General features: G+C 45.1%; 1 protein-coding gene across 1 annotated transcript; it reads right to left on the bottom strand.

The window, feature by feature from the left end:
• Window positions 1-12,496: 12,496 nt before the first annotated feature.
• Window positions 12,497-89,017, bottom strand: LOC137504687 (uncharacterized). Its single transcript, XM_068233270.1, has 4 exons — window positions 88,831-89,017; window positions 87,474-87,636; window positions 86,299-86,963; window positions 12,497-12,693 (listed from the first exon to the last, which is right to left on the bottom strand). Exons 1-4 carry the CDS (start codon window positions 89,015-89,017, stop codon window positions 12,497-12,499), a joined length of 1,212 nt encoding a protein of 403 aa, XP_068089371.1.
• Window positions 89,018-144,179: the final 55,162 nt, after the last annotated feature.

A 144,179-nucleotide genomic window follows, 5' to 3' on the forward strand; every position in this document is an offset into this window, starting at 1 on the left:
AGAAGAGTTTTAGTTGAGTTAGACTTGGTAAAGATCAAAATATGAACTCCTCAGTACGTATCCTTACTTGCAAGAAAATAATGCTTGGCATTTCTGTGTCTAATCTAAATTTAAATGGGTCTGATAAAAAAATAAATTGGCCTCAATGACAGAGCCATGGTTCTTTCTCTGAGACCATCGGTTCCACTTAACAAGCATAGTGGTGGTGATTGGCGGGGTTAGCTGCAGCACCCCACCTGATTGGCCACTCTGTCTAGAGGCTGAAGATGGAGTGCACACTGCACAGGCATACGCTGGGAGCGGCAGCTGGCCGCCCACGATTGACGTACATGAATGGGGAAGGATTAAGAGCAGTTAAGGATGTTGGACACTGGTGAGGTAGAAGAGGACATGGTGACATCGCTTAGTGGGTATGGTGGTGGTTGGCACTTGTGGCGGACACCTTTGCACCAGTCTGAATTGTATTATTCGGACCATAATCCTGGGAATACACGGTACCGCTCGATCGAGTCATTAGATGGCTCGATTGATAATTTCCGACATGTCCGATCACACGCTGGATCGATTCCGCGCTCGATACCGCGGGCGGGACAATGGAAAAAAGATAAGGAAAATGAGCAGAAGATAAGATAAATGCCTGTGGGGAAGAGTGGGAATCGATCCAGCTGCATAATAGAGCGGTACAAACATACCGTGTATTCCCGGCATTAGACGCACTGACTTTTTCTCCCCACTTTTGGGGAAGAAAAAGTGCATCTTATGGTCCGAAAAATTTGGTATACAGTGATCATTTGTCTCTTTTTTCACCTTCTGCTAAGAGTGGGGCTAGGTTTCAGCACTGCTAGGAATGTTAACGATTTATGGCTGATAAGGTAATATAAACAAAAGACAATGTAATCACCTCCTCAGCACCAGAAGGAAGAAGAAAGTGCTGCATTTCATACCACTTTAAATAAACCAGTCAAGCTATGACTGTACAGTCTAGTTAGCTTCATTAATGTTTTTACAAGGAAAACATTTTATGAAGACGCTGATAATGATTACGTAATTTTCTTTTAACATGTAAAACTCTCGCTGAACCCACTAGTGACACATGCATTTTCTTGGAATGAGATTAAGTTGTTGTATTTATATATATATATATGTCCATCATGTGTAAATATCTTGTTATCAGGTCAGATTAAGAGCTGTAAGTAGCAGAATGTGTTGTACGGCTTTGCGTTAGACCGCATGTCAGCGTGTCACTCTGCTACTGACAGGCTCTCCCTTGTAGACATTCGCACCTTATTAGAATTGGTGTGTCTGCACTAGCCAATTGACTACATGACTTAACTTGTCTCTCAGATTGAAGACTTCTGAGGACATTATGCTGGTCTATTTGTTCCTTTCAGTGATGGTTCAAGTCTTCGGGTTGAAGAGATTGTTAGGCATTAGATTGCATGTCACATATGGAATGTGTTGCTTAGAAATATATCTATGCCCTCAAAAATTAGGTCCATGAAAAGATTTTCAGAAAGGTTTACAAAATTAAAGCAGAATTCCAAGTGAACAAAGGAAGCGGCCCAATAGCCATATTGCCCATGGCAATAGTGAAGATTAAAGGAGACCTTAGTCCTCATCAGGCCTGGATTTACATCACAGGAGGCTATAGGCACAGATGTCCTGGCACCTTAGACTATCCTCCTTGAACCTACAAACCCCCACCGAACTGCACCGCAAGTGTGCTGGCTGTTCCAGCTGTCACTTCTCCCTTACTTCCCTTGCCCATTATAGGCAGCTACAGGTGGTCCATAGTATTAGGTAGCCACAAGTACCCTCAATATTAAGAAGCTAGAGGTGCCCCCAAGAATTAGGTAGCTAGAGGAACCTCAGTATTAAAGAGGGAGATCTGGTTAGTGGAATGCTGAGAGCCGGGTGAGTAACCTCTCATTCACACTCTGCTCAGACAGAAGTATGCCTAGGAAAGGAGGGAGGAAGGTGCTCGGGGGAGGATAGTGAGCCGCCTTTCCATCATCAGGTGCCTGTTGGCACGTGCCTACAGTGCCTTATAGTAAATCCGGCCCTGGTCCTCATTAAACTAATGCCCTGTGTGTTTGTGGGGAGGTGCGCATAGGCTTACCACACCTCCCGTGGCCCTGCATCTGCCTCCGTTTCCCCATTATGTATGCCATTTTCAGGGTGCTGGTTAGCGCGGTCAGTACCCTCTGACACGGACATACTGCATTGCGCATGTGCAGTATGTCCTCTTGGGCGTCTTGTGACCGCGATCGCCGGGGACCCAGAGTGCTGTACAATCACTTTCACACATAGAGGACATACTGCGCATACGCATCGCATTATGCCTGGATCAGAGGGTAGCCGACTGTACCGACTAGGAGCCTGAGAAAGGGAGACATTGAGGTGAAACGGAGGCAGACGCCAGGCCACGGGAGGTGCGGGAAGCCTATGGTCACCTACCCAACACACACACACAGGGCACCAATTTGAGAATTTAATGAGGACAAATGTATCCTTTAAAGGACCATTTTCATGAAAAATTGTAAGAGTTAAAATACGTATGTGCACATAAATATACGATGTACAACGTCCCACTGTGAACCTAGCCCAAGGCTGACGGAATCAATGCAGCAGTGGAGGAATGCTAATGTGTCAGCGACAAGCATATCGGGCAGGTGGCAACTTCATACGGTATAGAAAAAATTGATGAAAAATGGATGCCCAACATAACAAACTGATCCTTTTAAATGGAAAACGGATCCGTTTTTTATCTAGTACAGTGTGAATCCAGCCTAAACACTTGTTGGATGCTTAACACATGTTTGGGATTTTGATAACAATTTTTCTTCTCTTGAAGAAGACCTGAGAACATTCTGTTATCTGTTTTCGGAACACGCTTGCCCTTTCGTATAATGTGTGGATAATGAGAAGTATCAGCCCGATCCTGCTGTCTCTGAATATCATTACCGCAGGCTGAGTGACTCCAAGTGCACAGTATTATTATTATTTAGTATTTATATAGCGCAGACATCTTCTGCAGCTCTTTACAGAGTATATATTGTCTTGTCACTAATTGTCCCTCAGAGGGGCTTACAATCTAGCCCCTACCATAATCATATGTCTATGTATGTATCGTGTAATGTATGTATCGTAGTCTAGGGCAAACATTTTTTGGGGGAAGCCAATTAACTTATCTGTATGTTTTTGGGAGGAAACTCACACAGACACAGGGAGAATATACAAACTCCTTGCAAATGTTGACTTGGCTGGGAATCAAACCAGGGACCCAACACTGCAAGGCAAGAGTGCTAACCACTACGCCACTATGCTGCACACAGTATGAACTGGGGATTTTCTCCCATAGAAGAGCCATATTATAGGGTCCATGTGACTGCTTCATTACAGCTGAGGCCTGACAATTGAGCTCTGTTATTTAGTACGTATAAAGCTGCCTCAAGGTGGATCTAGCACAGGGAAAGCTCATAGCAATGAATGCTGGATCATACTCTAATATTTCAATATATGAGCTACAATGCTGCTTGTGGCTGATGATTTGGCACCGACTCCCATTTGTTTGCTTATCCTTAATGGATTACCCCAATATAAATTCCTGCTCCATATGTCTAATGTCTTTCTCTCTTTTTGGAGTGATTTTTGAACGATTGCAATTTTTGAGCAGTTTTTGAGGAATATATTCTTGATAAATACCCGTAAAAGAAAAGTATTTACCATGGTGCCAGGCTTGGGACACAGGAAACGGTGATACAGGTACAGTACATCTATAGTGAGTGTGCCATATAATGTTAATATTTAATATTATTTTTAGAAAAAGATAACAGTACAACAAGTGTGGGATATATATACAATAACATTTAATGCAATAACATTTGTGAAGTGCTTTTCTCCCATAGGATTCAAAGTGCATATGGGACTCAAAGTGGGTACTAAGGAACATAGTTAACATAGGATATACAGTACGACTGTGGGCCAAAGGCCAAGAGTGTTATCACAAAAAATAAGTAGGTTACAAAACAAAGGTGGAACTACTGAGATCTTGGACTCAAAGGTCCTTCCAATCTTGCACTGCTCCAAAATATGGCTAGTAAAGTGCCTGTAATAGTGCTGCTTCTTTTAATTCAACATGTATCCTTCTTTATCCCCAAATTCCCTGCCTAATGTAATGCCATTTTAGACACCCAACACTAACCTTTTAACTATAACAACAAAAGGAAAGAACCTTACTTATCTAATACCCTATCGCCTAACACTTTTTAATGCATAGCATCCACTTTGTTTGTGCTACAATGAGTATATCATAAAAAAAGACTAGAAAAAAAGAATCCTTTTTACCCTATCCCTGATCACTATCTAATGCATGCGGTATAATTTGTTTGCGCTAAAATGTGTGCATCATAAAAAAGAGTCGATACAATCCCACTTCCGCTAATTGGAAACATGCAGCCTAGTGTTCAAATTCGAGAACAGCAGGACTGAGTGTGTTGCATTTAACTCCAATTCTTCCTCCAATGCACCTCGTCCTGCTGTCTGGTGATGAAATGTTGTTGAATGCGGGTTTCAGGTTTCTGAACCACGAGGTCCTGCATTCAAAGAACAATACCAAGGCAGACAGCTGTCCTAAACACCTTAGATGCTAATAGGGCAATTTATTAACATGGACTATCAGTTTACTTCTTCATTTGTGTTAAAACTGACAGCAATGCACATGGTATGAATGAGGCCAAATCCTTCTAATAGTGGAGCCAAACCCTGACCTTAAGCACTACCAGCTAATTCTAACCGATAGCTACCTTTTGTGCTCTTCACTGTCCACCGTGTAGTCTTTCAGCTATAGGAAAGCCAAAACAAAACAGCAAAATTACCGCCTTAGCGCCAGCCGCCAGTAACACTTTTAGTTTTTCAATAGCCGAAATATCACATTTTATCCCTTCCAGAGAGCCTTTAATAAAGTGATTCGTTGTTATGGTCTCATATTTCATACCCCCGACCCCAACAAAGCTATTTTTGTAGACACTTTCGGCAGGGCTTTGTTTATCATCATGTGTTTTTCACTGATCCTCTTCTAATGAACACTCTACTACCTTATTTGTTTTTCTATTTTTTTCAAGTTTTCTATATGCAGGATCTCCCATATTCCTCCATTCACAGGTTTTATTTAGGATTATATATCTCTACTAGAAAAACATCTGAAACCTATATTCATTTTATGGGAAGCACAATAAAATATAAAACCTTATATGACCAGTTTAAAAGTTCACCCCCTTCACCCCTACAAAATGGACCATATGCCTGTGCCTGTATCATGTGCACTAGTATACTTATTAATTGGAAGTGGAAAGTCAGAGGTGAGACATTGAGGTCTTATGACCTTAACATCCATAATGTATTTATCCTGGACTTCATTTGACTGATTGATATTATATACATCTCCTGGTGATCATACCATGACCTTATTTATTTCTTTAAATAGTACTGAATCAATAAATGATAAATGAAATGGGAAATCCAGTGGCTTAAGGGCTATCGTTAACTCATGAATTTTATTGTACAATGAAAAGACTTTTGTTGATGGTTCCAGTTGCTCTTTGCATGCTGTTAGTTTAAGGATTCATCTAATTCTTCTCAGTTCAACAGTCAGTCATAGCCACACGACCTCTTCTGTACCGCTTGGTAATAACTGGCAATGAACATGTAGGTTTGAGAAATTTGAAATAGAATTTCCAGGCTTGGATATATATCACATGAGCCTATAGGCACAGATGTCGTAGCACCCTAGACTTCGCCCTCCATGAACCTACAAACCCCTGTTGAATGGCACCACAAGTGTGCTTGCTGGCCCAGCTGTCACTTCTCCCTTAGTTCCCTTGTCTGTTAAAAGTAGCTACAGTTGTCCCTTAGCATTAGGTAGCCAGAAGTACCTTCAATATTAGGGTAGCTACTAGCTAGAGGTGCCCCTGCCTGAAGGGAGATCTGGTCAGTGGAATGCTGAGAGCTCGGTGAGTAACTTCTCATTTACACTCTCATTCAGTGCTGGGCCGAAATTACGCATGAGCGTAATTACACATCGTAATTCAATGTAAATTTACGTGTAAGCGCTACGCGTAACTTACGGTCTTACGCGTAATTATTTACGCGTAAGCAGTAAAGTGGTATCGTAATTACGCTGTCTACCGTAATTGCTAAGAAAGAAGAAGGGAAAAATCGAGAGCCCCCAATAGTGTATTATTGTTGATTTGATTGTCGTGTAGAAAATAAATAGTAAATTATACTCACAATTGTGGGTTGCCGGGTCAGGCAACCACTTGTATCACAGACGGGGAAATTAGACCTGTCCCCGCTCAGGCTAAAAGTCGCTCTCTGCGTAGAAGAAGAAAAGGGTGTCCACACCCATCCACCGGGTGGATATCACGTAATGAGAAAAACAGAGGCGCCAATAGAGTAAATAGTAGTAGTCCGTACTAGCGTGCTAGTAGTCCGTACTAGAGGCGCCACGCTAGTACGGACTACTACTGAGTTGCTACTGTTTGTATGTGCTTTGCCTGAGGAAGCGGGCTTGTGTCCCGTGAAACGCGTTGCAAACTAATTGTTGTTGTGGAGTACTAAATTGATTAAATTTATATTGTTAACCTTATAAGTGGTCTCCTTTTTCGTTGGGGGTAGGCAAGTCCACCACTGCCACCCACATTTTAATTGGTTTTAATTGGAATATAATTTTTACTCTATTGGCGCCTCTGTTTTTCTCATACCGTAATTGCTAGGTATGTGTAATTTTACGAAGACTTACGCGTAATTTTACGCGTAATTACTAATGTAAAAACTCCCCTTTTCTAAGAGTAGCCAATCAGTCAACATCCTAAGCAACCGATAGTATCTTCTCCCACCCTTCAGTATATAAGCGTACGTTTTGACGCATACGAATGATGTGTACGCAATAGCTGTCACATTGACGGCTATTGCGTACACATCGTCCGTATGCGTCAAACAGTACGCATTAATGGGTATTACGGCACTACGCGTAACATCGTAGCGTAAGCGCTTACATTATGGTATCCTTACGCGTAACTGCGTAAGTTAACGCGTAATTACAGTGATGAACCGTAGATAATTTCCTACGCCGTAACCGTAATTGCGTAATGCGTAATAGCGTAAAATTACGCATAATGATCCGTAAGCGTAGATTTTTCCATTACGACCAGCACTGCTCTCATTAGGACTCTGCATAGGGAAGGAAGGAGGCAGGCACTTTCTACCATCAGGTGCCTGTAGGCACTTGCCTACAGTGCCTTATAGTAAATCCAGGCCTGCAAATTTCTACAGCTAGAATAGTTGATTGAAATGAGTTAAGCTGTGCAGGTATATCCCAATAGAAAATAAAAAACCAGCAGCTGTGCACAATTTCGACGTATTAAAGGGAGCATTGCTGGGCCCTGGTATTAGAAGAAGCACTACTTTGAGGTGGTAAGGTGGTAAGTGTAGTGCGGCCACTGGCTCCACAGAGCATAGTCACAGAGTAGTGAGGGAATAACTATAAGGTGGCGAAGCTAGTGCTGCCACTGGACCCACAGGATAATATTATTATTATTGATTTATAAAGCATGGTGTACAAAATAATAGAGACAAATGGTATACATCAATATACAAAATATTGATGTATACCATACAAAATACAGAATTGGTAATAAAAATACAGAATCGATACAAAATACAGAATCAATACAAAATACAGAATTGGTAATTACAGTGACATGATGATATATAGCTATAACCATAAAGCTACAGGGTAGAGATGGCTTGAACCTCCGATTTCAATGGGGAGGCGAACTTTGAAAACTAGAAACATTTATGCTGGCCACAAAAGTGATGAAAAACATGTTTCAAGGGGTCTAACACCTGGAGGGAGGCATGGCGGAGTGGGATACATGCCAAAAGTCCCCGGGAAACATACAGCAGTGTTTTAAGGGCAGAAATCACATTTTATTGCTAAATTGGAGGCCTAAAGTGCTTTAAAACATCTTGCATGTGTATACATCAATCAGGGAGTGTAATTAGTGTACTGCTTCACACTGACACACCAAACTCATTGTGTAACGCACGGCAAACAGCTGTTTGTGTAGTGACGGCCGTGCTGGACTACTGCGCACCATGGCGAGATTGCTCTTCCTCACTCAGTGATGTCAGGTAATGTCTGACTGCCTTATCAACTTTCGATGGTTCTTTCTCTACCATAGTTAAAGCTTACATCTATTTTTTTAAATTACTTTTTCTGCTGGCTGTTCAGTACCTGTAACGAGAATCTGTTATGGAGGGCAAGTCTGCCATTCATTCAACTGTGTGAAACCTTCGATGGTACTTTCTCAGTACCATGGTGACCACGGGTAATGGCCGGGGAATCAGGTTTCGATCCCGGTCCGCAGTTGGAGCCTGAGAAACGGCTACCACCACACATCCAAAGAAGGCAGCAGGCATGGCATGCAAGTCCCGAGGTAGTGACCAAAAATAACAATACAGGAGGACTTTCTAGGCCCTGCTGTATATGAGACTAATCAACTTTACTACCTTTAACGACAATCTGTTAAGGAGGGCAAGTCTGCCATCCGTTCAAGTGAAAGGTATGCACTGACTGCCAGGTATAATGCAATGTGCAGTCACAGATGCAGTGAAAGGTATGCAGTGACTGCAAACAGCTGTTTGTGTAGTGACGGCCGTGCTGGACCGGTGCACACCATGACGAGAGTTCAGGTGATGGCGGTTTTCAAGCCCATATGGTCGCCATGCTGAAGTAGCTCAATGACAGAAAAACAGTGACTGTCCATCTGATTGAATTTGGTCTGTCCACAATTAAGCAATGACCTTATTATCTTAAGTGTGCCCCCCCCCCCTAAGACACTCATACAGACGGCGGTCATTGCTTCATTGTGATACGCAAGCCCCTTCACCGCGGCAAGGTAACGATCACGAAGGGGAATTGACAAATGTACATGCCTTTTGTTTAGTTGTTGCAGCCGCAGTGCAGCCAAAAAAATTAGGCAGGCATGTACACACACCAGAAAAATTATTATAGCGGCCGCTGCTAGCTTAAAAATTCAGGAATCTGCCTGGAGTCCTGGACCCTGTTGGTGGTGATGGAGAAGGCAGTCAAGTGGCATGCAGGCAGAGATGCTGTGTGGGGACCGACTTAGTCTTGGGGCAGGCAGTCACATGGTATGCAGGCAGAGATGCTGTGTGTGGGGACTGACTTAGTCTTCAGGCAGGCCTGACCGTGCTTTGCAGACCAGGCATCCTTGGTCAGATGGACCCTTGACCCAATGCTGTGTGCCAGAGATGTCACCACTTGCCTTTCAACATCACGGTACAGTTTAGGTATCGCCTTTTTTGAGAAATAATTGCGGCATGGTATCTTATACTGTGGTGTGTGGCTTTGCTTTTGTGTTCTGCTTTTCCTCAGGTGGTCATCCCATTGCAGTTTGTGCTTTGTCATCATGTGCCTTCGTAAGGTAGTTGTCCCTACGTGGGTCTTGGTCTTTCCACGGCTCAATTTTCGGTGGCAGAGAGTACAGATGGCATTGCTCTCATCTGAGGCAGACACACACAAAAATTTCCACACTGCTGAGCCCTGGAATGATGGCACTTTGGTGATGGCTGCTGACGGAGTGTTAAGTGGGGTGCCAGAATCAGAGCAGGAGGAGGAAGATATGTCATGTTTCTGTGCGGAAGCTGAGGAAGATGAGTTGTTTTGTGCTAAATAGTCAACTACGTCCTGACAATATTGGGGGTTGATGGCATGTGCCTTTTTCTGAACACTGTACTTTGGTCGAGGCCCGCACGAAATCACGACAGCGCGACCTCGAACAAACATGCCAGGTGGCCTGCCTCTGGCTCTGCCTTTTGTTTTGTCCATATTGCAGGGGATGAAGTGAAAGGTATGCACTGACTTGATTAATACAATGTACGGTTACACAGGTGCAGTGAACAGGTTGCAGTGACTGCTGGTACAACAATGTGCAGTTACACAGGTTCAGTGAACAGGTTGCAGTGACTGCTGGTACAACAATGTGCAGTTACACAGGAGCAGTTAACAGGTATGCACGGACTGGGATATAAAACAGCGTGTGGTCACACAGATGCAGTGAACAAGTATGCAGTGACTGGTATTACAAATGTGCACCGGACACACACACGCACACGCACACGCACACGCACACGCACACGCACACGCACACACACACACACACACACACACACACACCTCACTTAGGTAGGTGGGTGCACTGAACAACAGGTAGTTATATTCAGTGATGGGTGTTACAAATATGCACCTTTCACACACACAGGTAGTCACTGAATGTGCTGGGCCTGGCAGTGGCACAGTAGGAATTACCACCAAGGGGCCAAAGGCCAGCTGCAACTGACTGACAGGGCTGTATGTAATGCAAGTGGGCCACACAAAAAAAAATAGATCACAAGAACAAGATTAGCTCTCAAAAGAGCAGTTGAGGGGTGCTTTTTTAGCAAAAGGAATCAGCAAGGAACAAGCTAACAAGTAACCAAGAGCCTAACTAAACTTTCCCTATAGCTCTCTCTGCAGCAGCTCTCCCTTCTCTAATTACTGCAGGCACACAAGTGAGTCAAATGGCTGACGCTGCCTGCCATTTATAAGGGGGGTGGGGCTCCAGGAGGGAGTGTAGCCTGATTGGCTACAATGTGCCTGTTGACTGTGATGTAGAGGGTCAAAGTTGACCCTAATGATGCACTATGGGAACTTTTCGGGAAAGTTTGCGGTTCTCCGCGATTGCGAACCGTTCGGGCCATCTCTACTACAGAGTAGTAGAGTGAGCATATCTTTTGATCCCAGAGGGAAAAGTTATAGGGTTGTACTGTAGATGTAGCATTGTATTGGTACAAAGTGGGCTTCTCCAAGTCAGAGCAGTCCAAGTAAGCGCCTGCTATTTATAGTTATATTTTTCATTAAGGGCAGGACCCAAAGCTGTAGGAGCCCATATTTTTCCACATAGCCACTATTTCAATCGTGCTCAATCTTGGGGGCCCAAGTTTCCTGTTTCCGTACCGCATAACGTGCATGTTAATAGTTGCAGTGAAGCATACATTGTACGTACTGTATGCATCACTGTGAGCATCGCACAGCATGCATAAAGCGCAGTGTGATTTTTTTTTTCCTCCGTTGTGGTTCTGTTTTTACAGGCTACGCACTGCAACGTATTCCTGTGAACGCAGCTTACAATTGTTATTGTAGTACAAATAACAGCAGCGTTGTGTCTGCCTTACAATGTGGAACATTTTTCTCTAGGCCTATGCAAATGTTCTTATCAGTGCTGTTGATTTTCATTACTGGGCTCTTTATGAGAATTATTTCTGAATACAGACAATTTCTTTTCTACATGTGATTCTCTGAAAAGGAAAAAAAAAGAAGATCTATTTTCCACAGCTAGTGGCCATAAGTGCTCTCGGCAAAATAGCCACATTATAAATACAGAAAGGAAAAAAAAAATGTTGAAATATAGCAATGGTCATCTTTAATTTGATATATAGGTGAGAACCCTTCCTTACATAATGGGAGAATATATCATATCATGAATTATTCATTTATCTAAAGGAGAGGGCTGCAAATGGAAAAATAACACCAGGTTTGTGTCCCGCAGCCTGTTTTGCATTTAATATATCGTGCTGAAGTTTCAGGGACATTTATTAGAGTGGGGAAAACACATTATTGTATTCAACATTTTTCACCTGCTATGAAACCCTCAAGGTTAAATTTGCACATGAGCCACATGCATGAAGGGTTGGAAAATAGAAGCACAATGTCTCATTATAAGCAGGGCCTAATGTAGTACAGGATCTCCAGTCACAAGATCATGATTGGACAACATAAGTGATTCTGCAAAACTGGTTTGTGTTTATCTAAATCACTTGCTATTAGGCAGGAAGAGTTTGCAGCCTTCGTCTGGCAGATAGTTAGACGACCACTATCATGAAAAATAGTTAATTTTTAAACAAACCTGTAGTGAAAAAAACAGCCCCTGGGGGGTACTTACTTCAAAGCGGGAAGCCTCTGGATCTTAACCACTTCCATACCAGCAGTCTCTGCCCCTTTAAGGACCAGAGATTGCTGGTACAGTACAACAGCGCTTACCGATTAATACTGATGAATCGCTGCAATAATCCGTCGCTCCCGCCGGTCCCCACTGCAGGCTCCTCTCTCTGCCATCTCTAGGACGGCAGATCGCTGTGCACCAGTCAGGAGCCACATTCATTGGCTCCTGACCTTGTCATCACTGTCAAGCCAATGGGATTGGCATACAGTGATGACAGGGCCAGGAGCCAGGGAAGGCGGCTCCTGATCGGCTCACAAAGCTCTGCCGTCTTATAGACGTCAGAGCGAGCGAATTGCGGTGGGTTCAGAGTGGCGAGATCGATGGTATCGGTGGGGACACGCGATTTACTGCGGCGTGGTGTCTACATCGAGTCAGGGCCGCAGCACCACCTGATAGGCGTAGATTCGTACTGCGTCGGTTAGGGATCGGTGAATGAGGCTTTCCCCATCCTCCTCCAGCCCTCGCTTGCAGTGCTTGAAGCTTCCGAACACTGGGATCCAGTGCAGGCGCAGAAGTGGCTTTCTGTCCAGGTTCAGGTGTAAATAGTCGAACCTGTTCAGGTCAGCACCTGCATAGAATAGCGGGCCCAATTGGGCTTGGTAGCAGCTTTCCGATACGCTCCGGCAGTAATAGCCAAGCCCGATTGGGCCCGTTCTACTGTGCAGGTGCAAGTTACCAGCGCAGTATAGCGGGCCCAATCGGGCTTGGCTATTTCTGCTGGAGCATATCAGAAAGCTGCTACTGTGCCTATCCTGGATCCCTGAAGGTAAGTATTGCAGCACCTGCATAGTGCTTGTCAAGCACATTTTTAGGGAAGTCAATGCCGGATACCCGAGTCTACAGAGGACGGGGGGAGCCTCATTAGGATCCTGAGTCTCTCCCCTCCCCAGGTAAGTATACCCCATAGGGTTTTTTTTTTGTTACAGGTATACTTTAAAACACATGTAAACACATACAGTACAAATAAGTATGTTTTTTTCCAGAGTAAGATGAGCCATAAATTATTTTTCTCCTATGTTGCTGTCACTTACAGTAGGCAATAGAAATCTGACCGAAATCACAGGTTTTAGGCTAGTCCATCTCTCCATATGGCAGGAATGCCAAACTCAAATACAAAGTGGGCCGAAATTGTACACTGGGACCTAGTCGTGGACCATTCTTAATGTTTACTGGCCACCTTCCTCTCCCATATAGTTCCCAGGTGTCTAATGGCCCCCCTCCAACCCCTATGCAGTTCCCTGGTGGCTAGTGACTCTCCTACCTCCCCTATACAGTTCCTTGGTGTCTAGTGGTTCTCCTTCCCCTATATAGTTTCCTGGTGTCTAGAGGCCCCAAATCTCCCCTAGACAGTTCTCTGGGTCTAGTGCTTTTCTCCCTACCTCCCCGATATGGCTTCTCTGATGTTCTAGGGCTTCACCTCCAGTATAGCTTCCCTGGACGTCTAGAGTGGGCCAAACATAATGCAAAGTGGGGAAACCATTTGAGGGCCAAATTTAATGGCTGCGAGGACCAAATTTGGCCCGTGGGCCAGAGTTTGACATGTATGCCATAGGGCATTCTCAGCAAGGCTTTTATTCTTTATAATGAAACTCGATGAAAAGGATTTATAAGATGCTGGCCAACCTCCCTGCTTGCTGCACACTTTTTTGGAAGTTGGACGGAGCAACTGCCATTCACCAAGTACATCTGAAAATAAAGAAAACCCTGAGAACCCCCATTGAGAAGATGGGCTAGTCCAAAACCTGTCGGTTCTGTAAGATTTGTACTTCCTACTGTAAATGATAGCAACATAGGAGAAAAACAATTTATGACTCATTTTCCTCTGGAAGAAACGTACTTCTTTTTTGGATGTGTTTATATGTATTTTAAATTTTACGATTTTCATCATAGTGGTACTTTAAGGTACTCCCGTGCTCCGGTTGGGTGCTTGCTAGCGCTCTGTACAGTCAGTGCAGAGGAGGCCCCGACATTAAAGGGGCACTACAGCGAAAAACTGTAAAATTTAAAATATGTGCAAAGATATACAGGTACAAATAAGAAGTACATTTTTTCCAGAGTAAAACGAGGAATAAATTACTTTTCTCCTAAGTTGCTGTCACTTACAGTAGGCAGTAGAAATCTGACAGAAGTGACAGGTTTTGGACTAGTCCATCTCTTCATGGGGATTCTCAGCAAGGCTTTTATTCTTTATAAAGATATTCCCTAAAAAGGATTTAAAGGATTCCACAACTGAAAAAAATGATTTTTTTTTCTTATTAATCCTGTTAAAATGCATTTATAAAAAAATAATTCTTAGCAAAATGTACCACACAAAGAAAGCCTAATTAGTGGTGGAAAAAGCAAGATATAGATCAGTAAATTGTGTTAAGTAGTGATAAAGTTATTAGCGAATAATTGGGAGGTGAAAATTGCTCTGATGCATAAGGTGAAAAATCCCAGCGGGCTGAAATGGTTAAAGGATACCACAACTGAAAAAAATGATTGCTGCAGTGTGTGGGGGGTTAAAATTACATACCATTCGCTCCTCCTGCCCCCCTCCGTCTGCCGCCCTTAGTGTAATATTCATGCCGGGACCGGCAACTTGCTTGACCCCCCATCCGGACATACTGCGCCCTGTGTGCACAGTATGTCCTTCCCTCTTTACTTCTGGACGGCGCATAGCGAGCAGCTCAGAAGCACGCTGACCCCTCTGTCTCCTCTGGGCTGCGTGTGTGCTCCACTACACTAAGCGTCACATGCTAATCATTTTGCCAGCCGCCTGTGCTGCCTGATCGCCGCCGCTCTGCGGCGATCCGCCGCGAGCAGCGGCGAAAGAGGGTCCCCCGAGCCGCCTGAGCCCTGCGCAGCCGGAACAAATAGTTCCGGGCAGCGCTAAGGGCTGGATCGGAGGCGGCAGACGTCAGGACGTCGGCTGACGTCCATGACGTCACTCCGCTCGTCGCCATGGCGACGAAGTAAGCAAAACACAGAAGGCCGCTCATTGCGTTGCATTTTGGCCGCCGGAGGCGATCAGAAGAACGCCTCTGGAGCGCCATCTAGTGGGCTTTCATGCAGCCAACTTTCAGTTGGCTGCATGAAATAGTTTTTTTTTAATTTAAAAAAAACCCTCCCGCAGCCGCCCTGGCGATCTTAATAGAACGCCAGGGTGGTTAAGCAACATCTTAACGTTCAGACATGGCATGATGCAGTTTCTTTTGCAGCCAGGTAACAGTGCCATGTGTCAAGCATTGAAATTTGTGGGTTTACAAACATCAAATTGCAGGCGATATGAGCTCGATGATCGCCAGATGGGAAGTCTAACTATATTTTTAATAGTTATTTCGATCTCTCATGTAGTGATGCTCAAATACCCCTTTTTAAAATTCAAGTTTGGTCGAATTCGAATAGTAAATTATTCGAGGTCAGTCGAATATTCGAGTCGAATAATTTTTACTATTCGATTCGACCTCGGACTTCGAGCTCACTATTCGAGTCGGTATTCGAGCTAACTATTCGAGCTGACTATTCGAATTGGCCTTAAATAGCTTCCAACACTTGTTTTGAGGGTGAATGATGCAAGAAACCTCTTTTTTTCCAAGTAACAACAGCAAGTGATTATGTGGGGATGTTCCTTTAAAAAAAAATGTGGAAAGAGAAGTTGTGTCCTTAATTTTGTTCAGTAGTGTTACTGTATATACTTGTTCTTCTTCTTCTTTATCTTTCTTCTTCTTCTCGATCTTCTTCTTCTATATCTTCTTCTTCTTCTTCTATATCTTCTTCTTCTTCTTCTATATTGTCTTCTTCTTCATCTTCTTCTTCTTCATCTTCTTCTTCTTCTTCTTCTTCTTCTTCTTCTTCTTCTTCTTCTTCTTCATCATCATCTTCTTCTTCTTCTTCTTCTTCTTCTTCTTCTTCTTCTTCTTCATCTTCTTCATCTTCTTCATCATCTTCTTCATCTTCTTCTTCTTCTTCTTCATCTTCTTCTTCTTCTTCATCTTCTTCTTCTTCATCTTCTTCATCTTCTTCTTCTTTTTCATCTTCTTCTTCATCATCTTCTTCATCTTCTTCTTCATCTTCTTCTTCTTCTTCATCTTCATCTTCTCCTTCCTTTTCAATATCGTCTTCTTCTTCTTCACGTATTTCTCTTTTCAATTTTTTTTTTAAAGAAATGCAGCTATTTTTGAGCGTAACAAATAGCTGGTGGGCGCACGCATGTTGGAAGCGCCATTGTATGTGCTCCCTGGCAGTGGAAACACAAAGACAGCAGGAGGTAAATTCAGCAGCAGGAGGAGGAGGATGAGTGTGTGGCAGCAGGCAGTCAATGAGGCAGGCAGCTCGCCGTGACATAATAGCCCTGGTACCTAGCGGTGATACCAGGGCTGTAAATAAACACAACAGGAGGTCCCAGACAGCGGTCGTGCAGCCCACATTGTGTCCAATACACAACTGGGACAACACAGTTTTCAACCCGGGCACCTCAGAAAAATTAAACCTTTTTTTTTTTTTAATGGTTTGTTTGGTTTTGGTTTTGCAACCAATATAGCTATTGTTTGACGTAATAGCTGGTGGCAGAGTGGCAGCAGAAGGTAATTCTGTGTACCCTGGCAGTGGGAAACACAGACAGACAGCAGCAGCAGGAGGAGGAATGGAGGAGTAGGCGAGCAGCTATTGTTTGACGTAATAGCTGGTGGCAGAGTGGCAGCAGAAGGTAAATCATCTGTGTACCCTGGCAGTGGGAAACACAGACAGACAGCAGCAGCAGGAGGAGGAATGGAGGAGTAGGCGAGCAGCTATTGTTTGACGTAATAGCTGGTGGCAGAGTGGCAGCAGAAGGTAAATCATCTGTGTACCCTGGCAGTGGGAAACACAGACAGACAGCAGCAGCAGCAGCAGGAGGAGGTATGGAGGAGCAGTGTGAGTGTGGCAGCAGGTAGGCAGCGTGACATAATAGCCCTGGTACCTAGCGGTGATACCAGGGCTGTAAATAAACACAACAGGAGGTCCCAGACAGCGGTCGTGCAGCCCACATTGTGTCCAATACACAACTGGGACAACACAGTTTTCAACCCGGGCACCTCAGAAAAATTAAACCTTTTTTTTTTTTTTAATGGTTTGTTTGGTTTTGGTTTTGCAACCAATATAGCTATTGTTTGACGTAATAGCTGGTGGCAGAGTGGCAGCAGAAGTTAATTCTGTGTACCCTGGCAGTGGGAAACACAGACAGACAGCAGCAGCAGGAGGAGGAATGGAGGAGTAGGCGAGCAGCTATTGTTTGACGTAATAGCTGGTGGCAGAGTGGCAGCAGAAGGTAAATCATCTGTGTACCCTGGCAGTGGGAAACACAGACAGACAGCAGCAGCAGCAGCAGGAGGAGGTATGGAGGAGCAGTGTGAGTGTGGCGGCAGGTAGGCAGCGTGACATAATAGCCCTGGTACCTAGCGGTGATACCAGGGCTGTAAATAAACACAACAGGAGGTCCCAGACAGCGGTCGTGCAGCCCACATTGTGTCCAATACACAACTGGGACAACACAGTTTTCAACCCGGGCACCTCAGAAAAATTAAACCTTTTTTTTTTTTTTTTATGGTTTTTTGGTTTTTGGTTTTGCAACCAATATAGCTATTGTTTGACGTAATAGCTGGTGGCAGAGTGGCAGCAGAAGAAGGTAATTCTGTGTACCCTGGCAGTGGGAAACACAGACAGACAGCAGAAGGGCAGTACACAGCAGCCCACTGTAGGTGTAAAATGTGTGGCTGCTGGCGACGTAATAGTCAAAGTGAACCAGGCTGGCTTAGTGAGCAGGAGCCAGGAGGTGGTAAAGGGTGGTAAGGCACATTAACGATGGTTCCGGCAGCCAGTTCATGTCCCCCTCTCGCCGACAACAGGGGCCAGGAACTCGCCTTCCACCCACGCCTGGTTCATCTTGAGAAACGTCAGTCTGTCCACAGACTTGTGAGACAGACGTGAGCGTTTCTCGGTGACCACGCCACCAGCTGCACTGAAGCAGCGCTCGGACAGCACGCTGGAAGGGGGGCAGGACAGCACTTCCAGGGCGTACTGCGCCAGCTCGCTCCAGATCTCCATGCGCTTGACCCAATACTCCATGGGATCAACAGGGGCATCGCTGTCAAGCCCGCTGTACGACCCCATGTAGTCAGCCACCATGCGGGTCAGGCGCTGGCTGTGACCGGAGGAGGATGCTGCTGCATGCATCTCCTCTCTAGTCACTGCTGCCGGAGCCTCTACAGTCCTGTAGAGCTCGTGGCTGAGAGACAGCAGGTCTGTGGGGCGCTTGCTGCTGCTGGATGCAGGCACCTGCTGCTGCCTCTGTGCTGGCTGCTGGACAGTGGGGGTGGAAGGCTGGGGGAAGGCTTCCTCCAAGCGCTCAACAAGGGCCTGCTGCAAGCTCCTTATTTGTTGCGCTGGGTCTCCTCCTGCAGGCGGCAGGAACTGGCTCAACTTCCCCTTGAGGCGTGGGTCCAACATCATGCTGATCCAGATGTCCTCCCTCTGCTTCATCTGGATCACCCTGGGGTCCCTGCGCAGGCACGTCAGCATGTGCGCTGCCATTGGGAAGAGGCGGGCCACGTCTGCTGGCACATCGACGTCAGTGCTGTCCTCATCCTCCTCCTCTGCCGCCTCATCCTCTCTCCACCCCCGCACCAACTCAGCTGCGCTGTGCTGATCCCCCTCATCAGCAGCCAGGTCAGGGACCTCCACCAAGTCCTCCTCCTCCTCCCCCTCAGAGGTGGACTGCGCAGCTGGTTGCCGCTCCTGCTGGTCCAAGGCTGCCGCTCCCTGTTCCAGCAAAGCATTGAGGGCCCTGTTCAGCAGAGAAACCAGGGGCACCCACTCGCAGACCATAGCATGGTCCCTGCTCACCATGTTTGTGGCCTGCAGGAAGGGAGCCAGCACTAAGCACACCTGCTGCATGTGCCTCCAGTCATCATCGGGGACGATGGACGGGAAGTTGCTGGTCTTGTCCCTTCTCTGAGCTGCGGAAACAGTGGCCAGGGCAAGGTACTGTTTGACAGCGCGCCTCTGTTCAACCAGACACTCCAACATCGCCAGGGTGGAGTTCCAGCGAGTCGGAACGTCAAGGATCAGCCGATGGCGTGGCAGATCCAGCTCCTTTTGCACGTCTTCCAGGCTCGCACAGGCTGCAGCCGAGCGCCGGAAGTGACGCACAACATTCCTTGCCGTTTCCAGCAGTTCGCCCATCCCCTGGTAGGTGCGCAGGAACTTCTGCACCACCAGGTTCAGCACGTGGGCAAGACAGGGGATGTGGGTCAGGTTTCCCCTGTCTATTGCGGCAACCAGATTGGCCCCATTGTCGGCCACCACCTCTCCGACTCTGAGGCCTCTGGGGGTCAGCCAAATCCTCTCCTGCTCCTGGAGTTTGGCCAACACATGGGTTGCCGTCAGCTTGGTCTTCCCAAGGCTGACCAAGTGCAGCAGCGCTTGGCAGTGGCGGGCCTTCACGCTGCTGCTGAGGCGGGGGGTTTGGCCAGGTGTGCCGGAGGATGGCAGAGGATCGGAGGAACCTGCTGCAGTTCCCCTGAGCCTGCGGGGTGGCACCACCCACTGTGTTGCTGCTGCTGCTGTGCCCGCTGCTGCTCTCCCATCCTCACCCCCTTCCACCAAGCTGACCCAGTGGACAGTGAAGGACAGGTAGCGGCCTGTCCCGAAGCGGCTGCTCCAGGAGTCCATGGTGACGTGGACCCTTTCACCAACCGCGTGCTCCAGCCCTCGCTCCACATTGGCCATCACAAAGCGGTGCAGTGCAGGAATGGCCTTGCGGGCAAAGAAGTGTCTGCTGGGGAGCTGCCAGTCTGGGGCTGCGCAAGCAAGCAGCGCACGAATGTCGCTCCCCTCCTGCACGAGCGTGTACGGCAGGAGTTGGGAGCACATGGCCCGTGCCAGCAAGCCGTTCAGCTGCCGCACGCGACGGCTGCTGGGAGGCAGAGCCCTAACCACCCCCTGGAAGGACTCGCTCAAAAGGCTCTGGCGTGGCCTTTTGCTGACACGGGAATCAGCAGACACAGCAGAGGAGGCCACTGAGGACTGGCTGCCAGAACAGGCCTCAGTGTCGGCGGCAGGAGTTGCAGAGGGGGGAGGAGCAGTGCGTTTCCGCACTCCTGCTGGTGCTGCTGGAGGAGCAGGAGGGCGGGTGGCTGCTGTTGCTGCTGCTGCTGCTGAAGGCTGTGCAGTGATGGGTGTGGTGCCACTGCCAGCAGCAGATGCCTTCAGCCTCTGGAACTCCTCATGCTGGTGGAAATGTTTAGCCGCAAGGTGGTTGATGAGCGAGCTGGTGCTGAACTTTAAGGGGTCTGCACCTCTGCTCAACTTCCGCTGACAGTGGTTGCAAGTGGCGTACTTGCTGTACACAGTGGGCATGGTGAAAAACCGCCAGATTGGTGACAGAAACTTCCCCCTACGGCATGGAAGCGCTGCTGCCTGTCTCCCTGTGGTGGTTGGGGGGGGGGCTTGGGTGCGGCTGGGGGTGGTACTGGCTGATGCTGCTGCTGCTGCTGCTGAGCCTGAGACACCAGCAGGCTGTGGGACGCTGCCAATGCTTGCAATGATGCGCCTCCTTGCAAGGCCCACAAGCGCATCCTCCTCCTCCTCCTCAGAGCTGCTGAGGACGACATCCCCTGGAGGTGGTGGCACCCAGTCTCTGTCTGTCACCGGGTCATCATCATCCTCCCCCTCCTGAAACATGTCCTGCTGGGATGAGGACCCCCCAAACTCCTCTCCTGATGCATGGATGGGCTGCTTGACTGTCGCCACAGTCTTGCTGTCCAATCCCTCATCCCCCAAAGTGCCCATCAGCATCTCCTCCTCAAGATCGCCAACAACAGCAGACAATTTACTCATGATGCCTGGGGTCAAAAGACTGCTGAATGACAGGTCGGCGAGTGACGGTGAACTGGCCTCCTCCCCAGACCCTGCTGGGCGGCTGCTGCGAACAGGGGTGGTGGTGGTGGTGAGGGTGGAGGCCTCGGATGCAGAGCTGATGGCGGGCTGCTCATCCTCCGTCATGAGTTGCACCACAGTGTCTGCATCCTTTTCCTCAATGGGACGTTTCCGACCCGGCTGGAGGAAAATGGGAGCAGGTGCTACACGCTGCTGCTGCTGTGTCTCTGCAGCGTGAGTTGCAGATGCTCCTGCTGGGCGGCGCCCAAGGCGTCCACGGCCAGTGGCTATGGGAGGAATGTTAGCCACTGACGCTGCTGCTGCGGAACTGTGCATGGTGGCGCGCCCGCGGCCGCGGCTTGCCACAATGCTGCTCCCTCTCCTCCTGATTCCCTTGCTGCCCTTCCCCTTGCCCAAACCGCGCTGGCTGCCACTTCCAGACATCTTAAATGTTTTGGGCGTATAGACAAAAGTTTTGTAAAAGGGCGGGTGAAAAGTGGGGTACTTTAATGGAGTGGGTTGGTTGGTGAGGTGACTGAGTGAGTGTCCCCTAGTACAGTAAGTAAGTAGTAACAGTCAGGAAGTACAACTAGCAGTTACAATAATCAGTAGTAATCACAAGTAAATTTAGTGTGTGTACACTCAGACAGTGAGTGCACGCACGCAGGAGCTAGTAGCCTATGAACACAGTGACTGAGTGTCCTAGACTCCTAGTACAGTAAGAGTAAGTAGTAACAGTAAGTAGAACTAACTAATTACAATAATCAATCAGCGATCAGAAGGAAATGGAGTGTGGGTGTGTGTACACTCAGACAGTGAGTGCACGCACGCAGGAGCTAGTAGCCTATGAACACAGTGACTGAGTGTCCTAGACTCCTAGTACAGTAAGAGTAAGTAGTAACAGTAAGTAGAACTAACTAATTACAATAATCAATCAGCGATCAGAAGGAAATGGAGTGTGGGTGTGTGTACACTCAGACAGTGAGTGCACGCACGCAGGAGCTAGTAGCCTATGAACACAGTGACTGAGTGTCCTAGACTCCTAGTACAGTAAGAGTAAGTAGTAACAGTAAGTAGAACTAACTAATTACAATAATCAATCAGCGATCAGAAGGAAATGGAGTGTGGGTGTGTGTACACTCAGACAGTGAGTGCACGCACGCAGGAGCTAGTAGCCTATGAACACAGTGACTGAGTGTCCTAGACTCCTAGTACAGTAAGAGTAAGTAGTAACAGTAAGTACAACTAACTAATTACGATAATCAATCAGCGATCAGAAGGAAATGGAGTGTGGGTGTGTGTACACTCAGACAGTGAGTGCACGCACGCAGGAGCTAGTAGCCTATGAACACAGTGACTGAGTGTCCTAGACTCCTAGTACAGTAAGAGTAAGTAGTAACAGTAAGTAGAACTAACTAATTACAATAATCAATCAGCGATCAGAAGGAAATGGAGTGTGGGTGTGTGTACACTCAGACAGTGAGTGCACGCACGCAGGAGCTAGTAGCCTATGAACACAGTGACTGAGTGTCCTAGACTCCTAGTACAGTAAGAGTAAGTAGTAACAGTAAGTAGAACTAACTAATTACAATAATCAATCAGCGATCAGAAGGAAATGGAGTGTGGGTGTGTGTACACTCAGACAGTGAGTGCACGCACGCAGGAGCTAGTAGCCTATGAACACAGTGACTGAGTGTCCTAGACTCCTAGTACAGTAAGAGTAAGTAGTAACAGTAAGTACAACTAACTAATTACGATAATCAATCAGCGATCAGAAGGAAATGGAGTGTGGGTGTGTGTACACTCAGACAGTGAGTGCACGCACGCAGGAGCTAGTAGCCTATGGACAGTGACTGAGTGTCCTAGACTCCTAGTACAGTAAGAGTAAGTAGTAACAGTAAGTAGAACTAACTAATTACAATAATCAATCAGCGATCAGAAGGAAATGGAGTGTGGGTGTGTGTACACTCAGACAGTGAGTGCACGCACGCAGGAGCTAGTAGCCTATGAACACAGTGACTGAGTGTCCTAGACTCCTAGTACAGTAAGAGTAAGTAGTAACAGTAAGTAGAACTAACTAATTACAATAATCAATCAGCGATCAGAAGGAAATGGAGTGTGGGTGTGTGTACACTCAGACAGTGAGTGCACGCACGCAGGAGCTAGTAGCCTATGGACAGTGACTGAGTGTCCTAGACTCCTAGTACAGTAAGAGTAAGTAGTAACAGTAAGTAGAACTAACTAATTACGATAATCAATCAGCGATCAGAAGGAAATAGAGTGTGTGTTGTGTGTGTACACTCAGACAGTGAGTGCAGTGCGCACACGCAGGAGCTAGTAGCCTATATGAACAGTGACAGTGAGTGTCCCTACGGGTACAGTAAGAGTAAGTAGTAAGTAAGTACAACTAACTAACAATAATCTATCAGTAATCAGAAGGAAATAGAGTGTGTGTACACACAGACAGTGAGTGAGTGCACACACGCAGGAGCTAGCTAGTAGCCTATAAACAGTGACAGTCAGTTAGTGTCCTACTCCTAGTACAGTATAACTACAATACTATTAGTAAAGGACAGCAGAAATACTGGTATAGATGAGATAAATAAACAGAGGACAGCTGCCCACAGAGGCAAGGCCCCCCTGAGGCCTAAACCTGTAAGCTTGCAGCAGCTGCCTGTCTCTAATGTAACACACAAGCTACTAACTAAAATACAATGTCTATCTAACTAACAACAATATAGGTGTATATGGCAGGTGTAGGTGAGCAAAAACGCTAGGTAAATGATCACAATAGAGCACTTGCTAAGCCAAAGCACAAAGGAGCAACTCTCTCTCTGTACAAGTCTCAGGCAAGCATGGAGAAACGGAACATGGCGGCCGCTATTTATAGGGTAGGGGCTGGCCAGGGTCCCCCTCTGTGATTGGCTGCCGTCAGAGGGCCTGGGAGCCCTCTGATTGGCTCTAAGGACATCAATCTGGGCTATGACGCTATTCGAGCTCGGTACCGAGCTCGAATAGCGCCGAGTTGCTCGAATAGCTCGAATAGTGAATGGGCTATTCGAGTGTACTCGGATAGCCCATTCGAATAGCTCCAGCTATTCGGAGCTCGAATACCGAGCTCGAATAGCTGAAAAAGAGCTCGAATATTCGAGCTACTCGAATATTCGAGCTCTGCTGAGCACCACTGCTCTCATGGCTTTCTTTGTCAGCACCTCAGTTAGGCACAGTACAAATGCATACTTTTGGTTTCAGATTTTCAAGCTCCATCTTCATAAGTTTTCATAGAACTTCCAGTTCCCAAAGTAGGGGGATTTGGCGCGAGCTGCATGGTGCCTGAGTCGGGCGCTACTATAGTAATGCTAGAGCGTGCAGCCTGCACACGGGTAATTTGGGGTTCTGGCGATCGCCGGACCCCAAATTACTTCTCTCTTCGAGTTGCTATGACTCGGAGGGGAATTAGTATTTAATGCCAACGGGACTTTGAGCAGCAGTTATTATACGTACCACCAGTGCTTCACAAGAAGGTGCCCTATGGTGTCCAGACCAGCACACAGACATTAGCGGCTGATTTTGTAAGGTGCGGCATCCATGGATCAGACTTGTTTTTGAGAAAGTTCCAAAGATGCTTGATTAGATGCAGGGCCGGTTTAAGCAACAATGGGGCCCCAGGGCAAAATAAACCTGGGGGGCCCCCCCAACATATACCCCGGAACAAAAATCGGCATTAGGGGACCTTTTTTGCAGCTGGTATAGTCAGGGTGTGAAGTCCCAATCGGTCAGAGCTCCACATTCTGGCTATCCCAGCCTGCATTGGGGACAAGGGGTTAAAAAGTTTCAGGAGGGGGGACCCCACATAATTTATTTTTTTTTAAATTCCCACACTCTAAACATAAAATTTTTTTGGGAAATTAGGAAAAAATGCCAGAGATCTTCATACAGCCATATTGCGGCTGTATAGCGATCCCTGGCCAAAGCGCTGTGGCTGCGTATAGACCCCCTGGAAACCCCGTCAGGAAATTTATTGCGCTTTCGTTTGATGCATGTAAAATTACACTACCGTTAGGTTTGCTACTAAAAGTGACATTTACCGCATTTAAAACTATACTTTTTTCCTTCTAAACTTTAAAATCGATTTTCTCAAAAACTATAAGGTCTTTTTGAAAAATAGTTTTTTCCTCTTATTCCTAATGATCTCCTTAACATATCCTGCAAATTTAGGGTTTCTAGCATTTAAGGTGGATTTGTTATTAACCATTAAAGTCGGCAGGTTTTTAAATGTGTTTTTTTTTCCTTTGAAACTTTAAAATCGATTTTCTCAAAAACTATAAGTCCGATTTGAAAATTTTTTTTTCCTCTTGTAGCCACAGGGGGCCCCTACAAGCTCTGGGACCCTGGGGCAGCTGCCTCCTCTGCCTTAATGGTAGCGCCGGCCCTGATTAGATGGAGGTATGGGGAACGTTGGAAGCCAAAGACAATGTGGTTTATTAGACAAAGTCACCTCCTTCCATTGCTCCAGTTGTGACACTCATGTGCCCATTGTAGGCCCTTACAGTGGTAGACAGAAATCTGCATGAGCACTGTGACTATGCAGCCCTATGCACAGCAAGATTTCTAAGCAAAACATTCTGCATTCTCTGATTAGTCCAATGCCTCTGGTCTGTGACTGGACGAAAATTAGAGAGTTGCAGTAACTCGGTACTTCCACAGGAATCTGATTTATGATCCCGTTTCCTGATTTCCAATTACAACTGCGGAAAGCAGAGATGTCAATTCCCACGAAATCCAAATTTCCAAATCCGCGGAATCCAAATTTCCAAATCACAACACCTGTTTTGGTGCTTTCCCTTAGGTGTGAACAAGACACCACAGTTCGGCCAAAGTCTTTAACCTCTCTGGCGGTATGATTATTTCCATATTTTACTGTATAAAAGCAGTGCAATTTTTTCACAAGCTTTTAGACCCTAAAAATCATACTGCTAGATAGATCTGGGGCAGATCTGCACATACACAGCTCCCATGGATCCAGCTCAGGGTTACCGCTCTGAGCTGTGGATTTCCGCCCCGAGTCTGACTCGGGGTTTCTAATAAGGAGGTTACGAGCCTTGTTCTTTCCTACTGTTCTTGCTTCCAAGAAAACACATTCCTAATGTGCCCCCATTAACAGACGCTACTGTAATGAGATAAGCAATATTACCCATCTCAGTGGTTAACATTGCAGCTTATAGACACAGTTTTAGGCTTACACTTAAAGCAATATCTTGTTTTTTTTCTTCCTAAATCCAATCTCTCCAGAAGTTATTAAAAAGAGTTTTGTTGCAGCTCTGTGCAGACAGACACATCAGAATGTGATGGTATTTATTACTATTGAGTTTTAACATTTTATTGCAGTATCCAGTATGATTATTTTTACAGAAAACAATATCACAAAGAAATGTCATCATGTAAACATAACTTTCAGCTTTATTCTTGTAAAAAGCCTCATCTGATCCTCTTGTAAGCACATAATTCCGCTCTTAGTCCACAGCATTATATTGGTTGTAAAAATGGATTGCTTATCTATGAAGTGAGAACTGCTAGATGCTAGTTATGTGCTCCTTCCTTTTAATATACATGTTTATAATGTAGAGGTTGTTACTGACTCCCTGAAGGATCCCGTCTGAGATCCTCCCTGTTACACCACCAGAGTGGCGCTTGTCTAACTCAATACATTTCCTTTTTTATTTATTTATTTATTTATTTTTAGCAACACTATTTACAGAAATATACTTTTTCAAAAAATTAAAGTGGAACTCTTCATTGGGGTGTTTAATAGTAACTTTGACTTCAATGGTACGTTTAGTTGTGTTTTTTAAAGGACACTCCAAGCGAAAATAAACTAATGAAATAAATGATTGTATCTATCTTCCTTCTCCTAAAAATGACGTTTTAAAATATTCCACAGTTTTATTTTATGTTTAAATCTACTTTTAAGTTTTAATAGTTTTATTGTTTTTGCTCAATGACACATTCATTGAAGTATGCCAGAGCTAAAATCTATGAACTATTGATCCTTTTCATCTCTTTCCTGCTCTCATAAGCCAATTTCTTTTAGGAAAGAGTTTTATAGTTGGAATTTCTTATCAGTGAGGGTCACACTGTAGTCACTTCCTATCTGAGTCAGGACTGAGTCAGCCACTTACATACCTGATATTTAACTCTTTTAGGCAGAAAAAGAAAAAAGGAACACAGCATAGTTATTTGTGTGCTAGGCACTGTACATACCCATGTCTATCTCTTCATGTCACACGTCACTTTGAGTATCCTTTAAGTGGAACAGAACTCTTGCACAGCCCAAATTGAAAATTCTTTATTCTACGTATAGCTGATGAGGAAATTCAGTTCTCTTTGTTCTGTGTTTGTTTAGCTAGTTCAAAATGTCTAATTAGTTCTAAGCAACAACTGTGAATAGACTGCTGGAGCTCTGCATAGGTAGCTCATACCTCATAAAGTAAACACTGAGACTTAGCCCTTTCAGTGCTCTTTGCAAAGTGAAACCAAGTTAAAATTCTCTGCAAAGTGGAACTCTTCATTAAGGTGTTTAATGGTAACTTCGACTTCAATGCTAGGTTTAGTTGTGCTTTTTAAGTGGACCCGAACTCTTGCACAGCCCACAATGAAAATTCTTTATTGTCGGTATAGCTGCTGAGAAATTCACTTCTCTTTGTTCTGTGTTCGTTTAGCCAGATGGAAGTGTCTAATTAGTTCTTAGCAGCAGTTGTGAATAGGCTGCAGGAGCTCTGAGTAGTCAGCTCTCCCCATACAATAAACACTGAGACTTAACCCTTTCAGTGCTCCCTGTGAAACCAAGTAAAAACTTCAGATGTTTTTTAGGTTTCCATAAATTGCAATGAAGAAATGTTTTATTTTTCCATGAAGGTGAACATGCTGTGGCTAATCTTTTAGAGCACAGAGGAAGTTGTGAATTTAGATCCACTTTAAAAACTTTCAATAAAAAAAGATGTTTCAGTTTCCCGAAACTTCAGCTATAAACATGTATTAGTGCTTGTATATTAAAGTTGTTCAGAATTATCTTTTCCTTAAATTTTTCGCTCAGTTATGAATTTTGGCATGCCCACTGCTGCGGTGTCCTTTGCTACCAAGGAACCTGTCCAGGAAAACGCCATCGCGGCGGGCGTCAGTGCATCTGGGTGGAGATGTGGCCCGGTTAAGAACTGCTGCTTGGGACCTGGCTACCTGGCTTTAAGTGTACCTGGCAGTACTCGGCCCTGCTCCCATGCTGCCAAACGGTTGTGCACAGCTGATGCCCACTGCAGGACTACCTGTAAAGGTCACATGAGTGGTAATGGCACAGCGGCTGCTGTAATATGGATACCTCTTGCTTTGAGCTGTATTATGCCTGCTTTGCAACGCTATACATCAGCACAGTGACTTGTGGTCTGTCTGAGGCACTAATGGCTCTTTCACACAAGAGGCTGCGGTAGAAAAGGCTAAAACGCTGCCTTTTGCTGTCAGCGGTTTGGTGCTTTTTTAAGGTGTTTTTATGCTTTTCAATGCCAATACATAGCTTTTCCATAGTGTTTTCAAAGCATTTTCAAAACGTTTTACAGCTCTGAAAACGTCTTTTTGTAAATTTATTATTAAATTCTGGGTATTTTTTTCAGCGGTGAAATGTTTAAAAAATGTTTTAAAAAGCTGTAGTTTGCGTTTTCCATTGACTATCATTGAAACGCAAAACGCCACGGTCAGCCCTAAAAAACCGGGTTCGTGAACCTTCCGCGAAAGTTCGGTTTGTGCGAACTTTCGCGAACCGCAATAGACTTCAATGGGGAGGCGAACTTTGAAAACTAGAAAAATTTATGCTGGCCACAAAAGTGATGTAAAAGTGTTTCAAGGGGTCTAACACCTGGAGGGGGGCATGGCGGAGTGGGATAGACGCCAAAAGTCCCGGGTAAAAATCTGGATTGGACGAAAAGCAGCGCTTTAAGGGCAGAAATCACATTGAATGCTAAATTGCAGGACTTAAGTGCTTTAAAAAATCTTGCATGTGTATACATCAATCAGGGAGTGTAATTAGAGTACTGCTTGACACTGACACACCAAACTCACTGTGTAACGCACCGCAAACAGCTGTTTGCGTAGTGACGGCCGTGCTGGACTGGTGCGCACCATGGCGAAATTGCTCTTCCTCACTCAGTGATGAACTTTCAATGGTTCTTTCTCTAGTTAAAGCTTATATCTATTTATTTAAATTACTTTTTCTGCTGGCTGTTCACTGCCTGTAACGAGAATCTGTTATGGAGGGCAAGTCTGCCATTGCGAGTGACCACGGGTAATGGCCGGGGAATCAGGGTTCGATTCCAGTCCGGAGTGGGAGCCTGAGAACTGGCTACCACCACACATCCAAGGAAGGCAGCAGGCACGCTGTGGGCAAAGGAGCAGGAACGACTACCACACATCCAAGGAAGGCAGCAGGCATGGCATGCACGTCCTGAGGTAGTGACCAAAAATAACAGTACAGGAGGACTTTCGAGGCCCTGCTGTAGTTGACACTAATAGACTGTATTACCTGTAACGAGAATCTTTTATGGAGGGCAAGTCTGCCATTGCGACTGACCATGGGTAATGGCTAATACAATGTGCAGTCACACAGGTGCTGTTAACAGGTATGCACGGAGTGGTATATCACACTGCGTGCAATCACGTAGGTAGGTGGGTGCACTGAACACAACAGGTAGGTATATGCAGTGATGAGGTGGGTTCACTGAACACAACAGGTAGGTATATGCAGTGATGAGGTGGGTGCACTGAACACAACAGGTAGGTATATGCAGTGATGAGATGGGTGCACTGAACACAACAGGTAGGTAATGGTATATGCAGTGATGAGGTGGGTGCACTGAACACAACAGGTAGGTATATGCAGTGCTGGGTATTACAATGTGCACCTGCTGTCACACACACAGGTAGTCACTGAATGTGCTGGGCCTGGCTGGCAGTGGCACACACACACAGTATGAATTAGCAAGGCTGTCTATGCAACACAAGTGTCAGTGGGACACACAGAAAAAAAATGGATCACAATAACAAGATTAGCTCTCAAAAGAGCTGTTGTGGGGTGCTATTTTAGCAATAAGAAATCAGCTAAGAGTGAGCTAACAAGCCTACAAGAGCCTAACTAATCTTTCCCTATGAGAGAGTCTACAGCTGCTGTCCCTTCTCTAATTAGTGCAGGCACATGAGTGAGTGTAATGGCCGGCGGTGCCTGCCTTTTATAAGGGGGGGAGTGGCTCCAGGAGGGAGTGTAGCCTGATTGACTACAATGTGCCTGCTGACTGTGATGTAGAGGGTCAAAGTTGACCCTAATGGTGCATTATGGGGGCGAACCGAACTTCCGGAAAAGTTTGCCTTAGATGGCGAACACGAACAACCGGAAGTTCGCCGGGAACCGTTCGCCGGCGAACCATTCGGGCCATCTCTAAACTTCAGCCTAAACAAACATACTTTCAGTAAGTTACATTAGTTATGTTAATTAAAATAGATAGGTTATATAATCTCTTATCCACCCTGTTTTAAAAGAGCAGGTGCTTTCATAGGGGCAGCCATCTTTTTCATGGGGCAGCCATCTTTTTGGTTGAAAGGAGGCTACAGGGAGCAAGAGACACAGTTCCAACTGTTCTGTTCTGTGTCGTGATCACCCCTCCCAGCTGCGCGTTAGGCTTCAAATCTCAAATTCAAAATGTAAAACATTTACACCAAAACAGCAGAACAAGAACAACAACATCAGAATTCCCATCATGCTTTGCACAGCATCAAGGGACAAATGCCCTGGCAGTTTTCTTCTGCGCAGCTAAAAATGCGGCTTGGGTAAGAAAAAGAACGTTCTGATGCTGTGCAACTGTTAAAGAAACACCAAGCCTTTTCAGTGCTGCTGAGTAGATTATTAGTCTGGAGGTTCAGTTTAAGGGGAGGGCAACAGCTGGAAAAGAGGAATGACACCCTCTGCACAGTATTTAACATAGAAAAGAGCTGGCACGTCCAAAGATAATTGTAATAATGTAATATTTAATCTCTGTGTGTGACTACCTTTCAGCATCAGCGCTTGTCCTTATCACCTTCGGAAAGTATACAGCCGTTAGCAGATTTCCACAGAATTGGAACGCCAGAGCAGTTAAGAGTTTCTATTGTATCCAACAGGGATACTCGGTGCAATCTTGGTTACAAAACTTATCTTGAAAATGGCATTACATTAGCCCAAAACACACGAAGCAAAGCAAACATCAGCATGTAACAATACGGATATTGAGCAAAGCTGAGATTAATATGAGCGCGCTAGCACAGACATTTAGGGATCAACCTTATATATGGAAAAACCTCCAGATCCACAAGTGTTAACTAACCACACTCCCCCGAAGGTGGGATATGGGTGGGTTCCAGGTGTCACCCCTATTAAACACTTGCTATTGGCTTATATAACTCTGTGATTGACAAATGGTTCTGCGCAAGTGCAAAACCTCAGTCCATGTTAGGAACATCTTATGACCTGTACTCTAAATACATAGAAATACATGTTTAGGAACAACAGGCCGTTGTTTATAATTCACAACTCTAAGCTGAGACAGTCAGTCTGCACATATGCTAGATAACGATGCATTTTGACCTTACTCACTGAGCAAACTGTTCACTGTTCTCCTTCAGAATTATACTCTAAATATATATTAAACCAGACCTCTGCATCTCAGTCTTTTCAGGAAACAATGGTTCATTTAGAATATGGGCAATACCTGGCAAGAACCTCTCAGGATCTTACAATAATTTTTATTGGTTTCATGCAAAAGCATATGGCCAATGTTTCAGAGCCACGATGGACCCCTTTATCAAGGCAATGTTTGCTTGGAGGTACAAATCTGTCTGCTGCTGTGTAAATTTCCTGCAGAGGAAGTAGAAGTTAGGCTCCTCTAAACTTGTGTGTTTCTATCTGATAATTCAACTTTAATACCCTTTGTACACACTTCTGTGCAATTACATTTTTTGTTGCTTACAATAGCCTAGTTTTTCGCAGAATGCATATGAGGTTGTGACACTGGGAACTTCTAGTTGGATAACACCTAATTCCCTTTCCCATTCCCCCCACAAGTTATGAATTTCCACACTGATATAAACACAAGGTGCACTTCAATGGAATCTGCACTTTCTCTGAGGTACAAATTCAACAGGTATTTTCCATTTCCTGCTCTGGTAAGTGAACAGCATCATCTGAGACACTGCCATTCTAATCGTCTTGTTTAGGAAAACTGTGGATTTGCTGTGTTTTCTTATTTGCTGCACACAAACAAGGTAAGCAAGTTGAATGATATTTACCATGAATCATAGCAATAGGTATAGATGAACTAAAGCAGTGTTCCTCAACCCTGTCCTCAACGCCCACCAACAGTGCATGTTTTGCAGAAGACCACAGAGGTAATGAATCAGCTCTGCTGAGACACTAATTACCACACCTCTGAATGTTTGTGGTTTCCTGCAAAACATGTACTGTTGGTGGACCTTGAGGACAGGGTTGGGGAACACTACGGCTCAGGAGCCTATAGGCACATAAGCTCTAGTGCCCTAAACCCTGGCCCTTAACACAGGCCACACCTCCTCAAGCCATGCCCTCTGGCCAGCCTGATTTGCCCCATTAAGCAGCCCTCCCTCCCAATGAAATGTTCCCCTTTTTTCACTTTCCTCTAATAGATAGCTAGATGTGCCCCTCTTTCCCCCTCCCCCAACCAGTACAACTCGCCTCCCTTCCCTCAGTGCCGGTGAGCCTCTTCATATATGCACATTCACACTCTGCTGAGGGAAGAAGGGAGAGAAGGGGAGCACTTAAGGCGGCCAGTGAGCCGCCTTTCACAAATGGGTTGCTTGAAGGCACTAGCCTACAGTGCCTGTTGGTCAGTCAGTTTGCTTGCTTCAAACGGACTGACCATATACATTGCAATTATACATGTGTAAAAGTTGTTCCAGTATCAGTGTGTGACACCAGTGCATATGTATTTGCAAAATAAAGAAAGACATTTTTGTTGATGCCGGCACATTGCTTTGTAAGAAAGCCCGTTTGTCCGAGGAACCAGCCACAAATCTGGTGAGCACTGTCTTATGTGGCTGAATAGAGTACTGGTTAAGGGCTCTGCCTTTGACATGGGAGACCAGGGTTCGAATCCTGGCTAGGTCAAGTACCTATTCAGTAAGGAGTTCAAGGCAAGACTCCAGGCCACTGCAGGGTGGCCTCCTGAGCGCGTCCCAGTGGCTGCAGCTCTTGAGCGCTTTGAGTCCGACAGGAGAAAAAGCGCTATATAAATGTTCGGATTATTATATTATTATTATTATTATTATTATGTGTATGTAGCGTATCAGATGAGCACCATCTTATGTGTATGCAGAGCATGAGACACTCAGGTTCATATTTCACTATTTAACTAACACACATGGGAGGGTAAGCTACAGAGCCTGCTAAGGCTATGAATGCACTAAGTGCCAACAAAGCATCCATCCCTCCATTAAGCAGGGGAGCTTTGTGTCAGTGCTGTAATGACTGCTTGCTCACTTGTGCATTCTGCTGTGCCACACAATATGCTGACACTTTATAAATAAGAGTCACATTCATAATTTTATTTATATTCCACATAGAAAGTCAATGCACTACCCTACTTCTCTGCTTACTGGATGCATTTACAGTTCCAGATTATTGATGCTGTCTTCCTTTCTGTGCCTTTCTACAGATACCAACAACATTAAAAATAAAAAATAAATCAGCTACATATGTAGTTTAGTTGTAATGGAAGAAAGTAAATCCTTACTGCGGTTAATTCAAATAGTAAATCTTTATGCAATCCAAATGGAAAAAGACGCCATACAGTTCCATTTCTCAAAAACGTCATACAAACACTTAAAACAAGACTTCCGAAAGCGCATTCCGGGCAATAACACTAAATATCACAAAATGCAATAATAAACTAGAATATGCCAACTAGACAAGACAAGTATATTGAAGGCCAAAAATATAAACAGTGTGTTTAGATGATCACTCCCATTGGTTCAACAGCACACCCACCTGATCTGCACCATGTACTGTATAGTAAGATTACAGGTGCTCCTCTTCCCATTGTGGGGGAATTGTCTGTAAGTTGAAGGTAGCTCAGTGAAAAAAATCATACCAAAAATGGCTGAAACATATGGCAATTGAATATAACAATGTTGCTATTAAAACTTCCTATAAAGTGCTGATGCTTACAATTTTGATGTAGAAACCCAATCATAATAAACCCAAGAGAAATAGTATCGGTGGGGAAAAGTGAAAAGATAGGACAAGTGAAAAATCCACAGAAACAAACTCCCCAGGAACATAACAGTGTGGGCCAGGAGAGAAGTGTCGCCAAACCACAAATGAAGTAGTGAAAGTGTGACCAAGCTGCCACCACCAGGTGGTGAAAATGTGGACAAGCTGCCGGTATTGTGGTCAGGTAGAGTGGAACCCTTGAGGTGGAGATATTGAGCCGTGAAGGACAGGGAGAAGGCAATAGGAGGAAAGAAGACACCAGTGAGGGCCAACCAAGATGGTGGAGGTGAGCGGCGCTAACAGGGGCATAACTAGAATTATTAGGGACCCCCTGCAAAAATGATAGTCTAGGGCCCCCCTTGGTCCCCGAACCCCATGTGGGTCACGTGATCGGGAGCGGGCAATGGCAGCAGAGAATGTTCTGCTGTGAAGCAGCCTCTGGAAGCAGGAAAAAATTACACCCGCTCCTGCACACAGTTTTTGTGAGTGAATGTGGAGGTTTCTTTGCTAATTGGCTGCAATTGCGGTTGGGGAGAGGGAGGTGGAGGGGCCTCCAAAGGAGTGATTGCTATGCCCATGCGCGCTAACACACACATTGCATTATTGCTTCTAGCGGAAGAAGCCTCTCTGGTGTTGTCTTTCCTCCCATTGCCTCAAGGGATTTGAACCTCTGGCACTAGGTTGCAGGGCTGTTTCTTACGTAGTTGGTGCTGTGGGAATCCACATACAGGTGTACATTCTTTGAAAAGGGGAGAGCATGAGTGGGGTAGCAGCAGCCAAGGTGTACACTACAGTGGGCACTGAAAGGCTACAAGACATCAAAGTGTCACTGCAAACATTGGAACATACTGTGCAGTGACTGCCGTAACCTAATTTCATTAATTCAAAGGGTGCAATATTGTGCCCTGTACACTAGAGGGTGTCATAGGTCTTTGTCTGGACAGCCTATGCCCAGGAACAGCCTTGCAATGATGTCAGTGCAGGATACTATGTACAGTCTCCAAGAATCTCCTGTTTGTTTTAAAGCAAAACATGAACTGAAAAACAAAAAGTCAAAATAAACATACACAAGTCATACTTACCTCTCCCATAGTCTACTCATCAATCTCTTTCTCCTCTCCCACGTACTATTTGTCCACTGTCATTGATGAAATTCTACTCCCCGCATTTTAAAAATGACCCCATAATAGCTTCTAGGTCAGCACTCCGTTAACAAGTAATATGGCCCACTTGAGACTCGAGGAAAAATGGACATTTCCTTGCACATCAGTTGTCCTTTCAGGTATAACTGACAGCAACAGACCTAGTGGAAAAGGGCCCTAAGGCTTTCAGTTCTGCAAAGATCGTGTCAGAACTGGAAGGGATCATTGTTAAAAGAAAATGTTGAGCTTCTCAGAGGAACTTGCAGCAAGGTAAGTATGTCATATTCATTTGCAGGCGGTACATCATGTGTTTATTTTAAAAATAATTTTACTCGTTTATTTCTCCCTCTTTTCTCTGTAGTATGACCAGTAGACCGCAGTCTAGTAGCGCTGTCCTCTGCTGCAACACTCATGGCCAGAGCCACCGTTTATATATTCGCCTCAAAACTAACAAAACATTGGCTATAATTCCATTTTAAGCAAATGCTTGTTATGTTTCTGTTATTGTTATTTCTACAGCTACCTCCGCTAATGTAGAATCTTGACATCTTTTCTGTCAGGTTGTAATCAGCCAGCTGCATTACTCTTATTAAGTCATTGTGCGGTTATTAAACGTAATGACTGTAATTTCATTTAGAATCACTTAAGTTGAGCTTACCTTTCTAAACTTTCCAATTATATAACCACAGAGGCCGGTGCTGTAACAGCAGCCATGAAGGAGCAGGAGAAAGAGGAACGCATTACCGAAATGCAGCTTTATGTGGCACAGAGCACACTGAAGGAATTATTCATGATATATTGAGCTATAAACACCCTGATTTCAAAATTAGATTCGCTTTTCTGAAACTCAGCAGCCTTTTTTCACACATGCTGATAATCTGATTTCTGTAAAGTGTGTTAATCGTCACCTTATAATGAACACATTCCTACAGTCGCACTGCATAAATGGATGTTAATGTGTGAAAGATTTCATCTTCTCTTAGCTCTATAGCGATTTTTACAATCTGAAACTAGAAGGTTGTCTTCAGTGTGTTTCCTGGATAAACTTGAAGGGTTCATTCAACAGCTTCAAGTCATAAAAAAACAACAAGCTTAATTACGCAGCCAGTGAAAGGGTAAACTTTTAAGCTTTGTTTATGTCGTGGGCCCGTGGGAGTAAACCTGAGACAATTATAGCAAAAGGATTTATACTTACCTAGGGATTCCTCCAGCCCCCTGCAGTACCTTAGCTCCCTCTGTGACTGTTCAGTCCCCACAGCCATGGGCTGGCCACGCTCACCAACTCAATTGCGCTCCAGTGGCCAGGAGCAGGGGCGTAACTAAAAGGGATGCAGCCCCTGCAATCACGGGGGGACCAGAGCTGTGGGGGGCGGAGCCTCCACTACTAACCTTACTTCCTCTGATACAAGGGACTATACTTCAGATCTGGTGTTTTTGTGGCTACTCTTGTATGGGTGTGAAGATCATGATGGCCAAATTTGTTTTATGACCCTTTTTTGAGAAGGGCCGCAAGGGGAGGCAAGGGAAGGGGTGTGAACATTTGGGGGAACCATCAAAGTGTTGTTGTTGAGCTTCATGAAATGAAGTTATGCCACTGGCACAGAACATTCTGTGCAATTGCAGTTTCAGTCTGAATGAACTCCAAATGTACAGAGCACTCCCCACTACAGGAGAGTATTCGGTGGTGCTTGTGGCTATGACCGCGTATGCGCTGCCGAGTCTCAGACTTAATGGGGCTTACAGTGGCACAACTGTGGGGGCTAGCAGAACACCAAGAGAACAGACGGACTACTGAGGGATGGGAAAAGCTCCAGACAAGTATACATCCCTTTAATATCATTTTCTTTGGTACTTTTTAACCTCCCTGGCATTTTGATTATGTGCAGCCGCACGGCTGCGCATGGTTTTTTGAATCTAATTTTTTTTAATCATGTAGCTAGCCTAGCGCTAGCTAAATGATACCCCCTCCCTTCCGATTCCCGCCCACCCTTCCGATCGCTGCCAGCGCCTATACCCATCAGGAAATCCTGTTCTGAACGGGATTTCCTTCAGGGCTTTCCCCGTCGCCATGGTGACGAATGGAATGCTGTCATCAACGTCATCAATGTCGTGACGTCATAGGGAGTCCCGATCCACCACTCAGTGCTGCCTGGCACTGATTGGCCAGGCTGCGCACGAGGTCTGCGGGGATCGCCGGCGATCGCAGCAAACATGCAGTTAGCAAAGTGCTAGCTACACGTTTGAAAAAAAAATTATTCAAATCGGCCCGGCAGGGCCTGAGCGGTGACCTCCGGCGTCTCTGCATGAGCTCAGCTCGTCCAGAACGCTAGGGAGATTAAGCTACGTACATCCAAACTTATAATTTTATAGTGTGCACAAGTGTCCAGCAATGTTGTTGGCTTCCTTTACAGCAATCTGGTGGGACAGACTTTTGATTATTCATTTTACTTATTGATTTATTGTATTTATAAAGCGCCAACATATTATGCAGCTCTGGACATTAGTTAAGGTTACAGACAATATTTAGGGGTGACATACAGCCCGGGATGTTCACCGAGTTAATCACGAGTAATCAGGACTGATTACTCGTGATTCAAATAAGGGTCAATTGCTGCAGGTGTGGGGTTGGATGTGACAGGGTTAATTACTCATAATGCCGCCATCCGCCCTGTGCATCAATGAAATTGCAAGCGTCCTATTGGTCACGTTGCAAGCCTCACTATGGCGCACTTCCTCCTTCCGGCTGGAAGGAGGAAGTGTATGTACCATAGTGAGGCTAGCACCGCGACTAATCGTTGACGCACAGGGCGGACGGCAGCATTATGGGTAATTAACCCCGTCACATCCAGCCCCGCACCTGCAACAATTAACCCTTATTTGAATCACGAGTAACCAGTCGTGATTACTCGTGATTAACTTCAGTGAGCATCCCTGCATACAGCAATAATCCGAAGACATAACAAAAAAGAGTTGTTTAGGTGATACCTTTAATGACTAACTGTACAAGATTTCTTTGCAAGCTTTAAAGGGAACCTGAACAGAGTAAAATGATTTAAAATAAACACATGCGGTAACTTCAACTTAGTTACATTGCCATCAGTTCCTCTCAGAAGCTCACCATTTTCTTCTGACAATGATCCCTTACAGTTCTGACAACATTTTGTCCTAACTGAAATATATCAGTTGTTGTCAGTTATAGCTGAGAGGACAGCTGATGTGCCAGTTAATGTCCATGTTTTCCTATGGCTCAAGTGGGCGATGTTACAGTTTAACAGTGTGCTGACCAGGAAGCTGTTAGGGTGTAATGGTCATTTTCAAAATGGAGGACGGAGAATTCCATTGATCACAGTGGACAAACAGCATGCGGGAGAGGAGAAAGAGATTGATGAGTAGACTACACGGGAGGTAAGCATGACTTGAGTATGTTTATTTTGACTTTTAATTTTCAGTTCATCTTTTCTTTAAGTTTCTTCTTCAGGCATTGGTATGGTTCTGATCCAATTCTGAAACATCAAAAACCAACTACACAAAGGTGTACATGCTAATGTGTGCAATCCAGGTGGGTACACGCACTGGTCAAAAAACTACAGACAAAAAACAAACCACTACCACTATATGCTGTTCAACCACCTGATATTTATTAACCACTTAACATCTCAGTCGTTTTCAGCTTATGTATCCGAGCAATGTTCACCTCCCATTCATTAGCCTATAACTTTATCACTACTTATCACAATGAACTGATCTATATCTTGTTTTTTCCGCCACTAATTAGGCTTTCTTTGGGGGGGTACATTTTGCTAAGAGCCACTTTACTGTAAATGCATTTTAACAGGAAGAATAAGAAAAAAAATGAAAAAATTCATTATTTGTCAGTTTTCGGCCATTATAGTTTTAAAATAATACATGCCTCCATAATTAAAACCCACGTATTGTTATTGCCCATTTGTCACGGTTATTTCCCCATTTAAATTATGTCCCTATCACAATGTATCGCGACAATATTTTATTTGGAAATAAAAGAGCATTTTTTCCGTTTTGCATACATCACTATTTACAAGCTTATTAAAAAAAAATAGAGAGAAATATTTCATCTTTACATAGATATTTAAAAAGTTTAGACCCTTAGGCAAATATTTATGTGTTTGTTTGTTTTTATAGTAATGTTTTTTTTGTTTTTTTTTATTAAACATTTTATGTGGGCATTTTTGGGAGGGTGGGATATAAAAGTGTTTTATTTGGGGAAATATTGGTGTAGTGTAATGTTTTTGGGTATTTACTTGTACTTTCACTTTTTGGCCACAAGATGGCAATCTCGATTTTTTTTACATGACGTCACTCTAAGCGTACAATGTACGCTTAGAGGGACACAGCTTCAGAAAGAGCGAAGCTTCCGAGAGAAGCTGTCGCTTTTTCAGCGGGGGAGAGGAATCAATGATCGGGCTCCCTAGCCCGATACATTGATTCCGTGGCTACCGACTCCGCGGCCGGGAGTGCGCGTGCACGCGCGCGATCGGCCGCGGGAGCGCGCCTGTCCTCCTTGACGTTTTTATATGTCAAGGAGGACAAAGTGGTTAAGGATCAAAAGGTTCTTTCCCCTCGGCTAATCATAAAAAGGTCTATAAGGAAGTATTACATATTGCACACATTTATAATGCACAAATTTTCATTATGCGGGGTGTTCCCCAAATATGTCTCAACAGAGAGTCTCAGACGACCGTACACAGACCAGATTGTAACAAAATTAACCATGTCACTCCCACGCATGGGGAGAGGCGGACACGGACACCTACAATGCCAAGAGATTAAAGCATCTAATATGCCAATTGCCTGTCCAAATTTGTCCGCATCACCCCATGCGCCGACAGTATGGTGGTTCACAGCAATAAAAATGTGCCCCCCCACTGCCCCCCTATGCCCCCCCACAATCACAGCACCATGCCCTGCCTACGAGTAATCTCATAGAAGTACATAAATTATATGGGTCGTCACCCACAAAAAATGGCATAAAAAATGATGAGAACACAGTCTATAATGGCATATATGAAAAAAATCCGCAGAAGGTCCTGCATCCAAGATTCAATTGTGTGAAACAGAGTTCAACATCAAAAAAGAGATCATCATGAAAGATCGCTGCATTTTTTCAAGAGTCTTTCAGACCGTGTAAGGCTGGTGCACCTAGCCAACTTGCTGCAATATAAATTTGTAGGCCTATACTGGCAAGATAGTTCACTATTCCAGCCAAGCCATATATCACTCCGTCAAAGTTTCAATGCATACAGTGCTCCACCATAGATGAATGTACATATGAACTCTGTGGATATTGGTACCATATACACTATCTCTCATAGTTACCACCTCCTCCCTTGATACGAAATGCAATGTCCGCATAGACTGTTTCAGCCTGCCCAGTTAACCGCAGTGTACGTGGTGAATATCTGCGGGAGTATCAAACTCAGGGCCTTAGACTTGTGACATCACATCCAAGCGGGAATCCGGTCTTTGGAGGTATACGCCATAGCTTCGGGCACCGTGCTCCGATCCGGCGGGAGGGCAGAGGGGGGCGGAGAGGCACATCTCAGCGCGTGACGCAGGCCTACGTCAACACGTTTCGCCCCGCCCAGGGACTTCTTCAGGACGTACTGCTGATAAATATCAGGTGGTTGAACAGCATATACTGGTAGTGGTTTGTTTTTTGTCTGCAATTCTGAAACATGCCTGAAGAAGTTTGTCTGAGCTCTGAACTGATCTTTCTGCACTCACAGCTGTTCACAAGGTCACAGCTCCTGAGCTTGCAGATGCTGGCTGTGAGCAGAGACCTTGTCTGACTCAAACACACAGCACACACGCAGAGCCTGCAGGGGGCGTGGAGGAGGTGTGTATAGCTTCTCCCTATCAGAGCAGAGCAGTGCATTCCTTTCTGCCTCAACAAGGCTTGACAAAGGAACAAAGATTAGATTTATTACAGAGACAGTGCAACTAGAAAAGGCTGCAGCAAGCCAGACCACATTAGAACAGGTATACAGGTATAGGAACTTATAGGATAGAAGAAATAAGGCTGACATTTTTTTACAGAGTCTATTTAAAGGTATCACCTAAACAACTTTTGTTGTTATGTCTTCAGATTCTCTCCATGACTAATATCGGACCACACACAACTGGATACAGCAATAAGACAATACAGGAATACATGCAAATAAGATCACACAGCACAGTATGGGTACAAGGTAATGTTTAGTCACTGGATGGGGGCATGGAAATTAGGCAAATCGAGTTCACTCAAGAGTTCGCTCAGATCCATAGGATGGGTGTACAGTAATGGAGGCGCATGAACAGGTAAGGAGACATAAGGAGGAGGACCCTGCCCGAAGGCTTAAAATCTAGAGGGAGAGGTAGGGACATGAAAGGTAGTGGACCAGAGTTCAGCTAAGGGTTTAGAGCACCAGTGAGGGGGAATAGGCCAGAGTGAAAAGGTAAATTTTGAGGGCCTTCTTGAAGATGTTGAAGGAGAGGGAACCCCTAATGGGGGAGGTAGGGAGTTCCATAGTGTTGGAGCAGCTCTTGAGAAGTCTTGGAGGCGTGCATGGGATTGGGTGATGCGGGGGGCAGTCAGGCGTTCATTGGAGGAGTGGAGTGAGTGGCTAGGTGTGTATCTCTGAGTTAGTTCGGAAATGTAGGTTGGGCAGGTTTTGATTGAACAGAACTGCTGGACCAGGAGCTGGGCAGCGTGTCTGTGCATCCCTCCCTTACGGTTGACAAAAATAGAAAGTGTGTACATTTAGCTACAGAGTGTTTAATAGTTTATTAGGGTTCAAGCCTTGTGACCCAAATCTTGGGGGTTGGACCTTGACACTCTGTTCTCTTATGTCTTATCTCATACTCACAAAATGTTCTGTTGCAGAAAAATGACTTTCTTATAGTTATCTAAAAAAATGATTCCATGCATATGGGGACTGGCTGCAAGCTTGAAGGAACCCCAAGTTTACGGTTATGGATCTTTCTGCACTTCATATGCTGAGGACATTATGGCTACACTTGTTCTAAGGAAGACGATGTCCGAAGAATGGTCCACTCCCACATTAAATAGTATAAGACTCTCAAGCATGCTAACATTTTTAATTAAAACTCATACATTTTTTTTTATCTTCCATTTTGTTTTTTCTTTTTTTTTGATCTTCTTCTCTTTCTCACCAGGTATCCTTTGCTTCATTCTTCTAACCTTTGTCTTCCTGTTCTAGTTTGTATTTTCTCTTGCTGTAACCACTCTCTCGAAATTCACCTTTAATTTTCATATTTTGATTGTGGTCTTCACTTTTATGAGTAATGAATCTCCATCTCTCTTCAGTGTGTTTCTGACAAATGAAGGGAATCCTTGCACTATATATATTTATACATGCACCAGGGTTCTCTGGAGGCATCTATGACCATTTAGGACCATGACCTTTTATGGTCAGTCATGTCACAGAGAACACTCCAGTTCATCTACAACTATACCCAGTGCTGGGATTTCCTGCAACTGTCAATGACAGTTTGAAGAGAATATGAGGAACCCATGGTTTCCAATTCTGAGCACAGTAATCATGAAGAGGCTTGCGAAGATTACAGAAGATGATTAAAGAAAAAAAATTAAAGAAAAGACAAAAGAGGATTAAAGCTATATAGGGAAGATAGAAAAAAAGAAGAAGAGAGAACCCCTGAAGACCATAGAAATGTGAGCAAGACTCAAGAAAGAAGGTAAATTGTTGGACATAACAAATATGATATGTAAAGATGGTGTATGTGTTTTCTTACATTAAAAAAAATCTTTAAAAGGAAATGTTTTTGATTTGAACTTTTTCAACCTTGAAGGAGCTAGTTATCTTTTAGGTCTTCATAGAGGAGTCAGTAGGTGGCACATAAACCCCACCCATAATTACCTCCTCCTGCTGAAGGAATAGAGGGGGGTATGATAACATTGTCTGTTATTATTGGACATGGATACTGGTGGTTTGGGGAAGGAAGGGGTGGGGATTTTGTCTGTCTATTATGACTGCAAGCCAGAGCCGAATTTACAGCTCAGGAGCCTGTAGGCACAGGTGTTCTGGTGCCCTAAGCTCTGCCTCTCAACACAGGCCACACCCCCATATAAGGTAGGCATCTCTCCTCCCTTGACTAGTTTACCAGATTTTCCCCAGTATTTGGCAACCCCATTAATGTAAGTAGCAGAAGTGCCCACCCCCAATGATAGGGAGCCAGATGTACCCCTACCCCAGTACTTAGTGACCCCCCAATATATGTACCGTATATACTCAAGTATAAGCCGACCCGACTATGTGTACAGTACTGTCGGCCCTGCCTTGTACAGATTTTGTGTGGAGTTTAACTGATTTTGATGGTTGTGTGCAGATATTGGGCAGAATTTGATGGCCATGTGCCACCCACCGAATATCCCAACCTGCGCGCCAGAGCAGAATGTAGTTAGTAAGGCCCCCTGCCCCCCCCCATGCCCATGTACAGAGTGCACTCTGCACATAGATTGCAGCCAGCAAAGGCACAGATAGTATGCAGCAACTAGGCCAGAACTGGAGCCTAGTAATAATTCTTGGCAGTATATGGTGCACCCTGGCAAATGTAGATAACTGTGTGGTAGATTTACTTACTGTTGTCCCCACTATAGTTAGCAGTGCTCTCTGCTAACTGTGTCCTTGGTTTACCTCATTAACGGCAGTTAGATAGCCATGCGCTGCTGCTCACCCCCCCCCCCCTCCCCCAGCAGACCAGAGGTGTATGGACTAGTTCACTCTGTGACCCGCCCCACCGAGTGTCCATGATTAACGGCCGTTAGATGGTCATGTTCCGGCCCCTACCTGCTAGAAGTAGAATAGAGTAGTTCGCAAACCCTATATGTACCTTCTGTCCCCATCCCAGTGTTCCCCGGCAAAAGCAGAGCACTGTATGGTGCTTTTTCTCAGTAGCCAGCACCGCAATGTTTTCTCTTTAGCTTGTAAGTCTCTCCCCTTGTAGATGTGCTTGTGTTCACAGGTGCCTCTAGAGGGCGTCATAACAACTAGAGACTACAATTTGCAAGCTAAAGAGAAATCATTGCGGTGCTCACTAGCAAGAAAAGCACCATAAAGGGCTTTGCTTTTGCCGGGGAACACTCGGAGGGGGACAGAAGGAACACAGAGGGCCTGTGGAACTACGCTATACTACTTCTGGCAGGTAGGGGGTTCGGCACATGGCCATCCAATGGCCGTTAATCAGGCAAGCCGCGGACACTTGGATGGGGGGCGGAACACAGAGGGACCTACTACATACTCCTCAGGTCTGCAAGGGGGACAGAGGCAGCATGCAGCTATCTAACAGCCGGTAATCAAGCCAAGCCAAGGCCACAGAGAGCACTCTGCTTGTGCCGGGGACCCGCAGCCATCACTGCCAGCATGGGGAGGTGGTGTCAGCAACTAGTGGCTTGAGTATTAGCTGAGACCCCCACTTTTGGACCATTTTTTTGGTCTAAAAAACTCGGCTTATACTCGAGTATATACTGTAAATGTATTTTTTTCAAATAGGGTAAAAAACATGTACGCTTCTATGCACTGGTATGCACTTCTATACGCTAAAAAGCTCACCCATTCACTTGCATTGATGTGCGCTTTACAGCTTAACGCACAAAAATGCATGCAACACTAAGTTTTTGTAACGCAGCTCAGCGCAGCGCATAGATGTGAACCAGGCACATTAGTTACATGGGAACATCAATAACTTTCAGAACGCACAGGGCAGTGCTCTGTGAAAAGTGCACAGAAACGTCCCTGATGTGAACAAGGCCTTAGAAAAAATCCTTTAAATACCTTTAAAAAATATAAGTTGAGAAAAGCAATACAATAAATGTACATGGTAAGCATATTTTTATACTGGTGGCGACAAACTTTTCTGCAACAGCAACAAAAATGAGCAATTTGCTGAAAGTATAACAGAAAAGTTTAAATTACATTCATTCATTTCCAGTATAAGCAGAAATGCAAATGAAGAACAAATAGTGAGACTTGTACTCGGTACAGTAATAGAGAAGTGGCACTGCACAGTGTGCAGAAATGCAGAATAAGAGTAGACAGTGGGGAAGACTAATCACAGGTGCACCGCAATTGTAAGCAAAGGTAGAGCAGTTGCCAACAGAGTTCCGTTATACCTGTAATAATAAAGCAGAGAAAGCTCCAGTTATATCCATCGTACATATGAAGAGAAGAAACACAGTGTTCTGTCAATACACATAGATTAGGAACAGTATGGAGATTTATACCAGGTTAGAAAACACACAGAATTTAGAGGCACAAGAGACCAATTTGCCAAAATTCGATGGATAATAGATAAAGCAAGGGAAACCTAGAAGAATGTCTACTTTTGTTTTAATGACTATTCAGAAGCTTTCTCCTGAGTTTTCTCCTAGGTGATATTTTCACAACTTGTCATCATAAAATACTCAAAATAATGATGATAGTAATTTTTCACCACGGATAGCAAGCGCTCACACATATAGGGAAATGAATGTTAATAAATTGCTAATGCAAAGTCCTTGCAAATCCACATGCAGAACTCCCTTGCAAATGCAGTCAACCTGCAAATGCAAAGGGGGCTCTCATCAATCGGTGGAGCGCTTTCAGTCCTAATCGCTATTCAGGATGCCACAAAGGTTCAAGATTTATAGAGTAGCGCTCAAATCTGGTTATCGACTCCACAGGCACTATGATGTCATAAATTATTGAAAAGACAGCAGTCAACCGGCTCTGCAATACACAACACACTGTGCTCCCCCCTAAGGGTAATGACTCTTCAGATGCTGAGACCTCCACGGTCTATCTGCGCTTGCGGGGTGTATGACCACCCCCAGCCTCTCAGGCAATCTCCGTCTGCCTTCCTCCTCCGACCTGAAGAGAGTCTTCCAGCACACCTCACAAAGTAAAAAGGCTTCAAATAGCGTAAGAATACCCTCAGGGCTTTTCATTAAAAATATTTTAAAAATGTGCGCTAGCAATTTAAGACAAAAAGCAGTGTGGGTATCGAGATATGCCACCGCCGCCGGACCAGCCTTACTAGGGGAGCAATGGACCAAGCTATCCCTGCAAAGCTACTAGTAATTTTTCACCAACTTTATGGGATAGGGTGGGTGCCTCGGCACCAGTGATTGACCTCACACATTGCATTGGTGTTGAACATCAAGACATGGAAGTGAGAGGCAAGTGAGTTGGGTGGGGTTGCTGGGTAGGAAGAGGCGCCCCAAACGGCGGCTTTATAGACCTGAGCGGCATTTTATTTGGCCTGAAGAAGTGGGCTAGATCCCACGAAAAGCGTTGCCTGTGCTTTATTATTATTCAACTTCTTTATCCAAAGTGATTTGTCATCTATGAGGTAAGCCACCTCCTCCTTTCAAATTTTATTGTTTTTAAAGTGTTTTATACACCAACTGGGCGCCTCTTTACCTCCTATCAAAACATGGAAGTGAGAGGCAAGTGAGTTGGGTGGGGTTGCTGGGTAGGAAGAGTTGAGGCTAGGTTGATTTGAGTTAACCACTGTTTTAAGGGTTAAGATTAGTGAGAGGTATCTACTGTGAATAGCTGCTGATTAGTGTTTCTTGTCATTTTAAAGGAGTGGCAGGAATTTGGTAATGATTTATTTGGATCTTTATAGACAGGATGTTATGGTTAGGCACTGAAAACTATAGAAAAAGTGGCTAAGCTTGGGCAATTGGTTAGGGCTAGAGGACTATGGATGCTAGAGAGGGGTGGTTAAGGCTAGGAGTTATGGCTGAGATATATATAAACAGTGTGACAAATAGCTAAATCTCAATTCCCAAATGAACATAAAGTTGTTAAAAAAGTTACTTGCTAAACTGATACATAGATCCCCATAGGACCAGATGAGTGTTGCTGTGTACTGTTATACATACAGAATAACATACAGGAAAGTTTCCTGCCCCTATACTGGGTAAGAAAACAGGGGCATCTCTACAAACAATGGAGACCCCTCCCATATCAAAAGTTGTCAATACAACTCCAGCTAAAACACACACACACAACACACAGAAAAAGTATCCCACCCATCCCAAGTGTGGACAATATGCCTCTTACCCCAATACAACCCCCACCTTACTCTGAGTGTGGTCATCAGTATGCCTCTTTCCCCTTCCCCTTATTAGTGTGGGCAGTATGCCTTCCATTGCGGGTCAGTGAAAAATGGCGCCCAGCACCGTTAGATAAAAATGGCGCCCCATTCACTTACATTATCAAACGATATTTATCGTTTTAAAAGGTTAAAAAATGGCGCCGACCTTTTGAACAAAATGTATCGTTTTAAATTTTTTATTTTTGTCCTGCCTGAACGATATTTATCGTTTTAACCCCTGCTTTGCTGCCGTTTGGAAAATATCTGCCCGCCGGCTTTAACGTTTAATAGCAAAGTCCCCTTAAAAGCTAATGTTAAGAAGAAAATTGTGAACAAGAGGAAAACATTTTTTTTCAAAAAGACCTTATAGTTTTTGAGAAAATCGATTTTGAATATTCTCCTTCTGACCGTGGGAAAATTAAACGCCCGCCGACTTTAGCGGTTAATAGCAAAGCCCCTTTCAATGCCAGAAACACCAAATGTGTAGGGAATGTTAAGAAGAATAGTGGGAACACGAAGAAAAAAAAAATGTTCAAAAAGACCTTATAGTTTTTGAGAAAATCGATTTTAAATCTTCAAAGAGGAAAATGTATCTATTTAAACCGCGTAATTACATTTGTGCGGAAACAATTTCCGCCGACTTTAGCAGTTAATAGCAAAGTCCCCTTAAATCCTAGCAACACCAAATTTGCAGGATATGTTAAAAAGATACTGGGAAACAATATTTAAAAAAAAATTGAAATTTTTTTTTTTTTAAATTAAAATTTTTGGGTTATGTGCTGAGTGTGGGCAATTTTTGGAAATTTTTGGGTGCATTGGGTGCCAGCATGGGTGAGGGTGAGAGGTGGGGGGAGGCAGGGAGGGCAGCGGCAGCCAGCGCTAATGCGTCAGTATAGACGCATTCTCAGCTATACTTAGTATTGCTAAGCAAAAAGCATCTTTAAAATTTGGCTCCAATGCTCCCCATTGGTTCCTCATTGACCAATGGGGATCCTCCTGATCCCCATTGGTCTGCTAAGGAACCAATGGGAACCATTGGAGCTAAAATTTAAAGATGCTTTTTGCTCTAAGCTATACTAAGTATAGCTGAGAGCAGTGCGGCGGGGGCGGCGTGCTTGGCTTCGGGGCGGCGGAGATCTTCAATCAAGATGTATCAGAAGGTCGCAAGATAGAGGATACTGTCATGGGACCTAATTGATGTGGGATTTTTTTCTTAAAGGTACATGTAAGTATTTCTGAAGATCGCAAGACAGAAGATACTGTCGTCGTGGGACATAACAGATTATAGCGCGGAACCTTTTCCGAGGATAATGGCGTGGGAATTTTTTCTTAAAGGTACAGGTAAGTATTTCTGAAGATCGCAAGATGGAGGATACTGTCGTGGGACCTAATTGGCGTGGGAATTTTTTCTTAAAGGTACAGGTAAGTATTTCTGGTTAATTTAGAATATTAAAGGACTTTTCTCGTTGTTGCATTTTTATTTCATTTAACCCTTTATGGAAATTGGACAAGGGCTCCGGGGGGAGGAGAAGGCTTGGCCGCCCCTCCCCCCCCCCCCCCCGAAGCCCTCCCATACCATGGACCATGTGGGCTGGTATAGCTCAGGGTGCGAAGCCCCAGTCGGCCGGGGCTCCGCATTCTGGCTATCCCAGCCTGCATGGGGGACAAGGGGTTACAGAGGCTCGGGAGGGGGGACCCCACGTCATTTTTTTCCAAAAATTTCCGACACTCAGCACATAACCCAAAAATTTTAATTTAAAAAAAATAAATACAATTTTTCAATTTTTTTTTAAATATTGTTTCCCAGTATCTTTTTAACATATCCTGCAAATTTGGTGTTGCTAGGATTTAAGGGGGCTTGCTATTAACTGCTAAAGTCGGCGGAAATTGTTTCCGCACAGATGTCATTACGCGATTTAAATAGATACATTTTCCTCTTTGAAGATTTAAAATCAATTTTCTCAAAAACTATAAGGTCTTTTTGAACAATTTTTTTTCTTCGTGTTCCCACTATTCTTCTTAACATTCCCTACACATTTGGTGTTTCTGGCATTTAAAGGGGCTTTGCTATAAACCGCTAAAGTCGGCGGGCGTTTAATTTTCCCACGGTCAGAAGGAGAATATTCAAAATCGATTTTTTCAAAAACTATAAGGTCTTTTTGAAAAAAACTTTTTTCTTCTTGTTCACAATTTTCTTCTTAACATTCCCTGAAAATTTTGTGTTTTTAGCTTTTAAGGGGGCTTTGCTATTAAACGTTAAAGCCGGCAGGCAGATATTTTCCAAACGGCAGCAAAGCAGGGGTTAAAACGATAAATATCGTTCAGGCAGGACAAAAAAACCCAAGGTTTAAAACGATAAATTTCGTTCAAAAGGTCTGCACTATTTTAACCTTTAAAACGATAAATATCGTTTTAAACTAATATCGGGCAGAAGGGGGCGCCATTATTTAACCGGCGCCATTTTTCACTAGACGCTTCCATTGAACCCCCCTCCCATATAAGTGTAGCCACTGTTTATCCCATACCAGTGTGGGCAGTATGCGCAGCAGCATACCACTGCTCCATGCAGCTTTGGGGTTAGCTAGGCATTCTCAGCTCCTGCATGCCACCGCATAGCACTTGACTTTGGCACTGCCATAGACCCTAATGTTATTATGGCTGTTGCGGCTCATGGGGTAATTTCGAATTTAAATAACTGTAATTTGGATGCTAGCAATAGCTGGACCCCAAATTATGTGTCCGAAGAGACAAGTTATACTTGTTGTATTCCCCTATTTTGCCTAGGGAGGGAAGAGCCGTCTCTCAGCTTCTCTCCGTGCCCAGCTGACCACCGGCACATACATACATACATCTCGGTGCATGTCTTATGGAACGGGCCCTCCAGACCCCTGGGCTGCCCCACGGTTGTGGGGGCTATTGGTATGCAGTGGTACTATGAAGTGTTTATATATACAGAATAAGAACATGTGTTGAGGTTCACACACCTAGCATACAAGATAAGAGAAGTGGTACTGTGCAGTGTTATATACAGACTATAAACATATATCTTTCCATACAAGATAGGAGAAGTGGTACTGTGCAGTGTTGATATAAATAGACTACAGTACAGACATATACAGTACTCTGTCATAAAAGATAACAGAGGTGGTGCTGTGCATTGTTCATAGACACAGAATAAGAACACATACTGATGTTTCCACCCTACATAGAAGATAAGAGAAGTGGTACTGTGTAATGTCTATACATACAGAATAAGAGCAGACACTGAGAAATACAAACACACCCATCACACACAGCAATCCCTTCTATCTTATGAAAGGTTTGTCTGTCAGAGCTGAATTCCCACTGCTTTGATATGTTTTAAAACAACACTGAACACTGAACAGCTTCTATAGGAATTTCACTGAAGAGGCTATGAATGCATCTTGCAGTACTTCCAATCCATAGATTATCTTCTGAAACAGAAACTGTTGACATACAATGCCGTCACACTAGGAGGTTGCATTCAGTACTAGGCATTTCTATTTTAAGCGGATTCTAATGAATAAAGCAAAAGTGTACATTGTGTAAATATAGCAAAAGAACTTGCTGCATATATCTTACTAGGTCCCTATAGTCTGAAGCTAAATCCCATTTTCCTCTTTAATTAGGGACAATCTCTGGCTGGCACTTCCCGGAAAAAAATATGTAGTGTTACTGTATGTTGGCAAAGCAAATTATGCTCTGCAATCTGTTTCCACGCATTTTAAAGCAGCAGGGAGAGCCATACTATCCCAGGAAAAAAACACCATATACAAGTAAAAAAATATTGTTCTACATACATAACATATGTATTGTACTGTCCATGTTTTGATTTCAGGGAATTTTATATAGTAAATAAAGAAAAAACTGTTCCAGGCATTTTCCATCTTTACTGCCTCTGACTGAAGCCAATCCAGATGTCATTTTCTCCCTCTCATTTTTTCTCCTAGAAACTGCACTGTTATATCTAGCTTGCTTTGCAAACACGTGTGAGCACAGCATAGATCATATTTTAGCAGCTTCTGCAGAGGGGTGAAGTGTATTTTCTTTCTCAGCCTCAGCCTGTTACACTGACCTGCCCTCAGCCAATCAGCGAGGAGCAGGAATGTGGGAGGGGAGATAACAAGCTTCCATCTCCTCGGCAATGTACCAGAAAAGAGCCAGGCTGACTAGAGACAGCAGAACATTTATGATTACAGTATAATGGAATGCTTGCAATGCAGGGTCAGGCTGTAGACTGCATAATAAACACAGAACAGTGGGTAAATGGAATTTGATTTTTTGACTGACAATCCATCATTAAACTGGAACTCCACTTTATCTTGATGTAAATCAATCCTCTCCAGGTAATTTCTGTGTATTACAAGTATTTTGAACATAATTTCAGGTCTCTGTAGAGACAAAAGGGGAGGAAAACAGAGAGTCCAGCCCAATATGGTGTAGTATGTACTAGTGATGAATAATGTTCAAATCACTGGAATATAGTAATACTCCCAAAGGTAGGTTACCTCCAAGGGAACCCCTGTGTAGACAGGTCAACAGATTTTGAACACCATGGGCTGAATGTTTGGGTAAGCTCTCATACTACATGGAGGTGGTACAATTGGTCAGTGGTTGGCCAATCAAATTGAATGTGTGTACCAGGCGTGGTCCCTTAAAGTGCAGAGTAGTGAGTGGAGCACAAGAGGGAAGTGAAGTGACCTACCTCTCTGGGCTCTACCGACAATCTACCTACCTCCTAGGCATCCTCGTCTCCATGACTACAGCACTGTCACTCATCATGTGACCCAGGGGTTACCTGAAAAAGAGAGTATAGTGTAATCATAGAGACAGGAACGCAAGGAGAAGGTTTACCGTTGGTGGAGCCTGGCAAGGCATGTCATTTGTGCTCCATTCACTGCTCTGAATAGCATGGGGGGGGGGGGGGGTATCAAATCTGGCCACCCAAACTTTTTTTTAAGGATACCTATACTGGGGAGAGCATCTGACTGGTGGCCCTTCTTGCTATCTATCTATACAGGGGCTACTCTTACTTACTTACTGTATACTGGGGCGCTACTTCTGGCTACTTATACTGTAGGCTCCTCTTTCTATCTTTACTGGGGAGGCTAACTATAATACGGGGCTGATCTGGATACCTATAGCGGGAGACTCCTCCCTATACTGAGGAACTACTTCAGGCTATTATACTGTGGGGAACATCTGGCTACATATCCTGGGGGCTACTTGTGGGGCACCTCTTTCTAATATAACTGGGGAGGCTACCTACAATAGGAGGCACATCTGGCTACCTATACTGGGTGTTTCCGTTGCTACTTATAATGGGGGAATGTATGGCATGCAAGCCCGTATTTACATCACAGGAGCCTATAGGCACAGATGCTCTGGCACCCTAGACCTCGCCCTCCATGAACCTACATACCCCTGCGACACTGCACCGCAAGTGTGCCGGCTGGCCTGGTCACTTCTGCCTTACTTCTCTTGCCCATCATAGCTACAGGAGGTACCCTCAGTAGTGATGCTCAAATACCCCTTTTTAAAATTCGAGTTTGGTCGAATTCGAATAGTAAATTATTCGAGGTCAGTCGAATATTCGAGTCGAATAATTTTTACTATTCGATTCGACCTCGGACTTCGAGCTCACTATTCGAGTCGGTATTCGAGCTAACTATTCGAGCTGACTATTCGAATTGGCCTTAAATAGCTTCCAACACTTGTTTTGAGGGTGGATGATGCAAGAAACCTCTTTTTTTCCAAGTAACAACAGCAAGTGATTATGTGGGGATGTTCCTTTAAAAAAAAATGTGGAAAGAGAAGTTGTGTCCTTAATTTTGTTCAGTAGTGTTACTGTATATACTTGTTCTTCTTCTTCTTTATCTTTCTTCTTCTTCTTCTCGATCTTCTTCTTCTATATCTTCTTCTTCTTCTTCTATATCTTCTTCTTCTTCTTCTATATTGTCTTCTTCTTCATCTTCTTCTTCTTCATCTTCTTCTTCTTCTTCTTCTTCTTCTTCTTCTTCTTCTTCTTCTTCTTCTTCTTCTTCTTCTTCTTCATCTTCATCTTCATCTTCATCTTCATCTTCATCTTCATCTTCATCTTCTTCTTCATCTTCTTCATCTTCATCTTCTTCTTCTTCTTCTTCTTCTTCTTCTTCTTCTTCTTCTTCTTCTTCTTCTTCTTCTTCTTCTTCTTCTTCTTCTTCTTCTTCTTCTTCTTCTTCTTCTTCTTCTTCATCTTCTTCTTCATCTTCTTCATCTTCTTCTTCTTCTTCTTCTTCTTCATCTTCTTCATCTTCTTCATCTTCTTCATCATCTTCTTCTTCTTCTTCATCTTCTTCTTCTTCTTCATCTTCTTCTTCTTCATCATCTTCTTCATCTTCTTCTTCTTTTTCATCTTCTTCTTCATCATCTTCTTCATCTTCTTCTTCATCTTCTTCTTCTTCTTCATCTTCATCTTCTCCTTCCTTTTCAATATCGTCTTCTTCTTCTTCACGTATTTCTCTTTTCAATTTTTTTTTTAAAGAAATGCAGCTATTTTTGAGCGTAACAAATAGCTGGTGGGCGCACGCATGTTGGAAGCGCCATTGTATGTGCTCCCTGGCAGTGGAAACACAAAGACAGCAGGAGGTAAATTCAGCAGCAGGAGGAGGAGGATGAGTGTGTGGCAGCAGGCAGTCAATGAGGCAGGCAGCTCGCCGTGACATAATAGCCCTGGTACCTAGCGGTGATACCAGGGCTGTAAATAAACACAACAGGAGGTCCCAGACAGCGGTCGTGCAGCCCACATTGTGTCCAATACACAACTGGGACAACACAGTTTTCAACCCGGGCACCTCAGAAAAATTAAACCTTTTTTTTTTTTTTTAATGGTTTGTTTGGTTTTGGTTTTGCAACCAATATAGCTATTGTTTGACGTAATAGCTGGTGGCAGAGTGGCAGCAGAAGGTAATTCTGTGTACCCTGGCAGTGGGAAACACAGACAGACAGCAGCAGCAGGAGGAGGAATGGAGGAGTAGGCGAGCAGCTATTGTTTGACGTAATAGCTGGTGGCAGAGTGGCAGCAGAAGGTAAATCATCTGTGTACCCTGGCAGTGGGAAACACAGACAGACAGCAGCAGCAGGAGGAGGAATGGAGGAGTAGGCGAGCAGCTATTGTTTGACGTAATAGCTGGTGGCAGAGTGGCAGCAGAAGGTAAATCATCTGTGTACCCTGGCAGTGGGAAACACAGACAGACAGCAGCAGCAGCAGCAGGAGGAGGTATGGAGGAGCAGTGTGAGTGTGGCAGCAGGTAGGCAGCGTGACATAATAGCCCTGGTACCTAGCGGTGATACCAGGGCTGTAAATAAACACAACAGGAGGTCCCAGACAGCGGTCGTGCAGCCCACATTGTGTCCAATACACAACTGGGACAACACAGTTTTCAACCCGGGCACCTCAGAAAAATTAAACCTTTTTTTTTTTTTTAATGGTTTGTTTGGTTTTGGTTTTGCAACCAATATAGCTATTGTTTGACGTAATAGCTGGTGGCAGAGTGGCAGCAGAAGTTAATTCTGTGTACCCTGGCAGTGGGAAACACAGACAGACAGCAGCAGCAGGAGGAGGAATGGAGGAGTAGGCGAGCAGCTATTGTTTGACGTAATAGCTGGTGGCAGAGTGGCAGCAGAAGGTAAATCATCTGTGTACCCTGGCAGTGGGAAACACAGACAGACAGCAGCAGCAGGAGGAGGAATGGAGGAGTAGGCGAGCAGCTATTGTTTGACGTAATAGCTGGTGGCAGAGTGGCAGCAGAAGGTAAATCATCTGTGTACCCTGGCAGTGGGAAACACAGACAGACAGCAGCAGCAGCAGCAGGAGGAGGTATGGAGGAGCAGTGTGAGTGTGGCAGCAGGTAGGCAGCGTGACATAATAGCCCTGGTACCTAGCGGTGATACCAGGGCTGTAAATAAACACAACAGGAGGTCCCAGACAGCGGTCGTGCAGCCCACATTGTGTCCAATACACAACTGGGACAACACAGTTTTCAACCCGGGCACCTCAGAAAAATTAAACCTTTTTTTTTTTTTTTAATGGTTTGTTTGGTTTTGGTTTTGCAACCAATATAGCTATTGTTTGACGTAATAGCTGGTGGCAGAGTGGCAGCAGAAGTTAATTCTGTGTACCCTGGCAGTGGGAAACACAGACAGACAGCAGAAGGGCAGTACACAGCAGCCCACTGTAGGTGTAAAATGTGTGGCTGCAGGCGACGTAATAGTCAAAGTGAACCAGGCTGGCTTAGTGAGCAGGAGCCAGGAGGTGGTAAAGGGTGGTAAGGCACATTAACGATGGTTCCGGCAGCCAGTTCATGTCCCCCTCTCGCCGACAACAGGGGCCAGGAACTCGCCTTCCACCCACGCCTGGTTCATCTTGAGAAACGTCAGTCTGTCCACAGACTTGTGAGACAGACGTGAGCGTTTCTCGGTGACCACGCCACCAGCTGCACTGAAGCAGCGCTCGGACAGCACGCTGGAAGGGGGGCAGGACAGCACTTCCAGGGCGTACTGCGCCAGCTCGCTCCAGATCTCCATGCGCTTGACCCAATACTCCATGGGATCAACAGGGGCATCGCTGTCAAGCCCGCTGTACGACCCCATGTAGTCAGCCACCATGCGGGTCAGGCGCTGGCTGTGACCGGAGGAGGATGCTGCTGCATGCATCTCCTCTCTAGTCACTGCTGCCGGAGCCTCTACAGTCCTGTAGAGCTCGTGGCTGAGAGACAGCAGGTCTGTGGGGCGCTTGCTGCTGCTGGATGCAGGCACCTGCTGCTGCCTCTGTGCTGGCTGCTGGACAGTGGGGGTGGAAGGCTGGGGGAAGGCTTCCTCCAAGCGCTCAACAAGGGCCTGCTGCAAGCTCCTTATTTGTTGCGCTGGGTCTCCTCCTGCAGGCGGCAGGAACTGGCTCAACTTCCCCTTGAGGCGTGGGTCCAACATCATGCTGATCCAGATGTCCTCCCTCTGCTTCATCTGGATCACCCTGGGGTCCCTGCGCAGGCACGTCAGCATGTGCGCTGCCATTGGGAAGAGGCGGGCCACGTCTGCTGGCACATCGACGTCAGTGCTGTCCTCATCCTCCTCCTCTGCCGCCTCATCCTCTCTCCACCCCCGCACCAACTCAGCTGCGCTGTGCTGATCCCCCTCATCAGCAGCCAGGTCAGGGACCTCCACCAAGTCCTCCTCCTCCTCCCCCTCAGAGGTGGACTGCGCAGCTGGTTGCCGCTCCTGCTGGTCCAAGGCTGCCGCTCCCTGTTCCAGCAAAGCATCGAGGGCCCTGTTCAGCAGAGAAACCAGGGGCACCCACTCGCAGACCATAGCATGGTCCCTGCTCACCATGTTTGTGGCCTGCAGGAAGGGAGCCAGCACTAAGCACACCTGCTGCATGTGCCTCCAGTCATCATCGGGGACGATGGACGGGAAGTTGCTGGTCTTGTCCCTTCTCTGAGCTGCGGAAACAGTGGCCAGGGCAAGGTACTGTTTGACAGCGCGCCTCTGTTCAACCAGACGCTCCAACATCGCCAGGGTGGAGTTCCAGCGAGTCGGAACGTCAAGGATCAGCCGATGGCGTGGCAGATCCAGCTCCTTTTGCACGTCTTCCAGGCTCGCACAGGCTGCAGCCGAGCGCCGGAAGTGACGCACAACATTCCTTGCCGTTTCCAGCAGTTCGCCCATCCCCTGGTAGGTGCGCAGGAACTTCTGCACCACCAGGTTCAGCACGTGGGCAAGACAGGGGATGTGGGTCAGGTTTCCCCTGTCTATTGCGGCAACCAGATTGGCCCCATTGTCGGCCACCACCTCTCCGACTCTGAGGCCTCTGGGGGTCAGCCAAATCCTCTCCTGCTCCTGGAGTTTGGCCAACACATGGGTTGCCGTCAGCTTGGTCTTCCCAAGGCTGACCAAGTGCAGCAGCGCTTGGCAGTGGCGGGCCTTCACGCTGCTGCTGAGGCGGGGGGTTTGGCCAGGTGTGCCGGAGGATGGCAGAGGATCGGAGGAACCTGCTGCAGTTCCCCTGAGCCTGCGGGGTGGCACCACCCACTGTGTTGCTGCTGCTGCTGTGCCCGCTGCTGCTCTCCCATCCTCACCCCCTTCCACCAAGCTGACCCAGTGGACAGTGAAGGACAGGTAGCGGCCTGTCCCGAAGCGGCTGCTCCAGGAGTCCATGGTGACGTGGACCCTTTCACCAACCGCGTGCTCCAGCCCTCGCTCCACATTGGCCATCACAAAGCGGTGCAGTGCAGGAATGGCCTTGCGGGCAAAGAAGTGTCTGCTGGGGAGCTGCCAGTCTGGGGCTGCGCAAGCAAGCAGCGCACGAATGTCGCTCCCCTCCTGCACGAGCGTGTACGGCAGGAGTTGGGAGCACATGGCCCGTGCCAGCAAGCCGTTCAGCTGCCGCACGCGACGGCTGCTGGGAGGCAGAGCCCTAACCACCCCCTGGAAGGACTCGCTCAAAAGGCTCTGGCGTGGCCTTTTGCTGACACGGGAATCAGCAGACACAGCAGAGGAGGCCACTGAGGACTGGCTGCCAGAACAGGCCTCAGTGTCGGCGGCAGGAGTTGCAGAGGGGGGAGGAGCAGTGCGTTTCCGCACTCCTGCTGGTGCTGCTGGAGGAGCAGGAGGGCGGGTGGCTGCTGTTGCTGCTGCTGCTGCTGAAGGCTGTGCAGTGATGGGTGTGGTGCCACTGCCAGCAGCAGATGCCTTCAGCCTCTGGAACTCCTCATGCTGGTGGAAATGTTTAGCCGCAAGGTGGTTGATGAGCGAGCTGGTGCTGAACTTTAAGGGGTCTGCACCTCTGCTCAACTTCCGCTGACAGTGGTTGCAAGTGGCGTACTTGCTGTACACAGTGGGCATGGTGAAAAACCGCCAGATTGGTGACAGAAACTTCCCCCTACGGCATGGAAGCGCTGCTGCCTGTCTCCCTGTGGTGGTTGGGGGGGGGGCTTGGGTGCGGCTGGGGGTGGTACTGGCTGATGCTGCTGCTGCTGCTGCTGAGCCTGAGACACCAGCAGGCTGTGGGACGCTGCCAATGCTTGCAATGATGCGCCTCCTTGCAAGGCCCACAAGCGCATCCTCCTCCTCCTCCTCAGAGCTGCTGAGGACGACATCCCCTGGAGGTGGTGGCACCCAGTCTCTGTCTGTCACCGGGTCATCATCATCCTCCCCCTCCTGAAACATGTCCTGCTGGGATGAGGACCCCCCAAACTCCTCTCCTGATGCATGGATGGGCTGCTTGACTGTCGCCACAGTCTTGCTGTCCAATCCCTCATCCCCCAAAGTGCCCATCAGCATCTCCTCCTCAAGATCGCCAACAACAGCAGACAATTTACTCATGATGCCTGGGGTCAAAAGACTGCTGAATGACAGGTCGGCGAGTGACGGTGAACTGGCCTCCTCCCCAGACCCTGCTGGGCGGCTGCTGCGAACAGGGGTGGTGGTGGTGGTGAGGGTGGAGGCCTCGGATGCAGAGCTGATGGCGGGCTGCTCATCCTCCGTCATGAGTTGCACCACAGTGTCTGCATCCTTTTCCTCAATGGGACGTTTCCGACCCGGCTGGAGGAAAATGGGAGCAGGTGCTACACGCTGCTGCTGCTGTGTCTCTGCAGCGTGAGTTGCAGATGCTCCTGCTGGGCGGCGCCCAAGGCGTCCACGGCCAGTGGCTATGGGAGGAATGTTAGCCACTGACGCTGCTGCTGCTGCTGCGGAACTGTGCATGGTGGCGCGCCCGCGGCTTGCCACAATGCTGCTCCCTCTCCTCCTGATTCCCTTGCTGCCCTTCCCCTTGCCCAAACCGCGCTGGCTGCCACTTCCAGACATCTTAAATGTTTTGGGCGTATAGACAAAAGTTTTGTAAAAGGGCGGGTGAAAAGTGGGGTACTTTAATGGAGTGGGTTGGTTGGTGAGGTGACTGAGTGAGTGTCCCCTAGTACAGTAAGTAAGTAGTAACAGTCAGGAAGTACAACTAGCAGTTACAATAATCAGTAGTAATCACAAGTAAATTTAGTGTGTGTACACTCAGACAGTGAGTGCACGCACGCAGGAGCTAGTAGCCTATGAACACAGTGACTGAGTGTCCTAGACTCCTAGTACAGTAAGAGTAAGTAGTAACAGTAAGTAGAACTAACTAATTACAATAATCAATCAGCGATCAGAAGGAAATGGAGTGTGGGTGTGTGTACACTCAGACAGTGAGTGCACGCACGCAGGAGCTAGTAGCCTATGAACACAGTGACTGAGTGTCCTAGACTCCTAGTACAGTAAGAGTAAGTAGTAACAGTAAGTAGAACTAACTAATTACAATAATCAATCAGCGATCAGAAGGAAATGGAGTGTGGGTGTGTGTACACTCAGACAGTGAGTGCACGCACGCAGGAGCTAGTAGCCTATGAACACAGTGACTGAGTGTCCTAGACTCCTAGTACAGTAAGAGTAAGTAGTAACAGTAAGTAGAACTAACTAATTACAATAATCAATCAGCGATCAGAAGGAAATGGAGTGTGGGTGTGTGTACACTCAGACAGTGAGTGCACGCACGCAGGAGCTAGTAGCCTATGAACACAGTGACTGAGTGTCCTAGACTCCTAGTACAGTAAGAGTAAGTAGTAACAGTAAGTAGAACTAACTAATTACAATAATCAATCAGCGATCAGAAGGAAATGGAGTGTGGGTGTGTGTACACTCAGACAGTGAGTGCACGCACGCAGGAGCTAGTAGCCTATGAACACAGTGACTGAGTGTCCTAGACTCCTAGTACAGTAAGAGTAAGTAGTAACAGTAAGTACAACTAACTAATTACGATAATCAATCAGCGATCAGAAGGAAATGGAGTGTGGGTGTGTGTACACTCAGACAGTGGGTGCACGCACGCAGGAGCTAGTAGCCTATGGACAGTGACTGAGTGTCCTAGACTCCTAGTACAGTAAGAGTAAGTAGTAACAGTAAGTAGAACTAACTAATTACAATAATCAATCAGCGATCAGAAGGAAATGGAGTGTGGGTGTGTGTACACTCAGACAGTGAGTGCACGCACGCAGGAGCTAGTAGCCTATGAACACAGTGACTGAGTGTCCTAGACTCCTAGTACAGTAAGAGTAAGTAGTAACAGTAAGTAGAACTAACTAATTACAATAATCAATCAGCGATCAGAAGGAAATGGAGTGTGGGTGTGTGTACACTCAGACAGTGAGTGCACGCACGCAGGAGCTAGTAGCCTATGAACACAGTGACTGAGTGTCCTAGACTCCTAGTACAGTAAGAGTAAGTAGTAACAGTAAGTAGAACTAACTAATTACAATAATCAATCAGCGATCAGAAGGAAATGGAGTGTGGGTGTGTGTACACTCAGACAGTGAGTGCACGCACGCAGGAGCTAGTAGCCTATGGACAGTGACTGAGTGTCCTAGACTCCTAGTACAGTAAGAGTAAGTAGTAACAGTAAGTAGAACTAACTAATTACAATAATCAATCAGCGATCAGAAGGAAATGGAGTGTGGGTGTGTGTACACTCAGACAGTGAGTGCACGCACGCAGGAGCTAGTAGCCTATGAACACAGTGACTGAGTGTCCTAGACTCCTAGTACAGTAAGAGTAAGTAGTAACAGTAAGTAGAACTAACTAATTACAATAATCAATCAGCGATCAGAAGGAAATGGAGTGTGGGTGTGTGTACACTCAGACAGTGAGTGCACGCACGCAGGAGCTAGTAGCCTATGAACACAGTGACTGAGTGTCCTAGACTCCTAGTACAGTAAGAGTAAGTAGTAACAGTAAGTAGAACTAACTAATTACAATAATCAATCAGCGATCAGAAGGAAATGGAGTGTGGGTGTGTGTACACTCAGACAGTGAGTGCACGCACGCAGGAGCTAGTAGCCTATGAACACAGTGACTGAGTGTCCTAGACTCCTAGTACAGTAAGAGTAAGTAGTAACAGTAAGTAGAACTAACTAATTACAATAATCAATCAGCGATCAGAAGGAAATGGAGTGTGGGTGTGTGTACACTCAGACAGTGAGTGCACGCACGCAGGCGCTAGTAGCCTATGAACACAGTGACTGAGTGTCCTAGACTCCTAGTACAGTAAGAGTAAGTAGTAACAGTAAGTACAACTAACTAATTACGATAATCAATCAGCGATCAGAAGGAAATGGAGTGTGGGTGTGTGTACACTCAGACAGTGAGTGCACGCACGCAGGAGCTAGTAGCCTATGGACAGTGACTGAGTGTCCTAGACTCCTAGTACAGTAAGAGTAAGTAGTAACAGTAAGTAGAACTAACTAATTACAATAATCAATCAGCGATCAGAAGGAAATGGAGTGTGGGTGTGTGTACACTCAGACAGTGAGTGCACGCACGCAGGAGCTAGTAGCCTATGAACACAGTGACTGAGTGTCCTAGACTCCTAGTACAGTAAGAGTAAGTAGTAACAGTAAGTAGAACTAACTAATTACAATAATCAATCAGCGATCAGAAGGAAATGGAGTGTGGGTGTGTGTACACTCAGACAGTGAGTGCACGCACGCAGGAGCTAGTAGCCTATGAACACAGTGACTGAGTGTCCTAGACTCCTAGTACAGTAAGAGTAAGTAGTAACAGTAAGTAGAACTAACTAATTACAATAATCAATCAGCGATCAGAAGGAAATGGAGTGTGGGTGTGTGTACACTCAGACAGTGAGTGCACGCACGCAGGAGCTAGTAGCCTATGGACAGTGACTGAGTGTCCTAGACTCCTAGTACAGTAAGAGTAAGTAGTAACAGTAAGTAGAACTAACTAATTACGATAATCAATCAGCGATCAGAAGGAAATAGAGTGTGTGTTGTGTGTGTACACTCAGACAGTGAGTGCAGTGCGCACACGCAGGAGCTAGTAGCCTATATGAACAGTGACAGTGAGTGTCCCTACGGGTACAGTAAGAGTAAGTAGTAAGTAAGTACAACTAACTAACAATAATCTATCAGTAATCAGAAGGAAATAGAGTGTGTGTACACACAGACAGTGAGTGAGTGCACACACGCAGGAGCTAGCTAGTAGCCTATAAACAGTGACAGTCAGTGAGTGTCCTACTCCTAGTACAGTATAACTACAATACTATTAGTAAAGGACAGCAGAAATACTGGTATAGATGAGAGAAATAAACAGAGGACAGCTGCCCACAGAGGCAAGGCCCCCCTGAGGCCTAAACCTGTAAGCTTGCAGCAGCTGCCTGTCTCTAATGTAACACACAAGCTACTAACTAAAATACAATGTCTATCTAACTAACAACAATATAGGTGTATATGGCAGGTGTAGGTGAGCAAAAACGCTAGGTAAATGATCACAATAGAGCACTTGCTAAGCCAAAGCACAAAGGAGCAACTCTCTCTCTGTACAAGTCTCAGGCAAGCATGGAGAAACGGAACATGGCGGCCGCTATTTATAGGGTAGGGGCTGGCCAGGGTCCCCCTCTGTGATTGGCTGCCGTCAGAGGGCCTGGGAGCCCTCTGATTGGCTCTAAGGACATCAATCTGGGCTATGACGCTATTCGAGCTCGGTACCGAGCTCGAATAGCGCCGAGTTGCTCGAATAGCTCGAATAGTGAATGGGCTATTCGAGTGTACTCGGATAGCCCATTCGAATAGCTCCAGCTATTCGGAGCTCGAATACCGAGCTCGAATAGCTGAAAAAGAGCTTGAATATTCGAGCTACTCGAATATTCGAGCTCTGCTGAGCACCACTGCCCCTCAGTATTAAGTAGCTAGTGGTCCCCCGATTGAAGGGAGATCTTATCAGGGGAATGCCAAGAGCTGGATGAGTATCCGCTAAGCAAATAATAATAAAAACAGAGGCACCAAAAAAGATTAAGATACATTAAAACAAATTAAAAGGCAGATAGTGGTGGACTTACCTCCAAGTAGTTCTGACACAAGGGATCACGTTTCAAAAAAACAGTTTTATTTTCACATAAAAAAAAGTCCATATGCAACACATTTTGTGGAGCAACCCACTTCCTCAGGCAAAAATTGGAGTATCTGTTTTCCAATGTGTTCTGTGTAGGAAATGCTACAAAGGAGTGTCAGTAAGCTTTAATGATCTGAACAAACCCGGGCTTGCAAGAAAGAGGTAAAAATGCATCCCTACATCATTTTAACTTGCATTAGATTTCTAGGGTGGCTGCAGTGAACCTGGTAATGGTCACCAGGGTCGGACTGGGACACTAAGGGCCCACCAGGAAAGTTTCAGCCTGGGGCCCACTCCCTACCCCCCAATTTGGGCTCACATACGCATGTACTCTAGACATTTTGCGCAGGTGTCAGTGCTATATAATTAATTTGGTAGGACATTAGACTATGGTAGGGAATACATTGTGAGCTCAATCTGTAACAGGGAGATGGGTACATGCGGTGCACACAGCAAGAAAATGGGAGTGGCCATGCCCTGGAACATGGGCATGGCCATGATGAGTCATGGGCAGACCCAAAAATACAGGAAATAAGTACCGATGTTATTCACAAAGAGTGGGTCTAACAAACTAAAGATAAGATAAAATAATCAAGTAGTAACATGCCTCATGATAATTCATCAAGTAGTCAAATGCCGCTAGATAAAAATATTAAGTAGTCACACACCTTCAGATAAAATAATTACGAGCCAAGTGCCTTACAGTAAACAAAACAAAAAATAGCCAGGTGCTTCAAAATAAAATAATTTAGTAACCAAATGGGCCCTGTATACATAAATGAAGTAGCCATGTTCCCCAGAAAATAGAAAGAGTCTCTGCGTGTCACGTATCTTCCATCTCCAATGCCACTCACTGTAATTCCGCGAATCAGGAAGTACAGTGAGAGGCAATGGAGACAGAAGACAAGTGACGCACAGTGATACAGATCCCCGGTGCCTGGAACACAGGAGAAGTAAGTAGTTCCCTGCCCGGCCGAAACCATTGTGAAAAATTCTGGAGGGGGGAGTGTGAAAAGGGGGGTCCCAGGTGAGGGGGGAGGGGGGGGTTGGTCATTAGGATGTAAATACCAGTAATTCTTTAATTTTGTTAAAATTTTATGCAGGGCTGGCTCTAGACTTTTTGCTGCCTGAGGCAAACTTGTGAGGATGCGCTCCCCCCCCCCCCACACACACACAGATTGGAATGATCGCACAGTACCCGACAAATTGCAACACATGTTATAGCTGCAGTGAGCCCCCAAAATACAAACTTAGTATAGGTAGGTTGCCAGGTATAGGTGCCCCCAGTATTAGTAGCTAGGTATAATTGCCCCTAGTATAGGTTAGCCAGGTACAGTTGCCCCCAGAATAGGTTGGCCAGGCACTCTCTTCACTTCCTGTTTCTGCCTGGTCCTGCCCCAGACTTCTTCTGTCTGAGGAAGCCACCTCACTTGGCATCATGGGTGGACCGGGCCTGATTTTATGATAATTTTATGCACATCTATGTAGCTTGAAAGTAGACCAATCCAGTGCAGCCAAAGTGGCCTCTGATTGGTCCATTTTAAAGCTGTGTAAAATTTGCTTCAATGCAGAATTATTTGCATCTCATAGACCATGTGTACCACCCACTACAGGGTCACTTTAAAGAGACCACCAGGGGGTTTTAGGGGTAGGCACCACCAGGGGAGGGTTCTGTGTGAGAGTAGGGAGAGTTTAGGTTATAGTTAGGTTCAACATTATCGGTAAATTTACCGATAATGTAATACTGCAATTAAATTGTTATTTACTGTTTTTGTTATCATTTTTGTTACTTAACCACTTTACCCCCACTGGTGCGGGTATCTCCATCCCTTTTTCCATCTTTTCACCCCCAGGGACGGAGATATCCGTACCTTCCACGCTACCGCCGCTGTCCGCGCTCCCGCTCGCTCGTGCGCATTCTCCCGCCCCGCTCGTGCACGCTGTAGCCCGCTCGCATGGAGATCAATGAACAGGAAAAACCATTCCCGTTTGTTGTTCTAAGCCCCCGCAATGATCAGCTGCTTCTATGAGAAGCAGCGCGATCATTGTGATTTTCCCAGCCTCATTGTGCTTCCTGCAAGCGTACTTCTGGACGCTTGCAGGTCGCATGAACAAAAAATCACTGTGGCCATCTTGTGGCCAAATAGTAAAACTACACCCTAAAGCATTTTTCATATACACATACATTAGTTTTACACAATAAATTGACTCATTACCTTCCACAATCCCTAATTTATTTATTTTTTTGGGAATAAAAAAAATTACAATAAAAAAAAACATACGTAGTTACCTTAGGGACTGAACTTTTTAAATATTTATGTCAAGAGGGTATAACACTGTTACTTTATAAACTATGGGCTTGTAATTAGGGATAGATGCAAAACTGAAAAAAGACACACATTGTGATAGGGACATAATTTAAACGGTTTTCTAACCGGGACAAATGGGCAAATAAATTTCATGGGTTTTAATTACAGTAGCATGCATTATTTAAAAACTATAATGGCCGGAAACTGAAACATAATGATTTTTTTCCCACATTTTTTCCTATTTTCCCATTAAAACACATTTAGAATAAAATAATTGTTGGCATAATGTCCCACCTAAAGAAAGCCTAATTGGTGGCGGAACAAACAAGATATAGTTCATTTCATTGCAATGAGTAATAATAAAGTTATAGACGAATGAATGGAAGGAGCGCTGAAAGGTAAAAATTGCTCTGGTGTTTCAGGGGTAAAATCCCTCAGTTGTGAAGTGGTTAACATTGTGCTTAACCACTTGAGGACCACAGTCTTTTCGCCCCTTAAGGACCAGAGCCTTTTTCTCCATTCAGACCACTGCAGCTTTCACGGTTTATTGCTCGGTCATACAACCTACCACCTAAAGGAATTTTACCTCCTTTTCTTGTCACTAATACAGCTTTCTTTTGCTGCTATTTGATTGCTGCTGCGAGTTTTAGTTTTTATTATATTCATCAAAAAAGACATGAATTTTGGCAAAAAAATGACTTTTTTAACTTGCTGTGCTGACATTTTTCAAATAAAGTAAAATTTCCTATACATTTGAGCGCGAAAGTTATTCTGCTACATGTCTTTGATAAAAAAAAAAAACATTCAGTGTATATTTATTGGATTGGGTAAAAGTTATAGCGTTTACAAACTATGGTGCCAAAAGTGAATTTTCCCATTTTCAAGCATCTCTGACTTTTCTGCGCACCTGTCAGGTTTCATGAGGGGCTAAAATTCCAGGATAGTACAAATACCCCCCAAATGACCCCATTTTGGAAAGAAGACATCCCAAAGTATTCAGTGAGAGGCATGGTGAGTTCATAGAAGATTTTATTTTTTGTCACAAGTTAGCGGAAAATGACACTTTCTGACAAAAAAAAGAAAAAAAAAAGTTTCCATTTCTTCTAACTTGCGACAAAAAAAAATGAAATCTGCCACGGACTCACTATGCTCCTCTCTGAATACCTTGAAGTGTCTACTTTCCAAAATGGGGTCATTTGTGGGGTGTGTTCACTGTCCTGGCATTTTGGGGGGTGCCTAATTGTAAGCACCCCTGTAAAGCCTAAAGATGCTCATTGGACTTTTGGCCCCTTAGCGCAGTTAGGCTGCAAAAAAGTGCCACACATGTGGTATTGCCGTACTCAGGAGAAGTAGTATAATGTGTTTTGGGGTGTATTTTTACACATACCCATGCTGGGTGGGAGAAATATCTCCGTAAATGACAATTGTTTTGTTTTATTTTTTTTACACACAATTGTCTATTTATAGAGATATTTCTCCCACTCAGCATGGGTATGTGGAAAAATACACCCCAAAACACATTATACTACTTCTCCTGAGTATGGCGATACCACATGTGTGGCACTTTTTTGCACCCTAACTGCGCTAAGGGGCCCAAAGTTCAATGAGTACCTTTAGGATTTCACAGGTCATTTTGAGAAATTTCGTTTCAAGACTACTCCTCACGGTTTAGGGCCCCTAAAATGCCAGGACAGTATAGGAACCCCACAAATTACCCCATTTTAGAAAGAAGACACCCCAAGGTATTCCGTTAGGAGGATGGTAAGTTCATAGAAGATTTTTTTTTTTGTCACAAGTTAGCGGAAATTGATTTTAATTGTTTTTTTTCACAAAGTGTCATTTTCTGCTAACTTGTGACAAAAAATAAAATCTTCTATGAACTCACCATACTCCTAACGGAATACCTTGGGGTGTCTTCTTTCTAAAATGGGGTCATTTGTGGGGTTCCTATACTGCCCTGGCATTTTAGGGGCCCTAAACCGTGAGGAGTAGTCTTGAAACCAAATGTCGCAAAATGACCTGTGAAATCCTAAAGGTACTCATTGGACTTTGGGCCTCTTAGCGCACTTAGGGTGCAAAAAAGTGCCACACATGTGGTACCGCCGTACTCAGGAGAAGTAGTATAATGTGTTTTGGGGTGTATTTTTACACATACCCATGCTGGGTGGGAGAAATATCTCTGTAAATGACAATTGTTTGATTTTTTTTACACACAATTGTCTATTTACAGAGATATTTCTCCCACCCAGCATTGGTATGTGTAAAAATACACCCCAAAACACAATATACTACTTCTTCTGAGTACGGCGATACCACATGTGTGACACTTTTTTGCAACCTAGGTGCGCTAAGGGGCCTAACGTCCTATTCACAGGTCATTTTGAGGCATTTGGATTGACTACTGCTCACGGTTTAGGGCCCCTAAAATGCCAGGGCAGTATAGGAACCCCACAAGTGACCCCATTTTAGAAAGAAGACACCCCAAGGTATTCTGTTAGGAGTATGGTGAGTTCATAGAAGATTTTTTTTTTGTCACAAGTTAGCGGAAAATGACACTTTGTGAAAAAAAAAACAATACATATCAATTTCCGATAACTTGTGACAAAAAATAAAATCTTCTATGAACTCATCATACACCTAACAGAATACCTTGGGGTGTCTTCTTTCTAAAATGGGGTCACTTGTGGGGTTCCTATACTGCCCTGGCATTTTACGGGCCCAAAACTGTGAGTAGTCTGGAAACCAAATTTCTCAAAATGACTGATCAGGGGTATAAGCATCTGCAAATTTTGATGACAGGTGGTCTATGAGAGGGTAAATTTTGTGGAACCGGTCATAAGCAGGGTGGCCTCTTAGATGACAGGATGTTTTGGGCCTGATCTGATGGATAGGAGTGCTAGGGGGGTGACAGGAGGTGATTGATGGGTGTCTCAGGGGGCGGTTAGAGGGGAAAATAGATGCAATCAATGCACTGGGGAGGTGATCGGAAGGGGGTCTGAGGGGGATCTGAGGGTTTGGCCGAGTGATCAGGAGCCCACACGGGGCAAATTAGGGCCTGATCTGATGGGTAGGTGTGCTAGGGGGTGACAGGAGGTGATTGATGGGTGTCTCAAGGTGTGATTAGAGGGGGGAAATAGATGCAAGCAATGCACTAGCGAGGTGATCAGGGCTGGGGTCTGAGGACGTTCTGAGGTGTGGGCGGGTGATTGGGTGCCCGCAAGGGGCAGATTAGGGTCTAATCTGATGGGTAACCGTGACAGGTGGTGATAGGGGGTGATTGATGGGTAATTAGTGGGTGTTTAGAGGAGAGAAGAGATGTAAACACTGCACTTGGGAGGTGATCTGATGTCGGATCTGCGGGCGATCTATTGGTGTGGGGGGGTGATCAGGAGGGGGCAGTGGGCAGGGGGGGGGGGATAAAAAAAAATAGCGTTGACAGATAGTGACAGGGAGTGATTGATGGGTGATTAAGGGGGTGACTGGGTGCAAACAGTGGTCTGGGGGGTGGGCAGGGGGGGTCTGAGGGGTACTGTGGGCGATCAGGGGGCAGGGGGGGGGAATCAGTGTGCTTGGGTGCAGACTAGGGTGGCTGCAGCCTGCCCTGGTGGTCCCTCGGACACTGGGACCACCAGGGCAGGAGGCAGCCAGTATAATAGGCTTTGTACATTACAAAGCCTATTATACATATGTGCAGCGGCGATCCGGTTGCTAGTAACCCGCCAGCGCTTCCGAACGGCCGGCGGGTTACTACGAGCGGTGGGCGGAGCCAGTCCCCGGCGGCTGATCGCGTCACGAATGACGCGATCACCGCATAGCCACTCCCGTAGCCGCCCCCGCCGATGGGCGTATTGCGGTCGTTTGGGCCCAGTCTTTGCCGCCGCCCATCGGCTGGGGGCGGTCGGCAAGTGGTTAAATTGTTATTTACTGATTTTGCTAGTAATATCGTTATTTAACGTTGCATTTAAATTAGCTTGTGACTTTTTCAAATGCATGCCTGGAGGATCCTTTTCTTAGGTAAGTATATATTTCTTTTCCTAATCTACCTGAATTTGGTACACTTAAAAAAAAAAAGTAAAATGGCTTCCTCCACCACATTCCTCTTATTTTATGTTGTATTTAATCATTGAATTATATTTTTATGACTGTAATATTCTATCCTTACTCGCAGATTGTGGAAATATAAAAATGACCTTTTCATTTATCGCTTGGCTTATCCGCGTCCGTGTACCAGGCTGCTGCTTTGCCGAAGCTCTCCCTGTACCGCTACACATTGTTACATTAGTTCTGGTCACTCATCAGCTTCTCAGTGTCAGTCACCAGCTGTAATGTGACAGATGAAACACATCTGCTTCCTGACACATGAGCAGCGATGTGTTGCCGCCGTGTTACAGGAAGAGTGAAGGAACGCCAGCGTTTCCCTTTGATGCAGCTTCAGAGCATCAACAAGCCATCTGCCATCAGCTTGTCGAGAGAGGGAATATTATTCAAAATCCATCATCCAAGTGAGGCTCTGAAGATCCTCTCTGCTTTATAGGATTTTAAATCAAGGACAAGTAGGCAACAAACCATCTGCACTAAGGTGTCACCAAATCTCCTCTCTATGCCTTTATGCCTATCATATATCGGGATGTGACAATGCGAGAGCTGTCCTGCCGTACAGAATGCGCACCACGCATCTGCTCATTGTTGTGTGCGGATGACAGACAGACTCCTTAGTGCTGATGAATGGCAAATGGCTGGCGAATAACTCCTCCAGACGTATGTTTATCATAGCTGGTATTGAGCTTCATGTGAACATAAAGTCCAATTTCTTTTTTTTTATTTCAGTTTTAATACTGTGGAAAGTAGATAAAAAAACTTTTTCATTGCTGATTGGAGATATTTCTAGTGTTGGTGTTCAAATTCGGAATCACGTGATTCGGAAGTCAAACAGCCACAGTCATCACTGTACAGCAGGACTATGTGCTACCATTTAGCTCCTCTTCCTCTTTCCATCTTGGAATCAGGAAGTATCAGAGCTAAATGAAACACACCCATCCTGCTGTATGGTGCGGAAATGGTGCTGAATGCAGCTGTTCAGGTTCCAAACTACGTGGTCGCAAATTCCAACATTAATATTTTCCCTACACTTCCTGTTTGTGGAACCTCAGGAGGTGCTTTGTGGATGTGTTATGAATACTTGAGTCAGGCTTCTTTAACTCTGATTTGTTATTTTTCACTGGATACTAGCAACATAAGAAGAAAAAACATTCAGTTTGGTTTTTGAAAAGGCCTGCGATTTTCCAAACTCAGCTACAGTAAAGTTACAATGGGAATTGTGGGAAGACGTTTACATTGAATGCATTTTCTGATTTTATAAATAGGCAATCGTAGTCCTGCTGCATTTTTGCTGTGTTTCGATTGAGGCCAACATAGAGAAGATCACAAAACATGAAATGCATTGTGATCGCGTTTTGCAATTGTGTTTTGAGATTTTGGGTGTAAAAGAGCACTTACACTGCAAATTGCAATTCCAATTTGTTATTTTGATTTTCAATGGATGCTGTAACACAAGAAGAAAAACGCAGGAAAAAAAAATCCAGCAAGCAAATCGGAATCGGAAAAAAACGGAATTGCATGTAAAATCGCATCAAAATAGGAAATCAGAAACAGAATTGCATGTTATGCAAAGGAGCCCTGCCGGAATTTTTATGATCGCATACAAAATTGGAATTTCATGTAAAATTGCATCAAAATCTGAAATCGAAATCGCAAGTAGTATAAAAGATCCCACGGGGGGGGGGGGGATTCTAAGTCTTTCCCACAGTACAAGAATGTTTCTCCATCTTTGTCACATTTGGAGACATTTTCCCACTTCCTAGCTGGGCAGAAATCAATGACAATTCTCACAGATGGAGACACAGGCATATACAAATGCCACAAGTTATTCCAAAACCCCTTACCACACTATCCAAAATGACAGAAAATGACAACTATTGTGAAAAATGTAAACATTTCAAATACATGTTTGCACATACTTATAAGGAGTACATTTCTGGTAGAGTAAAATGCACTATAAATTACTTTTCTACTATGTAGCTGTTGCTTACAGTAGGCAGTAATAATCTGACAGGTCCATCTCCTCTCAGTATTTTCTTTATTCTTTACAATTTTAGAATTAAAAATAAAAGGTAATTATACTTACCTAGTGTCCCGATGTCCGGTTTCCGCCTGTAGCCCCGCCCCCTAGCAGAAGAGGTCACATGCGCTTCTATGATTGGTCCAAGAGAAGCACCTATGACCTCTTCCATAAGGGGGCGGGGCTATGAACAGAAGCTGGACATTGGAACACCTTGAAAGTGCAATAAAGTTTATCTAAATATAAAAAAAAACACTAAAAAACTAATCGGAGGCAAATGCTATTGCAATGAGATTAGGAATCGCTGCACACAGTGCTTGTACGATTTAATAGCGTTGCAGCAATTCCTAGTGGGTTCTAGCCCTAAGTAACTGTGAAAAAAGTAACATTTAGTGATGAAAACTTCTTCTAACATGCACATTTCCACAGTGAAGACAGTGGACAGAGGTGCTCTGCTTGCTATAACTGAATTGCTGTTGTTTATCCCCTGCTTATTGCCTGAAAGAAGTGGGCTGTACCCGCGAAACGCATTGCATCTTTGGGGTATTTTCAATAAATGTGTATATCTATATATTTACAGTCCTTGGTGTCTGCTTTAACGGAGGCGAGTCCACCACTTCCTCCCAGCAATTTTTTAAAAATTTTATGTACTTTTATCGTTCTGGCGCCTCTGTTCACCTACCAATATACTTCTTCTAACATGCACATTTCCACACTGAAAATGAGCTAATCAAAACCCATCAACTGTGGACAATTTTACTAACCAGCACTAGAGACTTTGGCTGTAATTGGCTGAATTTTCTTCTTCCACATTCCTGGCACCAGTGTAACTTTGAACACTAGGAGAATGGTTTGCACTGCACTGGTTAATGTCATATAAATGGATAACACTACAGGTCCTTTTCAAAAAATTAGCATATTGTGATAAAGTTCATTATTTTCTGTAATGTACTGATAAACATTAGACTTTCATATATTTTAGATTCATTACACACAACTGAAGTAGTTCAAGCCTTTTATTGTTTTAATATTGATGATTTTGGCATACAGCTCATGAAAACCCAAAATTCCTATCTCAAAAAATGTGCATATTTCATCCGACCAATAAAAGAAAAGTGTTTTTAAAACAAAAAACATCAACCTTCAAATAATTATGTTCCGTTATGCACTCAATACTTGGTCGGGAACCCTTTTGCAGAAATGACTGCTTCAATGCGGCGTGGCATGGAGGCAATCAGCCTGTGGCACTGCTCAGGTGTTATGGAGGCCCAGGATGCTTCGATAGCAGCCTTAAGCTCATCCAGAGTGTTGGGTCTTGTGTCTCTCAACTTTCTCTTTGCAATATCCCACAGATTCTCTATGGGGTTCAGGTCAGGAGAGTTGGCAGGCCAATTGAGCACAGTAATACCATGGTCAGTAAACCATTTACCAGTGGTTTTGGCACTGTGAGCAGGTGCCAGGTCGTGCTGAAAAATGAAATCTTCTTCTCCATTAGGCTTTTCAGCAGATGGAAGAATGAAGTGCTCCAAAATAGCTGCATTGACCCTGCCCTTGATAGAACACAGTGGACCAACACTAGCAGCTGACATGGCACCCTAGACCATGACTGACTGTGGGTACTTGACACTGGACTTCAGGCATTTTGGCATTTCCCTCTCCCCAGTCCTCCTCCAGACTCTGGTACCTTGATTTCCGAATGACATGCAAAAGTTGAGCAACAGTCCAGTGCTGCTTCTCTGTAGCCCAGGTCAGGCTCTTCTGCCGCTGTTTCTGGTTCAAAAGTGGCTTGACCTGGGGAATGCGACACCTGTAGCCCATTTCCTGCACACGCCTGTACACGGTGGCTCTGTATGTTTCTACTCCAGACTCAGTCCACTGCTTCCGCAGGTCCCCCAAGGTCTGGAATCTGTCCTTCTCCACAATCTCCCTCAGGGTCCGGTCACCTCTTCTCGTTGTGCAGCGTTTTCTGCCACACTTGTTCCTTCCCACAGACTTCCCACTGAGGTGCCTTGATACAGCACTCTGGGAACAGCCTATTCGTTCAGAAATTTCTTTCTGTGTCTTACCCTCTTTCCTGAGGGTGTCAATGATGGCCTTCAGGTCGGCAGTCTTACCTATGATTGCGGTTTTGAGTAATGAACCAGGCTGGGCGTTTTTAAAAGCCTCAGGAATGTTTTGCAGATGTTTAGAGTTAATTAGTTGATTCAGATGATTAGGTTAATAGCTCATTTAGAGAACCTTTTCATGATATGCTAATTTTTTGAGATAGGAATTTTGGGTTATCATGAGCTGTATGCCAAAATCATCAATACTAAAACAATAAAAGGCTTGAACTACTTCAGTTGTGGTGAAATTAATCTAAAATATATGAAAGTCTAATGTTTATCAGTACATTACAGAAAATAATGAACTTTATCACAATACACTAATTTTTTGAAAAGGACCTGTATATTTTTTTTCACAGGGAGAAACTGATGCATGCACTGTCCATGGTGCTGATCTGGGTGCAGAGATGTCACAGGGAGAGGTTGGTGCATGCGCTGTCCATGGTGCTGATCTGGGTGCTGAGATGACACAGGGAGAGCCTGACACATGCGCTGTCCATGGTGCTGATCCGGGTGCTGAGATGTCACAGGGAGAGACTTATGCATGTGCTGTCCATGGTGCTGATCTAGGTGCTGCACACAAGCTTTTTCCTGTGGACTTAGACTGACACACTTATCCCTCTGGTAAGGTTCAGATAATGTGCAATCTCTGCCTGACTACTAACCCAACATCATCAGTATTGCCAGTGTTTTGAGAGCTATGCAGAAGAAAATGTTTTTATTCCAAAGCACAGGAGCCCAATTCCTGATCTTCTCCTCGCACTGCCCCTCCTATGGTTTCACTCAAAGCATGCTATAGGCAATCCTCTATTGGCTAGTAGTTAGTACTGGCACCTTAAAGGACTTCCGAGGCTACAAAGTAAAGCTATCTTTACTCACCTGGGGCTTCTTCCAGTCCCTAGAAGTCTTCTGCGTTCCTCGTCGCAGCTCCGCAGGTGACCAGCAGAACACCGGGGAGAACCGGAGCTGTGGGGAGGGACACAAAAGACTTCTAGGGGTGAGTAAAGATTGCTTTATTTTGTCACCTCAGGAGTCCTTTAAAGGACACATGAAGTGAAAAGAATGTGGAATTTGCCATAATAATTTTTTTTAAAGGAATACTGAGCAGGTACAAATAAACAGAATTGATACTTATCTGGGGCTTCCTCCAGCTCACTGTAGGCCTCGAGGTCCCCCAGCATCCTCTTGGCTTCTCTCCCGGTCCCGCTGGCAGCTTTTTTAATTGGCGACTTCTGCCTGAAGTCGAGACTCTGAATCCCCATTGCGCACAATACATGTCATCATGCTGGCTGCTACGCATCATTATGCCGGCCGGCGTGAGAGTCCTGCCCATGTGCGGTTTTCTAACTTTGAGCCGCTTATGCGCAGGACTATCACACCATACAGCGTTATGACACATAGCGGCCAGCGTGATGACGTGCAACGTGTGCAACGGAGACTCATAGTTTGGACTTCAGGTGACTTAAGCCGGAACTCGCCATTTAATGGAGCCACCAGCGGGATTAGGAGAGGAGCCGGGAGGAGGCTGAGGGACCTCACAGCTTACAGTGCGCTGGAGGAAGCCCCAGGTAAGTACCAATTCTGTTTTTTGTACCTGCTCCGTATCCCTATAAGCAATACCAGTTGCCTGGCAGTTGTAGTAGTATCGGAATAATACTAGACACAAGCATGCATCTAAAATACCTGATCTGCATATGCTTGTTCAGAGTCTATGGCTAAAAGTATTAGAGGCAGAGGTTCAGTAGAACAGCCAGACAACTGGCAAGGAAATTAATATGGCAACCTCCATATCCCCCTTGCTTCAGTTGTCCTTTAAAGATCTAGGTTAAGAGAAAATATATATTAATACAAATGTATATGCACATCAACCAGTCTATCTGTCATACATATATATGTTACTGTAATGGAGGCATATAACTAAGATTGATTACTCCTCTCTGAGACAGTAAGTTATATGAACTAACCAATCCCCTCTGTTCAGCACTGTGCAAAATGTGTCAGAACTATAAACATGCTATATATATATATATATATATATATATATATATATATATATATATATATATATATATATACACACACCTTAAAACACACTGCCTCTAGGTATGCATGTTGTATCCTCCCCAACCTCTTGTTTCCCCCCAATTCCTTTAGATTGTAAGCTTGCAAGGGAAAGTGTCTTGAAATGTGTTATACATTTTATTGGTCATGTTACATTTGTCACTGTCATTACTATGTCTACTGATTCTGTATTATGTGCCAGTGTCTATATTTGGTATATACCATTGTCTGTATTATGTACCCCATGTTTGTTTCTTACTCTTTACAGTGCCACGGAATATGTTAGCGCTTTATAAATAAATAATCATATGCACAGTATATATTTACAAGTAAAACTAAAAACAAACTACTGAAATATCTTCTATTAACTAAAATTAGATGGACGGCATGTTAACACCTTTTAATTAGAGTGTAAATAATGTGAGTAGGTTTTCAGGTTGGCTGTTAGGCAGGGTGTGAATAGTGCTGCATGGGGAGAGCAGGTGACATATACAGGAGGTGTGATCCAGTAAAGGCAGATGCTTTGCATACAGGCACATATAAAGTGATGATTACTGCTCAGTGATGGGAATAGATTTCTGCAGTGAAGTGTTTGGGTGGGCGGCAGGTGACAACGAGGGGGGCAGCAATGTATGTGTTACTGGATGTCTCCTGGCACCTTATAGCAGATGCTGTCTCCATCCCCTCCTCCCCAGACTCATTTACACATCTCTTAACTCAGAAACTCAACGAAAGATGAAAGCTGAGAATGATTTCATAGTCATCGTGGCAGAGGCTGTGCACTCCTACCAAACAACAGAAAACATTGTGAATGCTATTTGAGGAAAACAAATGTGAGCCTTTCTTAAAGAGAAACCGTAGCCAAGAATTTAACTTCCTCCCAATTAGTAGCTGATACCCCCTTTCCCATGAGAAATCTTTTCCTTTTCTCAAACCGATTATCAGGGGTGTCTGTATGGCTGATATTGTGGTGAGACCCCTCCCACAGTGGGATGTTAGGTCCATGGTCCTGACTGTTTCCTTTCTGTGAACCTCAGTGCATTGTGGGAAATAGCTGTTTACAGTTGTTTCCAACTGCCAAAAAAGCAAGCAGCATCTCCTTCCACTGACATCACCTGCCAGCAGTAAAAATGTCACCATGTGATAAATGTCGGAATGTAAATCAGGGAGAGGTAAGATTTTACAATGGGAAACACTGACTAAATCATTTGTACATACAGTAACTATTGTAAAAATGAATCACTCTTTTTTAATTACATTATTTTCACTGGAGTTCCTCTTTAAGTTTCATAGTGAACATTTTCTCACTTGCACAGGCTTATTTAAAGAGGCACTGTAATGACATGTAGTAGAATGCAGTATATTATTCAGAATTCCCAATTTTATGTTAAATATCCAAACATTAGAAACACTTATTTATATATTTCTGTATATTGATATGTGGCCCCACCCTCCCACTGAGACTCAGCCTAGGCTGTTTATTAAGCAGAATTCTCTCCCCCCTACCTACCCCAGAGCATTCTGGGAGACTAGAGATCTTTTCTACTACCTTTAAAACTCCCAGTAAATAAACATTCCACAGAGATCACCTGCCCGTGCTAAAGATGTTGCCACCATGTGATACATTTCAGAAAGTAAATTAAAGAGAGGAAAGATTTTGCAATGGGCAAACACTTACTAAATAATTTTTAAATGAGTATTGAAAAAAAAGTAACTTTATTCATTATATTATTTTGACTACATTTCCGCTTTAATAAGAGCTCTGCACAGTATGAAGGTTATCCAAAAAGTAACAGCCATTTGCCTTTATCAGCCACACAAGGTATACTGTTACTGTAATGTAATTTGCATCTGCCAGAGTATCCTCTTCTCTCCTCACACTGCTCTGACACATGACTGCAGAACTCCAACAACTGTCTGATTGATTGATTGATTGATTGTATTTATAAAGCGCCAACATAGTCTGATCAGCAACATTAACATGAAGCCTCCATCCAACTCATGTCAGCTAAAGACATCATTTTCTGAGGATCAGAACTTCAGATTGGCATATAACCAGGTAGTCAAACGCTCAAAGGTAAAGATGCTGAGTAAAGCCCTCCACCAGGTCACTTTGCCTGGTCCGCCGGTGCTCAATCACTACATGTACACTTGAGAATGGGGTCCACCCCGAAACATGTTGTGTTTTGCTACTTGAATATAAACGCAAGTTTATTCGCCATTGGAGTGCCTCCTTCATTTATCTACTTGTATATAACCAGGTAGTCCAGTTGAGCTGGTTTAGCCATGTGTTTCTGTTCATCCCAATGAAGAAGGAAAATGGTGAAGAAGGCTAAAAACTTACCATAACTGTGAATAAGTACTCTGGAAAATGCAACCGTAAGCAAAGTTGACCCCAAATGTCTTTTTTTCATGAAAAAATAAAATAAAAAGGGCTCCAATGCGCTTAAAGAAAACCTGAGGTGGTTTGCGTTGTAAAAAACAGATACTTACCTACGAAAAGGGAAGCCTCTGGATACTTACGAGACTTCCCACATGCTTCTGCAGACTACTGCTGCTGCCCGGGACCCTTTTGAAGTTCACACCCAAGCTACTCTTCTTATCGTCACATACATTTTGCATCAACTAAAAATGATTAGCATTGCATTGACTATCCTGAGGTAGGGGTGCTGAAATAGTGATAGCTGAGTCACCCATGACCAATAATAGAAACAACCATCTCCTCAACAAGTGTCTCCTTCTAAAGCTCTGGGGTTACCTGGAAACCACCCAACAACATGATGGCACCATGACGGATTGTACCTTCAATGTCTAACTGTCTTTTTGAATTTCCATCCTTTTTGGACTTGGCAGGATGAGATGTCTTCTCTGGGGAAATTCCCCTGATTCTCTCCCATTATCTAATGCTTAAAGGGGTATTCCAGATGTGCTGATAAAAGTACAGTAATCTCTATTGTTTTAACCAATACATCAGCAGGAATCTTGCAAGCATTCCTTTTATTTTATTTTTCAAAACTTGGTTTTCACTGTAGAGTAAGCCACATGTGTAACTTAGCTTTGTTGATGATTACTTCAGGTGCATACAGCTCCAGAGTTGCAATGCTTTCTGCAGCTAATTTCACATACGGGAAAAAGAGAGTTACTAGGGCACTACTGGACAGTATGTACTGTACCTTATAGAGGCACTAAACTGTACTAATTTCCTTTTTGGAAAAACAAATATCTCTAGTTTGCTGCAAACTGAAATGGAAAAATATTTTTAAAAATTTTAAATGACAAAATAACTCCAGAACCAGGGACACATGCCATAGCAGATCTTAGAACAAAGGTGAGGTTTTACTTAAACCTCTTTCAGGATAATATAAGGAGTAGTGTACAGGGCTGGCGCTACTATTATGACAAAGGAGGCAATAGCCCCAAGGCCGCCAAACACTGCACCCCCACCCCAGTTCTCCCCGTGACAAGACAAGGGGCTCTTGCGCTGTTTTTGGCAGGATTGTAACTCACCTGTCCCAGCATGCTGCTCCGTCTGTGCTCCCTGTCTTCATTCCTGCTGCCTGCCTCTTCTATATGACCTGTTGCATGTCATTATGCATAACATGTGCTGGGTCACAGAGAAGAGGCAGGCAGTGGGATGAAGATAACACAGACTGACTCAGGACACTGGGACAGGTGAGTTGCAATGCTAATCATGCCTGGGCACTGGGGAACACAGAAGAGTTAAGGGGGGCGATCAGTAGGCGGCAGCTGGCTCGGGGGTTGAATTTGATCTGGGGAGGGGGATAGGGCACCCTGGGGTTTACTTTTGGGCCAAGCTGGGGCGTAACAATAGACCCTGCAAGGGATGCAGCCGCAGGGGACCCCAGAAGCCGCAGGGGGCCTCATGGGGAGAGAAGGTTCTTTTCTCTGTCCTGAGAGACTGACAACTAAGGGCACAGAGAGAAAAGAACTGCACTCTGCACAATTGTTCTAATGACTGCATCTGCTCAGCCACTGATAACAAATCATACAAGTTTTGTACACAAAGATTTGTAGAGGGTCTCTTTTCAGTGTGCATCAGGATCTTATGTACAACGTTGCACGTTTGGCCTCCGAAGGAGCAAGGCTCACCCCAATGTTAAACGGTCGTAAGGCCATGCACCCACTGGCGCCCACAGTGCCTCTCCATCCCAGCACAGAGCACAATAAGTACCACCTGTCATGCACATTTTTTTTTGTGTGCTAATGATTTAACCTGTTTGTACACCTGCTGCTTTTGTATTAAACTACAGTGCCAGACATTTCTTCTGCTTTTTTTCTCCTATGTGATTGATGCCATGTTTCCACTGCATGTCTTGAGCACGTAGTTTCTGCTGGAGTTTACTCATTTATACAGCCAGAACCATCATATCCGCAGCTTTACACTGAGTGCCGGCCCACTTTCCTCTTAGTTTGCTCTTATGTACAACGCCCATCCCCCAACCTCTCTACCCCTCCCCAAGTGCTGTGCACTCTAGTGATGCTGGAGAAGTCTGCAAAGCCCTTTTTGCCGCCATCAGAGATGGAAAGAGTGAGTGTAATAAGCTATGTCTGGCAGCACACTCGTCTGTCTGTAGTTTTCTGTATGCAATTTCTGCACACCATGGGCTTGATTCACAAAGCCATGCAAACTGTTTAGCACGGGTGTGCTAGACAGTTAGCACGTGAAGTGCCGTTCGCGGACTTTTGCGCACGCACAGTGCCGCGATTCGCGTGATCGCAGACTTTTGCGCGCGCAAAAGTCCGCGAACGGCACTTCACATGCTAACTGTTTAGCACACCCGCGCTAAACAGTTTGCACGGCTTTGTGAATCAAGCCCCATGTGTGTCTGTATGTGTGAAAACGTGCATGTTTTATCACAGAAGCTAATGTAATTGATAGAGAAAATGCGTGCAGTCTGTCTGTTTTTATCTGCATGAGTTGAATACATTCTAGTGTGTACTATCCCATTGAATAACATTGGTTGACGGGAGGAGGGGGCCCCATCCAAAGTTTTGCAGGGGGGCCCAGTGATTTCTAGTTATGTCTCTGAGGCTCTATTGGAGCTTGAACCAGGCATGTTAGTTATCTTGGTGATAAAAAGGCAAGGTGTGAAGTATTGTATAGCCTCTGCCAGGCTCATTTGGGAAATGTGTTCTCTGACATCATACGTATTTGTAAAGGGGGCAAAATAAATGGTACCAGGTGTGTTAACATGGCAAATGGGCAGATATATTTAGATGTTAGTAAGAATAGTGCATCTACCATCCCACAGTTCCTCAGTTAGTGAACCCCTTATGTTATCTATGTCCTAATGGGTTTGATTCAGCAGACTTCTCTGGTGCCATTAAAGAGAGTCTGAAGCGAGAATAAATCTCGCTTCAGACCTCATAGTTAGCAGGGGCATGTGTGCCCCTGCTAAACCGCCGCTATCCCGCGGCTTAACGGGGGTCCCTTCACCCCCAAATCCCCTCGGTGCAGCGGGGGAGCGCTTCCTGGTTTGGGCAGGGCTAACCGCCGCAGCCCTGCCCCACGCGCGTCTGTCAGAGCGTATCTCCGCCTCTCCCCCGCCCCTCTCAGTCTTCCATCACTGAGAGGGGCGGGGGAGAGGCGGCGATGCGCCGCTGATAGACGCGACTGGAGGCAGGGCTGCAGCCGTTAGCCCTGCCTCCAGGAACGACCAAGTCTGCGACCAAGTGTTGCAGGGGGGGTTTGGGGGTGAAGGGACCCCCGTTTAGCGGCGCGATAGCGGCGGTTTAGCAGGGGCACACATGCCCCTGCTAACTATGAGCTCTGAAGCGAGATTTATTCTCGCTTCAGAGTCTCTTTAATACTTGTTTTTAAGGATTTTGCAGCCTACACTGTGCAAATTAATGTTGTGGGAACTACTATTCCATCCATCAAACTCTTACAGCCACTGCTAAGGCATGGCTTCAGGACTGAATTAAGGCCTGAATACATCAGGCATTTAGCGATAATGCACAGCCAAGTTGTAATTTGTTATGTAAAGTAAATCTTTGAAGCTAAGAATCTAAATATGAAATATGGCTTCCATCTACAGAGCACCATTCACACCATATAATCAGACCACTGTGATAGCAGTGAGGGTATATGGTACTACCTAGCAGAGCCGGGACAAGGTCCTCCAGCACCCAAGGCTGAGACACCAAAGTGTGCCCTGCATTCCCCCCACCCCAGCCCTCACACACTGGTTGGTATTAGACTAAGAAACACCCAGGGCCCCCAACACCTTAATCTCTAGTTATCTGGCTAGCAGTCACTGCCATGTATACCCTTTTCTTATTTCTCTTTGCTTCAAACACAATAGGGGAATGATACCTGAATGAGTTGTGTGCCCCTCCTACACTGCGCCCTGAGGCTGGAGCCTCTCTCGCCTCTGCCTTGGCCCAGCCCTGCTATCTAGTCTTTAAATTAGAGCAATCACACAGCATTCTATTTAGTTTCTATATGGTTCCAACATTTTTCGCAGCGCTTAAAAGTACATATAGTAATGTCATTAGCTGTCCCTCAGAGGAGCTCACAATCTAATCTCTACCATAGTAATATATGTCCATTATAGTCAAGGGCCAATTTTTTAGGGGGAAGGCAATTAAAGGAACACTATCATAATAATCTCTAAGTAGCTGTGTAAACATTTTCCTACTTTTCATATTAAATATCAGAGGCAAAAGCTGTAATTGATTGTGTGTAGATGTGTTTAGTTCGGTTGGAATGTCTCATTTCCATAGGTGAATCTCTGCAGTCTGACATGCTAAGAACAGTGCAATATTGAAGCAGAGTTATGGTTTCACACACTATTACAAATGTTTATGCTGCACATACGATACATTTCCTCTGCTCTCTGCGGACAGCTCTCTGAGAGCATTCTCTCACACAGGGTTAGCAGATGTATTGTGTGGGAATCCCCCTCCAATCATGGTTCACTCAGCATCAGTTTTAGCGACACTGAAGTGTAAAAGGAATTAGCTAACAGCAAACAAAGAGATAAGCATTCAAATGTGTACACCTGTACTTAGCAGCACTTTCCAAACTATTCCTATCTCGATTGAAAAAATGTTTTAATCAATAGTGTTCCTTTAACTTAACTGTATGTTTTTGGGATGTGGGAGGAAACTGCAGTGCCTGGAGGAAACCCACACAGAGCCAGGGATAACATACAAACTATGTGCAGATAGTTATCTGGCTGGGATTTGAACAGGGGACTCAGTGCTGCAATGTGAGAGTGCTATCTGCTACGCCACTGTGCTTCTCTATTTACACTAGAGTCAATAAAACCAGCACCCCCCATCCTCCCCCATCCCCCCTTACCACCTTCATCAGCAGCTCCCTCGATTGCAGTATTAGTCCTTTCTTGTGATGGGTTTTGTACATGTTGATTAAAGTCTGGCTTCTGTCCTGTTGATTGCTGTCTTGTTAGCTTCACTGAACAGTGTCTGACTTTTAGCTTGTGAGGAGTCTTTTGATGTTTGTGCACAGCTTAACCACTTGCCGACCGCACGCTTATACTGTGCGTCGGCAAAGTGGCAGCTGCAGGCTGATTAATCAGGAAGCAGCCGCTCGCGCGAGCGGCTGCTTCCTGTCAATTCACGGTGGGGGGCTCCGTGAATAGCCTGCGGGCCGCCAATGGCGGCTCGCAGGCTAAATGTAAACACAAGCAGAAATAATCCGCTTTGTTTACATTGTACGGCGCTGCTGCGCAGCAGCGCCGTAAGGCAGATCGGCGATCCCTGGCCGGGGATCGCCGCCATGTGACAGGGGACGTCCTGTCACTGGCTGCACAGGACGGATAGTGTCCTGTGCAGCCCCGATCACCGGGGATGAGCAGGTAGGAGAGGGAGGGGGAATTTTGCCGTGTAGGGGGCTTTGAGGTGCCCCCCCCCCCGCAACTAGCCTGCCCACCAGAGCGATCAGACCCCCCCTGCACACCATCCCCATAGGGGGGAAAAAAGGGGGGCGATCTGATCGCTCTGCATGAAACCTGATCTGTGCTGGGGGCTGCAGAGCCCACCCAGCACAGATCACAAAAAAGAGCGCTGGTCCTTAAGGGGGGGTAAAGGGTGGGTCCTCAAGTGGTTAAAGAGAACCCAAGGTGGGATTTTATTATGCTAGTGGGGCACAGAGGCTGGTTGTGCACACTTTCACCAGCCTCTGTTGCCCCATTATGTGCCTCAAAAAAAAACCCTGCGCGCCGCTATACCCCCGCAGTGCTGGCGACAATGTTTACCTAAACGCTGTCTGTCAGCGCCGCTCCCCCGCCACCTCCTGATCGGCGCTACCCGCCTGTGTCCCTTCCCTCCCGCTGATTGGAGGGAAGAGACGCGGGCGGGTAGCGCCGATACGGATGAGGCGGGGGAGCGGCGCTAACAGACAGGCATAGGTAAACATTGTGCTAGCGACACGCTGTGTGTCGCTAGCACTGCGGGGGGTATATCGGTGCGCAGGGGGGTCTTTGAGGCACATAATGGGGCAACAGAGGCTGGTGTTACTGTGCACAACCAGCCTCTGTGCCCCACTAGTATAATAAAATCCCACCTCGGGTTCTCTTTAAGGAAAATAAATATAGTCATAACAGGAGAATACAAGTCTGTATATTTCATACAATAGTGGGTAGCAAAAGCTAATATGTAAAAAATGGGATGATGCATTAAAGATTTTTTCAAGGCAAATATTCAATAAAAACTCAAAATACTTAATCAACTCTTAGGGCTGGTGCACACCAAAAACCGCAAGCAGATCCGCAAAACGCTAGCGTTTTTTGAACCGCTTAGTGTCATTTTGATAGCGCGGTTTTGGGGCGTTTTGGGGGCGTTTTGCGTTTTTTGCGTGCGTTTTTGCAAGCGTTTTTGGAAGCGTTTTGCGTTTTTCAGGAAAAGAGGTAGAAAGACCTTAAACAAAGGGTTAAAGTGCGATATATTGATGACACATGTGAAGCACATTGAGCAATTGAAGTAAAAAACCCAATATAAAAAGGGTGGGGTCCTTAACAACATTGTGGGTTAGTTCAGGAGAGGTGACACTGTGGTTTGGAGAGAAGAGTGACTTGTTTTTGAAAATGTTTCCTGATGTGCTGTTATTGCTCTGTGTAGCAGCATATATGAGACGTAGGCCAAGGACAAGGAGATACTGGGTGCATCCCATGCTACAAGAGCGGCGCCGGAAGGGTCAATTTAGGACCCTATATAGAGATTTGAGGCACCATCCAGAAAAGTTTTTTGGCTACACCCGCATGTCTGTGTCCAGGTAAGAATACTTGTCACTTATTTTTATCATGGGGCTAAGTATTTTGGGGAGGAATGAAATTGGAAGCACTTTTTGGCCCTTAGTTAACTGTGTTTGACTGTAAACAGAAAAACAACACAATAATCAATCAGGTGTATACATAAGCTAACCAAATAACTGTGATACTTGATCCTGGTGTGTTATGTATTCAATGCCTAAGGCCTCCATCTAATTTTACTATAGGAGTAACTACTATATTATATATCCATAGTTTACCCAAAACATTTGGAGTATATTATGACCTTACATACTCCTGGTGCATACTTCATTAAGTATATGGCAACAATCAGCATATGGGACACAGTAATGAAGCAATGTTTGAACAAAATCTTTCGTTTTAATGTTTTGTTCTTCTGTGCAAAGAATATTTTGGACATGTGTTGTCCATACTTAGCTTTCAGCAGCAAAAGTAATATGTCACAAATGAAAAATGTTTCTGCAACAAACAACAGTAGATCTAAAGATAAGCATGCTCTTTTTTCCTAGTTTTGATGGCCTTTTAGCCAAACTGAAGGATGCCCTTCGCCGACAAGACACTAACTTTCGCCTAGCAATCACACCAACTGAGCGACTCCTCATAACATTGAGGTAATGTAAACTAAGATCCAAATCTGAGCATTGAACAATAAAATAAAATGTAAAACTACAAAAAACTAGTCATGTTGTGATAGCAAATCACACATACTACCAGGGCCCTGATTGTAAGCATGTGTACCTGATTCAGCATTTGTATGAGGCTGGCTGTGCGATGTTAAATCAGTGTACACTGTAGAGTCACTGTGCATAGATGATGTTTGAAATCGCATACCTTGATCAGGGCGCTGAGGTGGAGGCATAGAGTAATGAGGCTGTTGACCATATGGCATGTTATGCATATGCATTGGTGGGTAGTGTGGTGGGTCATAAATGCGTTGCATATGGTAAGAGAGTTGTGGGTGTGCATTATATTGTTGGCTGGAAGCAGGCAGGTGTGGTTGCTGCAAGTAGTTGTGCACATTGTCATCTGCACGGCTCTCAGGTAGTAAGAATCTCCCCAGGGTCTCAGAGATGGCATGTCTTGCTGCCCATTGCTTATCAGCAGGCACTTTTTGTAATAGTGGCACCAAACTTAAAAGATACTGTGTGCATGGCTCTTTAAGTTGTTTCATTTCATCCTCTCGCTTCTCCATATGATCAACAGCCTTTTCTATAGAACTAATCAGCTTCTGGTCGTATTCAGCCCTGCTCATACCTCTTCCTATTCTCCTGCCTTGTGTAGCTACCCTCACACCTCTACTAGACCTGACAGTTGTGCGTGTCCGACTACTCGCTGGGCTGTGTGGTGTGTGATCTGGGGTAGTAGAGTCACTGTCTTCCAGTGTAGCAGTGTCAACATCCTGTGTAGTGTCTTCTTCAACTTCCACATCACTGGTGGTGGTAGGTGGCACCTCTACATCGTCCTCCACAGGATCTGGTGGTAGGCTATCTTCAGTCCTTTGGAAAGGGGAAAGCACAACTTTAGTTCATGGAATAGTGACCATGGATGTCACAGTAAATATATGTGCACAATGCGATGCATCTTTCATTGCAAAACAATAGCAGTAGCCTGTCTATTTTTCCAATTATTTGTGTACATAGCTTTTAGGCACAGCCCCTGAGCAAGCATAGAGCAAAACTGGCCTGAGTAAACTAGCACTGATTTTGGTAGATGTGTGTTACAGATGTGTGATGCAGACACTACTGCAGCCAAACATATAACCAGCACTGTCAGGCAACTGTTATGTTGGGTAACGAACAGTCCACATTCCTGTCATGTAATAATCATTTTAAACTGGACCTATGCCATCCTTACATTAAGCTACGTCCCCCAATATATTTGGTAGAGTGATGGCAGATTATGCGTTCCACACTACTGAATTGCATTGTGGGCCTACTCCTTCCTTCACTGTTCTATTGGCGAAGTTGACAAACATTGCAATAGGTTAACATTTACGCCATACTTACTCAGCCGGTTCATGATGTTTTCTTAGAAATTCTAATATGCCACAATATTTATATTTTGTTCGCTGCGAACTTCCAGACCCACTTTTGGATTCATGGTATTGCTTTTCAATCTCCTTTTTGTAACTGTCTCTGACCGACTTCCATCTTGTCCGCAGGAGGGCAACTAGGAATAAAAATAAACATACATGTTATTTCTTTTCTTTTGCAGATTTCTGGCAACAGGGCATTCATATGCAGCACTTCACTACCAATTCCTCATAGGAAGAAGTACAATCCGATACTTAGTTTTGGACACCTGCAAATTGATCTGGTACTTCAACCGGAATTTATGCCAACTCCTGACGTACCTATGTGGGAGGCTAACATGCAGCTTTTTTGGGAGAAACATGATTTCCCTAACTGCCTTGGAGCAGTGGATGGGAAACATGTCAGACTGGTTATGCCTGCATTCACTGGCAGTCTCTATTACAATTATAAAAAATTATTTTCACTAGTGCTCATGGCTGTTGTGGATCCTAATTTGAAATTTATCTATGTGGATGTTGGGGCTTACGGAAGTTCCCATGATTCCTCAGTCTTCCAGCACAGTCGATTTGGCCTGGCCTGGCCTGACACTGTAGAACCACCTTACCCCTGTGTGTTTGTGGCTGATGAGGCCTTTGCACTGTCTGAGCATGTTATGAGACCGTATGCACAGAGAGATATGACTCATAAGAAAGTAGTCTTTAATAACCGCCTGACCAAAGCCAGACAAGTAGTAGAATGTGCTTTTGGAATTCTGGCAAACAAATGGCGCATTTATCACACTGCTATAAAAATGCAACCAAAGTATGCTATAATAGTGGTGAAGGCAACATGTATTTTGCATAATTATGTGAGAACACTAGATAGCATGACCATAGAGGAGGAAGAGGGGGATCTTTCAAACAGTGCTCTTGTCACTTTACCACCAGCTACTTTACGTGGTCCCATTTCTGCCATTCACAACAGAGACAAATTAGCTGATTATTTTGTGCCATAACTGTAAGAACTAAAAAACCTGCAGGCTGCTATTTACTTACATGACGAGATCAGTATTATTGTGCAAATAAACATTCTTGAAACCGTGTTGTATGTCTATATCACTCATGACACTCTAAAGTGGCAAATAGCGCCCTAATAATACATGTGAGTACATACACACACACACATGTACCTGCTGTTTATAAGGAGAGATGGCTATAGAGAGAACAGCTTACCAGAGACCTGTGATAATGAAATTTCTAATTGTTTAATTACTCATTTAGTGGAGGGGTGATGATATATTGTCTGCAAAGTGCTGCATGAAATCAATAAAATTCTGTACACATATACTTACTCTTAGAATCCTTGCCCTTTTGGCTCAAAGTATTCCATTTTTCTCCAAGAAAATCTTTTGCAATGTTGCTCCAGATTTCATGAGCCCTTTGGTGGTCTTTATATCCAGGCAAAGACTTGTCATAAAGTTCTGGGCTGTTTTCAATCTTTATTATCAGGTTTTCTGTGGTAAACCACTTTGCTGCCATCTTCCTCCTGCGCAGTCTAAAATCCCTCATGCAAATCTGCCACACAGGAAGCACACTTTGACCTGGAAGTGCGCATTCTTGAAAAAAACGCATCCGCATCCGCATCAAAATCCGCTTGATCAAGCGGTTTTACAGGCGTTTTGCGTTTTTCCTATACTTAACATTGGAGGCAGAAACGCATCCGAAATCCAAAAAATGCCTCACCCAGGCATTTTTCGTTTCTGCAAAACGCCTGCCGCTCTGGTGTGCACCACCCCATTGAGATACATTGACCAAGCAGATCCGCAGCCGCAAGCGGATCTGAAAACGCCCAAAAAGCCGCTCGGTGTGCACCAGCCCTCAAAAGAGAAATTCCAGCCTTGCTAAAAATGTACTAAAACAACTCCGGCGGATCAGGTCAATTTAGTGGGAGGATCAGTAGGCATCTAATATATGTCAATGCTAATTAGCAGTAATTCGGCATCCAAGTGGTGAGTTGTGGATAGTAACCGCTGGGCTACTACTACTACAGGGAACAGTGATTGCAGTCAATCTCTGTTTGTGGATGATTGGCTGCAAATAGTGGTCTTTAGGGTGCTGACAATAATGTTAGATATAACGAAAGGGAGGTCAGTGTTAGGTGCTAGGTATTTACTGTTAGGCATTAGGTGTGTTGTGTGTGTGTGTTTGGTGTGTGTGTGTGTGTGTGTGTGTGGGGGGGGCAAGTATTATGCACTAGAAGCAGAGGCAGATCATCCACTCACACCAAACTTAGGCAGTTCCTAGGGCCTGGAGAGAGTCTAGGAGCCCCCACCAAATCTTACTGAAAAAGCCAGGTGATTATAAGACTGACTAGGAGGGGAGGGACTTGTGTGAGAATGAGGGCCGCGTTAGTTTGTAGTAAAATATCCATATCCCCAACCTAAATGGTGGCAGCACTAAAAGTACTCCTTCTCAGGTTGTATAAATGTGTTTAAAATTAAATCTATATATATAATAGAGTAAGTGCCTCAACCTTCGAGCAAGAAGAAGAAGTACTTTGCATGAGAAAATTTATGCGTGATCAAACACCAAGTTTTAGGCTTCTTTTCCATGGACTGTTGAGCTGTGTGCTCAGCAAGCAGTTACCAGGCAGCAGTAAGCAGTTACCAGGCAGCAGCAAGCAGTTACCAGGCAGCAGCAAGCAGTTACCAGGCAGCAGCAAGCAGTTACCAGGCAGCAGCAAGCAGTTACCAGGCAGCAGCAAGCAGTTACCAGGCAGCAGCAAGCAGTTACCAGGCAGCAGCAAGCAGTTACCAGGCAGCAGCAAGCAGTTACCAGGCAGCAGCAAGCAGTTACCAGGCAGCAGTGAGCAGATACCAGGCAGCAACAAGCAGTTTCCAGGCAGTAATGAGCAGTTGTAAGAGTTTGAGAGGCATGTTACTGCCTATCAACTGTCCGTGGAAAAGAGGCCTACCCTAGCAAGTCTGGCTTTGCAAATCTGGCCTAATTGACTATTCAAGAGGCAATGCTCATGCAAATATGCATTTGCTTTTGCATGCCAAACTATGCAGGGTCAAAAAACCAATACTGCAAAGCGGTCGCCCTGCTACATGCCAGTGATGAGCGAAAATGCAAAAATTTGTTTCGATAAATTGTTACCGAATTTTCGCCTAATTTCGTTTTGACAGGCAAATTTTCCATCTAATTTTTTCACGTTAATTTTCGCCTAAGGCCAGTCATTTTCGCATTACTTGTGTATGATTGCGGACATTTTCCACATAAGGGCATTAGCGCCCGCATTCAGAGAAGTTTTTTGCGCATTATTGCGGGCATTTTTCCGTATAAACGTCCGCATAGATTGAATTTCCATGCGGATTATTGTGGACATTTTTCCGCATAAGGGCATAAGCATCCGCATACAATGAATTTTCGAGCGTACGTACGAAAAGGGCGTCGGGAAAAAAGGGCGCGTGGTATAAACGATAAATAGAAATATCGTTTATAGAAATATTGTGTAGAATTTCGTTTATAAATAGTGTTTTAAGAATTTATAAATCACTAAATAATGTGTATGAGATCGGCAATTCTTAAAACGTTAATCTTCCCTGTTTGTAAAGTGAAACTTATATATTTACGTTTATTAAAAACCCTCCCTGTACCTATCCCTAACCCCTAGACCCCCTGTTGGTGCCTAAACCTAAGACCCCCCTGTTGGTGCCTAAACCTAAGACCCCCCAGTTGGTGCCTAAACCTAAGACCCCCCAGTTGGTGCCTAAACCTAAGACCCCCCTGTTGGTGCCTAAACCTAAGACCCCCCTGTTGGTGCCTAAACCTAAGACCCCCCAGTTGGTGCCTAAACCTAAGACCCCCCAGTTGGTGCCTAAACCTAAGACCCCCCTGTTGGTGCCTAAACCTAAGACCCCCCAGTTGGTGCCTAAACCTAAGACCCCCCTGTTGGTGCCTAAACCTAAAACCCCCTATGGATAATAATGTTTTACAGACATTAATAAATAAAAAATGTAAAGAAAAAAATGTAAATTATTTTTTTGGGTGGATAATAATGTTTTAGAAATAGTGATTTAGTATCTTCATAAACATTATTCGTCACGGGCTCATTTTGTAAACTTAAATCATCACAAACATAGTTATAAATCCTTAAAAATCTCCGGGCGCCGTTATAAATCCTTAAAAATCTCCGGGCGCCGTTTGTTAAAACGTTAATAATCTCCGGCGCCTTTTTTTCCCTGTTCAGCGCCAATTAAACGATATTTATAATGGAAGTGAATGGGGCGCCCTTTTTGTCCACTTGTCTCATGCGCCCAAATGCTGGTCGAAAACACAAATATTTCTGAAGATTTTCGTGAAAATTCGCCAAAAAACGAAAACGGGATTTTCGAGGCGAAAATTCGCAAGCAACACTGCTACATGCTACATTAGCACTATCCAGGAGCGCCACGGGGAGGATTCCCAATGCCCCCCTTTTATACAACCGGGGGGACCACAGGGTCCCAGGCTCTCTCACTGCCTGGGAACCACAGCGACACCCCGGAGGGGGAGGCGCAGGCGACCCCCCCCCAAGCGTGGCCAGCGTCGGGGAGAGCCGTCCACACCCACCTCCCAATATTAAAAACAGGCACTTACCTTAACGTCCATTGCGTTCTGCTACATGCGCATTAACTTGGGGGCACCACATGAGAAAGGAGTGAAGCATGGGTCACCCCGAGCTTTAGAGCTCAGGGCTGGCTCACATACAGCACTCCAGAGGGGGGTGGGGGGAGGACAGGTGCAGACAACTCACTCCAGGGCTCACACCACCGGAGCAAGCCATCCACCACCTGCCTCCAAAGGATAAAAACTGCAAAAAATGCTTTCCATGAGAAAATTAATGCGCATGTAGCAGAACACAATGGACGTTAAGGTAAGTGCCTGTTTTTAATATTGGGAGGTGGGTGCAGACGGCTCTCCCTGGCGCTGGCCACGCTTGGGGGGGGGGGGGTCGCCTGCGGCACCTAGCCTCCCCCTCCGGGGTGCCGCTGTGGTTCCCGCGGTCCCTCCGGTTGTATAAAAAGGGGGCATTGGGAATCCTCCCTGTGGCGCTCCTGGATCGCGCTAATGTAGCATGTAGCAGTGTTGCTTGCGAATTTTCGCCTAAGTCATTTTCGCATCGAAAATCCTGTTTTCGTTTTTTGGCGAATTTTCACGAAAATCTTCAGAAATATTTGTGTTTTCGACCAGCATCGAAAATTCATTGTATGCGGATGCTTATGCCCTTATGCGGAAAAATGTCCACAATAATCCGCATGGAAATATAGACTATGAATGTATTTTGTAGGTACTGATCTTTTGCAGGAACGGATCTTTTGCAGATAATGATCTTTTGAATGTGTACAGCAACTTTGTGTGCAGCATCTTGCAAATATTTCTATCTAATGGGAGTGCAGCTCAATAGAATAGACTGTGTAGGTGTGGCTCTGATACTACATGGAAGGGGGTAAAATTGGTCTGTGATCTTTCATTTTTCCAAAGACTTTTATCTGATGTGTGTACCCACCTTTATTCTTCTTGCTTCAAGGTTGAGGCACGTACTCTATTAGATAGATAGAAGATGCGGCGTATGCTACGACGCGGGACAGCTAGTTTCTTATAAAAGATTACCTTTCTATTTCAATTTGCAGACAGCTTAGATTTTCCAGTCTGGATTTTAAGTCTGTGTTGCGCTAGTTTTTAGTACAGACAGTCCAGGCAGTTTCCCTTTCCTACATGTGTGCAAAGGGGCGGGACAATTGCTGCTTATTTTCCACACCTGCCAGGACTGAGTGACTGTCCTTACAGAACCTGTTACAACCAGTGTGAAGTAGCTGAGCATTGAAATTCAAATACACAAGGCAAGCAATTTGAAATGTGTGCCATTAATCTTAGCAATATGTGAAGCTAAAATGAAGAGATTACTTATTTACCAAAAGGTTGAATTTTACTTTTTACATAGTTACATAGTTATTTGGGTTGAAAAAAGACATACGTGCATTGAGTTCAACCAGTTTACAAAGAATGTGCTATTAGATATGCTTTATTTCCTCACTGGGGATATTTTACCAACAGCAAAATAGCACATTTCTACTGTATGACAATGCACAAAAGTGCTTGCTTTATTTTAAAGATGGAATTCTCACTTTAGGAAAACGTGGTATTTCATGTATTATTTAAGAATTCATGTTGTATTTCATTCTTTATTTTAAGGATTCATATGGTATTATTCCCTTGTACCTGTACTTGGAAAATGGAAGCCAACTGTGATATACTTAGCAACTGCATATCTTGCAAGATTAGAAAAACAAGAAATCTGTGTGACAAGAGATAAGTTCATCTCAGAGTGCATTCACACTGCATCAGGTGCATTGCACAATAATTCTGCATGTCAACTCATCGGCCGTACGGTTCTATGGGGCTGTTCACAGTACTGTGTTGTAACGGATCACTGCATGAAGGCTTCGAATGAATGTTTATGCCCAGTGTCCATTGCAGTTCACATACATTATAACGTATGCACTATGCAACAGACCACTATATATCCAGCCTTAATTTAAAAACCTTTGTTGATCACTAACTATGAAACAGTGGCATAGCTAAGGAGCTGTGGGCCCCGATGCAAGTTTTACAATGGGGCTCCCCCAAGCACTCTATACATAACAATTGATACAGCGCACCCAAACCTGCCAATGGCAACTACAGTGTCAGAGGTGCAAGAAGGGGATGGGGAGCAGTCTGTTAATGATTACCACTATTCAAAGTATCCATAGAAGTAAATATTATGAGCACAGGACCAACAGTGAGCTAAGACTGTAGATGAGGGAGGGCCCTTCGGGGCACCTCTGGCCCAAGGGCCCCGATGCAGTTGCAACCTCTGCAGCCCCTATTGCTACACCCTGCTATGAAACCTCCCCACTAGGGGTAGCAAATGAGAGGTGTGATGTAGATGATGGTAAGGATAGTGCATCTACAATTCCACAGTACATTAGTTACGTAACCTCTTATGTTCTCTATGTACTAATGGGGTTGATTTGGCAGACTTCAGGATGGCAGTGGCGTAATGACAGCCCCCATGACCCCTGCCATCGCGGATGTACTAGGGGCCTAAGGGGGTGGCTCCTGTCAGTAAATGCATAGTTAAATGCGTCTGGCTAGTAGTGGTGTAGCTTAGGAGCGATGGGCCCCAGTGTGAGTTTCACGTGGGGCACCCACAAGCACACTATACAGATCACTTGATACTCTGCACCAAATCCTGGCAAGGACAGCCACAGTGTCAGACATGTAATCATGGAAGAAGGACAGTTTGTTAATTATTACCAGTATTCAAAGCACATATAAAGGTGATGATTGGTAACATAACACTAATGAAAAGTTAATACAGTGGCTAAAGGAGGGCCCCTATGGCTAGCTGCATCCGTGTGCTTCAATTTGCATTCAAATTATAGATTAGGAGTCACTAGTACATGATTTGCATCTGATTTGCATTCAAGGCATATATTTAGCCCCTGTGGGGCTCGGCATGCCTCTGTTGGTCTACTATTCAGTTGCAGTGCTGTCATTTGTTTGATGCCCGGTGTGTGCGCAGCCTCTGCACCCCCTATTGCTATGCCTCTGCTGGCTTCCTATACTTACGTACTTACACTGGAAAGAACTACTAATCTAACTACCTATATGGGGGACCCTGTGGCTACCTATACCAAGGGGACTACTTCTGGCTGCCTGTACGTCGGGTGGATCCTGGAGGGATACTTATACTGAATGGGGGGCATTACTTCTGGCAACCTATACTGTTGGGTGGAGCCTTTGGCTACCATTCCTGGGGTCTACCTGGGGGGTACCTCTGGCTAGCCTTGGGCCTCTTGCACACTGCAAGTGATTCCGATTCAGATTCCGCTTTTTAATCAGTTTTTACATCCGATTCAGATTCCGCTTTGCAGTGTGCAGGGAGCAAACTGCAAATCGGAATCTGAATCGGATGTAAAAACTGATTAAAAAGCGGAATCTGAATCGGAATCACTTGCAGTGTGCAAGAGGCCTTACTGGGATACTTACCTCTGGCGACCTAAAATTGGTGTGCGTGGGGGGGGGGGGGGGGTGCAAGGGTGCCTTATAACTTTTTTTGGGGGAACAACCAAAACTTTGCTATAGGCCCCATTATTTCTAGCTCCACACCAGAAGCAAGTCATGAGCAGGACTTGTCCCTCTTAGCCCAGCGCCCCCAAGGAAGGGGGAGGGGAGCTAGAAAATGGGGGTTGTGGGCCTGTCTGGAAGATCTTTGCTTGGGGGCCCAGTAGGTTGTAATACACTCTTGTATGCTTCAAGGAGAGAGACTATTCTTCCAACACAGAGACACATGTGAGCCATTTCTAGGCATACCAAAGTTAAGCACTTAGTTTTACATACCATTTCTGGGTCAGTACCACAGATTTAATAAAGGCAGAGAACCACCAGAGAGCCAGGTGCCCAGCATATATATTCTATCCCAAGGTCAGCAATGGCAGCTTTAAAAGCCGTTAACATAGTACTACAGTATTTTAAATGCACTGCGATAATCTTTCGGAGGCTCCCATTGGTATTGCATAGCGGTTGTATCTGAGCTCATGTTAATCTTTGCCTCTCTCTCCCCTTCCTTCACTAGACAAAATGCCTCTCCCTATTTTCTCAACAGCCCTCTTACATGCTTTAAGTCGTCCTGACACTCCATTACAAACGCTGATAGAAGGAATTGCTCATTCAGGGAAAGAAATGTGCAAATATATCACAATGCAAAATAGGAAATGATGCATTTCATCGCATTAATTTAAGTGGATTATGTATAGATATGGTGGCGATTTCCAGAAGAATATTTCATCTGTATGCGGCAAATTTAACAAAATCAGCCTCTTCTAAATATCAAAAGATTCAGAGCAAAGGCTGCGAGAAAAAGATGATTAATTCTTTACTCGCTGAGATTGCTTTCTTTTCTTGCAGGAATCCCATTTTATATCCTTATTAATAAATTACCTTATTATTATTTAACTCTCCTGCACGCTGACACATGAAATTACAGCAATTAGTGTGCATGCTTTGTGCGGATTGTTCTGGCTGCATAAAACTCTGTGCTGCATCTGTCAGCTGGAGCTAAGTGGCTGTGCTATGTGCCATGAATGGAAATAAAGGGCACCTGTCATCATTCTGTACAAAACAATATGCTGCGGAGAGGAGGGTTACCGCATATAGTTACATAGTTTAGTTGAAAAAAGACATCCGTCAATCAAGTTCAACAAAAAAAAAACTAAAAAAAAACACCATCCTGAACCTGCACATATCCCAGTTGATCCAAGGGAAGGCAAAAAACCTTACAAGGTCTGGGTCAATTAGCCTTAAAAGGGAAAAATTCCTTCCCGACTCCAGATGACAGTCAGATAAATCCCAGGATCAACTCTTCCAGGAATTACCTAGGGTGTGCAGACGCACATTGTGTCTCCTTTGGTGTCCTGGCCTGGGGTGTCTCGGATCTCCTACGATCCTAGCCCCTGCAGATGTCCTTTCAATGCAAGGAAAGCATCCAAGCACTCTTTAAAAGAGACTCTGAGATGAAGGAAGCTGCTGTTTTTTACTTACCCAGGGCTTCCTCCAGCCCCATAAGCATGGATGCGTCCCTCGCTGTCCTCCCGCGCACCTCCCGCAGTCCGTCCGGAATCCTCCGTTCAGCTGCAATTAAACCCCAGTACGTGGCTCAGTCGGGCTCAGTCTGACTGCGTGACGTTAGCCGGGGCCTTCTGCGCTTGCCCATGCACAGCAGGCCCCCTGTTGACGTCACTGAGCCGCATACCGGAGAAGATTGCAACTTAACGGAGGACAGCAGGAGGACGGCGAGGGATGTATCCATGCTTATGGGTCTGGAGGAAGAGTAAAAAAAATGTCCCCTTTCTTCATCTCTGGGCCTCTTTAAATGCAGATATAGAGTTTGCCATAACTACTTCCTGAGGTAAGATATTCCAGATTTTAAGCACTCTCACTGTGAAGGACCTCTTTCTAAATAGATGGCAAAAATGTATTTCCTCCGTACGCAGATCATGTCCCCTTGTCCTTGTACCACCCTAGGGACCAAAAGCTTATCTGCCAAGCTTTTGTACTGCCCTCTGGTGTATTTATACATGGTAATGGGGTCACCTCTCAACCACTTTTTTTCCAAGCTAAATAAGCCCAGTTTGTCCAACCATTCTTGTGAGATCTTCCATCCTTTTAATTAATTTAGTTGCCCATCTTTGTACACATTCTAGAAGGTCAATGTCCGTTCTATAGTGTAGTGCTTTGACTTTTATTATAATGTTTGTGCTTTTACTTTTTATTTTGGAAGTGTGACATCTAAGGCCTGGTTGTATAAATATGTTTTGTAGGTAGTTATAAAACAGAAGACATATATATATATTTATTAATGGGTTATATTTGTTCAGCATAGAGGGTACATTTGCACCATGGGCTTGATTCACTAAGACAAATAACAGAGTTAACACACCTTATCAGAGTTAACATACCTTATCCAAGTTCACATGCCTTATCAGAGTAGCATAGCGAGCACTACAAGCTTATTCCTGCTAATTGGCAATGATGAGAGCTCCACTTGTCCTGCCCTGAGCTCCTGCGAGTCCAATCACTTTAAAGGACATTATCACTGCACTTTGATTGGCCCAATTTTCCTGTCAAGTGAAAGGCAGCCTATTGGGCCAATAAAAGTGCGGGGATAATGTCATTTAAAGTGATTGGACCCGCAGGGGCTCAGGGCAGGACAAGTGGAGCTCTTGTCATTGCCACTTAGCAGGCATAAGTTTGTAGCCCTCGCAATGCTACTCTGATAAGGCACTTTTTGTTTTAGTGAATCAATCCCCATGTGCGTTGTGGTGCATTATAATGCAAGTTATAGTAAACGCAAAGTAATCCACTGCAATGATCGGCCAGTGGAAGTCCAAAGTCAGGTCAGCACCTCCTGAAGGAAATAGCTCTTTTACTTTAAGGATTCCTTAGTCCTTAACATATTGCAAAAATGGAACCCTGTGGGTGGGTCGGGGAGTGGTGCAGAAACATGCCCCGGCATCAGCCTCCATTTAGCTGTAAAATGGTCCGTACCTATCATTATTTCAACTTGATTGATGAAAACCAGTGAAGCTGTGCACAGGCGCTCAGTAACTACTGCCTGGAATGATGATTAGTGATTGTTCTGAGTGATAGTTTGGGAACAATCACTATAGACTGAGTGCTTTCTGCCCAGCAGCCTTGACTCGTGTTATAGTCAGTTACTGATCCAGCCAGGAAGATTGCTCAATCGCTTAATGGTGCTGCCCAGAACTATAGTGGCCCCTTTACTTCAGAAAGATAAAATAAATCCTTGTATAATTTATAGGGACAGTTCCTCTGACATTTATCGCACGGCTGCCAATTGAGTGGGCAGCGCCTGTACCATGTTTGCACAAGCGCCGTGTTCCGATCCCATTTTTTTCCCGTTGTTTCAGCCATCCCTGGAAGTAATATGTTGCTTCCAGGGTTGCCTACCTCTGCGTTTCCTTGACCCCCAGTGGCGGTGAAAGATGCCGGAAGCCACCAAAAGCCACCGGTTTTCAGAAAAACATTTGACCAACACGGCACCAGAAGTCCGTGTAGCCGGCCCTGCAAAGCCAGGTTGGATAGCGATATTGTCAATATAGAGTTTTACAGTGCTTTTTTTTTAAAAATTCCTTATTGAATTTTAATGAAGAATGTGAGGCCTGGAACCCACTACAAATTGCAAGTCGCTATCGCAATCGCTAGCGTTTTTAGGGCTCTTTCAAACTAAGACGTTGCGTTTGATGCGACGTTGAGGTTGCATAACGTGCCCCTAACGCAACGCATGTTAGTTTTGGTTGGACGTTATATTGAACTGCGTTATGCGTCTCTTGATGCGTACTTTTGATGCGTACTTTTGATGCGTACTTTTTGACGCATACTGATAGAAAGAAAATGGCGCACGCGTCACATTTAAAAAAAAAATGAAAACATTACTGAGCATGTGCAAACATTGTAACGCAGCTAAATACGAGTATAACGCACAGCATGCTGCACTTTCATTTAACGTGCAGCGATATACTCCAATGCAACGTGGGCACCTGTGAACAGCCCATTGATTTTTCATTACTATAAGTTGTTCTGCATTAGGGGCTGCTGTAACGTGCGACTTTAACGTCCTAATGTGACAGCAGCCTAAATGAGCGTTTTGTAAGCGATTTCATAAGTGTTTTCTGGTGATTTTGGTAGCAATTTTAAAAAGTGTCCGTTTTTTGCCAGCGATTGTGTAGCGTTTTTAATTCTGATTGGTCCTTTCAATTAATTTTCATTTTTTTTACAGTGTGCAGTAATTTAAAAACGCTAGCTAATTGTTCTGTGCAGGTTTTGACGAGCGATTACGCCAGCGTTTATATACTTTACATTGCAGAAACGCTAACACAATACGCTAACGCTCAAAAATGCTGCATGTCCTGCCATAGCAATTTTGGTAATCGCAATCGCTCCAGTGGAATTTGGCCCATCCATTAACATTAGCTGAGCGTTTAGGGAAATCGCTAGCATTTTGAAAACCTCCCTAAAAGCTAAAAAAAAATCGCTCTAGTTGGTTCCAGCCCTGAGAAGGAGGAAGAGACCAGTAGGAGTCATGTGATTGCAAATGTCATCTTTTAAAGGAAACATTTTTTATCCCAGTAACCATGCTTCTAGCATTCAGTGAGTGGAGATAATGCTGAAAACTGCAGATCAGCTTTAAAGCAAACCTGGAGCGAAATGAAACTTATGATTGGATCATGAACTGTATGTGCAGTAGAGCTAAGAAATAGAACATTAGTAGCAAAGAAAGGAGTTGCATATTGTTTTCCAGCACAGGAAGAGTTAAAAACTTTTGTTATCTATGCAAGTCCTGTTTTCTAAAGCATTTAAACAGCCCAGAAACAGTTAGAGACAGCTTGGATAAGGTTTTACTGCAGGAAAGTTCAAATGGGTTATTATTTCTGCTTTGTTTTATAGCTTAAAGGACCACTATCACGAAAAATGCAGGCAGAGCAGACAGGTTTTGGGCCGGTCCATCTCTTCATGGGGAATTCTCAGGGTTTCTTTGTTTTCAACAGCATTTCCTGAACAGCAGTTGCAAAGTCTAACTGACAAAATAGTGTGCAAGTGAGTAGGGAGGCTGGCTGGTATCTTACTATTCTGGCAGTTAAACTGCTGTTCAGGAAATGCTTTTAAAAACAAAGAAAACCCTGAGAACTCCCCATGAGGAGATGGACTGGCCCAAAACCTGTCAGTTCTGTTTTCTTTTTTTTCGCGATAGTGGTCCTTTAAAAGAGTGTGGTTTTAAAACTATAATAGTATGATGCAATGTTATATAAAAAAAAAAACGATATAACTGAAAAAAAAATATGAGACTCATATCTTTGCTACTAATGTTCTATTTATCATCTGTACTACACATACAATTCATTATATCATATGTTTTTCTTTGTTTCAGGTTTGCATTAAAATGTTCATTGAAGGGTCAATTCACCAAAAAGTGGCTTCTAAGTTTTGGACAGATGCAAGAAGAAATTTGACCCACATAACAGTTTTCGATATCTGCTTGGGCGATCTCTGCCAAGACCTACATATTTGCAGTGACAAGCTTAAATATGTTCAACTTTATAAAACCTTTGATGTGAATTTTGGTTTTTGCCCCCCTACCAAGTTCCCCAATGAGCTGGAAAAGAACAATAACGAAACAAGCTAACCTCATTGCTAAAATACAATGAAACGTTTTAGAACCTGAACCTTCTACACGTTTCTATGTAAACTAGAGTGGGTCTGTAATCTTCTGGAGCCATTGGCATTGTACAGCAGCTCATTACCTTTCAGCGTTTTGGTTGGCAGACAATAATAGAATGGGACACGACTTTATTTTTCCACATTTTTCCATATTTTAATTTCTACCAATATATCTATATCTGTGCCACGAGTTCTGGCATCAGAATCATTCTTCATACAACCCACTTTTCAAATCCGTCATGCCTAGTGGGTTATTTCTTTAATGTAACGTACCGCGCGAAAATTCCATGTGACAAAGATGACCTCTGTATAACCCGACCTGCCGATGACTTGTGCGTACAAATATCTTGACATAATGAAATGACATGCATGGAAGCTCTCAACAAAACTTATAGAACCTACTGATCTCGCTCCCTTAACCTATAGATGCATATGTGTGGAATAATAGATGAACGCAGCACGCCACACTCCATGAATAATGTACATTTACCCGAGTCTGATGTCTCTACATAAAGCATTCTCCAATGTGCTTATGGAGGAAAGTTCATTATTTTACCAAATCCAGATTCTGCTTGTGGTCATAAAATGCCAGCTTCTGCCTTCAGCGGAATCACGAGTGACCTCATTAGGCAAGCTCCTGCATTTAGCAGCCAACATAAATGATGCAGCAGATCCTGTTTAGCGACGTTGCCCAGACTCAAAGTGGTGGGGGAAACTTTCAAGGTCAGGCAGAGTTTTCTTATTACTTAAACATGAGTCTGCTAGAGATATTCAAGAAACAGAAAAGTTCATCATCCTCTGTCCTTTCCCTCCATGATTTCTTGGAGTGTACAGTGGGGCTAGGATTACCAGAAGGCACTTAGAAGTCGCAGCACTGAGCCACACAATTTGGAAGGTTTGGTAAGTTCTTATTTTTTCCCCATTTTGGTCCAACAACAGGGATGTACGAGTTGTGTACCATGATAACTGTGTAGAACACTCTATGTCAATTTTTTTTTATCTTGGGCAGGGGTGTAACTAGGGGGAGCAGCTCTTGCCAATGCAGTGAGGCCCGACTACTAACCTTCCCTTTCTCTGATATTTTGGATCAGGTGTTTTTGTGGCTACACAAGTTATGAGTTTGAAGATCCTGATGGCCACACTTGTTTTATGAACCTTGTATGATGGTATGATGGACCCCCATGATATGAGGGTCACCAAATGGAAGCAAGGAAAGTGGTGTGAACATTAAGGCGGCCCCTTGATTTGTAGTTACGCCCCTGACCCTGGATGAATCCTTCAAGTCATTTTTGGATTTCCGGTGAACCCTGCACAAAAGTTATACATTAGTGAGGCAAGTGAAGGTTTATTTTGCAGGAGGTGTGGTCTTTAAACATAGGTGTGGTTAAACACTAGTAGACATGGCCCGAACCTCCGATTTTCGGTTCGCAAACCTCCCGCGAAAGTTCGGTTCGCGCGAACTTTTGCGAACCGCAATAGACTTCAATGGGGAGGCGAACTTGGAAAACTATAAAAATGTATGCTGGCCACAAAAGTGATGGAAAAGATGTTTCAAGGGGTCTAACACCTGGAAGGGGGCATGGCGGAGTGGGATAGATGCCAACAGTCCCGGTGAAAAATCTGGATTTGACGCAAAGCAGTGTTTTAAGGGCAGAAATCAAGTTGAATGCTAAATTGCAGGCCTAAAGTGCTTCAAAACATCTTGCATGTGTATACATCAATCAGGGAGTGTAATTAGAGTACTGCTTCACACTGACACACCAAACTCACTGTGTAATGCACCGCAAACAGCTGTTTGTGTTGTGACAGTTGTGCTGGACTGGTGCGCACCATGGCGAGAGTGCTGGCGATAGCGGTTTTCAAGCCCATATGGTTGCCAGGCTGAGGTGATTGTCCAGCTGATCTACTTTGGTCTGTCCACAATGAAGCAACGACCTTATTATCTTGGGTGTGCCCCCCCCCCTTGAGCCACTCATATAGCCGGCGGTTATTGTTTCATTGTGATACGCAAGCCCCTGCACCGCGACAAGGTAATGATCACGAAGGGAAATTGGCACATACATGCCTTTTGTTTTGTTGTTGCAGCCACAGCGCAGGCAGAAAAATTAGGCAGCCATGTACACGCACCAGAAAAATTAGTATAGCGGCCGCTGCTAGCAGCGGCCTTAAAAATTCAGGTATCTGCCTGGAGTCCTGGACCCTGTTGGTGGTGGCGGAGAAGGCAGTCAATCAGCCTGCAGGCAGAGATGCTGTGTGGGGAGCGACTTAGTCTTGGCGCAGGCAGTCACACGGCGTGCAGGCAGAGATGCTGTGTGTGGGGTCTGACTTAGTCTTCGGGCAGGCTTGACCATGCTTTGCAGACCACATGGTCAGATGGTCCCTTGACCCAACGCTGTGTGCCAGAGATGTCACCACTTGCCTTTCAACATAACGGTACAGTTTGGGTATCATCTTTTTTGAGAAATAATTGCATATTTTCCACTGCAGTGTGTGGATTTGCTTTTGTGTGCTGCTTTCCCTCAGGTGGTCATCCCATTGCAGTTTGTGCTTTGTAATCATGTGTCTTCGTAAGGTAGTTGTTCCTACGTGGGTCTTGGTCTTTCCATGGCTCAATTTTTGGTGGCAGAGAGTACAGATGGCATTGCTCTCATCTGAGGCAGACACACAAAAAAATGTCCACACCGCGGAACTCTGGGGTGATGGCACTTAGGTGGTGGCAGCCGACTGAGTGTTAAGTAGGGTGCCAGAATCAGAGCAGGAGGAGGAAGATATGTCACGCTTCCATACGGAAGCTGAGAAAGATGAGGTGTTCTGTGTTAAATAGTCAACTACGTCCTGAAGTGAAAGGTATGCACTAACTTGACTAATACAATGTGCAGACAGTCGCACAGGTGCAGTTAACAGGTATGCACGGAGTGGTATATCACACTGCGTGCGCTCACATAGGTAGGTGGGTGCACTGTGAACAACAGGTAGTAGGTATATGCAGTACTGGGTATTACAATGTGCACCTGTCACACACACAGGTAGTCACTGAATTTGCTGGGCCTGGCAGTGGCACACATACAGTATGGATTATCAAGGCTGTCTATGCAACACAAGTGTCAGCGGGGCACACAGAAAAAAAATAGATCACAAGAACAAGATTAGCTCTCAAAAGAGCTGTTGTGTGGTGCTATTTTAGCAATAAGAATCAGCAAGGAGCAAGCTAACAAGCCTACAAGAACCTAACTAATCTTTCCCTATGAGAGAGTCTGCACTGCAGCCCTTCCCTATTTACTGCAGGCACACGAGTGAGTATAATGGCTGGTGGGGCCTGCCTTTTATAAAGGGGGGAGTGGCTCCAGGAGGTAGTGTAGCCTGATTGGCTACAATGTGCCTGCTGACTGTGATGTAGAGGGTCAAAGTTGACCCTAATGATGCACTATGGGGGCGAACCAAACTTCCGGAAAAGTTCCCGGTTCGCCACAATCGCGAACCATGGAAGTTCGCCGGGAGCCGTTCGCCGGTGAACCGTTTGGGCCATCTCTAAACACTAGCTTTGTATTGTAACAGCCTCCTTACCATACCTTGTTCCTCTCTTACAGAGCGTCTATTTCATGCCCTCCAGTATAGTGTGCCCCATTAGAGAGTTTCGTGTTCTATATGTCTCTATACATAGCTCCCACAATTATACAGCACCTTATTATAAATAACCCTATTATAAAGCCCATTATTTATAGTGCTTTTTATTGCAGTAAACTGCAAGGGACCTGGCCAAATAGTTTATTATATCAGAATTCGTCATAAATTTTATATGTATACATGCCCATAGCCCGGGACCTGTGTTGTAATATATCAGAGTTCACTATAATGAGATTCTACTATACTGTGCTCTTTATTGTACTGAACACCATTTTAGTGTTCTTTATTATGGTTCTCATACGTTTAGTGCCCCTCATTGATGTACAGCTAAGATTGGCATAACCATGTTGGTTATGGAGTTACCTGTTTGATTGTCCTATATTCATGTAATCTGCCGTGCACTTGTCCTCAGTTATGGGTTCCTACTTTTTGTTCATCACCACAGCATGCTTGTCACGTGTCATGTGACACAACAATCACATTATCATTTTATCAGTGGTAAACAAAGACGAAGGCTGGAATTTGTAATGGACAGACATTGTATGGAGAGGACACAGAGGAGCTGAGGTGGTACATTTGAAACTTCCTCACTCTGCAAGCTAAGATGAGTCTTGAGTCTTCTCTCGCCAAAGGGAAAAATGCCAGGGAACCTCAGCAGGGTTTTCAAGGAAACCTAAAGCCTGCACACCATTAATTTTGATTGTCCACTGATTGCCCAATTTTATCATCTCCATGTAGTATGAGGATCAACAGATGTTTAATACTATGAGTAGATTGTGTAGATAAACGCGTACATCAAAAAAGGGCATCGGGAAAAAGGGCGTGTGGTGTAAACGATAAACAGTATTATCGTTTATAGAAATATTGTGTAGAATTTGGTTTACAAATAGTGTTTTAAGAATTTATAAATCACTAAATAATGTGTATGAGATCGGCAATTCTTAAAACGTTAATCTTCCCTATTTGTAAACTGAAACTTATATTTACGTTAGTTAAAAACCCTCCCTGTACCTATCCCTAACCCCTAGACCCCCTGTTGGTGCCTAAACCTAAGACCCCCCTGTTGGTGCCTAAACCTAAGACCCCCCTGTTGGTGCCTAAACCTAAGACCCCCCTGTTGGTGCCTAAACCTAAGACCCCCCAGTTGGTGCCTAAACCTAAGACCCCCCTGGTGGTGCCTAAACCTAAGACCCCCCTGTTGGTGCCTAAACCTAAGACCCCGCTGTTGGTGCCTAAACCTAAGACCCCCCTGTTGGTGCCTAAACCTAAGACCCCCCAGTTGGTGCCTAAACCTAAGACCCCCCTGTTGGTGCCTAAACCTAAGACCCCCCCAGTTGGTGCCTAAACCTAAGACCCCCGCTGTTGGTGCCTAAACCTAAGACCCCCGCTGTTGGTGCCTAAACCTAAGACCCCCCTGTTGGTGCCTAAACCTAATACCCCCCAGTTGGTGCCTAAACCTAAGACCCCCCTGTTGGTGCCTAAACCTAAGACCCCCCTGTTGGTGCCTAAACCTAAGACCCCCCAGTTGGTGCCTAAACCTAAGACCCCCCTGTTGGTGCCTAGACCTAAGACCCCCCTGGTGGTGCCTAAACCTAAGACCCCCCAGTTGGTGCCTAAACCTAAGACCCCCCTGTTGGTGCCTAAACCTAAGACCCCCTATGGATAATAATGTTTTACAGACAGTAATAAATAAAAAATGTAAATAAAAAAATGTAATTAATTTTTTTGGGTGGATAATAATGTTTTAGAAATGTTTTAGAAATAGTGATGTAGTATCTTTATAAACGTTATTCGTCACGGGCTCATTTTGTAAAGTTAAATCATCACAAACATAGTTATAAATCCTTAAAAATCTCCAGGCGCCGTTTGTTAAAACGTTAATAATCTCCAGCGCCTTTTTTTCCCTGTTCGGCGCCCATTAAACGATATTTATAATGGGAGTGAATGGGGCGCCCTTTTTGTCCACTTGTCTCATGCGCCCAAATCTCCTGCTTCCAGATAAACTACCATACTACACGGAGGTGGTAAAATTGGTCATTGAATGGACAATCAAAATTGAAGGTGTGCACCAGGATTTAGGTTCCTCTGAAACTTGAAAGAGGAATCCGCTCAACTGTACGATTAAAAGAGTCCGATCTTTATTTGAAAATGGTTTTGGACAGAGACACAAAGCTCACGCGTATAGGTCAGAGCTACACTCGCTCCTTAGTCAGAACCCTGATTGAGAAAGCCTGTTCTAGAAGATGGGCTGTTGTGCTTTACAGGTGTTTTGTGCAATAACATATTTGGCGTGGTCACAAGCCGCCCAAGATGACATACTGCGCATGCGCAACGCAGTATGTCGGGACAAAGGGCTCCAACCAGGACCTGGACACGGCCGGGCCACAGGCATGAGCCTATGTGCACCTCACTCACACACACAGGGCGTCATTTTTAGAATTTAATAAGGACTAAGGTATTCTTTAATACACCAAATATGCATTGTGCTGCCAGCTGTGATATTGCTGTATATAATATGGCTGTGCGCCTCTGTAGATACAACTAAAGTAAGGAATCTAAATTGATATTTACAAAATCCTTGTCATATATAGATCTGAAATGAGAGGATGTTTCAATCCACAAACGTGGAACATCACTTTAATGGCAATGCACAGAGACAGAGCTGAAACTGGTGTCTTTTAAGCACCAGGGGTAGAGATGATCCATGAGATGCTAATTTGTGACTGTTGCAGAATTGTTGTGAATTGCATGCAGCTTGGAATGAGCCAGTGAGAATCAGCATATACTGAATTTGTTTGGCTCCAGTGTCCCCCTCTGTCCCCCTGTTTCCCCACTGTGCCATCGTGTGTCTCCAGTGACTCCTCTGTCCCCCTTGTGTCTTCACCGTGCCCCCTGTGCCTCCAGTGTCCCCCTGTGCCTCCATTGTACCTCCATTGTACCTCCAGTGTCCCCCTCTGTCTCCCTGTGTCTCCACTATGCCATCCTATGTCTCCAGTGTCCCCCTCTTTCCTCCTGTGCCTCCATGAGTCTCCAGTGTCCCCTCTGTCCCCCTGTGTCACCACTTTGACGCCTGTGCTTCCAGTGTCCCCTTGTGTCCCCACTGTGCCATCCTGTGTCCCTAGTGTCCCCTTCTTTCCCCTGTGCTTCTACTGTGCCCTCATGTGTCTCTATCTGTCCCCCTGTGTCTCTACTGCACCCCCTTTTCCCCTGTATCTCCATTGTGCCCTCCTGTCCCTCTAGTGTTCCCCTCCTTCCCCTTGTGTCTCCACTGTGCCATCCTGTGTCTCTATTGTCTGGGTTTGATTGGCTCACTTTCTAAAAGCATGCAATTTGCAACAGAGCCTGGAAATTAGCATTACACTAATCATCTCTACGGTGTATATTCGTACTGTGCCTCTGCCAACAGGCTGTGCTGCTCATAACAATTTCATTAACAAGAATGATGATTACTTTGTGCCACAAGTAGGTCATAAAACATCCCCATTTTTATATGTTCAGCATTGGATGCATTATCCGCTGTTAGCAGTGGTCATGTCTGTTCATGGGGTAGACACCTGAATCACACACTGTTTTATACTTTTCACTTGTGCCTTTAGAAATTCTTTCAAGGTCATTCCAAGGGTGAAAGCAGACATGTTTTAATGATAATGAGACCATTAAAACATACATGTATAGAAATCTAATACTAGTCTCTATAGACTCCTCTTGGTGGAGAGGGTGTTACTTCTGATCATTTTCCTGGAATTGAAAGAACACTTTGAAGATGAACAATAGGAGGTACCATAAGCTACCACTGTGTGTTCTCTTACACCACATGGTTGCTACAGAAACCTTTATTTTAACGCAAGAGATGTCAACCTAGACATCAGAAAGTCTTAGATGCGGACAGCTAATAGATTAGAGAAATGTCTTCTTGATAGCTAAACTGAGGAAAAAAATGACCCTCTCCGGAGACACTTCCCTGCTCTGTATTCTTTTATCCCTAAAATAGAATGCTCTTAGGAGAATGTAGCAGAACAAATACAGCAATAGCCGTTCAACAATGCACTGTAGGGTCCCATGGGATGACCCCACTTCGGACTTCAAACATGAGGAAAGGATACATTGGAGTTTTGTGAATACTAACACCGTGTGAACAAGTCTCAGTTGGCTAAGGGGGCCACACAAAGACTGACTGATTTCAGGCAGAAAGAAATATTTGAATTTGGACTATCTGAAATTTGCTGGTTTTCTAAAAATAGCTTGACTGTGCTTGGGGGGGACACCAAATTCATCCGGAGCATTACAGATTCTGCTCTGAAAAGCTAGCACCGAACATCTGTCATGTTTGCATGCACTGTATATGGCACCAATGATGCACTGAAAATCACGAGGTAATGATATGCATATTACTGTCAGGGCTGTATTTAGGGTTTGGGCTCCCCTAGGCACCCCAAACCTATAGCGCCCCCCCCCCCCCCTTCCAGGAGGATGTTGGCGGCGCGCGAAGCGCGCCGCGGCAAAAATGGGCGTGGCCACATAATGCAGTGGGCGTGTCCATAACATACAGTGGGTGTGACCAATTAAAATTTCAGTGCAGCCCAAAGTCGGTGGGGCCGTGTTTTCTCCCCGGGTATGAGTAAACTGACCCTAAAAAAGCAACTAGGAAATGTTTCCCCCCGCCCAAAAAAAAACACACAGCCAGTGTTCTCTCGCACAAAATAGTGGTAGGTATTAGATTGTGAGCTCCCCTAGGAAAAGTCAGTGACATGACTATGTTCTCTGCAAAGTGCTGCAGAAGATGCCAGTGCTATATAAATGCATAAGAATATGGTAGGGCATTAGACTATGGCAGGATTAGATCAGCCCCGTTTCTATGGGCGTGCGATGCGTGCAATCGCCCGGGGCGCTGTATTGTTGCGGCCTGAGGGGGGCGCTGTGGCAGTGGGAGCCGGTATAATAGTAATAACTCACCTTCGTTCAGCAGAATAGCCGATCTCGTGCCACGCTGCTTCAATGTACTTCCTTTCCCGGCATCTGTCTCAGTAACAGCGCCCCCTGTGATGATGTTCCGCATGTCAACACAGGGGGCGCTGTTACTGAGACAGATGCCGAGACAGGAAGTACATTGAAGCAGCAGCGTGGGACGAGATCGGCTATTCTGCTGAAGAAAAAGGTGAGTTATTACTATTATGCCCGCTCCCACCACCACTGCAGCACCTACCTACCTACCTACCTACCCTATACTGCAGCACCTACCTACCTAACCTATACTGCAGCACCTACCTACCTAACCTATACTGCAGCACCTACCTAACCTAACCTATACTGCAGCACCTACCTAACTTAACCTATACTGCAGCACCTACCTACCTACCTACCTAATATATACTGCAGCACCTACCTACCTACCTAATCTATACTGCAGCACCTACCTAACCTATACTGCAGCACCTACCTACCTAACCTATACTGCAGCACCTACCTACCTAACCTATACTGCAGCACCTACCTAACCTATACTGCAGCACCTACCTACCTACCTAATCTATACTGCAGCACCTACCTACCTACCTAATCTATACTGCAGCACCTACCTAACCTATACTGCAGCACCTACCTACCTAATCTATACTGCAGCACCTACCTACCTACCTAACCTATACTGCAGCACCTACCTACCTAACCTATACTGCAGCACCTACCTACCTACCTAATCTATACTGCAGCACCTACCTACCTACCTACCTAGTCTATACTGCAGCACCTACCTACCATACTGCAGCACCTACCTACCAAACCTATACTGCAGCACCTACCTACCTAACCTATACTGCAGCACCTACCTAACTACCTAATCTATACTGCAGCACCTACCTAACTACCTAATCTATACTGCAGCACCTACCTACCTACCTACCTAATCTATACTGCAGTCACCTTCCTAATAAGCTATACTGCAAACACTTACCTACCTAACCTATACAGCAGTCACTTACCTTCCTAACCTATACTGCAGTCACTTACCTACCTAACCTATACAGCAGGCACCTAATTATCTAAGCTATACTGCAATCACTTACCTACCTAACCTATACTGCAGTCACCTACCTATCTAAGCTATACTTCCATTACTTACCTATCTTACCTATACTACAGTCACTTACCTACCTAACCTATACTGCAGTCATTTACCTAACCCATACTGGCACCTACCTATCTAAGCTTTACTGCAGTCACCCACCTATCTAACCTGTACAGCAGTCACTTACCTACCTAACCTATACTGCAGTCATCTACCTATCTAACCTATACTGGCACCTACCTATCTAACATACAGCAGTCACTTACCTACCTAACCTATACTGCAGTCACCTACCGACCTAAACTATACTGCAGTCACTTACCTACCTAAACTATACTGCAGTCACCTACCTATATAACTTATGCTGCAGTCACCTACCTATCTAACTTATACTGCAGTCACTTACCTACCTAACCTATGCAGCAGACACCTACCTATCTAACCTATACTGCAGGCACCTAGCTAATCAACACATACTGGTGGCACCTACGTAGCTAACCTACACTGTGGGCACCTATACCTGGCTCCACGGTGGGGGGGGGGGGGCGATTTTTACACCCTCGCCCTGGGTGAAATTTAGCCTAGAAACTGCCCTGGATTAGATTGTAAGCTCCTCAGAGGATCAGTGACATGACTAAGTACTCTGTGAAGTACTGCTGAAGATGGCAGTACAATATAGTACAGTAGTATGGCAGCATGGTGGCATAATGGTTAGCGCTCTCGCCTTGCAGCGCTGGGTTCCCGGTTCAAATCCCAGCCGGGTCAACATCTGCAGGGAGTTTATATGTTCTCCCCGTGTCTGCGTGGGTTTCCTTCAGACACTCTGGTTTCCTCCCACATCCCAAAAACATACAGATAAGTTAATTGGTTTCCCCCTACAATTGACCCTAGACTACGATACATACACTACACCATATAGACATATGACTATGGTAGGGATTAGATTGTGAGCCCCTCTGAGGGACAGCTAGTGACAAGGCAAAATACTCTGTACAGCGCTGCGGAAGATGTTGGCGCTATATAAATAATTAGTATAAGTACAGTATAAAGTAGCCAGGTCTATAGGTGTCTCCATTTTAGTTAGTAGTCAGGGGCGTAACTAGAAATCACTGGGCCCCCTTGCGAAAATTTCGATGGGGCCCCCCCCATAGGTGCCAAATAATCATAATGGGGCAGTGTTTTACCATCAATAATCGCAATGCGGGCAGAATTTCACCATCAAATAATCGCAATGCGGGCAGAATTTCACCATCAAATAATCGCAATGTGTGCAGAATTTCACCATCAAATAATCGCAATGTGGGCAGAATTTCACCATCAAATAATCGCAATGTGGGCAGAATTTCACCATCAAATAATCGCAATGTGGGCATCATATCACCAAAATAATCGCAATGTGGGCATCATATCACCATAAAATAATCGCAATGTGGGCATCATATCACCATAAAATAATCGCAATGTGGGCATCATATCACCATAAAATAATCGCAATGTGGGCATCATATCACCATAAAATAATCGCAATGTGGGCATCATATCACCATAAAATAATCGCAATGTGGGCAGCATTTCAGCAGAAAATAATAGTTCCCTTTTTTTTTACCTTAGTGAGGCTCAGCCAGCCTCAGGACAGGTCCCCGGGAGCAGCAGTCTTGCTCTCTCCATCCCACACTGCTTCCTCCTAGTACTGGGGTCAGAGAAACTCCAAGGGGCTGCTGTGGGGTGGGTGGGTGGGTGGGTGAGAAACCCCAAGGGGCTGCTGTGGGGTGGGTATCTGCAATGGGCTGCTGCTGTGGGTTGGGTGGGTATCTGCAATGGGCTACTGTGGGGTGGGTGGGTATCTCCAAGGGGGGGCTGCTGCTGTGGGGTTGTGGGAGAATATCTCCAAGGGGGGGGGGGCTGTGCTGCTACTGTGGGGTGGGTGAGAGGGAAGGTATCTCCAGGGGGGCTGCTGCTGTGGGGTGGTGGGTGAATATCTCCAAGGGGGGGCTGCTGCTGCAACTGTGGGGTGGGTGAGAGGGAAGGTATCCGCAAGGGGTTGCAGCTGCTACTGTGGGGTGGGTGAAAGGGAAGGTATCTCCAGGGGGGGGCTGCTGCTGTGGGGTGGTGGGAGAATATCTCCAAGGGGGGGGCTGCTGCTGCTACTGTAGGGTGGGTGAGGGAAGGTATCTCCAAGGGGGGCTGCTGCTACTGTGGGGGTGGGAGGGAAGGTATCTCCGGGGGGGGGGGCTGCTGCTACTGTGGGGTGGGTCGGAGGGAAGGTATCTCCAGGGGGTTGCAGCTGCTACTGTGGGGTGGGTGAGAGGGAAGGTATCTCCAGGGGGGCTGCTGCTGTGGGGTGGTGGGAGAATATCTCCAAGGGGGGGCTGCTGCTGTGCTGCTACTGTGGGGGTGGGAGGTATCTCCAGGGGGGGGGGCTGCTGCTACTGTGGGATGGGTGGGAGGGAAGGGGGGGCTGCTACTGTGGGATGGGTGGGAGGGAAGGGGGGGCTGCTACTGTGGGATGGGTGGGAGGGAAGGGGGGCTGCTACTGTGGGTGGGTTGATGGAGGAAGGTATCTCCAGGGGGGGGGGCTGCTATGATGCACAACGGGGGTCCCCTCCTTTCACCCTGATCCTCCATGGCACTGCTGCTGCATTACAAACAGCTTCACACTCACTTTTAGTTTCCCTGGCTCTGGGCTCCGTTAGATGTTAAGGCTGCAGCGTGGTTTCTCATCCACAGCACAGCACAGCACAACGCTATGGAGGGGCATGGTGACAGGAGGGGGGGCCCAAGGAAAACAAAAAATAAGTTGTCCCCCCTCTGGTCCTGCTCCCGTTCGTGGTGCCCTGCCCCCACCGCAAATTGAGCCTGAGATGAGAGCCGTTCCTCACTGCTATTCAGAGAGTCTCAGGCTGCTCGCTCTGGCTGCTCCCATGAGTCGACTCATGAATCAAAGATCGCTGCCCTAGATTCTAGGGCAGCAATCTTTGACTCATGAGTCGACTCATGAGTCACAGGAGCAGCCAGAGTGAGCAGCCTGCTAGACTCTCTGGCAGAGAATCGTCTCTAGCTGGATAGGAAGTCCGGCTCACTAAAGAGCCGCAACGAAGAGTCTAGAGCAACATGCGGCCAGGGGATGACGTGCTGGGCTATCCCAATACAGCAGCAGGCGGGGGGAAGCGAGTTCCCCTCCTTGTGGTTGTGCTCTCTGCCCTCAACCAACCCCCCCCCCCCCCCCCCCCCCCCCCATCCTCCGTCGGCAGGCAACTTTTTTTTCCCTTAATATAATTTTGTAAAAGAAAAAAAATAATAAAAAAAATATATATATAGCCAACAGGTGGGCGCCCCCCCCCCCAGGGGCCGCCCATGGCACCGGCCCACGGGTGCCTCTTAAGAGATACGGCCCTGATTACTGTCATTAAATGCGTAATTTAATGAGCTGCTCTTTAAATTCAGCAGGAGTGAATATACATTGCTAAATTATAAACCAGAGCTTATTTATACAGGTATTCCCTGGTTAACAAATGAGATAGGGTCTATAGGTTTGTTCTAAATCTTAATTGGTGCCTAACTTGGAACATTGAGCAGCTTGTGCCTCTCTGTCCCCCTGTGTCTCCACTGTGCCATCCTGTGTCTTCAGTGTCCCCCTCTGTCTCCCTGTGCCTCCACTGTGCCATTATTTGTCTGCAGTGTCTCCTCTGTCCCCCTGTGTCTTCACTGTGACCTCTGTGCCTCCAGTATCATTCTGTGTCGCCACTGTGCCATTCTGTGTCTCCAGTGTCCCCCCTATTCCCCGTGCCTCCACTGTGCCACCCTGTGTCTTCAGTGTCCCCCTCTGTCTCCCTGTGCCTCCACTGTGCCATTATTTGTCTGCAGTGTTTCCTCTGTCCCCCTGTGTCTTCACTGTGCCCTCTGTGCCTCCAGTATCCTCCTGTGTCTCCACTGTGCCATCCTGTGTCTCCAGTGTCCTCCTCTGTCCCCCTGTGCCTTCACTGCGCCACCCTGTGTCTTCAGTGTCCCCCTCTGTCTCCCTGTGCCTTCACTGTGCCATAACATGTCTTCAATGTTCCCCGTCCCCCTGTGTCTTGTCTATGCCTCCCTGTTTCTCTAGTGTCCCTCTCTGTCCCCACACCTCCACTGTGCCATCCTGTGACACCAGTGTTCCCCCTCTGTGTCCCTACTTTGCTTCCCTGTGCTGTTTGCTCTCTGTTAATAATGTCCCACACAGCTCTGACAAGCTCAGGAATGGCCAAAGAGATCACACAAGGGCATACACGTCAAAGCCTCCAGTAATGAGAGAGAAGGACCAGGGGTAAACAAAGACTCCGTTAGCCATTTTGTTCACAGCAGATTATCCAGGCTTTCAGTAAGTTGTTCAATTATTCAGTCAGACCATTTTTATTTCATTGAAAGCCCACCCCTAGGTTTAGTCATGTTATAAAAGTAAGTAAGTGATTGTGGCTTGTTGGGAATACTGTAGCATTTGTAATAGATTTTGTTGAAGCCCCCATAGACGGCCATAGCCAGATTGTGAAAGCCCAACCAAATCTATCACTGCTGACTCTAGTGATATTCAGAGGAAACGAATACGGATGTGTTGAAGCATCATTATGTTTTATGTGTGGCAGATTATATTAACCGCAGAACTATAGGGGTGACATATCTGACTGAAACCAGAAGTTGTTTAGTGTCGTACTACTCCCTTGTAAGTAAAGCAAGCATGCAGTTTTGATTGGTCATTGGAGTGGGCTCTTTATGCTCATGGTTAGTTTTATTGGCTATTATATAGAAGTACCCTCACGGGACAATGGTGTATTGCCCTCATTAGTCAACGGTTGAGCATTCTCACCAGACAAGGGTAGAATACCCTCATAAAGTGAAGGTGGATTATCCTCACCAGAAAGGGTGGATTATCTTCACCAGACAAGGGGGGATTACCTTCACAAAACATAGGTGGCTTGCCCTCGTAAAATGAAAGTGGATTACTCTGATATCTATCAGTGCGTACACACGCACTACAAAAGGCAACGACGAGCGGATCGTTCAGAAACAGCCTTATCAGTCCGCAGACAGTGCGTACACACACGCTACTGTCGGCTAAAAGACCGCCCAGTGGGAGGGTCCGGCGGACCCGTCGTTGCCTTTTGTAGTGCGTGTGTATGCACCTTAAGAAGTTGGGACAACAAGTCCTGCATCTCTGGCCAGGAAACGGACAGGGCACTTTGAAATAATACAATTATTTTAAATAGACCTGTAGGCCATGGCAGAATTTGAATCGGACTAAAAGCGCAAGGAAACACGTTTGGTCTGTCTTCTAAAAGACTAAAATGTAAAAAGTGTTGTAAATGGGCATAAGAAGCCCTTTAATATCAGCACCTGCAATCTACTCTTTTCCAGTTATGGAAATATTTACCAAGGAAGTGCTTTCTGCACCTTTATCAGCAGCCCCATTATATTTCTCTTCCATATAATTTCATTAAACCTTCTGTTTCCATTGATTTTCTGCCCTCTAAATACGTGTTGCCATATTCTATTGAAAGCCGGCTGTAGACTGTTATTATGGCAACCTTTCTGCTCACACTGGCCCCTTATTTCTCTCAGTGTGCCGCGTTCTATAAATATTCCTCTATGCAATTAAGCATCACATTTAGCCACTTAATCCATCCCCTTCTGAGCCTTTCACGGAGCTCACATTTGGTTATCAAACTCCTCAAAACAGATAAATCGTCAATGAAACACAGGAACGGGATGGAGCGGCGTTCAATGGAGAAACACTCCAGAGGGGGAGAGTTATCCACGCGTAGCTTTCTGCGTGTAATGAATGATCTCTACTTGTGTCAGATGTTCCTCCAGAACACTTCCTAAAGGAGTAGTTCCTTTCAATCTAGATGGTAATGAGAAGCCAGATGGTCTCCTGTTTGCTTAACGCAGCACATATTTTTCTTCCGACCTGCCTGCCTTGCATGAACCCAGCAGGAGAGGTTTCCTGATTAAACCAAATCCTGTCAAGAACCTGAGTTATAACAGAACATAAAAAGGTGCCTTGCCACTTCAAAGGAGCAGCATTTCCCTTCCATGCTGATGGGAGCTATATGGGAATAATGAAGGTGCCGCCTGCCTCCATCTATTATTCCATATGCTTCCGCTATACTGCCTACTCATACTTACATCTTGGAAAGCTGCAAATATCGAGCATGAATTAGAAACGGAAAAGACTCGTTAAGCTGCAATTTTTTTTGTCATAATCAGTTGGCATGTCTGTATGCATGTTGGATTAGTTTGGCTCTGTAATATTAACAAGCTGACACATCATTGCATCCCAGTGGTTGTGGAGGTGTGTTTAGCTATCAGGGTTAACAAAGAGATGATTTGCATATTCAGCAGTGAGGCATTGTGGGACACCTCATATATTCTCTCCAACCTGAATAACTGAAAATGCCTTTTGATGTAAGCCCCATCTACACCATACAATTTTTTGTGCGATTCCATTCGATTCTTCAATTCGATCCGACATGTCCGATCGGGATTCGATTCGATCGGTAGTGTGACAGAATTGCCATTGTTTTGCAATGACATTCGACCACACTATCGAATTGAATCCCAATCGGACATGACGGATTGAATCGAATCGATGAATCAAATCAAATCGCACAAAAAATTGTATGGTACAGATGGGGCTTTAAGAAGACAAACTGCTGTTTTGCATAGCATCTTAGTAAGAAGACATTCCCTTTAGCCCCTTACATCCTCCTAGGAGTTCTGGTTCACCATGAGCTTGCTGGACAATCTGTAACTCTGGGTGTTTCAAGTCCTACCCCATAAGGCTATGCTAATCCAAGCCATGCACTAATGAGGATCAACCAATCTGAAACACTCTGTATGCATGTTGGATTAGTGTGGCTATGTAACATTAACAAGCTGACACATCATTGCATTCCATCACTTCTGGAGGTGTGTTTAGCTGTCAGGGACAACAAATAGATGACATATTCAGCAATGATGCATTATGGGACACCTCACAACTCACTTCAACCTGAGTAATTGCAAATACCTTCTGTTTAAAGAAGGCAAACTTCTGTTTTGCACAGCATCTTAGTAAGGAGTCTTTTTGGTCTCTTTCAGCCCCTTACACACTCAAAGGAGTTCTAGATGACTTGCTGGTCAATCACTATCAGAATACATAATGGTGTGTCCACATTTTTATACATGAGGTTTACATTTTAAAACCTATTTTAAATCCATCTCTCTCCACTCCACATATCTGTCTCGCTGCAAACACTATAACCTTCAAGCTTACCTTGAAAACACACCATTTCAGACAAGCATACAATCTAACCTAGGACTTTCCACTTTCAGCCTCTGGACAAGCTGTACTCCTATCAGAAGATATTCTCTAAACACAACACACTGCTATTGTAACGATTGTGGAATTCTCTCCGTGGTCAGCGCACAGGACGCGGGCTGACACTGCGGAAATCCTCTACAAGCGTATAATTTGAGGGAACCCAGCAAAAGGTGCAACGCACCTGTAGAGGGAAATTCCTGTCGGCAGATGGAGCTGTGGAGTGCAGAGGAACAGATCCTCTGCCCTGCCACAGACGCCAGACAGGAATTGTACGAAGGTAAGAAACGCAGCGCAAGATAGCCCTTAAAGAGAGAGAGTAAAGCCACAGAGTGTATGTGTGTCCACCAATCTAGTCGCCACCCAGCGACGATGAACACACAACCATGAAGATCAGGTGAGAAGGCAATCGCAAGAGATGGCGATTGCTAACAGCGACACAAGACCGAATAGGCACAGGGGAGGAATGTATGTATGTCCACCAATCTAGTCGCCAACCTGCGACGGTGGACACACAACAGAGGAAACCAAGTGAGAACCCAATTGCAAGAGAAGCGATTGTGAATGAGAATGAGCAAAGGGACAGAATGTATGTGTGTGCGCAAATCTAGTCGCCAACACGCGACGGTGCACACACAACAGCAGAAACAAAGTAGGAATGCAATCGCAAGAGAGGCAATTGCCAGAGGTGACACAAGACTTAAGCAAGACAGGGCACGAGAGTAGCAAAGGCACAGCAAATCATACAATGAGAAGATAAGGAAAATAACAAACGCTAACTAAACGCGAACACCGCACTCATTCGCAACAGCGAACGCGTTTACACCGCGATCTCCGCACGTTAAGCACAACAGAGACAAGCACGCCTAACTAACCACCGCTACACAAACATTAAACAGAGAACGCGAGCGCTTGCTAAACGGTTACCTCACCGAGCCTACAGCAAGCGTTCGCATCAGACAAAACTGACAGACGGACGGGAAACAGGACAGGAAAGATCCACTGCTCTTTCTGCCAGAGCAAGTGCGATCTGAGTAAAGCAACAGAGCTTAGCAGGATCCACTGCTCTTTCCGCCAGAGCGAGTGCGTTCCGGGTTCAGGGACAGGATCACAGATCAGAAGGATCCACAGCCGCTACCGCTAGAGGCTAGTGCGATCCAAGCAAGACAGACAGATGAGATAGCTGGTAGCAACCGCTGCTCCAGCTATACTCCAAGAAAGCAGATCAGAAGAATCCACAGCCGCTACCGCTAGAGGCTAGCAGGATCCAAGTAAGACAGATGGAACAGAAAGGGCTACCAGTAGCAACCACTGCTCTGGTTAGCACCCACAGACAGACAGGACAATTTCCTATCGACCACCATTGGCGACAGGACAATCACAGCAGAGAGGCATCATAGACAAAACAGATAAGCAGGCTAACTGCACTAGAGGAGCTGCCTAGTGCAATCCCCAGAATTGCTCTAACATAACTATAACAATCCAACAGGGAAGGCTGACACTCCAGGGGTGTATTTAACAAACCGTTATGACCAGCAAAGCCTTCTGGGAGCAGAAGACTTTTATACTGCCAGCCTTCAAAGGAGACAGCTGGGCAATTTGCATGTATGCAAATCCCTCAGCAAAGCAACTCTGAAAGTTGCAGGATGAAGCCAGGTCTCTTTTCCAGAGACCTGCATCTCTCAGACATAAGGAATGGTCAAACAGCTGTCTGCCTGTGCAGCCAGCTGAGCGGATCATTACAGTACCCCCCCCCTCTAGAAATGGATTCCAGACATCTCTCACAACTGACACTAGCAAAAACTCTGACTGAAGACTCATGAAGGTCGGGACAGCCCGACTAGGCCCAATTCCAGAGTCAGTCCTCCCAAAACTGACCTCATCGGAAGCAGAAGCCACCCTACATGCCCATCAGCACTACCAGTCTCAGCATAACACCCATCAGGACTGTGAACGCCAGAGGAGAAGCCATCGACACCCTCCAGACAATACCCACCACCTTCCAGGGAGTGTCCGAAAATACCAAGCCTGCCACAATACCTGTTCGAAGTGTCTCTTTCAAAACAAAAGCCACTGTTGATCCTATCCAGGGTACCAAGCAAAATCTCTCCCGGAATCTCCCAGAACCCTTTGAAGCTCCGCAGAGATCCCAAGAGGCCAGAACGCTCACCAGGCTCACATGGAAAACTACCAAGAACCCCTATGGAACCTATGAGTATTCTGGATTCAGAATTACCAGGACACCCATCAAGATCAGGACTTTCAGGGACCACTTCTGGGCATGCAAACAGGCAGGCAATATCAGAGCATGTCTCCACCGAGGAAGCATCTGAGCATACTGGTAACCGAGGCACACTTGGGCTTTCTGGGTCACAGACCACATCGGGGTACACCAGCACAGGAGAAACCTCAGGACATGTCGGGGAACTGCCAACCTCAGAGTCCGATATGACAAGACCAAAACCAGGACCGGGCAAAAAATCATCACGAGTAGAGGCTACAAGTACTGGTCTTTCAAAAGAAGGCTCGGACTTAAATGCAGAAATTTCTGTGACTGTAATATCATCATTGACTAGACATGAGTGAAGCTCCACCAGAGCTGCAAAGGTAGTCAGCACAACAGCAATGCCCACTAAAGTGGTCAAAACCTCAGACGGATCTGGGGGGCAGGAGGCCTCTCCTAGAAGTTCTGCATCCCCCCAGAGGGACTTGGAAACCTTCAAAACATCAAACAAGACCTCAGAAGTGTCATTTTCCAAGTTTTCTAAGAATGATTCTGAAGTATCCATGTTACAGGGCTGAACATTAAATACCTCCTGCAGGCAGGGCAGATGTCTCAGGAATGGTTCCACCATAAGCTGAGACTGAATTTCATCATCAGGACACAAAATCGCAGGAATATTTAGTGAAACTAACTCTGACTTTCTGAGTTTCGTTTCACTGCGGAAATCCTCTACAAGCGTATAATTTGAGAGAACCCAGCAAAAGGTGCAACACACCTGTAGAGGGAGATTCCTGTCGGCAGATGGAGCTGTGGAGTGCAGAGGAACAGATCCTCTGCCCTGCCACAGACGCCAGACAGGAATTGTACGAAGGTAAGAAACGCAGGGCAAGATAGCCCTTAAAGAGAGAGAGTAAAGCCACAGAGTGTATGTGTGTCCACCAATCTAGTCGCCACCCAGTGACGATGAACACACAACCATGAAGATCAGGTGAGAAGGCAATTGCAAGAGATGGCGATTGCTAACAGCGACACAAGACCGAATAAGCACAGGGGAGGAATGTATGTATGTCCACCAATCTAGTCGCCAACCTGTGACGGTGGACACACAACAGAGGAAACCAAGTGAGAACGCAATCGCAAGAGAAGCGATTGCGAATGAGAATGAGCAAAGGGACAGAATGTATGTGTGTGCGCAAATCTAGTCACCAACCCGCGACGGTGCACACACAACAGCAGAAACAAAGTAGGAATGCAATCGCGAGAGAGGCGATTGCCAGAGGTGACACAAGACTTAAGCAAGACAGGGCACGAGAGTAGCAAAGGCACAGCAAATCATACAATGAGAAGATAAGGAAAATAACAAACGCTAACTAAACGCGAACACCGCACTCATTCGCAACAGCGAACGCGTTTACAGCGCGATCTCCGCACGTTAAGCACAACAGAGACAAGCACGCCTAACTAACCACCGCCACACAAACACAAAACAGAGAACGTGAGCGCTTGCTTAACGGTTACCTCACCGAGCCTACAGCAAGCGTTCGCATCAGACAAAACTGACAGACGGACGGGAAACAGGATAGGAAAGATCCACTGCTCTTTCCGCCAGAGCGAGTGCGATCTGAGTAAAGCAACAGAGCTTAGCAGGATCCACTGCTCTTTCCGCCAGAGCGAGTGCGATCCGGGTTCAGGGACAGGATAGGAAAGATCCACTGCTCTTTCCGCCAGAGCGAGTGCGATCTGGGTTCAGGGATAGGATCACAGATCAGAAGGATCCACAGCCGCTACCGCTAGGGGCTAGTGCGATCCAAGCAAGACAGACAGATGAGATAGCCAGTAGCAACCGCTGCTCCAGCTATACTCCAAGAAAGCAGATCAGAAGAATCCACAGCCGCTACCGCTAGAGGCTAGCGCGATCCAAGTAAGACAGATGGAACAGAAAGGGCTTCCAGTAGCAACCACTGCTCTGGTTAGCACCCACAGACAGACAGGACAATTTCCTATCGACCACCGTTGGCGACAGGACAATCACAGCAGAGAGGCATCATAGACAAAACAGATAAGCAGGCTAACTGCACTAGAGGAGCTGCCTAGTGCAGTCCCCAGAATTACTCTAACATAACTATAACAATCCAACAGGGAAGGCTGACACTCCAGGAGTGTATTTAACAAACCGTTATGACCAGCAAAGCCTTCTGGGAGCAGAAGGCTTTTATACTGCCAGCCTTCAAAGGAGACAGCTGGGCAATTTACATGTATGCAAATCCCTCAGCAAAGCAACTCTGAAAGTTGCAGGATGAAGCCAGGTCTCTTTTCCAGAGACCTGCATCTCTCAGACATAAGGAATGGTCAAACAGCTGTCTGCCTGTGCAGCCAGCTGAGCGGATCATTACAGCAATATTAGAAAGAGCAAAATCTTGTGTTTCAAAGTGTGTTCCAGCAAACCTGAGGAAGGGCATAGCCCATAACATGTTGTGTGTTGATTGCTTGAATACACTTTGAAATGCAAGCTGGTTCCTGTGAAGTGTCTCTTTCTAATATTGCAGTTTATGTTGAATCCATGCCCGTTTCTAGCCCCGTGCGGGGCGTGCCACCGCCCGGGGTGCTGTTTGGAGGGGGGCGCTGTAATGGAGGGGGGAAGCACCGTAGCCGCGGGGAGGGCAACCCGACCTCTCCCTCCCTCTCCCGGGCCGCCCTCCGTGGCCCCCCCTCAGATGTATAGTGAGCAGCAGCCAGGGAGGGAGCGCCGTATACAACTCACCTCCCTGGCTCCAAGCGCTGCTCTCTCGTTGCCGGTCTCCTCTCTCTGCATACACACTTATACAAGCCGGAAGCAGCGTATGTATACGCGTGTAGGCAGATGGGAGAAGACCGGCGACGAGAGAGCAGCGCTTGGAGCCAGGGAGGTATGTTGTATACAGCGCTCCCTCCCTGGCTGCTGCTCACTATACATCTGAGGGGGGAGCACGGAGGGCGGCCCGGGAGAGGGAGGGAGAGGTCGGGTTGCCCTCCCCGCGGCTACAGTGCTTCCCCCCTCCATTATGGGGGACAGCTACCTATCTAACCTATCCTGGGGGGCACCTACCTAATCTAACCTACGCTGGGGGGCACCTACCTAATCTAACCTACGCTGGGGGGCAGCTACCTATCTAACCTATCCTGGGGGGCACCTACCTAATCTAACCTACACTGGGGGGCAGCTACCTATCTAACCTATACTGGTTGGCACCTACCTAATCTAACCTACACTGGGGGGCAGCTACCTATCTAACCAACACTGGGGGGCAGCTACCTATCCTGGGGGGCACCTACCTAATCTAACCTACGCTGGGGGGCAGCTACCTAATCTAACCTATACTGGGGGGCACTTACCTAATCTAACCTACACTGGGGGGCAACTACCTATCTAACCTATACTGGGGGGCACCTACCTAATCTAACCTACACTGGGGGGCAGCTACCTATCTAACCTACACTGGGGGGCAGCTACCTATCTAACCTACACTGGGGGGCAGCTACCTATCTAACCTATACTGGGGGGGCACCTACCTAATCTAACCTATGCTGGGGGGCAGCTACCTATCTAACCTATACTGGGGGGCACCTGTCTAATCTAGCCTATACTGGAAGGGGGGGGGGGCAGCTACCTAATCTAACCTATACTGGGGGGCACCTACCTATCTAACGTATACTCAGGGGCACCTACCTATCTAACCTATACTGGGGGGGCAGCTACCTATCTAACCTATACTGGGGTGGGCAGCTACGTATCTAACCTATACGGGGGGCACTTATCTAACCTGTATTGGGGGCACCTACCTACCTAGCTAGCCTATACAGGTGACAACTATACTGGCTACCTATATTGGAGACACCTACCTAAATGACCTATACTGGGGGCACCTACCTATCTATCTAACCTATGCTGGGGGCAACTATTCTGGCTACCTATATTAGAGGCATCCACCTAGCTAACCTGTACTGGGGCACCTACCTATCTAACTTATACCGGGGGCGCCTGCCTATCTAACCTATACTGGGGGCAACTATACTGGCTACCTATACTGGAGGCACCTACCTGGCTAACCTATAGCGGGGGCAACTATACTGGCTCACCTATGCCTGGCTACCCATACTGGGGTACCTATTCTTGGCTACCTATACTGGGGGGACCTATACTAACTGAAACTAGACCTGGCTAACCTATACTGCGGGCACTCATACCTTGCTCCGGGGGGTGGGGGGGGGCGCAATTTTTACACCCTCGCCCTGGGTGCATTTTAGCCTAGAAACTGCACTGGGTGAATCACAGGGGTGGTGGACTTGTGTGAAAGAGGACACCAGCCTTTTGGCTTTTTGACAGGAGCAACTGGGGGAACACCACTTTGTACAAACTCAACAACCCTGGATGAAAGCTTTGTGTGTGGCTCCAGCTCTAGTTTCCTACTTATTCCTTTCAGATTATAGGCTTTCAAATCATTGGTGTTTTATAAGATACTGTTTGTTGCGTTAATCACCATACATTTGTCACTTTTACTATTAAATTGTCTTCCACTGTATAATGTACCATTGTCTGTATTTTTATGTAGCCTTGTTCGTTTGTTACCCCATACACTGACACAAAAATGATGGAAGTAACCATACCGTATAAGCAATCATTAATTACTGTTACAAAGCACTCTCACTGTTAAGCTATAGGGTGTGTTGGAAAACTGAGATGGAATATAGTGGAATTAAACAAAGCTCTTCACAGATTAAAACTAAAACCATGAGAAAGGTCACCAGTGGGACATCTGCATAGCTTTTTCTCCTCAGTAGAGATGGCCCGAACGGTTAGCCAGCGAACGGTTCCCGGCAAACTTCCGGGGTTCGCGATTGCGGAGGACCGCAAACTTTTCCGGAAGTTCGGTTCCCCCCCATAGTGCATTATGAGGGTCAACTTTGACCCTCTACATCACAGTCAGCAGGCACATTGTAGCCAATTAGGCTAAACTCCCTACCTGGATCCCCGCCCCCCTTATAAAAGGCAGGCAGCGTCATGCTTTTCACTCACTTGTGTGCCTGCAGTAATTAGTGAAGGGAGAGCTGCTGCAGATTCTCATAGGGAAAGCTTAGTTAGGCTCGTGTAGGCTTCTTAGCTTGCTCCTTGCTGATTCTTATTGCTAAAAAAGCACCCCGCAGCAGCTCTTTTGAGACCTAATCTTGTTCTTGTGGTCTATTTTTTTTGTGTGTGTGTCCCACTGACACTTGTGTTGCATAGACAGCCTTGGTAATTCCTACTGTGTGTGCCACTGCCGGGCCCAGCACATTCAGTGACTACTACCTGTGTGTGTGACAGGTGCACATTGTAATCCTCACTGCATATACCTACTACCTGTTGTCCACTGTGCACCCACCCACCTACTTGAGCACACACAGTGTCACTGTGCCTGTCCAGTACCTGTCTGTGTGTAACAGGTGCACATTTTAATCCTCACTGCATATACCTACCTGTTGTTCACTGTGCACCCACCCACCTACGTGAGCGCACGCAGAGTCACTGTGCCTGTCTGGTACCTGTCTGTGTGTGACAGGTGCACGTTGTAATACCCATCACTGCATATACCTACTACTACCTGTTGTTCACTTCAGTGCACCCACCCACCTACGCGAGCGCACACAGTGTGATACACCACTCCGTGCATACCTGTTAACTGCACCCGTGTGACTGCACATTGTATTACTCAAGTCAGTGCATACCTTTCACTTCATCCCCCCCCCCTGATATGGACAAAAGGGACAAAACAGGTAGAGGCAGATGTAGAGGCAGACCCAGAGGAAGGCCACCCGGCAGGTCTGTGCGAGGTCGTGGTGATGTGATTTTGTGCGGCCCTGGACCAAAGTACAGTGCTCAGAAGAAGGCACGTCCCATCAACTCCCAAGATTGTCAGGACGTGGTTGACTATTTAACACAGAGCACCTCATCTTCTGCAGCCACCGGTGCTACTCCAAGTACCACATCCGCTACATTTAACAGTTCGCAGGAGTTATTTGGTGGGGAAATCACTGATGCACAGCCATTATTTTTACAACCAGATGAAGGCGCTAAGCAAGTTACACCACCTCATATGTCTGAGTTCGGCGACACTACGGACGTAACGTGTGCAGAGGGGGATGAAGTACCTGCTGTTGGTACAGTTTTGAAGGTGTCTGAGGCAAACGAAGCTGGGCAGGATGATTATGATGATGATGATGATATGGATCCCACGTATGTTCCCAATAGAGGAGATGAACAGGGGGACAGTTCAGAGGGGGAGTCAGAGAGGAGTAGGAGGAGACGAGTTCCTAAAAGAAGCAGGGGGAGCTCGTCATCAGAAACAGCTGGTGGCAGTGTCTGGCGGCATGTAACGCCACCTATGTACAGCCAGCCAACATGCCCTTCAACTTCAGTTGCTGATGCCACCATAGTGCCATCACCCCAGGGGGGCTCAGCGGTTTGGAAATTTTTTGGTGTGTCTGACTCAGATCGGAGCAATGCCATCTGTTCTCTCTGCCTCCAAAAATTGAGCCGTGGAAATAGGGACAAGTGCCTTACGAAGGCGCATGAAGAAAAGGCACAAACTGCAATGGGAAGAGCACCTGAGCAAAAGCAGCACACAAAAGAAAAGCCACCCTCCTTCTACTCTTCCTCCTTCAGGTGCATCATCTTCAGCCGCTTTCTCCCTTGCACCTTCACAGCCACCCTCCTCCACTCCGCCTCTGACCTTGAGCGGTTCCTGCTCCTCTGCCCACAGCAGCCAGGTGTCTGTGAAGAAAATCTTTGAGCGGAAGAAGCCAATTTCTGCCAGTCACCCCCTTGCCCGGCGTCTGACAGCTGGCTTGGCGGAACTGTTAGCTCGTCAGCTGTTACCATACCAGCTGGTGGACTCTGAGGCCTTTCCGTAAATTTGTGGCCATTGGGACACCGCAGTGGAAGATGCCAGGCCCCAATTATTTCTCCAAAAAGGCGATATCCAAACTGTACCAAGAAGTTGAGAGGCAAGTGGTGTCATCTCTGGCACACAGCGTTGGGTCAAGGGTCCACCCACCTGACCACGGATGCCTGGTCTGCCAAGCATGGTCAGGGCAGGTACATTACTTACACAGCCCATTGGGTCAACCTGGTGACCGATGGCAGCAGGTAGTACGTGGCTGTGCAGCGAACCAACTTGTGACACCTCCACAGCTTGCTAGCAGGCTTCCTGCCACCTCTTTTCCTCCTGCTACATCCTATTTGCTGTCGTCCTTCTCCTTGGCTAAGGGGCAGTTCAACTCTACTGGTGCCTCGATCTCCTCTCCAGCTACACAGTCCCAGTTCCTCAGGGCCTATGCTGCATGTCAGGTGCGCCGGTGGCACGCCATCTTAGACATGTCTTGCCTCAAAGCGGAGAGTCACACTGGACCAGCTCTCCTGGCTGCTCTTAACAAACAGGTGAATCAGTGGCTGACCCCGCACCAGCTGGAGATCGGCAACGTGGTGTGTGACAACGGCAACAATCTCATTTCCGCATTGAATTTGGGAAAGCTGACACTTGTACCCTGCATGGCACATGTGCTAAATCTAGTCATTCAAAGATTTGTGTCAAAGTACCCAGGCTTAGAGGACGTCCTGAAGCAGGCCAGGAAGTTGTGTGGGCATTTCAGGCGGTCTTGCACCGCCATGGCACACTTTGCCGAGATTCAGTGGAGAAACAAGTTGCTGGTGAGACGCCTCATTTGTGATAGCCCGATTCACTGGAATTCGACCCTGGTCATGTTCTCTCGCCTGCTAGAACAGGAGAAAGCCATCACCCAGGACCTCTACAATTTCAGTAGAAGGACACACTCTGGGGAGATGGGGATGTTCTGGCCCAACAACTGGACACTGATGCGAAATGCATGCAGGCTTATGCGGCCGTTTGAGGAGGTGACCAACCTGGTGAGTCGCAGTGAAGGCGCCATAAGCGACTTGATCTCGTACACTTTCTTCCTGGATCGTGCCGTGCGTAGAGTGGTGGATCAAGCTGTGGAGGAGCGTGAAGAGGAACAGTTATGGGAGGAAGCGTTGTGGGATAAATTCTCAGCAGAGCCAGATGTTTCCTCAACCTCTGCGGCAGCACAGAGGGGGTAGGAGAAAGAGTCGTGTGGGGAAGAGGAGTCAGATTCGAATGATAAGGAATGTGTTTCTTTGGAGGAGGAGGAGGAGGTGTCGGCAGAATAATAGCCACAGCAGGCATTGCAGGGGGCTTGTGCTGCTCAACATTCCCGTGGTATTGTTCACGGCTGGGGGGAGGATGAGGACTTACCTGACGTCACTGAGGAAGAGCAAGAGGACATGGAAAGTACGCCTGGATCCAACTTTGTGCAGATGGCATCTTTCATGCTGTCCAGCCTGTTGAGGGACCCCCGTATATAAAAACTTAAGGGGAATGAGCTGTACTGGGTGGCCACGCTACTAGACCCTCGGTATAGGCACAAAGTGGCGGACATGTTACCAACTCACCTGAAGGCAGAAAGGATGCAGCACTTGCAGAGCAAGCTGGCAACTATGCTTTACAATGTGTTTAAGGGTGATGTCACAGCACAATGCAATAAAGGTACCACTGCCAGTAATCCTTCTTCTATGTCCACACAGGCAAGGACAGGACGCTCCAGCAATCTCATGATCATTGAAGATAATAAAGTCATTGCTTCATTGTGGACAGACCAAATTTGATCAGCTGGACAGTCACTGTTGTTCTATCATTGAGCTTCCACAGCCCGGCGACCATATGGGCTTGAAAACCGCCATGGCCTGCACTCTCACCATGGTGCGCACCAGTCCAGCACAGCCGTCACTACACAAACAGCTGTTTGCGGTGCGTTACACAGTGAGTTTGGTGTGTCAGTGTGAAGCAGTACTCTAATTACACTCCCTGATTGATGTATGCACATGCAAGATTTTTTAAAGCACTGGGCTTGAAAACAGCTATCGCCTGCACTCTGGCCATGGTGCGCACCAGTCCAGCACGGCCGTCACTACACAAACAGCTGTTTGCGGTGCGTTACACAGTGAGTTTGGTGTGTCAGTGTGAAGCAGTACACTAATTACACTACCTGATTGATGTATACACATGCAAGATGTTTTAAAGCCCTTTAGGCCTGCAATTTAGCATTCAATGTGATTTCTGTCCTTAAAACGCTGCTTGGCGTCAAATCCAGATTTTTTCCTGGGACTTTTGGCATCTATCCCACTCCGCCATGTCCCTCTCCAGGTGTTAGACCCCTTGAAACATCTTTTCCATCACTTTTATGGCCAGCATAAGTGTTTCTAGTTTTCAAAGTTTGCCTTCCCATTGAAGTCTATTGCGGTTCGCGACAGTTCGCGCAAACCGAACTTTCGCAGAAGTTTGCGAACCCGGTTCGTGAACCGAAAAGTGGAGGTTCGTGCCATCTCTACTCCTCAGTCATCCCAGGACACTCCTGCAACCTCTGGGAGCAGCAGAGTGGAGTTGGCCAGCCCAGAAGCATAACCTTTCACCACAGACCAGGAAATATCTTACAATTATCGGTGAGATCTTCCCAATTTCCAAACAAAGTTTTTGTTTGGCGGCGCCACTGCAAATTTTTTGCCCATTGACAATTGCATGGCTAGTGAGACTGATACTGTGGACTAAGATCCAAACCCGATCAAATAAAAAAATTGACATGCTACCTACTTCCGGTGCACTTCTGGGATTACTGCAGGAGTTGCACTGTAATGCACTACAGCTTGTGCGTTACTACTGCGGCACGCGGAGCACTTCAATTGCATTGCACCGCAGGCAGTGTGTCATGTCTCATTGACTTTATAGGACACCCGAGGCAAAAATAAACTAATGAAATAAATGATTGTATCTATCGTCCTTCTCCTAAAAATGACTTTTTAAGATATTCCACAGTTTTATCTTATGTTTAAATCTACTTTTTAAGTTTTACATGTTTCATTGTGTTTGCTCAATGACACATTTATTGAAGTATGCCAGAGCTAAAATCTATAAACTATTTACTCTTTTTATCTCTTTCCTGCTCTCAGAAGCAATTTTCTGCTAGGAAAGTGTTTTATAGTTGGAATTTCTTATCAGTGAGGGTCACACTGTGGTCACTTCCTGTCTGAGTCAGGACTGAGTTAGTAACTTACATACCTGATGTTTAACTCTTTCAGGCAGAAAAAGAAAAAAAAGAATACAGCATAATTATTTGTGTGGCACTGTACATACACATGTCTATCTCATCATTTCACATGTCAGCTCAGGTATCCTTTAATGGTCACTGCAAAGAGCTGCAACTGTGGAGAGTACCATGACGTGACTCACCGCGGTAAGTGTAAAAAAGGGGTCAGTTGAAAAGGGCGCCTGAGATGCCTGTATGAAAAGGGCGCCTCCATAGACATCAATGTTATTTCTGGAAATATGGGCTACAAGGTGGTGAAAAGGGCGCCCGAGTTTTGATATAGGCTACAAGCGGGTGCCCCTTTGTTGCCCATATTTTTTTTTCGGCTACAAGGTTTTCGGCTACAGTAGGGCACCCCTTTGTAGCCCATATTTTTTATTCAGCTACAAGATTTTCGACTACAAGATTTTTTGGGGGGTCTTAAGGTTAGGCACTACCAGGGGAGTCTTAGGGTTAGGCACCGCCTGGGGGTCTTAGGATTAGGCACCACTTGGGGGGTCTTGGGGTTAGCCACTATCAGGGGAGTCTTAGGGTTAGGCACCACCTGGGGGTCTTAGGGTTAGGCACTACCTGTGTAGCAGGTAGAAAAGGGGGTACTTTTTTATATATATATATATATGCATTATTACCTGGTCAGCAGCCTTAAATAAGGTGCTGCTGACACAGGTTTGTAAGTAAGGACATTTTGCCCTTAGTCAAGATGGCCGCTGCCGAATGTGTAGGTAGGGCTGATGGCTATGCGGAGAGGGGAGTGAGTGCACGCGTACATATTGACACATGCACTCCTCCCGGTTGCCCAGACAACCAGGACGCGTCGAGTAAGGCTCTCATGCATAGAGCGTTCATTACGCGTGTGAGGAGGGAAGGTTGCTAAGCAACCAGACGCGCGAGAGAGAGCCGTTAGAGTTATAACAGCTCTCTGAGGAGACGGTGTGGCGCAGTTTGGAGCGGACAGAGGATGAGGAAGGACGCAGCAGGCTGAGCTGAAGAAAAGCAGGCCAAAAGCTGTGACAGACGACATGTCGGGAAGAAAGTAATGCGCTTAGATGATTCTTCAATCCTCCATTGATAGCCATCAGTCCATCAAAGCTGACAAGGAGTGGGGAAGCCAGGAGAGAGAGATTCCAGTCAGAGAAAAGAGCCAGACAGATGTATAGCCAGTAGTGTTGGACGAACAGTGTTCGCCACTGTTCGGGTTCTGCAGAACATCACCCTGTTCGGGTGATGTTCGAGTTCGGCCGAACACCTGATGGTGTTCGGCCAAACTGTTCAGCCATATGGCCAAACTAAGAGCGCATGGCTGAACGTTACCCGAACGTTCGGCTAGCGCTGTGATCGGCCGAACGGGTCACGTGGTTTGGACCCGAACGCGCTCTGATTGGCCGAACGGGTCACGTGGTTCGAGTAAATAAATACCCGATCCACGCCATTTGTCTGTGGGTTTAGCTTTGGGTAGGCAGGCAGGGTAGTTCTCTCTCCAGCCAGGCTAGCCAGGGTCCCCCGGTCATTGTGTCGCTGCTGGGAATAGTAGTACACCGCTCACCCACACTATATAGCATTGTGTTTACTGCCACTCTGTGTCTCTCTGCTGGGAACAGTAGTACACCGCTCACCCTGTATAGCATTGTGCTCTGTGTCGCTGCTGGGAACAGTAGTACACCGCTCACCCACACTATATAGCATTGTGTTTACTGCCACTCTGTGTGTCTGCTGGGAACAGTAGTACACTGCTCACCCTGTATAGCATTGTGCTCTGTGTCGCTGCTGGGAATAGTAGTACACCGCTCACCCACACTATATAGCATTGTGTTTACTGCCACTCTGTGTCTCTGCTGGGAACAGTAGTACACCGCTCATCCACCACTGTATAGCATTGTGCTCTGTGTCGCTGCTGGGAATAGTAGTACACTGCTCACCCACCACTGTATAGCATTGTGCTCTGTGTCGCTGCTGGGAACAGTAGTACACCGCTCACCCACACTATATAGCATTGTGTTTACTGCCACTGTGTGTCTCTGCTGGGAACAGTAGTACACCGCTCACCCACCACTGTATAGCATTGTGCTCTGTATCGCTGCTGGGAACAGTAGTACACCACTCACCCACCACTGTATACCATTGTGCTCTGTGTCGCTGCTGGGAACAGTAGTACACCGCTCAGCCACCACTGTATAGCATTGTGTTTACTGCCACTCGGTGTCTCTGCTGGGAACAGTAGTACACCGCTCACCCACCACTGTATAGCATTGTGCTCTGTGTCGCTGCTGGGAACAGTAGTACACCACTCACCCACCACTGTATACCATTGTGCTCTGTGTCGCTGCTGGGAACAGTAGTACACCGGTCAGCCACCATTGTATAGCATTGTGTTTACTGCCACTCTGTGTCTCTGCTGGGAACAGTAGTACACCGCTCACCCACCACTGTATAGCATTGTGCTCTGTGTCGCTGCTGGGAACAGTAGTACACCATTCAGCCACACTATATAGCTTGTTGTGTCTGAAAGCGTGGCCTTCTCCTCCTGCGCCTCCTCCTGTTCCATCACGTGTGCTGCTGCTGGCTGGGTTAGCGTTGCCGGTCCCTGTTTATGGAACCTCTTATCTTTATTACATTTATGACTGCATGGAGGCAAAATGCATGCTATCCGCACGCTTCTTGTCCTCATGCAAGGCCTGGGTTGTTGTGTCTCAAAGAGTGGCCTTCTCCTCCTGCGCCGCCTCCTGTTCCATCACGTGTGCTGCTGCTGGGTTAGCGTTGCCGGTCCCTGTTTATGGAACCTCTTATCTTTATTATATTTATGACTGCATGGCGGCAAAATGCATGCTATCCGCACGCTTCTTGTCCTCATGCAAGGCCTGGGTTGTTGTGTCTGAAAGCGTGGCCTTCTCCTCCTGCGCCTCCTCCTGTTCCATGACGTGTGCTGCTGCTGGCTGGGTTAGCGTTGCCGGTCCCTGTTTATGGAACCTCTTATCTTTATTACATTTATGACTGCATGGCGGCAAAATGCATGCTATCTGTGCAAAGAAAACAGACATTTCCCGCATTTAAAAGACAGTTTTCCCTTTGAAACTTTAAAATCGATTTTCTCAAAAACTATAAGCTCTTTTTGCTAAAAATTTTCCCTCTTGTACCCACTCCCAAGGTGCACATACCCTGTAAATTTGGGGTATGTAGCATGTAAGGAGGCTTTACAAAGCACGAAAGTTCGGGTCCCCATTGACTTCCATTATGTTCGGAGTTCGGCGCGAACACCCGAACATCGCGGCCATGTTCGGCAAACGTTCGCGAATCCGAACATCCAGGTGTTCGCCCAACACTAATAGCCAGTGATTTTTGATATAAAGATGCTGAAAAAGAAACCGTTCAAGATGACACGTATGAACTATGATTAATGTTGTGATAAATAAGCATGTGACAAGAAAGATCCTTGAATATTTTGATTGCAGGGAAGTTGGCTCTTTAACCATTTACCGCCATCCTAACGTATTAAAACGTCATGCTTACCGCTATTAACAGCAACATGACGTTTTAATACGTCGCGCATTCCCGCCGCTGCTACCACCGTGTGTCCGCCGCTACCGCCGCCATTACCGTCGGGATCCCGTGCTGGATGATTGGGGAAGAGGACCGAACAGTCCTCTACCCAATCGCAGTGCCTGGAGTGAATGGACGTGACCGCGAACAGCGGCTACGTCCATTCACATAAACAGGAAATGTAACAGTTTAATAAAGTGTAAAAAAAAAAAAAAAAAAAGTGAACATGTCCTATGTTGTGGCCAAAAAGTATATTACACCTACAAAATACATACATTTTCAAGTATATACACATCATTAATAAAATTACACTTCCAACCCTCCCCCCCCAAAAAAAACACTTGTAAAAAAAAAAAATCAGCTTAAAAAAAATAAATAAATAGTTGCCTTAGGGACTCAGCTTTTTTTATTCTATATTTTATGGGGGAAAATTAATTTTAATTTATTACATAGGGGCTTGTAATTATGGCCAGAACAAACAGAAAAATAACCACTTATTTTTCAAAATAATATACTGTCGCCATACATTGTGGTAGGGACATAATCTAAACGGTTTAATTATCGGGACCACTGGGCAAATAAAACGTGTTTGTTTTATCCACAGGAGAATGTTTAATTTTAAAACTATAAAGGCTGAACACTGAGAAATAATGATTTTTTTCTTTTTTTTCTGTTTTTCTCATTAGAATGCATTTAGAATAAAAAAATTCTTAGCAAAATGTACTATCCACAGAAAGCCTAATTGGTGGCGAAAAAAACGAGGTATAGATCATTTTCTTGTGATAAGTAGTAATAAAGTTATTAGGGAATAAAAGGGAGGAGCGCTGACAACTGAAAATTGCTCTGGTCCGTTAGGATAAAAACCCTTGGGGGTGAACTGGTTAATATTACGCACTGCTGAAGCATAGTGTTAGTGAGGATGGGAATTAAGACTGGCCATTCCCATTGGTGATGATTATAATCTCACTTGTATTTTTATAAGTTTGACTGGATGGTTGCCGAAATGGGGAAACAGTTTTATTATAAAAGTCAAAGAGCTGCATATTACCCATATATTGTGCATAAGACTATGAAATAGTGAGATTGAGAAGAGAGTGCATCTGGTTAATGAAATAGGCTATTGCCCTGTCCACTAGAGGCCTATCATATCCTCTTATAGCCTATTGACTTTACAAAGTAATAAATGCCAGAAGACATTTTTGTTTTATTTATTTTTATGTGTGGTGCACAAGACAGTGCGAAGTTATATTGGAGAAATACTTACCTTTCAGAAGATTAGTCTTGCTGGATTCCTGTAAAGGAAAGGAGACATGATTAATATGTCCATTTACCAGCAGCAGTGAAAGATTTGGAATAAGTACCTGTTAATAGACTGGTTTTTTTTTTTTTTGGCAGTAGACTGATCCTGCAAAAGAACAAAGTAATTGCATACAAGAGTTACAGAGTTTGGGAACTGAAAAGAAAATATTTTTTTTGTGTTTTTATATTTTTGGAGCAAGCATATGGAATAGTTTGTTTATGAGAACAAGTGAAGGAGTCATTTTTCTTTATATCCATCTAATCCTAGTAACCATATTAATTTACTAAATCTAGTAATTCACTAACCCATTTTTTCATTTTATTAACCAACCAATTTATTAACCTTTTAACCAACCAATTTTCGTATGTACCTGGCTGCCATTTTGGATAAATAATAACCAGAATAATTTACCGGTATAGAAACAAAAAAGAAAGAATACTCTATTTACTATTTGTTACTAGATTTTGCTGATCAGCAAAGTTATAGGTGAAATTGATATAGTACGGTACCATTGGTGAGAAGGATTAAAAACTGAAATTATTCTAGCACCCAGGGTTTTAGGAAAAAATCAAATAAGGTTCCTGGTCATTAAAGTGAGTGGGTACGCTCAGAAATACTTACCAGGGGGGAAGGTTATGTGTTTTTATTAACCAATTGTTTTCTCCTAGCTATCGAAAGTGGTCTGTGGAAGAAGATCAGAAGATGTTTAGAAGACTGTGATATTATAGATGTCTTGTTTGTAATTCTCATTGGTTACATGGAGTAGAAAGTGTATTTTTAATTTTTTATTTTCAATAAACTTTTTGAATTTTACAACCTGCATTGGTGTTTGTGGAGTTCTCCTTCAGTTGGCAGTTGAAACAGTCTACACCTGGGGGGTCTTAGGGTTAGGCACCACCCGAGGGGTCTTAGGGTCAGGCACCACCAGGGGGGTTAGGGTTAGGGGAGAGTTCTTTGTGAGAGTAGGGAGAAGTTAGGTCATAGTAATCATTAGAGGCTGTCTTAGGGTTAGGCACTGCCAGGGAGGGGTTAGGTTTAGGCACCACCAGGGGGGTTAGGCTTAGGCACCATCAGGGGAGGGTTCTATGTGAGAGTAGGGAGAAGTTAGATCACAGTAATCACTTTTCTCAGCTATATCTAGAGCCCTTTTATAGCCCAACAAATTTTGCCTATAACAGCATCCTTTTTATAAATTAAAACTATATGGCATATATGGGCTACAACAGGCGCCCCTTTGTAGCCTAATTTGGCATATATGAGCTACACTGGACACCCTTTCTAGCCGAATTTGGAATATATGGGCTACACCAGGCATCCTTTGTAGCCGAAGTTGATATATGGGCTCCACCAGGTGCCCTTTGTAGCCGAAGTTGTTATATGGGCTACACCAGGCTCCCTTTTTGTAGCCGAATTTGGCATATATGGGCGCCCTTTTCAGATAGACGCGTAAAAAGGGCCTAAACCTTAGGTGGCATCATAGATAATACAGTAGAACATCTGCTTGTATCACTGGACTAATGAGTGGGCCAGGTGCCAATCAGAAAAGGATTAAGAGGAAATGGGGCTCTAGCCAAGATAGCAGTTTTTGCCCAGCGCTGATGGTCACCTGACTTTTTTAGGACTGGTTCAGACCAAGAGTGCTTTTGAGCACCTTTAAAAGCACTAACATTTTGAAAAGCACTTGGCTAATGTGTTTGTATGGACCATTTCACACCAGAGCGATGTGATTTTTTTCCCAAACGCAAATGCGGGTCCTGCAGCATTTTGGAGGCGATTATAGTCTTAATGTAAAGTATAGGAAAACTGTAAAATCACTTTTGGATGGACAGAGCGATTTTCAAATCATTTTCTGTCAAAAGCTGTCCCCTTTAGGTCAAAGTGTACTTCCTTGCCACAAGAACTATAAAGTCGCTAAATGCAAACGCTCCAAAACGGCTAGGCATAAATAGAAAATCTCTAGGTGCATGCCAAGAATAGCTACTGCAAATCGCTACAAAAGGCGCTAAGCGTTTGCGATTATGCTTAGTGATTTTTGGTGTGAACCTGCCCTTAGTAAGAAATTGGTGGAGACTAGCATCCACCAGGCCCTGCGACTGATTTCCTTATGGATGATCTGGCTCTGGTGCCAATAGGGACTATCTATGTCTCCACTGGCATCACCACCAGTGAGAAGCATGTTTTTCACCGACATATATACACACACGCAGTCTGGACTCCAATATTGGGTCCAATATGGTCTATGTTGTGCATCTTTGACAAACTGAAAGCCACAAATAAGTCCAGAAGTAGACTTTGATCCTAAATGTACCAAGGTTGCTTTTTGGATTCCTGGTCACACTCTGCTATACTAAGCTGTAGAGTGCGAAATGGAGAGTTTTATGTATATGGGAGGACAGGGAATTTCTGCTCAATGCAGTGGGCTTGTTTTAATGCTTTCTCTACATATGTGTTTAACGATACAGTGGAATATGAATCTATAAAACTACTGTGATGGTTTATATAGCTTTTTAATAAAAATGATATAATAGAAGGTTCTTTTATTGAGTTTGAGGGATTCAAGTATCTTTCTTATCCAGAGTATTAACAATATTTATATGAGATGCCCCTCCCACTCTTCATAGTAGAAATCAGTCCACAACCCTGTATGCAGTTGTACGATACATTAGAAAGTCTAGGGCCTAGGCTAAAGAGATTCCAATGCAGACATGTGGAAATTTGGAAAGTTACTCAATGAGCATAATTTCGTTAACTGATACTATGAAACTCATTGTGTGGACATTGATTGTTTTAAAGCATGCCTAAAGTGAAAAAAAAAAAACCCTCTTGAAAGTCCAGATGCTTCCCTGATCTCCTTACTCCCCTCAGTTGCAGCACTAGCTCCATCTAAAACATATTCAACAATATGTTCAAGTTTCGTTCTTGTGGCCACAATCCTGTCCATGTATGAGCACGGTGCTACCGTGCAGGCGTCAGTGGGGTTTGTGCCTGCGCAGTGGCATGAAGTCGCTTGTGCACAGCTTTTTCCTCCATACATGCTATATGTAGTCTCGTGGGGCCCGAATGCAGAAATAGGGCATGGGCACTCAGCATAGCCGGCATGACAGGTAAAGTATAACTGTACAGGAATGGGGGACCGGGGAACTCAAAACATTAGGGGAATCAGTGTCGTGTTCGACGTTTGTGATTATTGCACACCATTACCGTCGCGCACGCGATCGGGCATGTTGGATTAAGATTTTCCCGCATGCCTGCCTGATCCATACATTGGACCGATTTCCGCCTTGGTCGAGTTGTTGATTGGGCATGTTATTGGTGGCATCAATTTTCATCAGAGAATATAATGAAAATAATCATCTAATCTGATGGTCAATCGGCGGCCAAGTCTATAGATGTATGCCACCTTAATCCCTACCATAATCAGTTGTCTTTTGTTCTAATTGTAATCTAAGGTTACCCTATTTTCTTTTCTTTTCTTTTTTTTTGGGGGGGGGGGGGTTGACTTTATTTGCATATTTTTAGATTGTGAGAGGAAACCAGAACACCCAGGGGAAGCCATAGCAAACACTGGGAAAACATATAAATGGCCCAGATTTGAACCAGGGAGCCCTAGCACCGAAAAGCGAAAGTGCTAAACACTACGCCACCATGACGCCCTATGTGTGCCTTATCAGTACTATCAAATGCACCCTACGGATGGTTCAGTGGAAGATCTCTACTGAAGAAAATGAGTAGAGGCCTTTTATGGAAGGAAAGTTTACACAGGTTTTTATTGCCAATATATTTAAAGCACAATAAAAAGATCATTGAAAGAATTCTACAGATATGCAATTCCGTAACATATAAAACCTTTCTCTGACCTGACTGAGAATGACACGAGAGACGGGCATTGTCTAAGGTCGAGCCTGGCGTCCCTCTGTGCACAGTGGATTATTTAAATTTCTTTCTCTGGGTCATTCAAGCAATATAATAATGACTTTTTAGCAATGAAATGATCACACATGCATAGCAGTTCTGGGTGACTAACACACTGAGAGTATGGAATTCTGCTTTCCATCAATCTCATTTTAATTACATCCTATAAATTGGAGTTCACAGTCAATTTAATAGAAGGAAGAAATTGACAAAACAAGGTTAGGAAAGGACGGTGTTGGAGAGCATTTGAATATGATGCTTCAATATTCCTTACTGAGTGATAGTGTTGTGTCTTATATTACTATATCTTTCTCTCTCACATCCATTAGGGTTTTTTTTTTTCATTGTATGTTTAACGTTAATGGCCCCCTTATTCTATTCACTGTGGGCTCGGCTCAATCCAATGCACTCTTTTTCCTAACTTTTCCCCTAGAAGATAATTTTTCTGCATATCATGTTTCAGCACTCTGCAATTGAAAAAATACCAACAAGTATGTGAAGTACTATCAGCGCTATTCTGAGTATTTTTTTGCTTGCTGGTGGCTTAGCCACCTAATGACAACTGGATGTTTATAAACGTCCAGTGTATTTGTGGAGAGTGCATCTTTATTGTAGAATACATTTTGGTGTGTCTTAAAACGTGGACACACATCACCTAAAAAATAGGTACGGACAAACTCAATCCAACATAAAAAAGTAATTTTCTAAATTATGATCAAATTTGGGAAAGTTTTAGGAAAACTACAAGAGAGGTATGTAATAACATTTTAAGCATGATGATAAGTAGTAGAATACAGTTTAGAGCAGTGTTCCCCAACCCTGTCCTCAAGGCCCACCAACAGTGCATATTTTGAGGAAATCTAGAGAGGTAGTTAATCAGCACTGCTGAGACACTAATTTCCCCACCTGTGCATGTTCGTGGTTTCCTGCAAAACATGTACTGTTGGTGGGCCTTGAGGACAGGGTTGGGGAATTCTGTTTTAGAGAGTTTTAGGGTCGAGGCCCATGTCTTGTGTATTCTTTTTAGTCACAAACTGAATCAAAGACAATTACATTTTTGCACAGGCTGTACTAAAATAAAAGACTTGTAAAATAAAAACAAAGTGACAGAATATGAAAGAAACAACATATATTGTTATCTTAGAAACTTGGTTTTTCTCAAATATGTATGTCATGAGGGTATATTACTATTATTTTGCAAATAAGCTCTTATAATCATCAATAGTGTACAATGAGAAAACAAAAACGAAAAACAGAAAAAAGACACCTTTATTTTCAAATACAATATTGTCACCATACATTGTGCTAGGAACATAATCTAAATGTTGTTATAACCAGGATGAATAAGCACATAAAATTAGGGGGCTTAACTTATAGTTAGCACTGTTTATTGTAAAGCTATAATGGACGTAAATGGAGAAATAGTGTGTTTTTCAGTTTTTTTTCCTCTACTTTTCCCTTTAAAATGCATTGAAAATAAGGTAATTACTAAACAAAATTATTACACTCTAAAAGCCTAATTTGTCCTGTAAAAAAACAATACATAGATCATTTAGGTGTGATTAGCAGTAATAAAGTTATTGGCGAATGAATTGGAGCAGTACTGATATGTGAAAATTCATTTGGTCCTGAAGTAGTTAAAAGGGCAGTTTATTGATAATGAAAATATCACCTAGGAGAAAACTTAGGAGACATAAGTGAATAAGGGCCTGTGTTCAAAATGTACAGCAAACTATTGGCTTTTCCCCATATTAACCCTAACTCACACAAATAAATACATGTAACCACTGATGAGTGAAAATGCCAATATTCTTTTCACAATAATTTTTGCCAAAATAATGTTAAATTAGATTCTCGAGCAAAAACGCCATCGAACAGAAGTTTAGTGTTTTTTGCACTGTTTGTGATTTTTTGTGGCAAAAATATCATTTTTTGGGGGGTTTTCACAGTAAAAATGTAAGCAGTAAAAATATTGGTTTCCCAGGTTTCCGCACTTTTTCCTGCTATATTTGCAGACATTTTCTCTAAATTAAAAATAGCATTTTTGGATGCGAAAATGATTTTGGCGAAAATTCGCAAACAACACTGCGTATAACATTTGTGGATTATTTTATCAATAGTGGATAAGAATATGAAAGGATTACATTAGGCTCATTTAGCCAGCCATGCACCCAGACTGAGTTCCTGACATGTTGTTTACCTATATGTAAACTTGTATACAGCTGTAATGTTGCACCGGGTCCAGGATCCAGCGGCAGTCAGGCTGTTCTGGCACCACTCCCTGAACTTTCAATTAGCTCAAGCGTATCTGGTTGAATAGCAAGTGGCTGTAAAGCGACGGACAGAAGGGTTCCAGCTTTCCTAACAACTTGGCATGCAGCAGAGCATCAAAACTGCACAGGGATTCCAGGCTATACTCATTAAGGGTCTGTGTCACCATATAGACAGAACCGTGTAAAAGGAAATGACAGCAGATGTTGCCACTGCTCCAATTAACACTGATCACTAATAGAGGAAGGGAAAATTGCTCACCTTAGCAAAAATCAGCACATGTGAAAAGAAGGGTTTTATGTAAGTGCAAAAAAAAGGGTCTTAAAGGCAAAGTAAGTCATTTGGTGCTCCACTTCTGAGTGCTTCTGAGCAGTAAAATATTATTTGTGGCTATAACAGTGCCAATGGGGTAATTTGGCCCCCAATAATTATCGGTACTAGGCAACAAACATATCAGAAGAGAGAGTTTTGAGCGGGGTAAGCAGGCAGCACGGCAGGGGGTAGGTTAGTGTTTGGCATTGGTAGAGGGTGGGTTACTGTGAGAATAGGGTTAGGTTTAGTTATAAAGATCAGTGGATATTGGGGGGGGGGGGGGGCGATTAGTGTTAGGCATCAGTAAAAGGGGAGGGTTCATGTGAGACAAGGGTTAGGTTAGGCAATAGCAAAATAACAGTAAACATTGCCAATATTCTACTATTGATATTAGCCACCAATCAAAAGTAGAGTATTGGCAACTTACTGACATTATACTAGTGGCTATACCCTGTGCCTGAATTACAGCAGCACTTTTTTTTACATGTACACCTTAGGGTATATGCACTTCAGCATCTAAAAATAATCATTTGCTTGCCTGTCAAAGTACATAAGGAAACTAAACTGGATCTCCTATTTAGGATGTTCAGATCCAGATATATGCCCACAGTGGTCTAGTGTGGTCCTTCAGTTCATACTGGCAGTTGTAAAAAATAGAGGTATAATCTCCTGTCTACCTAACAAGCTAGGCAATAGACAGGTGTCTCATGTTGTCAGCCAGGGGTGGGGCTTTTGCTAGACAGGGCGAGGCTTCCTAATGTCATCATTAGATAAGAATCCCCTCCATCACCAGATGCCCAACCCTTTCCTACCTCCTTGCTTCTTTGAGCAGGCATGAGATTACATCACTATTGTTTGCAAAAGCCAGTATAGACTTGAGGAGTATTAGACCACACTAAACAGAGCATTGTAAGAATTCCTCCTAGATTGTAACCCCAATTTACATTTTGTATGTACTTTTAAGTTAAGGAATTCTACTTAAAAAAGATTAGGGATGATCGGAACCAGCAAATTCCGTTCTGCCGTAAATCATGGATTCCGTCAGTGTTAAATTCCGTCGCTATGAAAATTCCGCCGGATCTGTACGAAATTCCGGATTCCGTCAGCATGTAGTGTGGTTGGTGGTATAGTGGTTAAGTCATATACCTACCACACACTGAGACCTGGGTTCAATTGTCAGCCCAGCCTGGGTTCAATTCCCAGCCACGGTATGTAAGCTTGCTTTTGAAATACTACAAATCCTTAAGCACGCTACTTTTTCTCTTGGATTGATCATAATGGTACATGCTAGGCTGGCTTCAGCATGTAGTGTGCTTGGTGGTATAGTGGTTCAGTCATATACCTACCACACACTGAGACCTGGGTTCAATTCCCAGCCATGGTATGTAAGCTGGCTTTTGAAATACTACAAATCCTTAAGCACGATACTTTTTCTCTTGGATTGATCATAATGGTACATGCTAGGCTGGCTTCAGCATGTAGTGTGGTTGGTGGTATAGTGGTTCAGTCATATACCTACCACACACTGAGACCTGGGTTCAATTCCCAGCCACAGTATGTAAGCTGGCTTTTGAAATACTACAATTCCCTGGAAGATGAGACCCTCCTCCCTCCGGGAGGAGGGGAGGAAAAATAGATAGGTGAGGAAATAAATGTAAATTCCATGGAATTAAAACATTTTCCGCGGAATTCCGTTTTAGAGGTATAGCAATTCCGTTCCGAGCGGCAGAATCGGAATTGGCCCAACTCCGTCCGAAATCACGGAATTGAGAATTCCACGGAATCCAGCGAGCATCCCTAGAAACGATACGATTTAGAACATTTTTTATTGGCCAGTAAACTCTGGCCAATCAATGTCTTACCTGCCAAGATCAAACTGACAAATGTCGATTCAGGTAATACCTTCATAATTACTCTACATAGTTTTGACAGTTCTTTTTCCCCTAGGTTTTTGGTACTAATTCAATTGCAGAGTGCTGAAAAGGTATTTTTAAACAGAAGATTAAAAATTACCTCCTATGAAAAAAAATAGGAGGAAAGGTGAATTGGATTGGGCACCTCATGTTTATTCTTCAAGCAAGATACAGAAATGGATGAAAGCCGATAGCCGAAGGA

This window comes from Hyperolius riggenbachi, chromosome 4, assembly GCF_040937935.1.
Source record: "Hyperolius riggenbachi isolate aHypRig1 chromosome 4, aHypRig1.pri, whole genome shotgun sequence".
Lineage (NCBI taxonomy): Eukaryota > Metazoa > Chordata > Amphibia > Anura > Hyperoliidae > Hyperolius > Hyperolius riggenbachi.

Bases quoted from the DNA above. Each gene is read 5' to 3' on its own strand.
- LOC137504687 (XM_068233270.1), bottom strand. From the start codon at position 89,017: ATGGCAGCAAAGTGGTTTACCACAGAAAACCTGATAATAAAGATTGAA. The intron at 87,637-88,830 runs GTAAGTATATGT...TTTTATTCCTAG, and splicing joins AAAGGGCAAGGATTCTAAGA to TTGCCCTCCTGCGGACAAGA. The intron at 12,694-86,298 runs GTATGCGATTTC...TATTCTATGCAG, and splicing joins ACCTCAGCGCCCTGATCAAG to GTGCTGACCTGAACAGGTTC.